Raw genomic sequence first — 143,878 nt, 5'->3', positions numbered from 1 at the left:
ATGAGGAGAAAAAGTTGCATGTGGTGGCATCTTGCATTAAATAGTTACTTTTTGATAGCATTGGATGTCAGAGTTTGGATGTCAGCACATTGACACACCATGGCCCTTTTTAATTAAAAAAAAAAGTATCAATTGGTCAAAAACATGCAAAAAAAAAAAAAAAATAAGGGCTATTATAATATTCTGTACTTGACTGGAAGAAATTTCACTCTTAGCCTGCTATCGTTAGCATATTAGCTAAGTTTTGATACCTACATGTAAAGGATGCAACAAATTCAAGCGATTTTCTCTCGGAACTGTCAATGCGCATTCTGGGAACTGAAAGTAATCATGCACTGAAAACAGATGATTAGTGATATTGAAAGATGGTAAACTATAATACAGAAGTGATTCACAGATATTTACCCTGGAACACACTGAACATCACATACTCATGATATTTACCAGCATTAAAGGACTGATTTCTTTGTGATCTTTTTTGTGATCATGAAATAACTAATACTGCAAAGGAGTGGTGGCTTGAAGAACTAGAATTACCGCTTCGCGGTTATATTACTCCGCCAACAAGTCAAGTTTCAGTTTACATTCATGTCTGTCCAGACTCATATAATATATGTAGTGAAGACTTTGAAGGAATTTAATAATATGTTTTTAAGCACATTTTGTCATAATTAGCATATGAATTCTTGAGTTATAGCCAAAAACGTGTTTTGCGAAGTCGCGGTTACCTTGACCACCAAATTCTAATCAGATCATCCTTGATTCCAAGTGAATATTTGTGCCAAATTTCAAGAAAATCCCTCAAGGTTTCCCAAGAATGGGACGGACGGACGGATGAATCTAAAGTATAACCCCTCTGGCCATAGTACGGAGGCATCGAAATGAGCTCAAAGGGGGGAAAGTCAGAGAGGAAGGAAAAATTAAAAATACTTCCTTGGTTCCTTGCTTATGTGTCATGCTCTGGTCTCCTATTTGGAGGAGTCACGGGCCCAAACTACTTTTTCAGACCAAATCTGATATTTTGGGCAGTGTGTCTGTGTGTGTGCAGACAAGAGCGAGAGGCAAGGGCAGCCCACTGTATCTGGCAGGAAGACTGTGGTAAGGGAGAGAATACAGACAGGGTTACTATTACCAGTGCATTAAATATGTAGTGGCAAAATTAGTCTTCTGCATCGCCTATTCTTACTCACTTCCTGACCTCTCCTATAACTTTCTCTTTTTCTTTCTATTGCATCCCTAAATCCCAGATGTTAGGATGGTCAATGGTATCCTACTTAGCCTAAGGTGTAACTTTGCTCTTACCACCTCTGTTGTAGACATTCGGGAAACAACTCCGACAAAAACAGTATATTTTGGGAAAAGCAGTGCAAGCCTCCTAAAGCCTTCCATTTAAAGCCGAATTTTATGAATACTTGTCTCCCCGAGTCCAGGGGAAAGTAAAAAACAAACATTCGATTTTGTGGCTAACTGCATGAGAATCTACTTTTGGTGAAACTTGCCAAACCGTACTGTATCTATATCTGTATTTCTAAAGATGACAGATCATGAGTGCATTTTAGAAATGGGACAAGCTTTACTCTACATTACATGTACTAGTTTACCTCAACACAAAACCCAGCATCGAAGGGCATAAGAAGCCCTGTATTTTGAATGTGTGTCTGTACCTGAGGCAGAGAGATGGAAAATAAGCAGAAGCATAAAATAATCTGTCATAAATGTGGTTTTAAATGTCAAAGTGGTTCTCAATAAGAAAAAACACCAACGCATACACTTGCGCACCTAAAGCACCAGTTCCCGTCCAGAAATATGGCTCACCACAGTTCTGCCATTGCTGTATCAGAGGCTCTGGGCCGTAGCAAAAGAGGAAATGTGAGTTCAGAGGGAAAACCCACTAAATATCCAGCAGCACTGAACTTTGTCATGCATCAACATATAAGAGAATATGCTCCATTTAAAATGTCTGCATGAATGAAAAGGAAGCAAATAGCTGGAGAATGTACACAAATTAGATTAGACATACTTGCTCAAGAGTCCTAAGACATTGTCATGCTATTTTTCTCAAAGGACATGTTTTCTGTGGATTTTCATACAGCACTTGTGTAATACCCTGGTGGAAACAGCTATGACGAAATGAGCAGCCATAAGCTTTAATATCAAATAAGGTAGATTTAATAAATAGGGCTCCACCTACATGTATTATTAGCCCCAGTTCCACTCCGATGTACCCATTCCAAAAGCTTTATCTAAATGAATATCAAAGGATTACAACACATTTGAAAGCCGAGAGGGAGTGAGGCTCATTAGACAAGGCTCACGTCAAAACAGAGGATTAAAACTACGGGGTAGAAAATGTGAGAAATGACTCTGGCGTTTAGGAAATATATAAATAAATGAGTCATCAATAAGTATCTTAGCATGTGTGAATAATGCATGTGGCCATTTCCCATAGCCAGAGGCAGGAGATATTATTACACCATCAGATCAACTAGCCAAGGTAATAAATTGGGGGGGGGGGCAGGGATATTATGCACCCCCAGTTGCTTAACACCACAAATCACCCAACAATATACAAATACAGTACATACACACACACACACACACTTTATTTAAATTATAGAAAATAAAATCTTGGCTTAACATTTTGTCTCACTCTTGACCAAGTTCAGCTGTTGACATGTGGTCCGCACAAAGCAAAGTAATGCTGAGAGTGTCATGTATCTCCTTGTTTAAAGAAAGCCACCTGATCCGCTGCTAATCTGTCTGCTAAAATGGTGCCACTCGTTTGGCCGAACTCTGGATTATTTCATGCCTATGACAACTCGCCAGGAAAAACAAACTGATTTAGCCTCCAGTGACACTACTGCTGCTGAATTACTGTATGTTAAGGCTAAATTACACACACACACACACACACAAACACACACACACACACAGAATTTTATAATTTTCACATAAACTTCAAAAATTTGGCTGTTTGTCGGGTATTCATGGCAAAGATGGATATTGTTCATCATCAATAAAGCAGTAGTTCACATGCTGATGTTAAGCAGGTACAATTCGCCATGTTCACCGTCTTAGTTAAGCGTGTTAGCAATTTAACATTTTCTGATTAGCACTAAACACAAAGTAGTTGAGACTGCTGTGAAAGTCCCTAGTTTTGCAGATATTTCGGAACCAAAGATTTAGGCAAACTTAAATTCACCTTGGGTGGGACATGAAATTCTGTACCAGTTTTCCTGGAAATCCAGCTAATAATTGTGGAGACATTTTACTTAAAATGACAAATATCAAATGTTGTTGGTGGTGCTACAGGGAAGCCAAGGGATCACCAAAGTCAGTAGGATTCATTCTCTGTGTACTGCAATTGTCAATATAAAATTACATGGGAATCCATGAAATAATTGCTTAGATAGTCTAGACCAAAGTGGAGGCCAACCGACTGACCAATATTGGAATCCCTAGCATGGCTATAATTAATAATTATATATGAGTTTGTTCACAATGCCAAGGTAGCACGACAATTTTTTTTGCTTTTTGGACCTTGATATACTGTATTAATGTGCAGTGTTTAGTGCAAGCCACATGGAATTGCACTAACACAAGCCACGTTCAGCCCTACATCTGAGAGCAATACACAGGGAGAAAGAGAAACAATGAGAGAAATGGATTGAACAGGGGCCAGAGATAGGAGCCATTTATTCACCTTGAATGACTTCCACAGAAGAAAATAAAGGGAAGTTGCAGAGAAGAAAGCAAGAAAGCAGGTTCTTGCATGTTTGATTTCTTTCAGTTGACCTCTAAAACACAATGGACAGAGAAGCAGAAAGCGCAATGGTCATAACTTTCTGGAAAGTAAAAGGGAAACAATTTGCTTAAAAAAAAAAAAATTATCCAATAGAGTCACAGTGCAAACTCTGATCTGTTAATGTGCCCTTGGAGTTGCTGTCTAGAAATCAAAAGGTCTTGTTTATTTAGGCGGCAAGTAGACGGTTCAGACATTCCTTAAGTGTTACAAATTCAGTGAGAGGCTCAGGAACAGAATTTTTCTTCTCTCTCTGATAGTGTGTGGAAATATAGTTTTAGAAACAAAGACATTATTTTAATTTCATTGAAATGTAATTACGCAGCAAGTTTATACAACCATTCAGAAGTCGGTGGTGTAAGTGGTGCAACTTACCAAAAGCAAAGGAGAAAAGAGAATGAAAGGTGGAGGAAGGGAGCAGAAATTCAGTAATGCAAGAGGTTAAAGTGCACTGACTGTAGCAGCAAAAAGCAGATGCTGCACGTTTCATGTTACGCTGCATCACCGGCTGACCAGGATATCATCTATAAACGACCTGAGCTGCCCTTTATACTGATAGGAGCATCAGGGAGAGTGGAGAGAGGGGGGCTGTGAGGGACAAATTGAGTAAAGGAGACCAGAGGTGATAACAGGGGAAGGATGGAGGTTAGAGGAAAAGTGATGGGAGGCAAACAGGAGCAATTAGTACAAGTTGATTAGAGACAGAGGTTGTGTTTCTGGTAGTGAAAGGGGGAAAACAAAGTGAGTACTGGCTGGTATAAAAGAGGAGGAATCAGAGGGAAAAGTCAGTCCCATTTTAAAGCGCTACTGGCGCTCCACTGTGATACCATCTTGACATTTCTCATCTCCGTTCATTTATCTTTCTCTGATCCCCACCTGTTCTCCTTTTCCATTTCTCTTCATACGTATGCTTCAGTGTTTTTCTGCTTTTTCTCTCCCTAAATCTTTCCTCTTCTTAGAAATCTGCTCCCCTTCTGCTAAGTTGCACTCCGAGTATCATGTGACATAAACAACTTTGTGAACATGGCTCATCTTTTAATAGTAGCTGTCCTCATTTTATTCGCCCACTGTCTCAGCCCCCTCTCTCTCTCTCTCTCCTTCTCGCTGTCTCCCCTCTCGTTCCTTGTTCACACAACACCTTATGCTGCAGTACCACAGAAATGTGCTGCAAGGTCATCATCGCCACGGCAACTAAAGAAACCATGTTTAAAAAGCAAGTATAAAGTGGATGATGGTGTCAGGTGAAAGTTTTCAAATGCCCTATATAAAATCTGAACAGTATTGCCCACTAAACTGCTAGTCCGTCCACTAATGAGGCTACAGCGGGTGGCTAAGGTGGTGCAAAAGCAATAAATAATGTTTGTGTCACCAAATTGCACGTTTAGCAGAGTTACTTTCTATTGAATAAACCAAATGTTTAACAAAATGGCTCCAAAATTGGTGATACATGATACCAGTATCAACCCAAAGTAACAATGTTTTCTGCATTAAATCCAAAATTACTTTGATGTCACAAAATTTAAGGAGTTCCCTAATATCAAATAAGCCATGAGCATGTGTCTAGTTCAACAGTCAAACCAAGGCCTGCACGCTGATGGAGCCAGACAGCAATGGAATGATCAGCAACCTTCTTGACGGCAATACAACCTGTATCCAACTGCACTAACAAGGATGAGAAAAATCTGACAAATATTTCTCACAGTGTTCTGTCAGCAGAGCTTGTCACTGTCATTTTGCTGGCCGCTAGATATTATCCCTGACCCATATTTTCCAACTTCACCCTTGAGCCATATTTTCCCAAATCCGTACAAGTTGCGTCTCAGCCTTATATCAGGCCAGAGCAGTGTTAAGCTTCCCAACAAAACTATTACAAAAAATATGAATTGACATTTTTCCATGACAAAAACGAGAAGAAATACTAAATATTCAGACAACCTTGAAAACAAAAATAACTATGACGAAATGTATTAGAGCTTTTGATGACTAAAATAAGCCATAAAAGATAGACGGATGAACAAATGCACAAGTGAATTACTGTTTAAATGCAGTCTTATTCTACAACATGCAGCATCACACATCGAATACTCCTGATCAGTAAAATATATCCTCCACTTCCCAGAACTATCTCAGAAGTTGTTGTAGCTTTTGCCCAAATAAGCAGCTTCTTTCATTTCAGTAACGTTATATTTCTTCCAATAATTTTAGTTAATGACCCTGCTTCTTGGAAAGTAAAAGCGACAGATTTATGGACTAAATTAATCTACAATCCCAATGAAATTTAGACAAGAAGACAGAACAGCTGGGAAAAAACAAAAAAAAAACAGGCACACTGACAATTATTGAAAGATAAACCAACGTTAATGTAAGATTATCAAGTGCTATCTTTCGTGTTTATTGACTGACTGTAAGATTAATGTGGCGATGACCAAAAATGAAAAGAAAATACCACAGTCTAGCACATTAATGTCACAGTAGACAAGAGATTGTCTGGCAGAAATCGCAGTTTTCAGTTTACCATAGTTTGTTCTGACCCAGAAGCCTCCAGGCAGATAATATAAGGTTAAGATATGTCCCACATTATTGAATGAGTCTTATATTATTTGTTAAAAGCAACGTATTTCCAATATTTGGCTATCCAGTAGAATAGTGTGTATCCATTTGCTGTAGCGTAGAACATGGACAGATGATGAGATACAAATACCAGGATAACTAGCTAGCAGAGGGGGTGAGACTTTCATTCTCTATAAATGCAGCAAATGACAGCAGTTGCTGCATATATGGAACGACAGTGTTCGCTCACTTAGTTCTGTTAGTGCATGATGCTTTTTTCATTTTATTGCCAACAGGAATACAAAACAGCTGACTATCGAGTACTTTATCATACACAACACTGTATTTTATGTATGACTAGCAATTTGGTACTATGTTATTTGCTGTGGTATTATTGTACATTAAGTTAGTGTAGCATATGCTAACAGCTTTTTAGCTCAGCTAGCATGGGGATTACCATGGACGGATCCTTTCAAGTGGTCTCAGAAGTTGTCAGTTAGGTTATCCATCGTAGCAGAACACCCAATATCACATTCATTTATTTTACACAAGCAGAAATACTTGCTGTAGTCAGACATTATTCCAACCCAGATGTTGAGTAAGCATGCAAAAATATTCACTGCATCAAAGCATGGTTCTTGTGCCACCTTGGGGTGTGTACTTTAGCTAGCTGGCATGCTCAAATACTATAATACTATAATATTTAAGATTTACAAGATTTACATAATATCCGTATTAATGATGGAGACATGGCTCATTAAGAAAAGATTACGTCACATAACAGTGAATGATTCTGATGAATTAATTCTCTTTTACTTCAGCCGAAGATATTGCATTTGGTCTCCATAAACCTACGTACGTTATTGTGTCACAATAAAGACTTTGCTTTTTTTCCCTTCCTGCTTAAAATGCTTGAGTAACACGGAGTGATGGACATCTCTGTGACATTAATGAGCTCAAATACCTTGCCGAGGGGACAACAGCATTAATAAGGGTCACATGGACTGTGTGAAGAAAAAATACCCAGTCCCTACCCATGCAAGCTTGAGATTTGATCCAACAGTCCTAGGCTGAGTGCTGATCATTCTGAAATGATGCTCCATTACAGTGATGTTTCCACAAATTGTACCATCAGGATAATCTTAGACTTCATTCCATTCCCCACCTTGTGAAAAACACACATCAGTATTGACCACAAACCATGAGACAGCAGATTCGTATCATGTAAGGAGGATACACAACTACAGAGATGAATGGAAGGTCAGTCAGTGCATTGATATTCAGGACACGGCCATATGAGTAATATGTACGCATATGCACAACATCAACTATCTCTCTTGTGCGCTGGTGCTATCTCACAAACACACACATAACACACACACACACACAATCTACGACTCCCTCCTTCAGCTGTAAGACAAACAGAGGGGAGGGGAGACGACGAGGGCAGTCAAGTGGCACGTGTGCAAGCTGTCGTCTGCACTGTGATATCAGCGCAAGTGTTTAAACAGCCTGACATGCACAGAGACAGGGGGTGAGGCAGTCATAGTAGACACCCACATGAATAGGGATGTGAGATATTATGTGTTTAAATAAATGGCTATGTATTAGATTGTGTGTGTTAGGGAGGGAGATAATTACAGGTATTGTGCATATATGCATACATTTTGTTCATCTATACAAGTAGTACTAGTTTTTACCCCTATCTTCACTGCAGTGTGGCTACCTGGCTGTGTTTGTGCCAGTGTGGTGTAATGCAGTGGCAGAGAGGGTGTCACTGAGTTCATGGACATAAACCAACCCACTGCCAGACCAGTCTGCTCCTCTCAGGAATAGCAATGGAGGTGGTGCGTGTATGAGAGTGTGTGTGTGTGTGTGTGTGTGTGTGAGAGAGGGTAGATCGAAAACAATTGCAAGACAGAAAAAGCAAGAATGAGAGGAAGACTCAGAGACAGACAGACCAACAGACAGGGTAAGAGACAGACATGGGTGATAAAAAGGAGAAATCCAAGGGATACAGATGTAATAGATGGAAGTGAGGCAGACAGATGCCAGTGAAAAAGAAGTCTGCCCAATTTGAAAAAAGCCCCCTTGTGTAAATTTACCACATCCGCTTGTGGCATTTCAAGCGCAGGGGCCTTTACCACTAAAAGGCAAATACACCCACACACGTATGTACTTACAGGTGAATCTGGGAATGTTGAGAAAAAAAAAGAAAAAAGAAAAAAAAACCCCAAAAAAGTTTAAAAAAAAGGCTAACTGACAGACAGATGGACAGACAGGTAGACAGAGGGGAGGTACAGGTGGCATGGCCTCTGACAGACAGAGTGCAGATATGCAGTATATAATGAGATGGGAGCAGACTGAGAGAGAGGTTTCAGACAGAGAGATGCAATAAGTACAGCGAGATAAGAATAATTCATGACAAACCTGGGTAGTGGAAAATCCTTGACAGGAGACGATTCAGTAACAGCAATGGCTGAAAAGCTTAATAGCAAAATTGTTGCAAAGATTATGAAGTGTAATAGATGACGATGATTAACACTAATAATTTGGCTTTATATGAATTTTCACACTCTGCAGTCTGGTATTTTGATCAAATCAGGAAATACCAAAGGAGTGGATGCTCCCTAAAAGAAAATATCAGCTTTGCAAATCGCAACCACACACACACACACACACAATCTACGACTCCCTCCTTCAGCTGTAAGACAAACAGAGGGGAGGGGAGACGACGAGGGCAGTCAAGTGGCACGTGTGCAAGCTGTCGTCTGCACTGTGATATCAGCGCAAGTGTTTAAACAGCCTGACATGCACAGAGACAGGGGGTGAGGCAGTCATAGTAGACACCCACATGAATAGGGATGTGAGATATTATGTGTTTAAATAAATGGCTATGTATTAGATTGTGTGTGTTAGGGAGGGAGATAATTACAGGTATTGTGCATATATGCATACATTTTGTTCATCTATACAAGTAGTACTAGTTTTTACCCCTATCTTCACTGCAGTGTGGCTACCTGGCTGTGTTTGTGCCAGTGTGGTGTAATGCAGTGGCAGAGAGGGTGTCACTGAGTTCATGGACATAAACCAACCCACTGCCAGACCAGTCTGCTCCTCTCAGGAATAGCAATGGAGGTGGTGCGTGTATGAGAGTGTGTGTGTGTGTGTGTGTGTGTGTGTGAGAGAGGGTAGATCGAAAACAATTGCAAGACAGAAAAAGCAAGAATGAGAGGAAGACTCAGAGACAGACAGACCAACAGACAGGGTAAGACACAGACATGGGTGATAAAAAGGAGAAATCCAAGGGATACAGATGTAGTAGATGGAAGTGAGGCAGACAGATGCCAGTGAAAAAGAAGTCTGCCCAATTTGAAAAAAGCCCCCTTGTGTAAATTTACCACATCCGCTTGTGGCATTTCAAGCGCAGGGGCCTTTACCACTAAAAGGCAAATACACCCACACACGTATGTACTTACAGGTGAATCTGGGAATGTTGAGAAAAAAAAAGAAAAAAGAAAAAAAACCAAAAAAGTTTAAAAAAAAGGCTAACTGACAGACAGATGGACAGACAGGTAGACAGAGGGGAGGTACAGGTGGCATGGCCTCTGACAGACAGAGTGCAGATATGCAGTATATAATGAGATGGGAGCAGACTGAGAGAGAGGTTTCAGACAGAGAGATGCAATAAGTACAGCGAGATAAGAATAATTCATGACAAACCTGGGTAGTGGAAAATCCTTGACAGGAGACGATTCAGTAACAGCAATGGCTGAAAAGCTTAATAGCAAAATTGTTGCAAAGATTATGAAGTGTAATAGATGACGATGATTAACACTAATAATTTGGCTTTATATGAATTTTTCACACTCTGCAGTCTGGTATTTTTGATCAAATCAGGAAATACCAAAGGAGTGGATGCTCCCTAAAAGAAAATATCAGCTTTGCAAATCGCAACCACACACACACACACACACACACACACACACACACGTGAAGTGCAGGATCCCATACTTGTCATCAGAGCAGCATTTGGCCAAACAGGGGATAATCTGTACTCTTCAGCTGTCTATGACCAGTGATTCAGTTTGACACCTTAATCTGTGGAAATCACAGAGGGCTCCTCCATGGAGCCAACTGTATTTACTATAGATTACATCTTCCACTAGTGTGCATTAGTCCAGTGACAGCTTTGCAGACTGCAGGGAAAACAGCAATCATACACCATTGACTGGCTCATTGTGATTTTGCCACTCGCCAAATGGCCTCGTAGGAGTCCCCTAACAATTTGTCTGAGTGACTGACCGTCTATCTGCCAGTTATACGCTCTGTGTGGAATTTCTGAGGCTTGGGACTCAAAGTCATTTGCACTCACATGATCCTGCTGTCTCCTTAATCAGAGCATCCACCCAATTTTTTTTTTTTTCTTGATAATAGAATCATGTAAATCTGGGTAAGGGTGTGCCCATGTCATTATGCACATACAAATTTCCTCACGCAAACACACTGCTCGTCTGCCCTGTGCCTGCTGAGGACAGCAGGGGGATGACATCACTTCTAGAAGGACAGATTAGTTGAGGAATGACAAGAAGGTGGGGGAGGAAAAGAAAGGAGCAGTAATTCATAGCAAAACCTCATTATTTGTTTGTATTTTTTAATTAACAGTCAAATGCAGGTAACCATGCGTCCTCTCCCACTAACTCTCCCTCTGTTAGAGTCTCTTTCTTCTCTCACACACACACAGTTGTTTAGTCGGAGTCGTCTGTGCTCTGAAATTCAGTATGTATCAGAGTGCCTCTGTGCTCTCGCTGTTCTATACTCTAATGACCTTGCTCTGATCTGCAGAGAAGCTTTTTCAACCCACTGAGAGTCAGATACCGAAAGAGAAACACAGAGTGAGATGTAAAAAAGCAGAAACACAAACAATAAGACAGAAAGCTGCAGGTAGAGAGACACAGACAGACAGGGGTGAGGAAGTGAAACTGTGTGGAGATTAGGGGGTGAGGCATGTACTCAAAACAACAGGGAAAATACAGATAGACGCAGTGTGCATTCAGTTGGGTTAATAGAAAAATCACATGAGAGTTCAAACTACGGTAAACAATTTTGTCACTAAAAATAAATGGGTTAATAAATGTCACATACACCCACAAATTTCCATCAGCATTCAGGCAACATGATGTCTTTTATTCAAATTTAGCTTCTTACTGTCACTGCTTTCATTTTTCCCTGTCCCTCCCTCTTACAGTTTCTAATTAAAAGTCTTTCACCAGAAAAAAACAAAACAAAACACTGCAAGGCTTTTACTGTGAAGGAAGTAGCTAGAAAGTGTAGCCTTAGTCACGAAGGGCAGGTTAAATGTGCTAACTCATGTTTAAAAAATAAATAAATAAATAAAAAAGGTCTACATTGAGGTATTGATATATTTTTCTCTTTTTTGTCAGTTGATCAATTCTAAACATTGCAAATGAGAAATGGTAAAAGAAGATGAAGCATAATTAAGCTATGGAGAGGTAGGGAAAATTGACATCAGCACAGAGCAGGTGTCCAAATCGTTTCAAAAAGTGGCAAATGCATTGCGCCTTCTGTTCAGATTAATTGAAAAGGTGTTTAGACCCCAAAGTTAATGAATTTCAGACACTTTCAATCTATTTCAGTAATCAAGCTTTTAATTCCAAAGAAGCAAAAAGCATTCCAAAATTCAAAACAAAAATCCAGTTTTTCAAGACAGCCGTCTGTTTATTCTAATATTTTCTCTTCAAAAAAGGACACACATGTATTAAGTAACACCCCTAATAAATCTTTCATGAGCAGTAGTTGGTTGCATCCAGTCGCCAGCCAAAATCGCTCACATTCTCTCACTGACAGAAATATAACAGCATCTATATACACAACTGTATTAAATAATCATATGTTCAATTGAACTGTACTAACGAATATTAAGCCATTGTATCCGAGTTATGTTAACTTTTGTTGGCATTTCTACAAAATGCTCATTTCAAAGATGATTGTGTGCGCACATGAATGTGTGTTAATGCGTTTGTGTGTCAGACTGGTGCAGACAGCTGGGTGAAGCGGGAGTTTAATCATTTCCTGAGGGCAGCTGTAGTGTAAACACCAGTAGTACTGTCATTATACAGGAGGAGTGTAGGGCTGTTCATACTCTATGTGTAAGCGTGTGTCTGAGTGACTTGTGTGTGTGTGTTTGGATTTTCATTCATTCATCCATCCATCCATAAACGTGAGTACATATTTAGCTTAAGTGTTAACAGTAGGAGCCACACAACTGGGATTTCAGTGTAGTCCAAGAGAGAAAGAGAGAGACAGAGTAGTCTACCAGAAAAGGGAATGTGTGTTAGTGAGTGTGTCTTTGTGCATGAGCGTGTGTGTGTGTGTTAACTACTCTGCGGAACATTAAACACTAACGTTACCCATTCTTTTGTCTGCTCAGCTCTTTTCCACATTAAAACTCAAACTGCCACGCATTAACAGTCAAGCACGGTGACCATCTGCATATGCACACACACACACAAACACACACACTTACAAACAGACTCACTCAAACACACATCAACACATCACACTCAACATCCAGATGGTGAATAAAAATTCCAAAAGCAACATGGCAGAACAAAGCAGAAAATGTAAGCAGGGGTAACTCAGTCTAGTGTCTAAACAAACACAAAGTAACACACACCAAACACGCACATACACAGAGTAAACAGCAAAGACTTACTGTATCTCTGCAAGGACTCATCTGACTGCTGCTGAGGGGAGAATGGAAAGTGAAAACCTCATGCTTGCTTCGCGGCACTCCTCTTTCACTCCCTCTGTCACTGCCCCCTCCTCCCTCCTTTTTCCTTTGCCTTCTCCCTCCCCTGCCTCTTTTCCTTCCTCCTCCTCCTCCTTCTCCTTCTCCTCCTCCCCCTCTTCCTCCTTCCCTCCCTGTCCTTCACTCCCTCGCTCCTTCTCTCTCCCTCCCTCTTGGCAGAGCCCTACTGTATTCAGATACACCAGTCTCCATATAAGGCAGCACAGCTAAACATGTCACACATAATTTATCCACAGCAGGCTGCAAGTTCACCTTTCACAGCTCGCGCTTGGATCGTATGCAAAGGAGGGAGGAGAGGAGAGGAGGAAGGGAGGGCAACGCAGGGGAACTTAACTCAGACAAACTTCTACTGTCAACAGCCACGTTCCCACAATTTCACACAGCGTGAGAGTATGTGTGTGCGTCTGCGTCCACGTGTGCATGTTAACAAATGCTGATAATTAGACCGTGAAAATGCTACTTGAGACCAAAATGCAATTCACCTGCACTGTTCCAACACTTCCCTCTACCTCTTTTATTCCTCCCTGTCTCTCCACCATCCGTATCTGCAGGCAGTAAATCTTATACAGACGCTATTTGTGAGACCTGTCCACCTGCACGTCCCTTTTCTCTATACCTCCCCCTGCTCTCCTTGTCTGTGCTACTGCCTCTATAAGAACATGACTGACAAGAGCAGAGAGAGAATGGGGAGAAAACTGCGAGGCAAATGAAATGAAAGAAGGGTTTAACAGGGACAGACAAACAGTGGAGGGGTTAAATCATTTTTGGGGGGATTGGAGCAGGAAGATACAGTGAGTGTGTGCAAGAAGGGCGAGATAAAAATAATATGTCAACAAATAAGACGCCATCTGGAGTGCTGTCTGGTTGCAGCTGTAAGAATCAGCGCGATTCCGTCTGATCATGTGTCAGGTTTTGAACAATCAATGGCTTTAAAAATATATGCCTCCTGACCACTCTTCTGTTTCCCCTGGTTGAGTTTTTCTTCAATTCACAGCCTTTATCCTGCACTTGGAAAAAAAACAAAAACAAAACAAACCAAACAGACAAACGCAGAAATGCAGCATGCAGGTAGCAGTTGTGGTGAAGTGAAGGAAAAAGAAAAAGCAGAGAATAGGTAGAAACAGAGATTGGGAATAATAATAGCTGCACTTGAGTAGCAGTGCTAGCTGATAGCTTTCTCCTCCCTCCTCCACAGCTTCAGTCCACTCACAGGACAGCAAGAGTCACAGCTCTGTTGCCATGGTGTCTAACTCCATCAAACACTACGTCAGGTGCATGTATGTCTATGTGAGCACTTGTGAGTGCATGGTGTGTGTGTGTGTGTGTGAGTGTTTGCGGAGGTGTGTGTGTGTGTGTGTGTGTATGTGTCAGGTGGGTGTTACCAAGTGACTCAGAGCCACATCACTGACTTGTGGCTGCAATATATCAGGGTGTTTGGAATTTATCACTGTATTGGCGTGTGCGTGCACATGTGTATGTGTGTGTGTGTGTGAAAATGTGTAAGGGAAAGGTGCTGATTGAACAGCAGCCTGCCCTCAAAAGAATGATGGATCTCTGTGCTGTTCTAAGTGTTAATGTTTAGCTCCAGCTTCTATAAATATTTATATTATTGTCGTTCATAGAAACAAAGCAACGCGCTACGGACTCTGGTAATATGGAATTTTGATTTTGGAGCTGGCAAGTCACTGTCCTGTGCCCAAAAAAGGCCGCGCAGTTGTCTTCCAGGATTAGGCTGAATTGGGAACGGGATGGGGTCTCTCAGAGTGTGTACATGTTGCATCGGGATTGTCTAGAAACGTGTGGAGTCTGGAAAAAAGCCGGTACAGTATGCCTGAGTTATGGTATATATGTAAGGAAATATTTTCCAGTTGCCCAATATAGAGTATAGATGTCAGGTACAGATTTAGTGTCTTGCTCGTGGCCACTTCAGTGGGTCGACTGCTTTCCAACGTTTGCTAAAGCAGTAATACCACAATGTAGAAATACTCCATTACAAATAAAATTCTTGCATTCAAAATTTTACTTTTGGCCACTTGAGGGCATTGGGAAGAAGCTGTAAAAACAACACTAACATATTATCACCTTATTAAGTTGTAGCATAAAAGTATATCAACTAGTTTATATACTGTTGTAGTTTAATTTACTGTATAACAATGCATTATTAATATGCTGTAATTTTTTTGTAATCTGAAATACAATCTTTATTTCGCCTGAAACAAGTTTAAAAAAAAAAAAGCAAAATAAAACTGCGAAGTACAATCAAATGTAAATACTCAAGTGAATAACAAGAATCTCAAAATTATACTTAAGAACTGTACTTGAGTAAATGTACTTTCCAGTTTAATGTAGAACAGGGCACAGTGAAAGGTTTTGGATTGCTGCAATTGCAGATAAGGATAAGACTAAGGATCCTGCTCCCTGCTCTGCTTGATGTCTGTGTATGGACGAGCGAATGAAAAGGACTTTTGAGGCACTGTTTTCTAACAAGAGCCATCTCATTCTGATCATATTAAAATGATGCCAAAGATCCATGAACATGTGTCCCTTGTGTTCCGGATCAAAGACAGGAATTAGGGGAAACACTTGAGAGAAAAAAAAAAAAAAAAAAGACAGGATGAGTCTAAGTTTGACAAGGAGATCTGGATCCATATATCCACTCTGATCCATGCTGCTAAGCAAAGCCAGAGCTGGACAGAGAGCAAAAGAATATCTACTGGAGAACCTCAAGGATCTTACCGAATGGAAAATCCAGCAGGGTGACCCAGTGTGTGTCAGAGGTTTTCAACATTCATAACAGACCTCTGCTCTATTTGGTGAGTATCTAAGGTCAAATCATTAAATGGATCATCTTCAAACAACAGCAGCTATTTCAGTCTGTTAAAACTGCATGACCTTGCAGAGCCTCTGCGCCTTTCTACTCAGTCTGAACAGCTCTCTGTCCGGGTACCAACATATTCTGGGGCCCCAAGATGTGACCTCAGTGGAAAATGTGGAAATCTGTCAGGGTTCTACAACAAGCCAGTAGTGGAATAAATGAATTACCATCATTCAAAAACCTCCTAGACTCTAAAACTCCCCACTGAAATAGCTCTGGTATGACCACTGTTATATAGAGCCCTGCTGGATTTACTCTTGTGATCTGCTTGAGCCAGCAATAAAAACCAGCCGCTTACAGTATCTCTCAGCTTCATCTTGAGCTCATTACAATGCACTTTCAACTTTCAAGAACTCATTATATACCCAGATGACTGTGTGTGCCTGTGCAGTATACAGACACATACATGTACACAGTTTTGTCACGCAGCTTTGTGTCTCCCTAACACCAGCGCTGAATTATTACAGAGAAGAGGCAGAGATATAGATGCTACTGTCACATTGGTGTCTGGTGGATAATTCTATCAGGTGACAACACAGATGGTGACAGGAGGCTCTTAATGAAAGCAACCGTAATGAAAAAGAGGAGCCTCTCAATTTTGAGTTTTGACAGGCATTATGGTTTTTTTTTGCCTTTCAATTCCCAAGCCATAAAAGCTCTTTGCATAGTCTGTCAGCATATACAGGTTCCCACATCCAGTCTTAAAAAGTCTTAGAGCTCCTTAGAGACTTTCATGTGATAAAGGATTGTATCAATAAAATTACCTTGAGCTATATTTTATTTAAAAGCTGGAGTTTGAGAATGCAACTAATGTTTTCCTGTTTTTTTTCAGCGACCAGCATGCATGTCTGACATTTAAATTATGTCCTTTTGGAATTAGGATCTAATTTAGAAATCATCAGTTTTATTTCAAACCTATTTCTCACTCTAGGCCCTCGTTTCGACCTTCCGCCTTGTCTCCACATGACAGTGTTGAAACATGATTTCACAATGGGGTCCCAGGGCGGAGGACTGAAATTTCCCATTTGAGTTCTAAGAGTCCCTTCCCTAAGCCGCTGCAGTCGCGCGTTCCAGTCTGTCTGGGTTTCTGGCGCAATAGATATGGTCACAAGCCTCAGTGGCCGTTAAACCACAAAATGACCCGTAATGGAGGAGCCATGCTTTTACCCGCCTATCACCTTGCGCTACTGTCATTTGACACAACATGTAGATATCTCAACAAAAAAAAAAAAAAATGTATTTGTAGTAGAACCAGCTACCAGTTACATGAAACATTTCAAACAAAGTCACTGGACATTAACTGGATGTTTTGCAGTTACTAAACTTCATATATTACTGTTGAATTCCTACTACTTTTTTGGAATAATTTCTTAAATTTTTAATTAACTTCTAACTGTTCGTAAATATCATAACATAAAGTAAATATGCTGGACTCTTCCCAATACACATGAAAAGGTAAACAGTCTTCAGAATGTGAACACAATTCCAGGAGAAGTAATCCTTTCCTAAAAGTTCAGTGTTCACCATCACTCCCATAATATAAGTTCATGCAAAACCTTACCAGCATATTCAAATCATCTACAGTTAAACATTATGCAAAAGCTGGAAGGTTTAAAAAAAAAAAACAAAAAAAAACAAAAAATGAGATATTCCACATTCATACCACCTATTTCAAATCTCCTGTCGTATATCCTCGCTTTTGAAAAATCCCAAACAATATTTCCAAGTAAGAAAAAAATACAGCAGCAAACACTAGCAACAGGCAGGGAAGTTGTCGGAATCATAACATGTCAAATATTAATGACACCCTGTCGACTGTATAGAGCAACTCTCCCGTCTCCTCCTCTCATGAGGCAGATAGATAAGGACAGACAAACAGATCGTCTTTTAAAGCCAGTAGCTATCCACTCGGTCAGAGAAGCTTTCTTACCTGCCTGGTTGTCTGTGTTTCTCTTGCACTCGGCCTGGGTGTACGAATGTGTGTGCGCTCACACACAATCCCCACGAACAGGAACTGATGAATCTGCACGACTTCAGCCCTGCAGCGTGCAGTGCATTATGGGGTTTCAGTCTCTCTCTCTCTCTCTCTCTCTCTCTCTCTTTCTTTCTATCGTGTGTATGTCTCTCTCTCTCTCTTCCTCTCTCTGTTGGCAGAGTGTTAGAGGGGGATGTCCTAGCCCCCTGTCTGGAGAGAGGAGGGTGAACTCACACACGGTGTGTCTACACACACCCACAAACACACACACAATGCAGAAGAAGCCTCATGACGACCGCCGCGGCTCCCGTTGCTGTGGCAACAGCCTCCCTCTCTCCCTCCACCCCTCTCCCGCTCCTGTACAATGCATTCAGAAAGTATTCAGACCCCTTCACTTTTTTCACCTTTTGTTGTTTTTTTGCGGCCTAATGTTAAATTGTTTAAATTCATTTTTTCCCCTTATCAATCTACACTCAATACCCAAATTGCAAATTAATTAAAAAGGAAAACTGAAATATCACACTGACAGAAGTACTCAGACCCTTTACTCTGTACTTAGTTGAAGCGGCTTTGGCAGCGATTGCAGCCTAGAGTCTTGGATATGACGCAACATGTTTCGCATGCCTGGATTTGGGTATTTTTTACCATTGCTCTCTGCATATCCTCTGAAGCTCTGTCAGGTTGGATGGGGACTGTCGGTGGACAGCCATTTTCAGGTCTCTTCAGAGTTGTTCAATTAGGTTCAAGTCAGGGCTCTGGCTGGGCCACTTAAGGACATTCAAAGAGTTGTCCCTAAGATATTCCTTCATTGTCTTCGCTGTGTGTTTGTCCTGTCAGAAGGTGAACGTTGGCTCAGTTTTAGGTCCTGACTGTTCTGGACCAGGTTTTCATTAAGCATATTTCTGTACTTTGCTCAGTTCAACGGCAGGGACAGGGCCTGTCCCTGTCGCTGAAAAACACCACCATGATTCACCGTTGGGATAGTATTGGGCAGGTGATGAGCGCTGCCTGGTTTCCCCCAGACATGATGCTTAGAATTGAGGCCAAATAGTTCAATCTTGGTTTCATCAAAACCAGAGAATCTTGTTTCTCACAGTCTGAGAGTCCTTTACCTGCTCTTTTGCGAACTCCAAGCCAGCTTTCATCTGTCTTTCAGTGAGAAAAGGCTTCCTTCTGGCCGCTCTCCCATAAAGCCCAGATCTGCAGAGTGCTGCAGTGATGGTTGTCCTTCTGGAATTTTCTCACATCTCCACAGAGGATTACCAAGGTCCTTCTCCCCCAGTTGCTCAGTTTGGCTGGTAAGCCAGCTCGAAGAAGAGTCCTGGTTTTTCCGCACTTCTTCCATTGAAGAATTATGGAGGCCACTGTGCTCTTGGGAACCTTCAACGCAGTAGAACATTTTTTGTAGCCTTCCCCAAATCTGTGCCTCGACACAATCCTGTCTCTGAGCGCTGCAGGCAGATCCTTCAACCTCATGGCTTGGTTTTTGGTCTAATATTCATTTTCAACTATGAGACCTTATATAGACAGGTGTGTGCCTTTCCAAATCATGTCCAATCGATTGAATTTACCACAGGTGGCCTCCGATCAAGGTGTAGAAACATCCCAAAGATGATCAAGAGAAATGGGAGGAACCTGAGCTAAATTTCAAGCGTCATAGCAAAGAGTCTAAGGAATACTTACGTCAATGTGATATTTCAGTTTTTACTTTTTAATCAATTTGAAAAAAGTCTAAAACTCTGTTTTTGCTTTGCCATTTTTGGTCATTGAGTGTAGTTTGATGTAGGAAAAAATGAATTTGAAACTTTTAGCTTAAGGCTGCAACATGATAAAATGTGAAAAAAAGTGAAGGGGTCTGAATACTTTCTGAATGCTCTGTAGCTCCTCAGGCTCCCTCTTAGTGTATTTTGTTTAAACAGTGAAATAGACTGCAACAAAAAACAACGTTTCACAAACTGCGCTCATTCTATTTGCCTCTACTTCTTCTATTTAACGTTTACCTTAAGCCTGAGCTAACTGGCTAATGCAGAAATGAGGAGAGTCACGTGATCATCAACTGTTGCTTCTGCCTTCTGAGATAAAAAGAGGATGGTGTGTGGTAAAAGGGAATAGAGACAGACACAGACACTTACTGTTTGTGTATATGCTCTGTATGCGTGTGTGTGTGTGTGTGTGTGTGTGTTTGAGGGAGTGGGTTGATTTGGTGGCTCCTGGAAACAGGCTATAGTTCCTGTTTGTGGTTTCTTTCCTTTTCTCCATTGCTATTGCCAGTGCACTGAGGCCTGCAGCCCTTTGATAACACACATTTCAGTCACGTTACCAACAATGGAAGTACAGCTGGACTGACCAATGAAACGACTGGGTCATGCGCACACATGCAGGCAGGCAGAAAGACACTCAGAAAGACTGACTGGCCCTCTGGTGTAATTATTTCAATGTTCATCATTATTCACCTTCCTGGAGGTTGGTTCTAACTGTTATTTAGTGGGCTGATTCAGAATGATAATTGGAGCTCGATGGGTTATCAAGAAAGGGACGGTTAAGAGACAGAAAAGGAAGGGAGACACAGAGGGAGAGCAAGAGAAATAGAGGGATAAGTACTGTAAAGGAGAGAGAATGAAGAAAGGCTGCAAAGGAGACGAGACCTCCTCTCCACCATCTCCCATGGCGACAGAGTGGGTGGAAGGCGATGACTGTCCTTCAGGCCCTGTAAATCAGCAGCTCACAGCTGAGTCCTGCAGCACAACCATTGCACTGGCAACCCCTAACACTCGATCTTTCAACATCTAGCCTTCTTGTTTGTTTTTTTCTTGCAGCTTTCATTCCTCTCTCTTCCCCTCTGTCTCAATCTTGCAGTGTCCCATCATGCACCAAATCCAACCTGACCCTACAAAAATCCTCTATGTCACCAAAACACGTTCATGTTCATGCATTTACGTATATCGAGTGATGCTGTAATGCCACTGGAGCTAGAAAGAACCTGAGTAGTTAGACCTGTTAAGAAAAAAAACTATTGTACATTTCCCCAAAACCCGTTCTCCGTCTTTCCAGTAGCCATGGGAACAGGTAGGAACTGGGATTCACTGAGCACTGCTTGTTGAAATTCTTGCAAGGATGATTTAATCAGTGAGTTTGGCAAAGGAAGGGAAAAGGAGCAGAGAAAGGTATACAATCAATGAAGAAAGTATTCAGACCCCTTCACTTTTTTCACATTTTGTAATGTTACGACTTTATGCTAAAATCTTTAAAATACATTTTCCCTTCATCAATCTATACTCAATACTCAACAGAATTTAATTTTGTTTTTCAAATTGATTGAAATGTAAAAACTGAAATATCACATTGATGTAAGTATTCCTTAGACTCTTTGCTATGACACTTGAAATTTAGCTCAGGTGCCTCCCATTTCCCATTTTGAGATGTTTTTAAACATTGATTGGAGTACACCTGTGGTAAATTCAATTGATTGGACATGATTTGGAAAGGCACACACCTGTCTATATAAGGTGTGTTGAAGGTTCCCAAGAACACAGTGGCCTCCATAATTCTTCGATGGAAGAAGCGTGGAACAACCAGGACTCTTCCTAGAGCTGGCCACCTGGCCAAACTGAGCACCTCTCCTACCAAGGGAGAAGGACCTTGGTACAAGAGGTGACCAAGAACCCAATGGTCACTCTGGCTGATCCTGTGGAGATGGGAGAAAATTCCAGAAGGACAGGCCTCAATTCTAAGCTTCATGTCTGGAGGACACCAGATAGCACTCATCACCTGCCCAATACCATCAGATCGGTGAAGCATGGTGGTGGCAGCATCATGATGTGGGGGTATTTTTCAGCAACAGTGGCAGGGAGACTGGTTAGGGTTGAGGGAAAGCTGAACAAAAAGGTACAGAGATATTCTTAATAAATACCTGGTCTAGATCAATCAGGACCTCAGGACACACATGAGTGGCTTAGGGAAAACTCGGTGATTGTTCTTGAGTGGCCCAGCCAGAACCCTGACTTGAACCCAATTGAGCGTTGCTGGAGAGATCTGAAAATGGCTGTACACCGACGGTACCCATTCAACCTGACAGAGCGTGAGAGGATCTGCAGAGAAGAATGGCGGAAAATCCCCAAATCCAGGTTGCGTCAGAGCCAAGATTTGAGGCTGGAATCGCTGCTTCAGTGCTTCAAATAAGTAGAGTAAAGGGTCTGATTACTTTTGTCAGTGTGATATTTCACTTTTTCCTTTTTAATAACTTTGCAAACATTTCTAAAATTCTGTTTTTGCTTTGTCATTATGGGGTATTGAGTCTAGACTGAGGGGAAAAATGTATTTAAAAAAACAAACATTAACAAAACAAAAAAAATTGAAGCAGTCTCAATACTTTCTGAATGCACTGTAGACAATGTGGGAGGCAAAAGGTGCTAATGAGTCGGAATGTGCCAGGATACGTGTGCTTGCTTGTCCATGCAGCCGACCAATTCATACTGGCTGCTCTACTTTGCTCTTTATCTCTGCGGAGAATGTTCCACTAAGTAAAACTACTCCTCCAGGTGCATTAAGTCAGTAAAAGGAGGTTTTCTGTGGCATTTTTTTGCCCCTGGAAGAAGCATATTTCTGAACAAGCTATCAGTATCACTGAACACTCGTGTGGTCCAAGTAATGAAGGGTCCTTGAGTTTGAGGGACACTGAATAACCTGCTCAGATTTGAAAGCCGGGGTGATTAGTCTGCTCTTTGGGACTAATGGCAACAGCAGGTGTCCACAGGCTCCGTGTGCCACATCTATTCATTAGTGACATTAACACTAAACACTTGCGCACATACACACAGAGAGAGAGCTCACTGCTCATTGGAGCTATTCATTAATAACGTTGCAGCTCCCCTTAAGCGCAGTGACCATTGATTAGGCTTACGCATAATGATGGTGGTGGAACTGCTGGTGTAATTATTACTACCCTCAGACTTTTGTTCATCCAGGTTTTGATTTTTTTTTTGTGAGCACACCTGAGCTGGAGGCATTGTGCCTCTTTCTGATTCTGTGTATCGATAGTAGCTGCACAGTATTACTGTGTGAATGCTGCATTACAGGAGAGCAACCCTTGAATCATATTCACATCACAACAGAAAAAAAACAAGGCTCCTGAGCTGTGCATGCTGCTTTTCTCAGTGCATGATTTTTCGGTGGGGATTGGTGAGTCTGTGGGAACTAACTTATTGGTAAATATTGATTTGCAAATTAAATAGCAATAGTTTCTAGCTTTTTGGAAATTCTATGTATCACATATCAACATCTATTGTGAATACCGGTTATGGTTTTTTTAAGGACACACAGGCTACAATATGAACATTGCTAACAGTAGTTACATCGCTGTATAATTTTTTGTGTGGTCCCAATGATTTGTTGTTTCATAGAAATTTTCAGAACCACTCTTTGTTATTTTATCCTCCCTCTTTATCTCAGCATAACCAGTAACCTCCAGCAACTGGCCGCTTGGGGTCAAAGTCCAACAAATTTGGACTTTGGGCACAGTATGAAAGAAACCTACCACATCCAAAGTTATGGAGGAGGCTCACACAAAAGTCAGTTTCAGAATATCTGTTGCGAACATTTTTGTTTTCACATTTTAAAGAGAGTAATTACAGCAAGGGGAGCTCGGTGTAATCAGAACTACAGTATTAAAGGATTGAGTTTCAGTTGCTGGTATCAGGTCGAACAGGCCTTTTAAGTGGTGCATCTGACAACAAAATAATATTTACCAATTTAAATTTAATCACATCTTCCTTCATCTCTATCTGAGAGACAGGGTGGGGATAGGTGAAGGGTTCGATGTCTGTCTCTGTTATAGTCAGTCTGTTCCCACAGAGAAAGACTCACAACAAACAGAATGGACAAGCATTACAGCGTATATTTTAATATTCCTTTACATGCAAACTATCAACAGTCCCTTCAGTATCATCCCAACAATTTAGGCCTTATGCTATGGCAACTAAGAGTAATATTAGCCATGAAAAGTTAAATAAAGCATCATACTTCCCTCTGAACAAAATGTCCTCACCTCTGTACCTGGCCGGTGGAACAACATTAACAAAAAAAATATTTTTGCTTCATCTATGCAGCAAACAAAAAAAGTAATAACCTTTTAAAGAGAAGCCTGACAAACACTACCCGCTAATCTGGTTCCTGCTAAGGCCAGAGACTAAAAGAGAATGCCAAAATGTTGTCGCCACCCTCAAATTAAAAGTTGTTGGTGTTTGAGGCTGAGAAACATCCACTACACAACACCAATGAAATGCCAAATGCAGCCTCTGTAATGACCAGGGAAGTCATGGAAGCAAAAAGCAACAACTCTCAAGAGTTTGGCAAGAGTCAGAATATACTCATCAACAAACAGCAACCCAGTAACCTCTCCCAAATAAACAACACATATGAGAAAGCTCTTGATGGGAAGCCTGAAGTAAACATTTCATCCCTAAAAAAATATTAAAATCATAGTAGCATACCCTAAATGAGCTATCACTTTATAACATGAAATGCCAAAGCTGATTGGGCTAGAGTTTCCATTTAAAATGAACTACAATACGTGCATTAAGACTCCTTAGAGATATCGTAAAAAAATGGAAGTGCATTCCTCCTAAACTAAAGGTGTTTAGTGCTAAAGTACTAATGCTTAGAGTTGGGGGTTTTTTTGTCTCTTTTTTTTAAGAAATTAGACGTAAGAAAGTGCCAGAATGCCATGTCGAGGTGTAGGCTGCATGTTAACAATGTATAAATGATGGAATCATAAAGTTAAGCAATGAGTATACATTATGTAACCCCCATTTGTTCCAATTAAAAGCCACTCAATCAAATCTACTTAGCGAGTTTGATTGTTCTCTGGCTGTCAGCTTGACAACCGGTTCAGTACTGCTGCCCCTGACTGCGTTCCTCAGACGAATGCCACTCCATTGTCGGCACAATAACAATGTTAGAAAGTGTTGGATGGAACAAAAAATTCCTTGTTGACGCCACTCAGAATGGTGCAATGTAGCTGTAACCTTGTCTGTCTATAACGGTGTCATGCTTGGGGTGCAGAAGCTAAACCAGTAAAACGTACAGAATATACGAGTAATGAAGATACTGTCAGTTACCTAACAATGCAGAAAAAAGAGCTTGTACTGTCTGTCAAATTTGGACGTGAGGAATACTGACTAAACTTAATTTCCCTATTTTAAACTTGTGAAAATAAATACTGACATGAGATTGCTAAAACACTCTGTATATTAATTTAGAGCGGGTCAGGCTGCGTGCGTGGGAGAGATGCTGACATCTCTGATAACATGCACTGATCAGCCGAAACATTAAGACCGGTTACCAGTTTCAATGTTGTGCCTGATCAGTGCAGGTTGCTCTGGGGTTTAAACCCGAACACCTGATCCCGTCTAGAGAAGAATCGGGGTACTGAAAAATAATACACGCAAACACAGGCAGTCTGAAGCCCACAGACATACACATGCATACGCATGAAACAGGGTGGGAGTGAACAAATCTCAGCAGATTGCCCTTGGTAACTTACTGTTGGTAAATATTCATGAGGACAATCTCTAGACTCGTCGCAACTAGCAGAGAGATGTGTAAATGTGTGAGACGGAGGGGAAAAGATAATGAATACTGGAGAGCGTGTTGGCGAAAGAGAACAGATGCTAAGACAGAGAGACAGAAGGGCGAAGAATAACATTGTTTTTATTATTGGTTTTGGTAGTTTAGATATACTTAGACGATTTAGATGCACATACGTTTTGAAACTAATTGGCAATTATGATAGCTGACAAAAGCATAAACAAAACTAAACTGTACTTTGTTTATGTGGAGATTAATAGCTGATTAGCGATGCATAAGCAATGACAGGGGAGATTATGCAACATACCTGGATCACTGACTTTCTGTGCTAACAGGGTTGGATTTAAAGCCCAGATGTGAATAACATCTTGAAAGAGATTCCAATATGTATGACCCATGTCTACAGTTTGCACTGTTTCAAAAAATTTGACTAGGAATATCAAACTGTTACTTTTGTTGCAGTGGGAAAACCTCAAAAACCTCACCTGCAGCAGCCCACGGGCTATATGAAATCGAGATTTTCAGTTTGGTTGGAAAAACAAATGCCTCGTGAAATAATATTGCCAGTGGTGAATGCGAGTCCTCTGCACACACTGTACATATTCATAAGGATATGTTATTCACCAAATGAGGTGCATGGTATTTAATGATTTAGAACACTTCTTCATTTCTTATTTCTTAATTGAAAGTCAGAATATCTTTCCCTGAAGGCACACACTCGTCTTCAGCAGCCGGTTATAGATGCAAAATTCACAGAGCAGATCAACCCATAGGGCAAGCTGTGGGGAAATCCTGGTGGGCAGAGCCGATCATGTCCATCTCTGTGCACCACATACCCCGTAATCCTCTGCTTGTCCCTCCATGTGTTCTTTCACAGTGGTGATATATAAAGCTACCGTCAGCTCAGCCTGAGAGACACACTACTTCATCACTCCTGTGAGGAAACAAGATGCTGACCTTCTGAAACCCTGTCCTGCTGTCAGGGGTGGATATTCTGAGTGGTGGACAATGTACCTTATTTTAAGTGAGGATGATTCTCATTTTCCTCCTGTGATGATCTCAAGCAGTGCACATGCTGCACACTATGCCTGCTATGAAATACAAAGATCTCCTCTGAGCTCAGTAATATCGCTTACACTGACCAGATGAAATGTAAAAATTGGAGAATGCCACACGTGTTCCAAAAACACTGTTCTCAGCAGGGGTGGGTGTTTAAAATGAGATATTTCACTTTTTGCTTTTACTTAAATTTTGTTTTGTCAAAATGTCACACAATACTTTAATGGGCATTTCTGACACAGGCCGAGACAGGCCAACTGAATCAGCCCTCTGCCTCTGTATTCTTTTAAACTTTGGCCCTCTTGAAACAATAATAATCGTGACATCTATCCCTCCTTTAGCTAAAAATAAGTCTGGCTCCAAGAGGTGCTGGCCAGCTTAATGGACTAATTAACTCAAATCCCAGGAGTACTGTAACAGCCAAATGAAATTAAAAAAACACCTCACACAACACTTTGTATTAGAGCCAGTGAATTAGTATTTTTGTTGGTGCGTAATAGTTTGCATGAATATCCCTTTTTTAATTTCTCCCTTTTCCTCTCAAATACATGTACACCATGCACATCTCCGTCACACACATACTCCCCGACGCAATGATTTTTCACTTTTCACGCCCTTTTCCCCTTTCCTTTTGAGACAGTAATCCCCAGCTGCAGCACTAATAGCATTAGCAGAGCATATCCAATCCCCTTAGTACCCCGACACAGAGCTCAGACCTACACTGAGACAGGCACTCTGGGGGACTACACTACCCATACTGCCTCAGGAAATCCATGCACGTTACTCAACTCATTACTGATCAGTGTAACCTAAAAAAAAGATTAAATGAAGAGATACGGGTGCAATGTATTATCAATATTATCAGAGAGATACTGAGGCACAGTCACAGAAGACTGGTTTCTGGTGGGTTACTGGTTGGGAGTACCGTGTGAAAAGACAGCGAAAGAAAGGATCAAGAGGGTTATCTAGAGATTGTTTTAACCTTTTTATCAGTCAGCTATGTATAAGTGTGCAGCAGGATGTAGAGAGAGCAGTGGGGTTTAGGTGTACAAACCAGGTTTTGTTACTTTCTAGCAATACTGTTGGCGCGGCTCTAAGAAGGGCACCGTCCGTCTGTGGGCTGGTCGGCGCACCACTTTGGTCCTGATTAAAATACCTCAACAACTATAGAGTGGACGGCCATGAAAGTTTTCACAGAAATTCATGGTTACCAATGGATGAAGCCTAATGACTTTCATGGCCCCCTGATGTTTCATCTAAGGTCTAAGTCTCATCAGGTCAAAATTTTGATTTTTCCAAAGCATTGGTGTATGACCAAATACCTGCAAAACTAATGACATTCCCCTACTTTGTGTTAATAAGCAAATGTTAACATTGTGCAGCCATGTATATTTAAAGAAACACATTTTATGCTATTTATAAACAGTCTTTCTTTTTGTCATTTGATGTCGGCTTATTTGTAAGTAAATCATTCTGTGTATAGTCACTGTGTGCTACCTCTTGTGCACATATGAACGCATGACAGAACAGAATATAAAAAATGATGAAAAACATATTCAAAAACATGCAAAGCAAGTTTGTGTGTTTTAGATGAGTCAACAACGGAAAATAGGTTTGCAATTTTTCTCAATTGCTTTGGCACAGTTCTCAAATGATAATGAATATTTTCATAACAACATGTGCAAACCTCCAAACCACTGGGTACTTGTTCACAACAGATTTGAATTTCTCATTCTTTTAAACAAACTGCAAATGTTTCAGCACATCTATGCAAATGAGTAAGTACAATTGTCTACAATATGTGCAATTACCAACTGAATAGGCTTGCTGATCAAAGCTGATTATGTTGCTTCTCCGTTGAATAGTTGCACTCTCAAAAATATGTATGAATTTTTTCATTGTACGAGTCATCACATGCCCAATAGTACATTCAATTGTCAAAATCTGTCAGGCATACATGAATATCATTACAGTAATATGGATTTCGCTAAATTTGTAAATTGCCTGTCAGGTGAAACTCGAACTTCCCTAACGAATGGGGAGTTTCTCACGTCCTACATCAACCAACACACACATTCTGGCAAGTTAGCTGATGGGTTGTATTCATGAGTATGGATTTTGCCAAACATATTTATAGCGCCTGACCACCACAGAATCATTGCAATTTCTGAACATGGAGGAACCTGGCCAGGTAAATGATGAACAGGGGCAACTGCCCGCTCAAGGAGGAAGAAGAGGAGTAAGCATCCGTGCTGGTGTACTGGGGGGAAAACAGCAGCACGGAGGAAGAGGCAGAAGCTTATAAAGACATAGAGCTGTCCCACATGAAATACAGACCACAACTGTGGACCATGTAATTAACCATGGCCTTACAACGACAAAGGCTGATCTAAGAGTACAGCCTAATATAAACTGAGCGACAGCGTCTTCAATTATACAAAAACTCCGCAGGGAATGGCGATAAGCAATGCAGTAGAATTAAAGGTAAAAATACAGTAAAGCTATGTAGCTTTTTACACCTCAACAAGAGCTAGAGATCTGCAACATAGGGGGAACCAAATGTGGCTATTACGCTGATAGAGATCCAGAGTGCAATCTTAGAGGACAATGGTGTCCTTTGAAATATCAACTCTGTAGGCATCTCTACGATAGAGTGTTGAAAAGACATCTGCTTACCATGAAACAACTCTGGACTATCTGAGACAAACTGTGATAGAGTGAAGGAGCTGCGGTTCCACTATGTACAAGTAAGGCAGTGGTGTGCGCTACACCTAGTAAGTTGTACAGTGTTATGGGTTTTCCTTCATTATGGCCTGTATACACATACAGTATACAGTACGGGCCTGTGTATACTTATTGAAGTTGCAAAGAAGAACACCAAACATTTTTACCTTGGTGTAACTGTATGATTCTACAGTAAAACTGATTTGAGTTTTTTGCTTATTGTATTCTAGAGAATAGTGGAGCTGGAAGGAAGTGAAATGTCTCTGCTTGCTGGAGTGGATGCTGTTTGTGATGAGATCACAGCAGAGCGCTGCAGAGGATGGTTGCGCCACGCAAGAGAATTTTCTCCCCATTGTATCGCAAGGGAAAATATCCGGTGTGATGTCAATTAAAATCTGTGGCCAGACAGACAGGAGCGACAGGACATCCAGTGAGGTGGAGTCTTTAGTGCAATTTTCGTATTACATTGTGCTGTGTAACTTTTCTGTTTACGGTGGTGTAAGACAGCTACTTTACGTAAATAAAAATGCTGTACCGTATAAGCTGCTTTTGGCAAATGCACCTAGAGCTTTTGACATTGTTAACACCGTTTCAAGAAATGAGCTGAAGCAACTGAGAAAAATGGCAACATAATATTTATGATTGGAATTCACAACAGCATTCTGGTGTGTTTGGAGTTTGCTGCATTGATCCTGAATTATTCATTTACACACAGAGCAGACAGGCATTTGTTGTTTACTTATGCAAAAGCAATTTGTGTACATGTGTTTGTGTGTGTGTGTGTGTGTGCTTGTACCTATGTATGTTCCTGTGCATATATGTGTCTGTACTTATGTGTGTTGTATGTTGGCATCCCTAAAAACAGCTTAGATAGATAGATAGATAGACAGATAGATACATAAGGACGGGAAAAGCACATTAGGGTGTATGTGCAGTCCCCTCTGAATGGTCCATTAGGCGCAGTGCAAACAAACCTTGTTTCCAAACACAGCCTTCTAAGGCAGAGCAACACCAAGCCTACCAGAGGAGGACTTGTCTTCCTTCCTCCCAGCCCGTTAGCCAGCCGGCCAACCACTCTGCTTCTTGACTCCAGCTCCATCTCCCAGCCGTTATCCATTGCTCACAGTGAGTCACTGTCTTGAAAACTGGCTGCAGTCTGCCCCAGAATCAGCTTATATGTAATCAGTCTACGATGCAGAGTCAATATTGTGATTTTCTTTCTTTTTTTCCTTTTTCTGTGTGGTGTGTGTGTGTGTGTGTGAGAGGGTGACATAGAAATTTATGTAGACACATGGAGGGACGGAGGAGGCTACAAAGGAATCAAGGGGAAAGGAAGGCAAAAAAAAAAAGGAAAAAAAGAAAGCGAGGCAGTTGTGTGTCAGGCCTAAGAATGAGCTGTAACCTAATGAGTGTAGATGAAAGCTGACTGTCTGAGCTAACTCAATTCTTTGCTCTGCTAGTCACAGTTCTTAGCTTAATGATGTTTGCTCCAGACTACCGATGCCACAGCCAATGCTGGATTGCCTTTTTTTGGTCATATGTTTTCCTGTGTGTGACGACACTCTTCGCCTCTTGCATGTGTAAAATGTTGAACTTGGCTGAGGCCGCACACGGGATGACATCACCCACACTGTGCAGCAGACATCCATTTAGGACATGTTTACAGTGCCTAAACCACCAGCATGCCTCTGTCCTCACTCGTATAAACACGCAATGTGGCCGACCATGTGCACGCTTGTATGTGTAGGCAGTGTTTACACAGAACACATAAAGAAATTTAACCAGGGCAGGAGGTTAGGCTGCAATCTGCGGGGTTTGTGGTTAAATACAGAGCAGGAATGAAGCAATACGAGGGCGAGGATGTTCCAGGGAGCTCTTTGTAAAAGGTATCAGAGATTTTGAGGAGAAAGGTGTAGTGTGTACAGCGTGATGAGGAGTAGGCACGATGCTTGCTCAGGAATTGCTGTAAAGCTGTTTGTAAAGTCAGCAGGCCCATGAAAGAGCTTAGGTGTTGGAGCTCTGCCAAAGCAGTGATGGGAAAAATGGAGAAAAGAAAGATAATGGGGGAATGGGAATAAAAGAAAAGAATGGTACCCATAAAGAGAAATCGCAGGCGGTTTGTCCATTGAAGAGAGTTTTACACTCTCCATAAGAATCCAGGTTTAGGGTCATGAAATCTGGGAAGCTCTCATTAGAACTGGATCAAAGCCCTTCTTGCCCTACTGCACCATTTCTACCAACTCTCATCTCCACTGCACAACACATTCATCTTTTTTTTGTTTCATGCTGCTTATCAGTAGCACATCTGTTTCACACATCACTGTGGTTCCTGAACAGATTTCTGTACCCAGCTAGCCAAGCAAGGTGTCTGTACTGTGCATATATATGTGTGTATATCCGGTGAGAATATATATATATATATATATATATATATATATATATATATATATATATATATACATATATATGTGTGTTTTTCCTATAGAGGCAAGGTAAAAGAACATATACCCTATCTAAATTTTCAGCCACCCTGTCAGACGGTGTGAAATAATTAAAGCAAATAACACTGTGATAAACTCGCAATATACTCAACTAATAAAGCATAAGGATCCAATAAGAATACTTTTCAGTTTCTCAACCTTTGTGTTATTGGCAAAATAATATCAATGCATAGCAACTCAGTTGATATTTAAAGATTTAAGGACTTAGGAGGAAATATGCCTCAGGAAATGTGAGCTATTAACTACCTCGGTATATGTGGCATAGAGGTCATAAAGGTTAATTCGGGACTCAGAAAGAAGGCGTAATATAATCAAAAGGGTGGCACTGGGGTGTTGATAGTAAAAAGCTAATTTGACAGCAGATGTGAAAGAAAGAGTTGCATGTGAAGTAGTTAGAGAATTACAAGAATTAGAGGCAACACAGACAATCTATCCTAAAACTAGACCAAGAGTCTACAGCCATGCCAGAGGCTCTTTGAGGTTATACTCAGGAACAGATGCTCACAGTGACCGTGCTAAAGTGCTGATGTTAAGATGGTAATGTTTACCGTGTTCACTTTCTTAGTTTAGCATGTTAGGAGCATGATAACATTGGCCAGAGATGAAAAGTCAGAGAATAACCAAAAACTGTTAAATCATCCTGAGTGGGGACATTGCATGGCAATCCTTCCAGTAGTTGAGATATTTCAGTCTGGACCAAGTGGTAGACTGACCGACATTGCCCTCCCTAAAGCCGTACCACTAAAAATGCGGCTAAAAATGTAAAAATTAGAGAATTTAAAGTAGAGAGATGAAGTTGGTGAGACCTTTATGAAAAGACAAGGCCGTGGTTTGAAATACAAAGCAAATGAAGAGCTGCAGCAAGAGTAGAGAGTAGAGAATCTATGCAGGTTAATTTTAGATTTATCTCCATCTGAGCAAAAATCTAATTTAGATCCACCCTTCGTTGTCCACATACCCATGTGGGCTCCCCTTCACAGGTCAACATAACTCAAGGACAGTGAGTCAGCGAGCCCCTAGCCTAACCTAATCCGTGGTACTGAAATCTGAGCCGCCATGAGACACGAAGCGAGCCATGACGTCACAAGGCGAGACCTCTTCCCCGTCTACCTGCCGAGACAGGCGATGAGACACGGAGCAGGATGGGAAAAGGGAGACGGGAGAGATTGCTTCCCTCTTTCCATCACTGACATTTTCTCTTTCCTTGTCTGTGTGCAGCAGAGCATAAAGCTGAGGCATTAGTATAATGCCCCTCATAATCGCCACATGAGGAGTAGTGAAGGGAGAAGAAGGCAGAGTGACTGACCAATGAGGAAATGCAGAGAAGGCAAAGATAGAGAAAAGAAAAAGGAGCAGAATCTTCTCGAGGATGTAAATGCTAGGTCAGGTGTCAGAAAGACCACCACATCCACAAACATAGACAAACATACTTTATAGACTCACTTTATTCATGTTACAGATCTCTCCGTATGAGAAAACAAACAGGATGAAGCACAAACAGTCTTGTGAGCACCTCCAAACATGGTTCCTTCGTATTTCCTCTCTTTATTTTCTTAAAACCAAGCAGACTGAGACAAATTCCTGTGGGTGTGTTATTTAGGAGAACTGTTGACCACTTCGACAATGGCTGGCAGAGTGAGTCCCGTCATTTGGTGCCAACACATACAAGCCATGAAGTCAAGGACCCCACAGAGAAAAATTTATCATTCTCCATCCATGACACTGAGACCTGATATAGCGAGATAGAGTGTTTAGAATCTGAGCAGTCACGGGTAAATCTTAGTTTATAATCTTACTATTTATTTTGCCAAATTCACGGTGAAATACATCCAGATTATGTCACCGCTCAGTGCATTGTTTTCTTCCAAAGCGCCAATTGCAAACTCTCTTTTCTTGAGTGTGGAGACAGATTTCAGTGATGTCCTCCGTGGTGCTGTGAGATTTCCCAGTCCCCTGACACCGTGTGACACCAATTAGGAGGCTGTGGATATGACAAGTCGCTGGTCCAAACCACGCAACTGACAAAAAAAAACAAAAAAACCCCCTCTCCAGCTGTGTTTCTTTGTGTCTGATGTTATAGTGAGAAGTGAAAGAGCAAAACTGAGACAAGTCAAGAGAATTACAATGATGAGGATGGAGCAGACAGGAAGAACCCTGACTGGAGTGGAAAAGGGAGGGAAAAAAAGAGAAGATGGGGAATTGAGTTGGAGGTGAAAGGTAGTGAAGAACGGCTGATGTCAGTGTTGCAACGGGACGTTTTCTGTCGTCAGCCCACACTTGACTGTCAGCTGACAGAGCTGCTGGTTCAGACCTCATAAAAAGGAGTAACAAGAGCACCGATGTGCTGTTGGGGTACCTGGAAATCTGAGATATAAAGGGTACTTTGCCCCTCGCTGTTTAGAGCAATGTACAGTATTGTACAGTATAATCACCAGAGATGCATAGAAGACACTCACTGCCTCTTCTAACACTGCTAAACCATACAACGTGTTTTACATAATATAACCTGTTTCACAGCTTCCAGGGTCCCAGCAGTATGATGTCATCAAGTCAAGACACAGAACAGGAGGACCATTATTTTCTGGGTGGTGCGGTAATGTTCACATCTGTAAAACCTGGTGATGCCGGTAATGAAACAAGAGACGAATTTGAAAAGGCCCTGCGGTGTGTGTAATCTGTGAGTGTGTGTGTGTGTGTGTGTGTGTGCATGCACATGGAAGACAATTTCTCTACAGAAAACCTAGAAATGCCACCTGTCGAAATGAATGGCAGCGATTCACGCGAACTCAGTCTGACAAGGACGCAACAGGCAAATCACACACAGATGTTGCTGTTCGGAGCGCAGCCCCGTGTGTCACAGCAGCTGCTAGTTTAATGCGGGAAACAAGTTTCATAGCTTGTGAAAAATCCACAAAGGCTCACTCAAGCTACTGTTTAGGAAAATTAAAAGCAGGCAGCTGCTTACTGCATTTCTGACAGTTCACTATATGAAAATGGATGCACACTGTGCGCTAACCATGTATTATCTTAAAATTTGCGTTCGCCCAAACACACAGCAGGGCAGGATTAAAGCAGAGATTTTGAAGGAGCTTTGCACAAAAATGTAAACTATCTGGATAGAGCTATGGCATGACATTAGCTGTGCAATCATGGACTGAAGTGAAAACACGGCAAGGTTAGCTATTAGCCCCTGCTGAGGCCAGGAAGCCTTCGCTCTGCAACGTGTCCAGTGACCAGCTTAGCGATTAGCTGACAATTAGCTGACCTGACGTTGGTTTTGAATTTATACGTCCCAGTAGACAGCAGAGGTAATCATATCAGTAACACTGAGAAAGCCTGACACAGCAGAAACCAGCGTGTGTAAAACAAGCCACTGAAAATGAAACAGATCGGGAGCAGGGAAAAAAGTACAAGAGTATGCAGGAGGCACAGGGTCTAAACTGAGGAGGAGTGCAGGTCCCAGACCCCCTACAAGACTTCACACAGTAGAACATGGGGCGTCCTGGCTATTTAATTACATTTTCTGTCACAATGGACACCCTGACATGGTTCGATTTCATTAACTTGCCAGCTGACTTGGCACCTTGTCAGTTTTCATCGGGGCTCCAGAAAAGTTTTAAACCTGCCAAAGTTCGCAGTCCTGGAGTTTTGACATGCTGCGTGTACATGATTGACTGTAGGCAAACACAGGAGGGAAACAAATAATGTGGTAATGATGTAGAAGAATTTCTGAGGCAAATTGTTCTAGTTATTCTGTTTCATGATGATTGGAGTAAAAATAAGCCGAGATTCTGTAATTTATGATACAACTGAATGACAGTTTGTGGTTTACACGTACCCTTGAATTTTGAATAAAGAAATATCCTAAAAATGTTACTTTATGCCCCAGTCTGACATTTACTTCCGTCCTTAGGGTTGAGTTTTGTTTTTTTTTCTTTCTTCAGCAGTTTAGAGGAAGAAGAAGGGGGCACTTAACTTGACAGCGTGTCTGACACAGATAAAACAGCATGAGCCTAACTGGTTCTCTCACTGAAGTGAAACTGTAAATTGGCCCAAAAAGCAATAGCTAGCTGCACAGTATATTTTCAAAACTAATGATCATGTTTCGCTGGGACAGAATGACCACAGTCATTTGAAACATGTAAACAAGGACTTTTTGGGGGCTTTCAATGTAATTTTTAAACCAGCCCGTGACCCAAACAAAGGGGGACGAAAGCAGGTGAAAGCTCTCAGTCTCACCCTTGTGTGAGCTTGTCAGTTCAACTGACGCTCAGACAAACACTGGATGAATTATTGAAACACCCTCTGACTCAAGCCTATGAGAAGAGTTTGGAATTAGAAGTTTGGAAGAAAATAAAGGAAATAGGGCGGAAAAATAGCAAGAGAGAAGGTTGAGTTGATGAAATAATGATTATGACGATATACAAACACAAAAGTAAGGACTCAGACAATCATAGGAGAGAGGTCGTGTAGACAGCACGGAGAGTGCGGAGAGCTCGAGGACGCGATGCTGCACTTACAATTTTTAGATATAACTCAACAAACGTGGTATGTAAAAAAAACTTTGTCTCAATCAAATATCTGACTTTCTCTGCCTCTGTCTCGTGTGATACATACCAAAACACTCATAAGCCCACGTTCTACGTCAGGTTTTGATCCAGTTAACTCACTGTGAAATTCAAAGCATGTTGATAATTAGTGCAGAGTTGTAGTGATAAAGCTCTAAGTGTGTCACCTTCCAGAACTGGGACAGAGTAAGCTACAGGGGCTAATGGGAACACTCACTCACAATGGGCCAGCATGAAGCACACACTCACTCCCATCTCACTCGTGTTAACATGACAATCTACTTGAAATAATGCCCATACACTGTCGTCAGGCAAAATAATGTATTCTTATTTCACCAGCAGAATTGATTTTTGGTGTTTTGTTTTAGACCGGTCAGTCGCTTCCTTCTCCTTCTGTGTGCGTGAGTGTGTGCACATGTCTTTTTAGCTTGAAACCACTGCGCTGAGGACATCTCTACACTGTAAGGATATTCTGGTCAGTCTTCACTACTTCAAAGGGCTGTTTGAGGGTTAAGACTTTTAGGGTTAAGGTTAGAATTATGTTTGGGTTAGAGTTTGGGTAAGGGATTAGGGAATGCATTATGTCAATGAGTGTCCTCACAAAGATAGAAGCACGAGTATGTGTGCGCTTCTGTCTTTGTGAGGACACGCGTTGTGAGGACTGGCCAAAATGTCCTCACTTTCCCAAAATGTCCTCACTCCGTAAGGTCTATAACGTAAATTAGTCCACACAAAGATAGAGGAAGTAAAAGTACACACACACACACACACACGCACGCGCGCACACACACACACACACACACACACACACACACAATCACAAGTTATGAGGGCACTGTGACATACCGATTGGCACAGATCCACTCTCTACTAACTAGTCCACCGCAAGCTGTGTTATCTCTGTTCCTCATCCTCTCTCCTTTTGTGCAGCTTTATTTCCAACAACTGGCAACAATTAGGACCTGCTCACCTGTATTGTCCCCCTTTAAGCCGCCTGATTGACTCATAAGTTTCATGCATTATTTCAGTTGGTTTTATTGTAGGTTTTGTTTATATGTTTTGTTATGTTTGTTGTTTGTTTGTTTCTTGTTTGTTTGTTTGTTCTACATAATTCCATCAGTGTAATTTTCCACAAACAGAAGGCCGGACACTTGTAGAGTTAGACCCTCTATCGGAGCGTTGGGCTAATACTGACCTCTGCTGGACCACATTTGTATCGCACGATTTCTTTACATGAGATTTGCTGCTGGAATAAAAATGCTAATTATAATTTATGTACAATTCTCTTCAGTTGGAACATAGCTTGCTTTTCTGGTGGGTTTCTCTCATTGCATGGCTTGTCTTCTAGCACCTTTTAGCAGACACACATACACCACAATCACATCTTAACACTCTTATGGGCTCCTTTCACATGCCTCTCACAACTCCACAAACACATACACATACAGGTGGGCAGGAGACTGCTATGTTTTAACTGTAATTGTGTTCTGCATTCGGCCGTATCCGTTCAATGCAGTGGTAACTACAATGGGGGGCAAGGTAGATTTGAGGGATCAGGAGATCATTAAGAAGAGACAAATTCAGAAAAAAACAAAGTTGTTTTTATTTTTTCGCACTTCTCTTCCTCTTTTGTCTTGTACATTAATGGCTAATTTCAGTTCTTCGTGGCTCTGAAAAGCATTTAAATTATACACAGAAAAAAATCCCCAGGCAGATATGGACACTGGTGATAAAGCAAACATTAGTACATTTTAAGCGGTCGCACTGGTTTGGTGAACAATGTACTGTGGTGTAGTTGTAGCTTTGAATTCTTCAGAATGACTCAAACCCACACATGTACACACACGGTGTTAAGTTAATCCACCTGCCGAACCCTGTTTGTCTGAAATAGAGATAGGAAGAAATGTAGCAACAGTGGATGTTAAATGGGGTGATGCATTGGCCAGTACCCAGGACTCCTTATACATGGCTGGAAAGTATTGAAATTCATGGGAAGTCTGTAGAAAATGTGAGGAGAAAAAACAATATTTGGTGACTGGGAATATGGGGAATCAAAACGTGGGTCCTTAGGTTGGGCTTTGCATCTACCTTCAACGTGAATACTGAGAACTGCCTCACCCATCTTCAACTGCCAAATGCTGTACCTACAGCATGGATCATATTTAACCTACAATCCTAGAGAAAGATAAGTACTTTCACATACAAACTGATCACAACCCAGTTACTTTGAATACCTCAAACCTGAGCAGTTGAGGTCTGGCAATAAAAAAGAATAGCCAATGGTTTTACAGATGTGTGCACTAGGGCTCTTGCAGTGAAGACTCTTTTATTTTGTATGCTGTGGTCTGCCACCAGAGGGCACCCTCATAATGTAAAATGGTAAATACAAACAAACACTGTCATAGAGCTATATTAAAAATAATATTAATAGCTTATCGGCTATAGTATTAGATCATTTGGTATGATTTTCCCATTCAGGACTCAGTCATCTTATCTGCTCTCCTCCAGGCAGGAAAATGTGCTGAACTCTGACGAGAGGTGGCAGACTTTATTTATCTTGCATGTTAAAAATCACAAAGCGATTTAAACAGAAAACAGAACAAGTTAAATTTGTATTACACATGAAAGTAAATATTGCACATGAAATTAAAAGCAAGGCAAATGTTTATCAATTATTCAAGTTCTATGACAAAAAGTAATCTTTCAAGCACTTCTCAGATAAGATGTACTGCCTGTCTGAACAACACAAATCCTGCTGTATGAATGGATAGAAGACATAGCCAGGACGGCACTGCCTGATGATCTGAGAATTAGTCTACTTTAATATTGGACGAACACTTGTTTTGTGTAATCTGGAGCAAGGCCATTTAATTTAAATTCACGGATGATCACACGTGCTTTATAATATTCACGGGATACGATAACATAAAGTAATCCAAGTCAGTAATAAAAATAGACTTGTGTCATTGCCGCATTTGTGGCCTCCACGAGAACAAATCCCAACACTACTAAATCACAGGAATGCTGAAAGATTACTCTTGATCCCACAGTAATATAACCAAACGAACCACTGTCAGTCCAGGCTGGGTTTCTTAAGGACATACCCATTGTATTATACCTATCCCACTTTCTTTGCAGGGCAAGGTAAAGAAAAAAAAAAAAAATCTACCCTGGGTTTGTCTCACATGGCTCTCAGCAGCGGGTCATGTGCTTTCTAAAGGCTGACAAACATTGTGAGCTTTGTTGCCAAAATATACTCTAGGGCTCCGTATCAGAAGCAACATCATCAAGATCAGAGTGTGTTGTGCAACCACAGGAAAGGCGTTTGAAGCAACAGCTAATCCAAAAATTCAACACTGTAGCATTGTTTTGTTATCTGCATATGTTCCAAAGCAAAGTGATTGAATAATAGGCATAGTTCACACTATTTTTCACACTATTTAGGGCCTATCAAATTAAAAACAGGAACATTTCGCTCAATACAGTCGTTGTAATTGATTTTGGTAGTTTACATCTAACTGCTCTAAACTACCATGTTCAGTTCAAAAAGCGGTAAAATTAAAGCTGCCTAACTGTGTGTCCACAAACTTTCGAGACGATGATCAGGGTTAGGCTATACCTAGATACAGTCCCACACTGTTGAGAGTTGAGGAACAATTGCATGGGATTAGTTAAGAGAGCCAAATCCTCATTTGTCATGAACAGATTAACAGATTCATCCAATAAGCCAGTAAAAGTCTATAAAACCATAAAATCAGTTAGACCTAGCCTTAACTCATCCCTTCATAAATGGAATTTTAGGCTGTGTTGAAACTCTCCCTGAAAAGCCAAGATACTGGAGTATCTAGATACTGCGTGAATAGGGAACAGTTTATGACATAATTGTTTGTTTTACATTTCTGTGTTTTTTTAGACCTGGGCCTGGCTCCATTTTTGCTGAACATAGGTACATTTGAATCAAATTACAGTGATGATAACATAAAATAATGATGATTCTTAGGCATCTGACCTGAATGGATGAATGAGAGGTAGGCTCTTTTATGCACTCCAACTGCATTCAACAAAGTTTTTTCAAAGAACCACTTTTTAAAGACGCAATAGTGAGGGATTCGCAAATTCACAGGCCTTGAGAAAGCTAGAGCTCAAGCACTTTGAGCTTCTGCAACATTAGTGCAGAGAGACAGCAACGTGAGCTATTCAGCAACGCGTCCCTGACTGACTCAAGAGGCGTAGCTGCAATGCCACCGACTGTATTACAACAGTATTCAGATGGTTTCTTAGCTGGCCGAACGTTGTCTAGCAAAACACCGTCCTCCATTATAGTTTAGTCTGATCTTGGTAAGAAGAAAAAAACAGCAGTCAAATAAATGCAGTATGGTAGAAAGTATTTCAGACATGACAGACCACAGTTTGATGTGATTCCACGGACCTCTTACTCATAGAACAGGTTTTGAAAAAGTTTGAGAATAAATGTTATGTAAAAAAGGTTTGAATAAAGCATTTATTTAAAATGGGAAAATAGCAGCTACTCAAAATGGTGAAAATTACAGTCAATAAATCAACAGATTTAATGCTAATGAAAAAACATTTAAGACATTGCGAAGCCCCAAAAGGGAATAAGTGTGTTCCAGTTGAGTGAAATAAAAAGGGGAACTTTGAAGTAATCATAGGAAGTACGGGGAAGGATGAAGTAGTAGTTAATCAGAAATACATGACGGGCGGAGTGACAAGTGTGCGACTCATAATTCCAAATAGGGACAGAGAGAGTGTATATAAATCTTAAAATTTGGAGAATTGGTCAGACTCGAAATTAAGTGCTACTGGAAACTACACCGGTCTAACTAAGATTTTTTTTTTTTTTAATAAGCAGGGCAGAGGAAAAGATTTTCATAGAAAAAGAGAAGGAATGCAGCCTAATGCTGACTGGACAGTTAGCCTCGAGAAAAAAAAAATGCTTTCAAAAATGTATTTGAGTCTCAATGTTTTAGTCAGTTTTACCTGCAACTTCCAAATATCCTATTTGCGGATTCTTGGAGAGTTTTTCATTTTTGCCTGAAACTAGCCATATTCTCCAGCTCTTGAGATTGTAAGTACAACTTTAGAATAAAGATGGGAAAGGAATGATAATTCTCTTATCATTCAATTTCACATTTTAACTGCTTATGGCTGTTTGTACATAAAAGGCACATACTGTAAACTTAGGCATTCATAACTAAGCCTATTACTGTTCTTAATAGTATCGTAAAAAACAGATGGCATCAAAATATCTCTAGTATAGTCTGTCCTCATTGATGTAAAAATTGAAGATAGTGTTTTTAAGCTAAGTGTATAGATGAAGGTCCCATTCGTTGCTTTTAGAGTCTATAATTCAACATTTCCATCACAGTGAAACAAGATTTACAACTTAACTTACTTTCAAGCAACAACACCAACATTTAAGGAGGTGCTGTGGGACAGGCCAGGGCAGGTACTGAAGGTGGAACTGGAGGAGGCTTTATGAAAGATGGTTAGCAGCCACACAACTCCATTCCACACCAGCCTGTTTAAAGACGTATAAAACCCTGTATAATGAAAACTGTTCACTGACAGTGAACCCATGGAGGGTTGGATTGGTCACCAATTGATGCCTCTAATGGAAGAAGTATATATGTATGCATATGTATACATATGCATATGTAGCATATATGAATATGGATGTTTTTAATTGGATATGATACAGGCTGCGGGAGACAAAGTAAAATTTCTGTTTCTGCTTTTTGCTGTGCCACTGCTGTTAGTATTCTTGCCAGCATTAGTTTTCAGAATTTATTTGCTAGCATTTACATATTAATCTTGCAAAACTGCAATGATACATTAGTTTCTTGCATTGTAATCAGATGAAATACATGGGTTAATAAAAATGTGTGTGGAGAGTATGGTTTCACATGGAACATAGCAGAGAATATATTAAACCATAAACTTTTTTTTTTGTAAAATTGAAGCAAAAGTTTGCCTCGACTTTTGGAGCAGCTGATAACTTGCTAAATTTGGTTGAAAAGTCAAAACGTTTTTCCAGCCAATTAGCTAACATACTGTATGACCCCGTATGCAAGCTAGTCATATTGTATGAGGGCTGGTCTGGGCTCCTGAACTGGAGTTTCAAGTTACAAGAAAAAAAACATAGACATGAAGTTATAAAGAAATTTATTACAGAAAGTCTGCCAGGAGGTTTTGTTCGATTTGCATCAGCTTTCCGTACTGTATATGCAAAGGACATTCAAAGTGCTTGTATATCACAACCATATTCTCCAACAATAAGGGCCTGTGGTTGATGTTTCCAGCCTTGCCATATTAGAAGCACCAGTACCCTCAGCACTCACTGTTTACTGTTTCCAGTGTACAGACAGTGGCTGCACCTTTTCATGGTCTCATTCTCTATTCACGCTACCAGCAGCTACAAGAACAAGTACACCATGGTAAGTCTTATCCTAATATGTAGAATATTAATGTTGTGGAATGTGGTTAGATCTCACCCCTAAAGTTAGTTTCCAATGAACTGTTATTTAAATTGTCCTCAAAGCTCCAAATCATCAATCAAGACTTTGTTTCTATCATCACTCACCCATTTGTTTCCTCTCCCCTCCACTTCACTCCCTTTCCGTTACCTCCCTTTTCCACACTTTTCACCTCTTGTGCTGTCTTCTCTCTAGGGGCTCGAATGTGCAGAGATACAAAGCGTGCTGGAGAGGTACTATCTGTCACCGTTGTATGCCATTGAGTTCTGCATTGGTTTACCTGGCAACCTTTTGGTTGTTCTTGGTTATATATTTTGTTTGACAAATTGGCAGAGCTACAATATTTACCTCTTCAGCCTGGCAGTCTCTGACCTTATTTTCCTTTGCACACTGCCACGCCTCTCCTACCTATATGCAAATCACCAATCAGAAACAAGTCCTTATGCTTGTGTTATCAATCGCTATGTGTTGCATGTCAATCTATACTCTTCGATCCTCTTTATGGTTTGGCTTTGCATGGACCGCTTCCTGCTCATAAAACATCCGACACGGAACCACTACCTGCTGAAGCCACGGACAGCCCTGATTGTAACATTGCTGAGCTGGCTGGCGGTCAATGTGGAAATTGCTCCAATGATAGCACTCATGGTTAATGACCTGCAGAGTGGAAACTGGAGTCATTGCAAGGATTTTGCCAACCTACAAGGAAATTTGGATGATTTAGGCTATAGCCTGGGGCTAACCTTGACTGGTTATATTCTTCCTCTGCTTGCACTTTGTTATTTCTCCTACCAAATTTCACATCTGCTCCATGTCCAAGAAAGAGCTCTACAGCGCAGGACAATGTCATACAAGCGACCTCTCAGGGTTGTTGCATCAGCTGCAGCCATGTTTCTGGCGCTCTACACTCCCTACCATGTGCTGAGAAATATCACAATAGCATCTCGGCACGCCTGGGCAGGAATGCAGTGTACAGGGATGTACATACAGGGCCTGTACATCTTGACCCGACCGTTGGCCTTCTTGCACAGTGTCATCAACCCTGTCTTCTACTTTGTCATGGGTGACAAGTTCAGAGAGCTCCTGTCCATTAAGCTCAGAAAGCTGGTCAGAAAGAAAGAGCAGTTAAGACAACCACCCATACAAAATTCGACACAAGATCACTGCATATCCTTGCACGAACAGAGACACGTATCAACATAGTGCACCCCCACATGTGAATCAGCTCTGTCTTTACATACTGTATTTTGTTAAAGATTTGTTGATATGCTTTCCTTAATTTTGCTGTGATTAATTATTTAATATATTTCTTGATATAATTGTCATCCATTAAGATATTGTCAAACTGTCATATTTGGTATTTGCAGAACATATTTGTCAGGCCTACTAATGATGTGATTATTTTGTTGTATTGACCACACATATTATTATTTACTATAAATGATTAAAAAAAACCATATCCATAAAGTTACATTTGATGTTGACAAAGTTACTAAACTAAAAGAATGCGTATGCATAGAGGTTGCTGTTTCTATTTGTATTTCTTCTGTATTTATTAAAAACCATAATTACATATATTTGTGATTGGATGAAAGAGGCGGTTCATGTTTTGTCACTGTTATTACTATTTTTGGAGTGTTGGTGCACTGAAGTCAGTTTTGTAATGTATCACGTTTTTAATATAAAAAAAATATAACTCAGCTCAACTAATAATAATTTGCTGTAACTCATATTACACCTCGAAAGTTACGCAGGTAACTGAGGGCGACATGGTGAAGGCCTGGATGCCAAATATGTACATACATTACATTTACATTTTCTGCATTCACATAATAATCCGCTCCACGTAGTTGGCTGACTGAACTCCAGTTGGCTTTGGTGAACTTTTTCCCTGAATTTTTCCCGTGTAATGTGAAACTTGTACAGCTGAACTTTAACTCTTTTTTTTTTTCCTACGCACTCTAGGTCTTTCCTATCTACGTGTTTTAAAACGGGATATTATACAATTCGGACACTGAAAAAAGTGTATTCATTACAGGATTCTGTGACCTCCCTGAAAATCAGTCAAGGAAAACATTTTCATGATTTGATCTCTGTTGTCTTTGTTTTTCCTGGATTTAACTGGTCCCAGCTTGCTGAGTTACAGTATGTAGCACATTTCTGAGACACTGACAACTGAGTTATCGGCAGGACTTTTATTTTCATTTCAAGAAGTTTCTCACTGTTGTCCAGATAAGGTTTATTGCACAATGTGGTGAGTAGAGTCAGGGCTTTAAAAGCATTCTTTTTACATGGGTGACAGACACTTAGAATAGAGAATTGAAGGGTATGGATTTGGCTGATGTTTAAGCATTACATCACTCTCACTAAAGCATACAGTGTGTATCATATGTTTTATTTGTGTGAATGTGTGTATTTGCAAAGTATAGGACATACATACAGGCGTAAGACATACATACTTTGTATGTATGTCTTACATACAAGGTATTTTTTTCTATATTTCCTCTCTCTTTTCTGAATCACATCAATTACTCGGGGCTTCCAATTACAAAATCCCTCTATCTCTCTATCTCTTAATCTGCTGTGAAAATGTTGTTGCAGTATGGAAAATATTGAGTCGGGCTCCTGTTTTGACACAAAATAGCTTCCTAACCTTCTAATATGTTCTAATAACAATCTAATATATATTTCTAAACCTGGGATCATCTGAGGTCTCAGTTCTCATGAAAGCCTCTTTCATATTGGACTGTCAGTGACCTTTGATGCTTACCAAAGCCCTGAATCCTCATTAAACACACATAACTTCATAGGACGGTAAGACACCAGACCGGATTAGGTGCTTTCTTTGCAGTCATGGCCAATCACACCATGCTTGAGCCGATATTTAATTTACATTGGCATCTCTCCTGGAATGAACAAAGAAACGAAGCAATGATGAAATATTGCGCTATGATCTGTGCGAGTGTTTCAAGCTCAATAATAAAAGCCAAAGAAGCGGCGTCGAGACAGAGCCAATGAGAAAAAGCAGCAGAAACAGTATGTGTGAAGACAAATACAAAACCTGAAGCTCTATATTACATATCATGGCCTAATGTTATTGTACGTTTTGAAGGTAATTCAGTATTGCAACTGATGCCATTGAGTCAACAATTGCGTTATAGAGCACATGGTCATTATACAGGTTTTTAGACAGGTTGGTGTATGACAAAACTTTTTTTCTTAAATATAGCACTTCTTCGAAGCAGTAATAATGTTGTGGTGATAAAATGCATATGTGGAATGATTTATCACATGTAGTCTGAGACTCAAAATTAATAAAGAAAATACCTTGACAGGCTTTGGCTTCAAAAGATTTTCAGTATTTGACCTTTTAAAATTATGATTTATTTTCAATCTTTATGAACAGTGTTCACCAAACCTGAGAGAAAATCATGTTTACACAAAATGCATATTTACAGGAGCAGTGTGTGCATGCTTACTCTTGCTTACTTACATTCCTGTGTGCTAACAGAGGAAGTATTTGTGCAAGTTCTGTACTGTATATAGGTATAATCTGTCCAAAACCACTATGCATTATTAACAGTTTCAAGGAATCATCTGCCATAATCCATTTCACGCTACTGTTATTAGCCCCCCATAGCTTTGAAGGAATTTTTGAACAGTCCCACCATTTCACATACTTTTAGGAGAAATGAGTGCATAAAGTGCCTGCATGCACACCTTCACACAAGGCCGCCATACAAGAGCATAGTGTAGCACGAAAATGGTCCACTCTAAGACCAGGAGGCATGGAGTGTTTTGTTTAATGTGTCCTGATGAACAAGGTTGACCTATTTGAATCATGCTTTTGTATAAATGGATTGTTCGCACTCATGCATCATCCTCTCAGCTATCCAGAGAGAAAAACAAGATCAACTGTACTCGCTCCCTCAGCTATATGAACCCTCAACAGATATAACGGGGAATGCTTAACCTAAGTGGTGCCAAGTGGATTTGGTGCGTCTGAGTCAGTCTATACAGAATATCCCCCTCAGCATATCATCCCCTTCACTCTCACTATGTGTAATGGACAAAACACTCCTGTATTTCTTTTCCTTCTATTTTAGTTTGTCTTTTTTCTTACTTACGCAGAATGTGATTGAACACAAAGTACAAGTAATCAGTAGTGAAAGGTCAATCAATTTATTGTTAGATAACATTAAAATTAAAAATGATGCAAATGAGACGCTCTCCAAAGGGAATCCAGAAACAAAAGTAGAAACAGTCATATTTATAAATGAGAATTTAGCAGTGCTTAAGCAAAAGAGCCATGTTTCTCTGTAAAGCTGTCACTTGTTTGAAAAGTTACATACTTTATGTGATAGTGTATTTTTTTTGTAAAAACGAGAAACTGGTAAAAAAAACAAAACAAAACAAAGACCCTCTGAAAGACATTCAAACAAATACATGCCTAAAAGCTGAGATTTTCACCTGTTTCATATCAACTGTAAAGCTTAAAGAACATTGCTAACCGGAGACAGTCATATATAAGGATTATTTTTTGGTAACCTTTACCCCCGTTTTAGATCTTTTAGATAGCCGTCCCATGTGGAGAGAAGTCACAGGGTGATGTCACCCAAAGACAGAAAGATAGAAGGGGAGCCAAGTGAAGACAAGTCAGGCCACCTAATATGACTGTTGAGCCTCAGGGACTAAACGTTGAGTGAGGACAACAAACTGCAGTCATACATACACAGATAAGAGATATACATACAGTCTTTGTGCAAAGCCATCATCTCCTGTTTATACTCTGTTCCATGATACAAATTTCATCATGCCATATCATTTGACAATCTTTGATGCAATGTCAGTAATTATTACATGTGAGTTATGGTTTTACAACCACATCAAAATAAATTCAGGTTTCAGTATCAGCTGCACTCAGTGATAAAAGTAAATTTTGGTCATTCTTGTTTGCGGTGGCAAGAATGAGTAGCACCACATAGGGCCAGATAGCCAGATAAAAAAAAAAAAAAAATTAGCCATCCACAATGCAACAACTTTAGTGACATTGCAGGGTTTGACATTCCCCCTCAGATCTCTCTGGGTAGTATATCGTTTGTTGGACAATAAACACAACATTATTATTGTAAATGAGTAATGTCATTTAAATCTGAACTGCTTGAACTTTCAAATTCCTGTTTTCTGTCCTGGTATCTAATGTGGTAAAATGCATGGGTGGGAAAATAAATGAAGTTAATATATTTCTCAATATATTTACAGAAAAATAGCACGACCAAAGAGAAAGAAATAAACAACAAAAAGTTTAACACCAGATGGGAAAACTTTGCACCAAACCAAAAATTGGTGCATTATGTGGAAAAACTGGGATGAATATTGATAGTCAATAGTTTTTACAAGTTTTCCTTGAGCCATTTGACATAGTTGTCTGTCATGCGACGTGCAATCAGGAAGTCAGTTGGCCACACGGTGAACATTAGTGCGCCGTGAAATCCCGTGTCATAGTGTTCATGTGTCACCTCAACACCAGCGGCTTGGAGCCGTGTGACATACATGATGCCATCATCTCGGAGAACATCATACTCACACGTAATAATGTAGGCCTTGGGCAGAGAGTGTAAGGATGTGTCTGGAACAAGCAGGGGTGATGCCCTCGGGTCAGCAAAAGATTGAGATGGTCCATCCATCCCAAATGCCTCCCCTCCAACTCCCGGCACCACAGCAGGAGCACTGTAGTTGTATTCTCTATGATATGTTTCTGGCAGAAATGTGCTCCAGTTGACAAACTTCAGCAAGCTGGAAGACTCAGGGTTGTTGTGGGTGTTAGCCATCATGGCTCTGAAAAGGGCCTTGTCACTGGTGAAGTACTCACTCCAGAAACGCACCATAAGGGTGCGGGGCAGAATGGGCATGTCCTGATTCTGCTGATATGAAGGAGTGTAAAGGTCCAGAGCCTGCAGCACTGGGTAGATGAGTGCTTGAGCCTTCAACTGAATCTTCTGTCCAGGCTCTTTTTGTAACTGTGAAGAGAGACAGAGAGAAATTGGCATGTATTCGAAGAGAACTGAAAAAATACAGTATTTTTTAATTCATATAAAATATGAGCTGACAGATTCTAGAAATAAAACAGCAATATCTGACCAAATGATCAGTCATGGTTGTTTACAGGAAGAATTGCATCAGCCCCAGTGTTCTCTATTTCTCTCTTCCCTGAGCTGTTGGAAACTCCTCAGTAAAATAAAAGCCAGCAATTACGGTGATACACAGCAACTGTTTCTATGACCACACAATACCTACTACAGGCTTACCACATTGATATAGTAAGATAACTGGATTTGTAAGGCAGTACCACTGTCCACTAAAACAACACTTGCTCATCCAGTCCATATGCCAAAACCAGAATTACCACCTCGTAGTTGTATGCCTCTGCCAACCAGTCCAGTTGCGATTTATATCCATGTCTGTCCAGACTCATATAATGTATGTAGTGAAGACTTTGAAGGAATTTATTAAAGGTAATTAAGTGTATTTGATCATATTTTAGCGAATCAATTCTTGAGTTATGGCCAAATAGGTGTTTTATAAGGTCACAGGGACCTTTGACCACAAAATTCTAATCATATCATCCTTGACTCCGAGTGGACGTTTGTGCCAGATGTAAGGAATTCCCTCCAAGCGTTCCTGATGTATCGCATTCTCGAGAATGGGAGCGATGTATGGAAGTATGTACACACTTACACATGGACAGACGGAAAAACCAAAAACATCATTCCTCCGGCCACGGCTGGCACTGGCGCACAGGCATAGAAGGCGTCTAAAGCATCTTTTTTGATTGTCTGGTAGATTGACTTAGACTTAACTTTTGATTGATCTGTAGTTCTCAAAAAGCTTTTGGAAGTTCTTGGAAAGCAAAGCAAAGATGAACTTCCTGTATCAGGGAATTTGACACATGAAGGTAAACATCGGTCTGTAATGCACGCAGAATTGTATGTGCAACCTTAAACCAGCATAGGTATAGGATGGCTCTCGTATTTCTGGTGTTCCTGGGAAATACGAGGTTCCTTTCTTCCTTTTCCTTGTCTCCCATGCCATTGTAGATTCCCATGATTATTCTCCATATTAGTGGAGGTACAGGAAACAGAGGACTTCATCCTCATCATAGCTGGCAATGGTCTTCCATGCCAGCAGCTATGGGCACCTGGTGCAGGGCCAATATAATGATCATACATGGGTATGAGGAGAAAAGTCATGCAGAGTCCAGTAAGGCCATTCCCGGGACTTTAGGCTGACATCACATTTGCTAAACAAAAAGGATGCAAAAGTTGTGAGGGGGGCTGTCTTTATAGTGCCAGCTTTTCTAGCGCTGAATTTTATTGTCATTATACTTGCATCGTGCAAAAATAGTCTTGTCGTTCCAAGTGTTTGTACTGTGTTTACAACCGTACTGAAGCTAGGGGATAGTATCAGAGAATTCACCCATAACCTAAACCTAAATAACTATTACAAATTAAATTCCAAAGAGATTTTCTTAAGAGAGCTGGACTCCTTGCCTTGCTAAGGCTTAGTCTCTCCACCCTCATTTTATCTATTCAAGTACCTGTTGCCCATGGCACTGCTGAAAACTTAGAGGGTTTTTTTCGCTTTCATGAGCTTCCATGAATCTTGAGTGTGATAAAATCACAGAATACACTAAATCTCGTGAGAGCAGTTTGTTTACTGTGGTTACTGTGAGAGATCTGAGAATTCTTTCCCCTTTGAATGTTCTTCTTATTATACATGGCTTTGTGAGATAATTGCTTAAAATGAACATGAATAATTGCTGAACAGTTGAGATCCATAAGACAAAGTTACATATACGTGACAGGATATGAAATAGTGGATCACTATTGGTTACCTCAGAGCCAGTACCAAACACTTGTTCTTGTGGTCCAATACTATTTACCATAAACTGGCTCATTAATCTTTCCTTATATCATCCCTTCATACAGATCTTTTTCCATATTTGTACCAGAAAAAAAGAGCTGACACTTTAAAGAAAGAATAGATTCAGTACCTGTTGAGTAACTGCAGCAGCCAGGTTCCCCCCAGCACTATCCCCAGACACCGCAATGCGTCCTGGGTCTACAGAGTACTGGGCCAGCACCCCCTTCTGGAGGAAATGTTTGACCACATGGTATACATCCTCATATGGGACAGGGAATTGGTGAGCAGGGGCAAGGCGGTACCTGGAAAAAACATAAAGTTGCAGATTAAATCCAGAACATACATAAACATGAGCTTTGAAGGCTGTGACAGACATTTTGAGCCAGGAAAAAAAAAAAAAAATGTGTTAGCATTTGCCAAGCGGATAACAGATTGAAAATGAAAGTACAAATCACAGTGGAAAGGCTGTAATTACAAAATGTAATTCTTACTAACTTATTACTTGGATTAGTTTGTTAACACAAGTACAAACAGTAGTCAGCTTTCTAATTTTATTTGATGATGTTTGTGAGAAGAAATAAGTGCATAATTATAAATAAATAAAGCAACAGCAAGATGCTCAACCAGGCTGTAAATTATAAAATCGGTGGACAGTATTTTTACACTACATATGCATGTTGTTTAGCAACCTCTGTACAGGCTAACTTTAAAAGATTAAACAAATCAACAGCTTATCATAATACACATTAACTGATATCAATTTGTGACTAATATTTATTTGCAGTTCTATGAATAAAAAAAAAAATTCCTGAGACAAATATATCTTCTAGCATTGGTTTAAAATCATATAAAGGTGGTGAAATAAGGACACATAAGTTTTTATTAAAATTATCTTCTGGTAATGTACACCTGTAATCGAACTAAACTGATAAATGGCAAACAAGTTTCAGTGGCATGTTTGCGATGTTTTGCAATATCCCATCAATCAAACAACAGATGAAATTGCTAAACATTTTTTCCCACGGCATTTCTTTCTATCATTTTAATGGATGGATTGTCCTCTGAAGTCACACCTGTGTTACTTCAAATAAATACCTAAAAACTTGCTCACTCTGAATGTAGCAACAACTGCTGCAAGCTGCACCTGCACCCTTGAAATAAGGTGCATTACATATATTCACTTAAAGTTGTGTGTTTTGAATCACAGTTTGTTTCTTGCACTTATCTGTGCCCTGTTGATAGTATCTCTACAAATGTTTCAGTCTGTAAGCCAAATGTTACACATGGCTGACTCTGAGATTGTGAAATGCTGGAATTACTCATTGAACCTTTAACAAATTGCAGACAGGAATTCGAATGAGGCAGATAAGGGAATACCCTCACACACCCCATATGCATACACTGATTCACTCTACCTCCCACTGTCAAATACAGTATACCGATAAATATAACCACTTCATATGCAGAAAAAAGAAGGTATGACTTACTGACCAAGTACTGGTCTTTCAGATAGAGGGAGTAGTTACAGTACTGAGAGAGACAGTTAGAGCTGTGTCTGCCAAAAAACAATACTGAGTGTAGCTGTGAGAGGGAAAGGCCTGGTGAGACCCAAATGAAAACTTGTTAGCTTCACTCTACTGCATCCTCACTTTCATCTAGCCTGTGACTAATGAGAGAGGACAGGCACATATGACAAAAGAAACTTGTGTGCTGGGGAGGAGAGAAAGACTATTTTTAACTATCACTAATACAAATGAAACATAAATTTGGTAGCTTTATACATTAAATGTGCCTGCCCTGCCCCTGCAACACTCTTAACCTCTTGATTATGGGCAAACTGTCATTTTTTACACAGATGTTAGAGCACTACATTATCTGCAGAGAACTGGCTGTAAAATTTGAAATACTTACTCCACAGAAAGAACGACTGCATTTAGCTCAGTGACAATTTTTCTGGCCAGGAGATCATATGGACTCATTCCTGCATAGACAGAGAAGACAGACACAGATCAGAACAGAGATCCCAAAGCAACACAAACCACCACAATAATTGACATCCATCCATACCTGACATCCCTTTACATGAAGGTAATACTGTAACAGAGATGAACCAGTCTACTTGGTACTTCTTGGCGAGATCCATGTTACTTTAATTGTTACAGCAGCTCAACAGATTGCAAAACCAGCATGACATGTCAAACTGCATGTCCTGTCATTCAGTTTTGGATTAGTAGCCACCCTCTGAGGTCCCTCACCGCTTCAGCAGACGGCATTTTATTTCCACAAGAAACAGTGCAAGCTTTGTGGCTTGTGTTTGATCACAGTAGTTTGCTTATTTATGATCCTGTCATAATAGCTGTCATAGGGAGTTTCTATAAAGCTTTAAAGACATTTGTAACATCATTAAAAACTTGAATTTTCAAATACCTTCTCTGAGTAATTGTGGGATTACTGTGTGATAAATACATCACAAGAAAATGTATTACCCACTCATTCATCTTCTATCCATCCATGAAAGTAATGGTGTCATAATTCTGTGTGATAAAGGAGAAGACAGGCCAACCCATCAACTTACTGGCACTCCCCAGACACCATCCTCCACCGTGTAGGTATATGACAGCTCTCCTGAGTTCAGTGTCACTGCCCGGCTCCTTTGGCTGGTAAAATACCACCTCCACTCCATCAAACTTCTCCTCTGTCACCTTGACATGCTCGTCAGACACAGGCACTATCTTTTCAACCAGAGTAATGAGGTACATTACCCCCATGTAGTCCTTCAGCCCCAGTAATTCACTGAGGTCTGCCTGGAAAGCGAAGCACAAAGACAGTATGAAATATACAGTAGAGACAGACATATGACAGAATTCGTCATTTTTCATCAGACCCGAGCCATTAACATCATCTCTTGTACATACAATAAAAATATTGCAAGCAAGTTTATCCTATGTAAACAATTACCTTGACCAAAGCTCATAATATTCAGAACAGAAAGGGCTCAGATGCTTAATTATGTGGCCACATTACAGATGGAGACAGGGAGACTATAGTCATGTGAATGTTGCCTGGTAAAATGTTAACAGCCCCCTACAGTTATTTGTTTTTAGAGCTGATAACTCTTTAATAAGTTATTAAACAAATGATATGACTTATAGTCCATTGTGTCGGATGAGGTAGACAGTCAGAGGCTGGCATGAGGCTAATCAGCTGATGCACTACAACAGACTCATCAGAGTCATCCACTTCGAGCTCTGTCTACTTTAATGCACTTGTATCAGTCTGAAAAAGGAATACTGGATCATTCTATCGCTCTGCTTCAAAGAACACAACTGATCATTTCCCCGAAGTAAAAACAGAAAAAGCGTAATAGAACAGGCTACAGTGAATTTCCATAAGAATACAGTCTATTCAGACTTTAACTTGATGTAAAAGTATTGAATATTTGGTTAAAACACAAAGGATATATCTGTCACTTGCTATCAATGTCTACAATCGCCAAGACTAACATCTGATTAAAAAACCATTATCAGGTAATAAGTCATTTAAAAGAATGGGTGCCTGCCTGGCGGTTCGAAATGTGGCTTTACAATATGCTGGCTCAAATAAAAGGTTTGATTTTTTGATACAGTACATGTTATTGAATAATAATGAGAAACAGAATCTCTTACTTTTTAATATTCTTTTTAATTTTTCATGCTGAAATTATACCGATTCCACAAAGAATTTAAGTCTTTCAAACATATCTCTACTCTCCATACTAAACAAACAACAACAATGTCCTATTGTGTTAGAGGCAGCAGCCTGCACTTGCACTTTTGTTTCTCCTGAATCTGAAAAAGTCCTTGATTCATTTATGTAATACTCCAGCTGTAACACCTCTCGAGTTGCAGAATGGACTAAGTATGAGCCTTTAATAGTGACAAAGGTGTGGCAGAATAAAGCAACTATCCATTCTTATACTAACATTACAACCATGTATGCACTACCCAATTGTGTTTTAAGCCTATTAATAGTCGTGTTAGCGGCACCTCGGTGGGCTACAGTAAACCACGGGCGTCTAACGGTCATAAACAGAGTCCAGTTTCCATAATAGGGTCTATTATTAGAACAGGTGAGCAGGACTATACAACACATGGATTAGCATCTGACATAATCTGGTGCAACCAGCATGTATATCTGTATCAGCAAAACACAATAAACGTTTAACCTACCACCTACCTACTCTGGGGGAACAAACTAAAGCAAGACAATTTGCATATTTTCCTGTTTAATATATGGCTGAATTACCTAATTACATATTAAAGTCAAACGAGAAATACCCGCAGTTCTAGGTAGCCTATTCTACAGGACTTTATTTCAGAAAGTAGTGGTCAGTGCCAGTAGACCTAATGTCAAGCTAGCCTGCAAGAACACAGTTTTTTCTTTTTTTTCTTTTTTCCTTACCAGGTGGCTGAGACTTCTGAAGAAAGAGTTGGTCAGCATGAGTTTCCATCTTTCTTCTATCTCCTCGGGAATGGGCTCATAAATGTAATAAGCGGTAAAAGAGCAGAGGGCGAAGAATAAAATGATGCTTCCCAACCTCATTTTACAGTGTGCGTCCCCAGCAACTGACTGCAGGGTGCAAACACAAACAGGCAGTTCGCAGCGCTTGTTAACAAGTCGCCCCGGTGCTCGACAAAGCTAAGCTCGGAATTAATTTTGGATCCGGACCAGCTAAATATGACAACACGTGTCGGGTGTCATTTGATGGTTATCGGCGTGCATGTTCCGGGCTTTTCCTTGCTGCTCGTGCGCGTGCCGCAACGCATGTCTGTCTCGTGAAGCCGTGGAATTAATTTAAGTGTCAGTGATTTGGAGACAGGAGCGCGCACGCCGCGCACTCACGAGGCAGAACCGCACCACCTTGGCCCGCGCCGCGAATTCCTCAGGTGCGTCCTGGGCGTACGCAGCTTGGACGCGCGGCGAAACTTTGTGCCGGGCTGCAGCTGATGCACAAATACCACAGCTTATAAAAATAACAGAGGGCTCGTGCATTCGACTTCGCAGACCCTCCCTCCCCCAAAACGATTCAACGTAGAATACATTTTACGGGTCAGAAATATTAGGCCTGTAGGGATTTCTAAAGGGAAAGTCGGTCCAGACTCTCGCGGCTGCGGCGAAGCAGGGTCAGCTGTGCCCCCCAGCGAGTTATCCGACTCCTGTGGTTCTCGGATGGGAGTTCCGTATATCCAAGTCGCTCTAGGGACGACAGAAACCTCAAGTATCATCGTGAGCCATAACCGAAATGAAGCGAGCCTGTGGGGCAGCTAAACATTTATAGTTGCAAAGGCAGCTAAGCTAATTATAATATTGGCGACAGAGCAGATGAGATGTCGCGTTTTCTGGCAGGCCTGACTGTCAAAGCAATACGACTCTCTCCCGCACTCACGGTTCGAAAGGATCCTGCACGAGGAGCTGATTTACTGCTGCAGGAGTTTGACAAAGAAATTGTTTACGAGAGTTGTTCTCCCTTCAGTTACAGAATACTATTTTTTTTAATTATGTAGTTTAAAGACAGGCTTGTTCCACCTTCGTCATACAAGACGTACAAGACCGATGACAGTTGTGTGGGAAGCTGAAAACAGGTCCAAACAGGCGTGGGTGTAGTATTATTTAAAGTAGTACTAGTCTCCCTGGCACAGTTTAGGCCATCAATTACTGGAAAAAAAAAAAAAATCACATATCAAAGTTTACCAAATGAAAAGCTTCTTATTTATACACATGCAATATGCTTATATGACAGGTTGGTGACATCAATGCATTCACAGGTATTTACTTTGGTGCAGACTACTTTATTCTAAAATTCCCCTCACAGCCATTTCACACTGTCAAAAACTAGGAAGGAAAAGAACGGAAAAGTATAAAGGTTGCACTTGAAAAAATGCAGCTTAAACGAAAGAGGGGTTAAAATCTCCAAATCAAACTTGAGGCATTTCACATTCTCTCATTTAAAAGTAAATTAGTTTAACAGTCTGTTATAAAGTAGAGTTCTCTGCGTGCTTCATCTCAGAAACCTGAACCACATGCCTCCACGTGACTATGTGTTGACCTCTTTGTTATGATCTTTTCAAACTTTTTCTCAGTCAAGTTGGAATTTTGCAATTGGCCAGTGTTTAGGAGCAGGCAAGTGTCTCCTTCCATCAGCCATCCAACTCTACTGAGATGCAATCTGCAGGATCCAGCATATGACGGAGGCTTGGTGAAAGCCTCTGTGAGACTGATCACTGCTGAGCAGTAGAATACTTAATCTCCTCTCTGAATACAAAATCACACTTCAGACACTCAGGGATTCTCCCTGGAATTCCCTCCCTCCTTTTCGCCTCCAACCACCAGCCTCCACTCAGCGTCTTAGAGCGACCACCTCAGTTAGTTAGTAAATCTTTCATGGAGCTGTCTTCACTCTTTGCATCTTGTAAGTGGGGAGGATGGGTGTCAGAGGTTGCGTGGGTGGGGATGTTGTCTTCATCTACGTAGAGCCATGCTGTGCAGTGCTGTGCCACGTGGCTGGCCAACACCCAGCTGCGTGTGGGGGGTAGCTGAAGCAGATGTGAAAATGTCTCAAGACTCAAACAAGGAGTTTGAGTACTGAAGTGTAAATGTGTGTGAGTATGTGTTCATGCTTTGTGTGTGTGTGTTTGCCCGTGTAAGCCTGTGAGAGCCCACATGCATGCATGTGACTGTGTGTGTGCACACAGACAGGGCACGTTTTATTCCTCTGTGTGTGCGCATTATTGAGTTTAACACATCTACAGAGGCATATCAAATTCTTATAATTAAGGAACTCAATCTAGACTTCCATTACGAATGATGAGTATGAGCTGGAACTTTTTAATTTGCAGAGCCCCAAAGTAGTTCTGAAGCGAAGTGGATGGGCTGCATGAGAAGAGGCATCTGAAGGCACTCTATTCTGAGTTCAAGCTGAGATGAGTGGAAGGAATATTTTTTGATAAAATAATCAAGAAATACGTTTGGGTACATTGCTAACTTCAGCCAACTAATGGTTGACATGAGTTTCATTTAAACAGTTTATCAATAATTTGAAAATATTTAGTAAATGTGCTATCAAGCTCAAGAACTTGACATGTGCAAATATATTACAAATCCACATGGGCTAGCTCCCTTTGCAAGCATAAGTCTTTTTTAACAAATTGCTATCTCTCTCCTAAAATTTTTGAATCCAACTGTTTTCCTTGCAACCCTTATGCAAGCTGTTAACACTGGCTTCATTCCTATCTAGTGGGAACAGGGGGAATTACTATTACTATATACATATACATATACATATGTAATTGTGTGCAGTTTTTGTGATTGTCTTGTTTTAATCCAACTAAATTTATGAGGTTATCCTATTCTCATTAGAAACAAAGCCATACACAGAAATACATATCCATAAAGACAGACACATTTAACCTAAAGCTTATGCTAAACTCACTCCTCAACAATTCTCATGATTTTCCAGAGTTGTTTTAAGAGAACACATTACTCTTCCTTAACTAAGTGTATTTGAAACTTCATGTGCACTCAACAACAACTCTCTCACAATTACTCTGAGTGGATATTAGTTTATAACCATTATTTCCATGTTATTCCTTCAAAATAAGTAAATGCAGCAAAGATAAACCAAAAAAATCTAAAGTTAGGTACATAACTATTCGGACAGTGACACAATTTCTGTAATTTAGCCTCTGTAGACCACCAGATTAGATCTGAAACAAAGCCATCAAGATGTGATTAAAGTGTAGACTTTTTGCTTTAATTCAAGGGTTTTTTAACAAAAATATCACATTAACCATTTAGAAATTACAGCCACTTTTATACATAGTCTTTCATTTCTGAAGCTCAAAAGTAATTGGAAAAACTAACATAATTCTACAGATAAGGATCATTTTTAATACTTGCATGAAAATCCTTGGCAGTCAATGACTGTCTGACGTCTGGAACCCATGGACATCACAAAATGCTAAGTTTCCTCCTTTGCCAAGCCTTTACTGCAGCCGCCTTCAGTTGCTGCTTGTTTGTGTCTTTCTGACCTCAGTTTTGTCTTCAGTAAGTGAAAAGCATCCTCAATTGGGTTGACGTCAGGTGACTGACTTGGCCATTGAAGATTGTTCCATTTCTTTGTCTTGAGCAGCTCTTGGGTTACTTTCGCAGTATGTTTTTGGGTCATTATCCATCTGTACTGTGAAACACAGTCCTATCAGTTGTGTAGCGTTTGGCTGAATCTGAGTAGACAGTACAGCCCTATACAATTCAGAATTAATCCTGCTACTTCTATCAGCAGTCACATCAGCAATAAACACCAGTGACCCAGTTCCATTAGCAGCCATACACACCCATGCCATAACACCTCCTCCACCATGTTTGACAGATGATGTGGTATGATTTGGATCATGAGTCGCCCCTTTCCTTCTCCATACTCATCTCTTCCCATCATTCTGGTACAAGTTAATCTTGGTTTCATCTGTCCAAAGAATCTTGTTCCAGAGGTGGGCAGGCTTTTTCAGACGTTTTCTGGCAAAGTCTAATCTGGCCTCTCTGTTCTTGAGTGTTTCCAGTTGTTTGCACCTTTTGGTAAACCCTCTGTATTAACAATCCTGAGGGTGTCTCTGGATTGTAGACTTTGACAATGATACACCTACCTCCTCGAGAGGGTTCTTGACCTAGCTAGATGCTATGAAGAATTTTTTCTTCACCAAGGAAAGAATTCTGCAATCATCCACTTTAGTTGTCTTCTGTGGTCTTACAGGCCTTTTGGTGTTGCTGAGCTTGCCAGAGCATTCGTTCTTTTTAAGAATGTACCACATTGTTGATTTGGCCACACCAAAAGTTTTTGCTTTCTGTCTGATAGGATTGTTTTGTTTGTTCAGCCTAATGATGGCCTCCTTCATTTGCATCGATACCTCTTTGGACCGCGTATTGAGAGTTCCCATGAACAGCTGCCAAATGCAAATTCAACACTTGGAATCAACTCCAGACCTTTTATCTGCTTAATTTGTCATGAAATAAAGAGGGAACTGGCCATGAAATTGTCCAATACTTTTTAGCCTCTGAAAATGAGGTACTATGCATAAAAATGGCTGTAATTCCTAAAGATAAATGGTAAAGGTAATGTTTTTGTTGTGCAAGTGTAGCAGCACACCAGAGTTATCTGTCTCCATTTATGGATGAAGCAAAACCATCTACGTCCACATGTTTAATGTGCTTACATAGTGAGCTTGCCTACAGTATATAAAACAGTAACAGACAACAACATTTTCAAAGTTACCATTGAATAGATAATTATATTATCTGTATAGCAAACAACCAAACACAGCACGCAGCCAACATAGAAGGTCTATTCAGACTTTTAAAGGCATTTATTGCTTGACATCAGCAAACTATAATTTCCCCATATAGAAGTTAATGTCCAACAGTCTGAAATGAACTATTAGTTTCCTGTGAAATTTAAATTTGTCCATCTAAGAAATCCAGGGGATTTTTGAAGAGCCTTACATTTCAGATTCCATGTTTCATCAAGCAGGTTCAGCTTAAAGAAAACCCTGCCAAAATTCACAATTCACAATTCGGCACAGAACGATGCCCGATGCCACTTCATTTTATATATCCACTGATATCAGATAAAAATTCTAAAGACCGCAATTAGGCATTAATAAAAGTTGTCAGAAATTTTTGTTTAGAAATAAATACAAAATAGGTTTACCAAGCCCATCCAAATATTGAAGCGTGAGCAGTCAGTCTTAGGAGGGGAAGGACAAGAGCAGATATTCAGAGTTCAGACGTTCCTAAACAAATCAGTTTCCGAATGGCTAAACATAAGGCTCTGTGGGAGAGATGTAGCTAAATCCAATGCTACATTATAAAGTGTACTATTATTATCTATATATAATTATTTGCATGTTTATACTATCAAGATATTGTGTCTGGGTGGGTCCACCAAGAGATAATACAAAAAACAGTATTTGTGTTAACATTATACTCAGTGGAATCTGGGAATTTTCCCTGAATATCTGTTACTGTGTTTTTGCCAGGTTATGCAAGCTGCAATAGGGGGATGAATAGAAAATGTTTTTTTCCCAAGTCATCTATTCAGCTAAACAGATAATATTACACCTATTAAATTGTTGTGCATTGTATTTATTTACAGTAATCCTCTCGTTTAACAAGGTAAACCAACTGGCTTTGATTTCAAACTGTAGGCCAGAAACAGAGCCACAACCTGTCTATTTGTAATTATGAGCCTGGCAGGATGCCTCGTGCTGTTGGTCCATCCTCCTGTCACTTATCCAACCAAAATAATGTGCAATGGTGCATCTCAACATGCTCCATGCTCTCATGCCTGTGCTTGTTTTTCACCATTTTAGTTTCTTTGTCCTACTAGCTTGAAGTGTGTTATCATGGGGGCCTGTTTGTACCACTGAGTAAATAATAAACTACTGAATTAACTGAGATGTAAATATATCATATCAAGATAACTTACATGTGGAATACGCAAAAGTAAAGTTTGAGCTTGAAACATTTACCATCATCAGTCATGAAAACACAATGTGGACCGTGTCTAGATGAAATTGTTATGAGAAGGTTTATAAGTGCAAGATCCCACACATAGTGATTACTCACTTTAATCTATCAACACTAGGTTTCTGCATGCTATGACACAGAATTTGATCAGTAAATATTTTGACCACTTAAACTGTATTTTGTTTTGCCGTATTATATTGTATTTAAGGGGTATCAACCACTGCACCCAGAAAGTATGGGATTTGTAAGTGTGGATGACAGAAACTTGTTTATTCCCAAAAGCACCCTGTTGCATAGTTTTCCCTTGTGGGCCAATGCTTTCATTGTGCACTCACATGAAAGATGAGCAATCTATTCTTTGAACTGGTATTCCCATAAAGATTACTCTGCCGACATGTTTTTATAATTTACATAGTGGAATTGAGGACAGCATTTGGCAAAGGAGTGTAACAAGATATTTAATCAACAATCCACCTCTTAAATGAATAAGGCAGTGTTAGTCAAATGGACAGCATATTCTATCAAAGGGAGCGAGGAGCCAAGCTAATGCTGCTATTTCAGATTACAGAAAAAGAGAGAGTGAAATGTTGCAGCTTCAAAGCCAAACCAAACTATTTTTTCAAAACAAAGTCTGTTTTCAATTCAATTTCAGTTTTATTTATATAGTACCAAATCATAACAGAGGTTATCTCAAGGCACTTTTCATACAGAGCAGGTCTAGACCGTACTCTCTATTGTTATATTTACATTATTTTGAGTATAATCTGTAGTTATTGTATCCTTTTTTTGAAGCAGTAAAGATCGAAATCAACAATGGATTTATACCACTGACGAAAAGGCTTATATTTCTGTCCAAACACTACTAAAAACACATATAGTAGCCTCATTACGCTACAAAGTTGCAATGGATGACATATTTATTCATTAAGACGAAAAGGGCACTGTAATTTATTTTGAGCCAACATACACCGTCCTGCTGCACATCAAATGTATATTAATCCAGGGATGAAAATAGTCCTCAACAAAGGCACTACTTACTCCTGTTTGAGTAACACTGCTAAAAACTACAGGGCCCGGTTCTTTTAGGGAAATGCTAAGCTTTTTGAAAAAATATTTTTTCTGACCTACTTTTAAAGATTTCTGTCTTGCACTGTGGCATGAGTGCCACAGTGTCGGAGAATCCGAAGTATGGACAGACAGACATATTTTAGGTTTTGGTCTTTTTGTGGGATTTGCTGAAAATAAGAAAAATATAAGATAATTTGAGCATTATCCTTTAAAGTGCCAAAAGATCCCACAGCTCCCATCACTGGCATTTGACATAAGAAATTTATATAAATTATTGATAGATCAAAAAATATCGAGCAAAGCTGTGTGTTTTTTTATAAGAAGAGTGAAGAAACTGTTCTTCAAAACCATATAACAACTACTCCGTAACATTAAATCACTTAGTGGAAAGCTTTACAGACAATGCCCAAAAAGGCCTAAATATTTTGTTTTGCATTAAGGCTTGAACCGATGAGAGTAGGTAAAACAATAAAGATTAGTATTCTACAAAGATATTTAAACTCTTGGCTCTAATAAAATTGGTACAATTGATTGCCATTTCATTTCCCTTTGACCTGTAGCTTTCCTACCTGCCAAGCCATTAAGGAAAACATAATGTCTGGAAGATTACAGACCTGCCTTGTACTTTCAAGTAGTTTGGGAATTTTACTGTGAACGCAAGTACGCCTATGCTACTCACTGGAAATGTTTAACTTTAATTTTCAACCACCTTCCTCACCAGATCTTCCCTTTGTGACTAGCAACCAAAGCAGCTGTAAAAAACTTGAGGTTTATTATTTCCACACTGTGCCTCATGATCATGGGACTGGGTGTAAGGAAACAGCAATGGATAAGCTCTTTATCAGTAGTCGCCTATGCAACACTTCTGTCATAAGGAATGTTGGCCTCTCACCCCATTCCAAGTGAATTTCTTCTATGTTATCACCAGAGGGGTATCTGCATTTGGTTACACATTGACAAGACAACTCATTCACAATAAAAGTGATGGTAAAATAAATTTACCTCTAAAATTGTCTGTTTCTAAGAATTTATGGTGCTATATTTGACTATGGCTTAAACTTTGAAAAACATAAAAAGGTATGGTGATGTTTACATCAATTTTGTGAGTCTGTAATTAAGCACATGCAGTGCTTTCAGCTAAATGCTAAAGTCAGGAAGCTAACAGCCTCACAATGACCTAAGATATCTGTACTAGATTCAATGATAATTTATCAAATAGTTACAGTGACACGTCACTCAAAACCAAAAATTTCAACCTCACGGTGGAGATAGAGATAAAGTCAGGGGCTCACCAAAGACAGGATCCTTATTTCAGTCTGGATCAAAGTGGCAGACTGACCGACACTGCCATCCATAGACGTAAACCGCTAGCATGGCTAAAATGCCGCAGTCACATTGTCTTTTACTAATGGGGAGAGATTTATACATATTTGTATGTTATAGTCGTCTGATCCTTGTAATGTCTCATTTACCTGCCTAAAAGTCAGTCGGCAAATGACAACCAAGACAAGTGTTTCCCACTACAACACAACATATAGCTTTTCCACAACACCTGAGGACCTCTCAGGCTCATAAGCTTAGATCTTCTGAAGTTCAAAAATTTAGTTAAAAAATAAATTTTTACTGGCACCTTGCCTCTGAAACTGTTTGTCTGCTTAGTTTTTGTTCTGCCAGCAAGTCCATGTTTTTAAATCTTGTGCCAAAACCCATTTTTTCAAGAATTCCTGATAGACTATGAAAATGTACTTTACAATGAAGCTTAATCAAACTATTTCATCATGACTTTATAACATTGCTGGTTTGGTTATTTTACCTGAATGTATTCTTTATATTTTACTTTATTCTTTGTCAGAATTGTGTCATTTTATTCCTTTAATGTTTTACAACAACCTTCTCTCTGCTGGGCTCCGTTCTTTAAAATTGCTATATAAACAAGAAACATTTAATTATTATTCAAAAACATAATTTTTGCTTGAAGTTATAATGCTAAGAACAGTTTTTATTACACACCATTTGTCATCTAACAGGATATGACTACCAGCTGTGGTTCATTGGTACTAACTCTGAGTACAGTATAAAGCATGTGAAGTTATAAGCATTATTTTAAATACATGTGAATTTAATCAGTCCATCTGTAATTTTGGAAGTTTACTCTCCAGCAGATGGTGCTATGACCCAAATCAACTGCTGCAAGACTTCAGTGCATCTACTTCACAACATATTACGGTTGTCAGGTCAAAAGCATGTATCTTCAACTATTTAAGAGCTTAAAAACAATGATCAACAAACCAACAAATAGGTTTCAGAGGGGAATTATAAGCCTAAAATGGGAAAGAAGAGAGAAGAGAAGAAGAGAGATAAGTGGCTGGTACCAACTGCAAGGGTCATAGTCACTGCTGGTGCCCATAGTGTGTATAAAGTCCATTATTAAACATTAACCCATCATTTTTGCATGAAATATGTCTAGAAAAATGTCTTCACTCTGCCATAGAGACCTCAGTAGAAATGCATGCCGGGTAAACAAGGCCACCCAGTGGTCGTACAAGTCATATGGTGACATCATCGGGAACTTCTGCATTAGTCAGTTTACAGATAGAGTGGAGTTTGGCTGACAGCATGAGGAATGTATTTTTGCACACACACAAAAACACACTAACAGAGAGAGAGAGAGAGAAACAAAACAAAACAAAAATCAGTAAATCACACATCTATGAGGACTAGCGCTGAGATAAGGCTCAAGTATCAAGTACAAGCATAAATGCAGCCACAGATATTTGGTTCATAGTAATGCTACATACCGCTGGAGTATAAAACAATTCAAACCGTGAAATGTATCCGTTAGGATTACATTTTTGAAATATTAAATTGTGTCTTTCTTATGAATTATTCAACATTCAACCATCTGTCTTAATGCTTTGTGTAATGTATCAGTGACTCTACCGATCCCCCCTTATAATCCCAACTAATCCAGACTTCGTGGTCTGTAGCTTCCCTTTGTTACAGCGACCTCTGAAGAGCCCTAAGGTTGCATGGTGTGTTGCTTTGCTGACCTCTAGAGGTGAAAGCTGAAAGATGCGTAAACCTGCCCCAAACAATGTGGCTTACTCCTGAATATCAGTCGTTGTGCTACCAACACAATAAACGTGTCACATATCCACATGCACGAACATAAAGGTGTCAGAAACATACTATCAGCAGTAAAACTGTGATAACAGTCTGTGGTAGGCATGGCTCATGTGCTCAGCTTTACTGTGGCAAAATTCATCATGTAAAAAGGTTGTCCCTTTGACCTTACAGATGTTTACAATACATGAACTGTATCATTTCCCCAGAGATGGACAATGAAAACAAAAGGGAAATGAATATTAGATTGAGAGTCATTAATCTTCTCTGACTAATTCAAAGTGATGAATCACACACATCTAAGAAAATACATTAATACAATCCAACCGGAATTGGTCACCATTACTGACTATACCACACAAAGTAACATGTAGTTTTCCCCCTTGACACTTCTGAGTCACCTTTAAATGTGCAGTTTAAATGTTTCTTCCTATCCCGTAGCTGGATTTCCACAGTCTGGTTCTCTGTCTGAGTGGAGCAGATGGAAAAACCAGTGTCATGATGCTGGAGAGCTGAGATTGATCGGATCAGACACACCTACATGTGTAGCACAACTGTAGCTAATGATGGCATACTCATCCTCTCAGCTTGTCAATTTTTCTGCTATTATCAAGTTATTTTCATTATCTGTTAATATGACATTTTATAGAAGTTTGTAGAATACAAGCACAGTGCTGTACATTGTATATACTGTACAAAAACACAACTAATTTGATACATCCAGGACTTCCAGTCTGAGCAAGTGCACTGAAAATGTACTATAGCAAAACCTCCTGGCCACCAAGGGCTTGTTTGAGTCGACTGGCTCATTCATGCCCTAACAGAGGGAATGTAAGAGAAATGGTAAGAAAAAGTGGACACATTCAGTTCCATAACACACAATTCATCCTTTCCTAATCCCTGTTCTTTACTCACCAGGTTTTAACCTGAATCACATCCAGACAAAATGAAGAATGTTTAGTTCAGAGTTGCTATAAGAACAGATTTGTATAATGTATATAGCAGATTTCCTAAATTACTGTTGAGGATCCAATAAAATTTGCAGGCCTGTGGACTTCTCACAATAGGATATATTTCTTAAATTCCAGTCCCAAAGAGAAGATATGAGCTATTGAAGAAGTGCATTTCAAGTTAAAAGTTTACTTTTACACTTTTTTCAGTAGAATGTGTGGGTGGTTGCTTTGGCAATCCTTGATCTCTAAAGCTGTGGGATTTCTGATGTATAAGGCCCAAGAGGTTATAAGCTCCGATATTTCAAGCTAAATCACGATGCAACTTCCATGCAGGTTTTACAGAGACCACTGAGACTGCTCTGATGAAACCACTGGATGCTGTTCTCGAACTTGCGCTGGTTGTTTGTCTTTATTTTTCTTGAATCTACTACATGAGGCTTGTAGCAGCTCAAGTTCAGTATAATATCGTCAGTTTCCATCATTTTAAATGGCTCCCGAACTGATACTAAGTCGACAACGTGGAGGCTTTGTCCTTTTCATATGTATGTGGAAACATGGAAGCTTGACTTTGCTGTTCTTTGCTGTCTTTTGCATTACTTCCTGAGTCTAACAATGCAGCACTGTGACTTATGTCAACGTATCAACTGAAAATCTGAACACACAGATACCGTTTAAATGTTCAATACGAAATAAGGTCATAGAGGATAACAGGCTGACTCATCTCTTCCTGCTCCAGACGCCTGTGCCTTTTAAAGTTAGGAGTTTCTGGACGAGTGATAGCACTCAGATTTGTTCCTGTGACAGAAAACTTGGCCAGCCCTGAGGACACAGAGAACCTGGAAGACCTCCTGGGTAGGAATGGGATCACTGAGTCACATGTTTGATTCTGATGGCCTTTTGGCATCATCTGAGACACCGTGAAATCATTAAATAGACTGTGGAAGGATTATTTAATTTACAGGTGCCTCATATACAGACCTTTAGGAGTGTACTTTGGGAATTTTGCAAGGATTCCAGCATTAAAGCTCTATTTGTTAGTAGCTAAGAACAGTACACTGTAAAAGCTCTAATCTTGCTGATGGGAACTTTGGTCAGTCATTATTGACCTCTTTTTGTCATGTGTATTAATCAGATGGTGAAAATATGTAACTGAAATACTTAATTTTATTTTTATGGAGAGAAATGGCAGTAGCATTTCTGGGAAGGAAATTAGTTCTATTTAGGTCATTCAAGAGATCAGCCATTGAAAAAACATTAAATCATAAATCAACTGAATATAAAACAACATTTATATTTCAACTGCCTGATAAACATGAGTCATTTAAACCTGGACCCTAGTAGAGTGGACTGGATCCTTCCTTGATGGGTAATGTGTACACCAAACCCAGAATGGCTGTCTACTATTCTGCCAAAATCAAAATCTCACCTGTGCAGAGAAGTAATGAAAAAAATGCACTCTCTGTTCTGTTCATTTATTGCTTCGTCAGTGACCTATGAAAAGGTTAATCTAAGTAAACAGAATTTACTCAACAGTGTGGCGTTCATCTTTAGATATACATTTTTTCTGTCATCTGTCATTCTGCATTATTTTTTGCTGTTTCTGTTGACTAAGTCAGTGAACTCGCCCAGTGTTTTGATGCCAATTTCTGATCAGCTTATGAATTGGATTGTTATAGTGCACTGTCATAAAATCAGGGGATTGTTTGTGTACAAAAAACCTGTATCCTCACATGCCATCCAGGTTTGTACCTGGTTGTTTGAAAGCAGGGACTTAAACCTATATTTTGACACAGGAGGCAGGACAGGTACATTACTCAGGTAAGGCATGTGTAGTCAGTAAAGGAGTAACAAGTGGAATCAGCAGGTAATTGGGGCATTGGCAGCAGGTAGGCAAACCAGTAACGTAACAGTAATGGCAAGTCCGCTGAGAGTTACTTAGATGTTCTGAGTAATTATGGAGGAAAAATTCCACTAACATGGAGGCAAAATTGGAGGAGTCTATTAGGAGGCAGTGAGCTGAGGAACAGGCATGCAACCGTCTATTCTCAACACAACAAACAACCAAAAAAAGAAAAAAGGTGATGTGACCTGTTTTCAAACTACTGGTAACATTCTGAAATTACAACTTGTTGATGTTTTTTGGACAAGTTTTTTATGCATGCTGTTAGTGAACAGTTCAGTACATTAATTTCCTGAATATTCACTGCCAAAAATACTGTAATATCAACATTAGTATGCACTGTAAGCACTGTGCAGTTCATAGTATTAGTATATTGTATGGATTTGGGAGAGTGACTGAGAAAGAGGTAGTAAGTGGAGTAAAATAAATTAAACCAAAAAAAAAAAAAAAAAAGGGGTAAATGAATGCAAAAATATATAATTATACCACCAACAATTTTATTCAGCCTACTCATCAAATCCTCACAATACCACTCAACAAAATACAATCCTGTCATTCTACTATGAAAGAGGTGTCCCGTTTACTTGCTGCATCATGTTACAAACATCATGTTTGCATGTGCACTGCAAGAATGGATTGGATTTCATTCCTGGAATCTATTCAATTTTTAGTGCTACAAGTCAGGCTAGAGACAAAAGTCACATATCTTCTGTCATGAATGCCTACAATTTATACTCGTTACGTATAGTGCACATCTTTCTTTTCATTCCATTAGCAATAAAATGATTATTGTTTTCAATTTAATATGGACCCTGCTGCACTCTTTTAGCTATTTACTTTTTAGTTTCTGAGCTTCCTTAAATTCTTTTACATGGCTTTAAAATTCATACAAAATTTAGTCATGGTCTTAAAAAGGTGCTATATGTAAGTTTTTGCTATCACTACATAATGTTAGCATTAACAGCTGTTACCTTACTAGTCTAGAAGAAACCAATTGCAAATTCAGCATCAAACTTCATTCCTCAACTCGCCAAGAGCTGTCTCCAGTGGTGGAAAGCTACGCATATGTTAACTCCTGTTTTTCATCTATTTCTATCATTTCTTCACTTTTACTAAAGTTAACAAGTTAACCAGTTGGTCCCAGGCTGTCTCATCTCGTAATACCTCTTTGCAATAGTGAGTCGCTGTAGCATCGAGTCTGCTCTCAGTCAAACATGAGAGGATGAAGAAGTAGTGAGTAAAGGAATAAAGTTTGATGCTGACCTTGCAACATTTCTTCTAGACTGGTAAGTAAGCAACCATTAATCTAATGTTGGCTATGTATCAGCAAAAAACTTACATATAGCACCTTTAATGTTATCCAACTGAGAAAGTTGGAGCTGTTTTTCATTAATGACATTCTCCTTTGATGAATTACCTCCCACATGTGTGTTCAGTGTGGGGCTTTTATGTTTATGCAGATGAAAGAGAATGACAATAAACAGAGAGGAGGACATACAGGACTACCAGCAGGACATTGATATCCTCTAATAGCCAAATGCACTGTTTTTATTGGGACCATTAAGGCCCAAAGGACCACTGGACATGGAGAGAAAGTGGGATAAAAGGTAGCTGGGTTTCACAGTCCTGGGTCACCCAGCCCATGGTCTGGAACATTAGATCAGAAACATGTGTTGTAATCTTTTCTTCATGTTCAATTAGTGGCTATGGCTTTATCCTCTGGACTCACTGGGAGTTACAGCAGTTAAGCATGACAGGAAGCTCAGCGGTGGGCTTTTTGCTTCTTTACGTCAGAATCACTCATCCCCCCCAAAAAAGGGGCAAGTAATTTGCACACTGTGTCTTGCTACACCAGTCAGATCACAAGCTTGTGACATCCTCTGTCCTGTTTATTGTTTGCTCTACTTCCCAAAATTTGTGACCTTTTTTTTTTTTTTTTACTTCATACTGACTGCAAAAAAGTAAAACATACATGCATACTTACTACGGATAGGACAACCTCTTTCTCTATAAGACAAGGATTGCTGACCTGAAAATATCCTCATTTAAACAACTGACTGAAATTATTACTGTACGGAATTATGTTTTTGAATGCAGGTTTATATTCTTCATATTAGTGCAATTTATTCATTATTCGTTCTTGCTTTAAGATAATGACAATGCAAGATAATACTAGTAAACACTGTTACACCACTGAATTGTTCACTTGCTATGACAATGTAATTTTACAGCCAAACTTGTGATTTGGACACATCACATCATTATTTTTTTGTGTTTGCGCAATTACTCTCAAGCTACAAAGCAGCACATATCATGAACAAGCTACGTCTTCACCTGTGTGACCAAAAATAAAGCAATCTGGAATGCTAGGCTGATCGAGAGCATTCGATCTGCAAATGGGGGCAGAGGGTTCCTTACAGAAACTTTTCATGGACTCTTTGAATAGGGTTGCTATGGTAACCTGATTTCTGCAATCAGAGGGATAAACAAAGCAGTAAACACATGAGTTTACAGCTCTGACAAATGACACTGTGTATTCCTGGCATGTTTATTCATACCAGAATGTGGTCAGACACATTCACATACACTAACACGCTTGTGCATACAACTACATATCAACCAAGGGCCATGTACACATGGCACAAAAACAAACATAACAGGACTCTTTCAACAACAACATCATCAAAATGGTTAATAGATGATGTGACAGACTAGGGTATTTTGACTAAGTGCAAAAATACAGGTCAGAAACAAAGATAAAGTGGAATAGGTCAAATCTAAGAGTAGTTTATCTGTTCTCCTCTCCCTGCAGTAAAAATAACAGTTGGTCAGAAACTAACTCACAATTTCAGGAGGCAGTAAAGGAGGGATGTATAAAAAAAGATGGGGTGAAAAGAGGGGTGAAAAAAAATAAATGGTTTACTACATGAGCGGCTCCGGGAGTTTGATCTTTGCACTCCGTCATTTTGTCCCAGTATGTTTTGCTGAGTATGGTCTGTAAAGATAGGTTGAGCATGTTATGCTGGAGCATTTTTTACGAGCAGAATCTAAAGACGACATCCGCAGATCAAGATGAATGCACCAAAAATACATACAGAACAGGGGGTGTATTACAGCTCAAAGCTTAAGTGGCCACATACACTACCGGTCAAAAGTTTTAGAACTCCCCCATTTTTTTTTTTTTAAATTTAGGGGATTCAAATCCAGTGAATAACCTTAAATGGTACAAAAGTCAACAGTAAACTGCCCAAGGTATTAAAAAAAAACAAAACGTTTACGTCACCAAAAACTGAAAAATCATGCAAATTTCGTAGAAACAGGCCTTTGGTTAAGTTACAGCTTTCCTGCAGCAAAGGAAGTAAATTAAGCCTTAAAATTTAATGCTCACAGTTCCTACAGGTGCCCCAACTTTTGTTGACTACTTACGAACCCTCTGTCTGTACAAAGGCAGTGTTGGAACAAACTGTGTTACTACATTCTCTGATGCATGATTAGCACTATACTGTACTGCAGGAAGCAGTACTGTATATAGCTATCAGAATGTAGAGAAAAAGACAAGAAACAAAGAAAGACAGGTCAGGTTGGTCAGTGGTTCATCTGAAAGCAAGATAATGACCCTACACATCAGAAGAAAAGAAGTAGACAGTACCTTCACATGATGGAGGACCAGCACAGTCTCCCGGCTTAAAACCCCATCGAACTGGTTTGGGATGAATTGGACAGGGGGTGAAAGCAAAGACACCTGCAAGTGCAACACATTCGTGGGAACTTTTGTAACAGTGTTGGAATGAACTCTCTGAAAAATATTTGATTTCCATTGTACAAAGAACGTCGAGTGTGTTTGGCTAATGAATGAGTCAAAAATTTTGATTAAATTTTGTTTAACAAGAAGATTCCATGATTCCTTGTTTTAAAATCGAGCTTGTTTATTTGTTCTATGCTTTCATTTCAGAAACAATGAGACACTGAATGATGTAAATTTAAATAACAGCTGGAAACACGGAGGTGTTCTAAAACTTTTGACAGGTAGTGTATGTTCATCCATATTGTACACATAAGTTACAAACTGCTCCATGTTAATCAGTGTTTATCAAGCTGATTAGAGATGTATTATGTTTCTCATTATCATACTACACATGAAAAATAAAGCAAATGATTTTACTCAATAACAATATGTGACAGCACTAAAACTTATTTATAGAACAATGAATTGGCCTACCTAACACATGAAATATCTGATGATAATAGGAGAACTTACTGTAACATGTCTGAATCATTATGCTCAACAAATACTTAACTGGTTTACTCACTGGTTTTACTCCCTGAAAGTCTCTCATATTGTCTGTTTTAGAAAGCCGTACTTGGACAGATCAGAGATGACAGGACAGACATTTATAGAGAGGTCAGAGTTCAAATTTATGATTTATGCATTCTGTAGTATTTTGCAATGTTACCTAAATGTCAAAAGGCTGATGGCAATAAGAATCAATAACCATTGATTCGTATTCTTATTAAAAAAAAAAAAAAAAAAAAAAGCCATGTGAGTCACTAATATTATAAATGTTTATCACAGCTTCAAACATATGTCAGATCAGCACATTTTACACTGGCACTGACAGTACAATGTTTTTATAGTCACCAGAACCAAGTCAGCAGTTTAAAAAAAAAAAAAAAAAGAATCATCCCATAATACAATGTATTTCTCTATAATTTATTCTACATTTTCCACTGGGAGGTTATTTTCCACAAGTCTGTTCCCTATTGCTTAAGCGGATATAACATGTCTTGACAGATAAATACACATATGCTCACAAAAGCACACTCACATGCAAATTGTAATTGCTGCCTCCAGCCTAAACTGCAGACTCAGTGCCAGAGTCAGGAGGGGTCAAGTAAGGGGTTTTAAAAACATGGCAAAGTGCAGCAGAATTCAGTAGAGCTCTCTCCTCAGAGAGCAACTAACTTAATTCACCCCTATACTGTGTAGAGGGAGTCTGATGAAGTCTGGAGAGCAAAATGCAAAAGACGTTGACAACTGAAGCCAGTGACAAGTTCCAACTGAGCCAAACGGAGTTTTATCAATGAGAAGAGAGGTAACTGAGCGGAAAAAAAAAAAAAATTACTTTTGTCATTCTCATTTTTTCTAACCTCTGTTCTTGTGTACAAGCCAAAATCCAACCATCTGGTTTTGTTTTGCTGTAGTCTTGAAGACTAAAATACACAATACTCACTGGTCCTCAGACACTCACGTTACAGTAATTACAATAATAAGATCCTGCTGATCTCAGAGCAGGAAAACAAAGATCCATCATAAGCTCATTGAGCAGCCCGTTAAGAACCAGCATTGGCTCGCTATCATGAGCATCCTCCATGTACTCAAAACTCTTTTCAGTGTCACCATGATTTACATACTGACTGACACAGATGATAGGTCAGTGACATGTTTGTAAATTAGCAATGACTATAGGTCATTGCCATGGAGACCACTGGGTTCAGAGAGCCCAATAACATTTCTGGGTTAAAATATCACCAAATTACAAACTGTAACTATGTCTGGGCACAAAGCCCTCAATTAGATATAAACTTAAAAGTGTATTCATACACTGCATGACATACTGCTGTGCCTTGGCCACAAATCCATGGAAGGAAGGATGTATAAAAACTGTATTTAGTGGCTAGTCAATAGATCATTCAGTCAATCAATCAAACAAACAATCACTGCAATGTGTGAGCAAAATCCTTGTCAGAAATTATCTTGTTCTCACACACCTAAACTACAAATAGAGTGAGCAGCTTCCTAAAACATAGGAATGTGTTTGCCACTTCAAAGCCAACTTCACTTGAACACCTCTGGCCTACATGACCGCTCAAGACACACACAAACACATAACACTATGTGCATGCACACAATGGACACATACTGTACAACCTCAATATATTGCATTGGATGTCTTTACATGTATGTACACATAAACACACATGCTCATGTACAAGCATGCACACACAAACATCACATTCACAAGACGAATGAGAATGTGTTAACTGTTACAGACTATGAATGTCAGTAGAGGTCATGTTTCTTTCAGCTCCAGGAGGTAACAGCACGTTCACGCATAAACACCTTAGAAGTCTTGGTATTCAGGGTGGCAAGAAGTTGATAAATGTCAACTTAATTTTAATGCAGTGACATAAAGGCATAACCTTTGATTCAAAAGTAAACAATTCATTCATGGAACACTGCAAAAACTCCCAGATTGATTGACAGGAGTTTTGACAAACCAAAGGACACCGGTCTCCTAAAAATCTAGGTTGTTACTGCAATTATATATATATATATGATACCTGGAACCTCTTGTTAATACTAGTTGGGCCTTTAATATTTTAAGTAAAAGGCTTTAAGTTATGCACAATTTTACACCTAACTAGGACATGATTTTCAAAGTAATACTTTCTCGCAAATTGTTTACAGCAACGCAGTTTGTAAGAACTCAGTAAAGCATTAAGAAACTCTACCTAAGTCTTTGAAAACCCTGTTACAATATACTGTAGGTCTGTAAGGAGCAACTGCTGCATATCTCAATTTGTTTTAGTAGTGGAACTTATTCAAACAAAACGAGTGAGGCAATAAATAGACCCACTCACACACCAACAGAACACCTTGTCCACAAAATCATCACACATGGTTCTAATCATGGCATCTGAAGCCAACAGAGAGCAGGGGCTTAAGCTCTCTAACAAAAAGTCAGTGTCCTACAGCGAGAGGTTTGAGTGGCAGGCTGTCCTTGAGTTAGAGATGATTGCAAATTACCACAAGATGCTGTTGCAGTTTAGTTGCAACTGGAGGACGCAAGTAGTGTAAGACAATAAAAATTAAATCCAATTTAATATCAGAAAGGGTAACAACTATTTAAAATTGTAGTATGTTTTTAAAAACCATTTAACTTTTCACGTAGCGGCGTCAACTGTTGCAAAATAAGTTATTAATCATTATCTGATACAAGAATGCAACGACAGATGAGGGATCTCTAAGGGAAAAATAATACAAATCCAACCAAATTCCAGTGACCTTCTTTAATGAGTTAAGACTTATCATCTTAACATTAGTCTTGATTGATAGGGCAATAAAAAAAAAAAAACAACTACCCAAGATTTCTTTGACTGAGCCAGATTTATTCTGAACTACCATACCATGAACCTAAAGAGCCAAAGGTCATCACACTCACCTCAGACAATAGTTAACATGTATGACTAATGTCAAATTAATCAGACGTGTCGACAGAACTGGGCTCCTTTTCATCAGTATTGTTGAGTCAGAGCCTGTACAGAAGTGAATTCACAGAACTGAAATCCAGGAACTAGATTGCTCAAAAAGTCACAACACACAAATTCATCCACACTACCCTACTACTACTACTACTACTACTACTACTACATACCATATTTCGTTCCCTTAAAAAACACACAGTACTTTTTGTAAATTCCCAGTGTAATCAAAAGTCATCACCTCACATGAGGATCTGCATCTACGTTATTGATTCGTGACAGATGGCTACAACCACAACTGAGAAAGTGGTGTTCCATAAAGTCTACTATATCTATAGCTCAGGTTATTTTGTATGTCAGCGTAGCCAAAAGAACAGAGAAATCTAACAGTGTACGAGGGGAGTCAGAGAGACAGACTAAAAAATAGGGTAAAGCTAAAAACAGACTCAAAACATAGTGAAAAGACTACAAACCCCTCATATAACACACACACACACACACACAATATATTATATATATATATATATATATATATATATATAAGACATATTGAACAACTCAATAAATATAGAAGACAACACACCAAATGACAGGTAGACTATGATAAAGATCAATTTGCTAGGCAACTCCTGAAATCACACAAACCCAAATTCACACAAAGGATTATACCAAAAAAAAAAAAAAAAAAAAAAAAAGGACACTACCATCCATTGAAAAAAACTGTTTTAGTTGCAAATTGGTGCTGCAATTTGTGCAGATAATGCAATTAAACAGACGAAAAAAAATTAAATTTTTATGGTATGGTGGATGAATAGTTCCCAGCCCATGCACGTCTGGAATGGATTACTGAGCAGTTGAGAAACCAAACTGTAACAGCCAGAGCTAATCCCACTGGCTATTTCTGGCATATCGACCTTCAAAGTAAAGAAAAAAAAACTCCAGGGCATCTGTCCACAAATTACTGGCCAATCTCTCTCTTGCATTTTGTAACTCCTTTCTTTCTAAAACTACCCAAAGGAGGTCTTACAGAACAATAAATCTTTTCTGCTTCTCTTCACGTACTGTATGTATAAAGTCACTCTGATGTTTATTCTTCTCTATCCAAACTGTTAAAGAGGTACTTTCTGTTTGTTTACCACTCTATAAAACATGCTGCTGGAGCCAGCCCACCTGCAAACACATGTTTAGGCGCTTCAATGACATTGCAGTTTAGATTGACTATTCTACCACTTCAAAACTAAACTTAAACGACATGCCAGCTGACATGCATGAAAAATTGTCTTTTGATTGCAAAAACATACATGTGTCTAATCTAAAACATTGATAAATATACTTTAACATTCGAAATAAAGGAACATAAAATGTGCTGATTTATTAAGAGAGAATTCCATACAGGAGGAAAAAACATGTCAAGGATGTTGAGAAAGCGTCTAATGTAAGGCGATATTTTTTCCAAACCATGCTACTCCTGTCATTCACCTCCCACAGGAGGTGGGCCCCTAGTCGTAACCAAGCAATGAGTGTGAAGAGCTGAGGCAAATGTTGTATGTGCCTACAAATTCCTCAGAGCCTACCAGCTAGCTGTGACTTTTAACAGCTGAACTGTCGCTCCACACTCCCTTTAGCCCACACTGTAGAGTGAAGAAGAGAGCAACATTAGTTTACCATTTCCCGCTATCAGCGAGTCAGTGATGGGATAAACTGTGTAAGCAAACATAGGGGATTTCCTTAACATACAGCAGAATCAAAGTCATTTAAAAATCCACGAGAATCCCAATTTAACCTCCAGAGCATTTTGAGTATTGTAGCTTAAGGAATAACACAGCTGACGATGTAGTACTCCATCATCTGGAGTAATTTAAAGCCGAAGGGAAACAGTTTCTATGGCCAGAAAAAGGATGGAGCAGACTCAAATTTGTGAAGAGCAGAATCGCAAACAATCAATTCATATTGTAGTGGCCACAGACCTATGCACATGCAAACATGCACACACAAAACCTGTTGTAAGCTGCGCTCTTTCCATCATCTCCTCTTCTCAACCCTCTAAGCCTCTTATCACTGCAATTCGCAATCTCTAAGAGAGGCTTAACTCTTCAGTTATAATGATGACTTGGTTTCTAGACATACAGTAATTAATTCTATTACTTTCTTTGCTTCCTGGAAGAAAAATTCTGCTCTGTTAGCAGATTAAATCCACTTTGATTGGGTTTTAGAAATGGGCATGAAATCCTGCATAATTGAATTAAGTCTTGTTTGTACTGAGATTATTTGTAACTAATGAGAATAGAGCCTCACTAACACCAATGGTCATGAAAGTTGGTATGTAAATCACGTGTGTGGCTGTCAACAGGCCTAGTAGAAGCCTCTGACAATATAATGAAGGATTAATAGTCCTTCCTCATCACTGTTGGTAAATCAAGAGTAACACAAGGACACATTTACAAGGATATAGTCGGACAGTGACTGTTGTATTGCTCTTCACTTACAGTAAAAACAGCTGGAGCAAACCAATTGTAGCTCTTGGTTTCTGGGTGAGAAAAATTACATATTGAAGCAAACAAAAAAACCTGATCTAGTCATCAGAGACAGGAGGAGAAGAGAAGAGAAGAGGTGTTGTCTATGTGTTGGAGTGTTGTCCAGATGGTCAAGTAAACAACACGGATAATACACACAATGGAACATGCCAACTTCGCCTGTGACCTAAAGTTAGTGATTTCATGTCTTCTGTGTTACTAAAGGCAGTGCAAAAAAAGAAAAAAAAAAATCTTCCCTCCGCAAATGTAACAACGGTGCATATGCAACTGTGTATGTTCTATGTGTGTGTGTGTGTTTGTGATTCTCTGTGCACATGCAGGAGTATCCAGAATGTGTGCATGTTTGTTGATGTTTAACAGTTCTAATGAGGGATGTAGTGAACCAGCAGCTTTGTGAGAGGGAACTTAGTATTTGGGAGGCCAAAGCACACATAGTATGATTTCAAGACAACTTGAGCTGTGGTTTGATGGATGCTGTTTCATAAATACTGTTTACAAGTAAATGATATTGTGACAATCGAGATGAGTCCCCCAGAAATAGAAGAACTTAAGAACTTAAAGTTGGAAATCAGTCAGTTGTTCAAATATCACATCTAGTGACAAGAGTCATTTTATCTTAGCCCTGGAGGATACTGATCTAACATATAGTATGTGCCCCTGATAGATGCCCCCTGAAACTCAACTGTGAACTGTACTGATTTTCAAAACACCTGCATCTGATATTGGACAATATAATAAAGTCATACAGTAATTTTTTGTTGTCCCAGGTTCGGACCTGTGAATACTACCATTACTCTTCCAATTCAACTTTCACTTAAAAGTCACGAAAAGACAGACATGTAACACAGCTGATTCAGTTACATACTGTACTACTAACAGCAGAATGCGAAGGAAAAGAGGGACTCTTGGAATTCAACAAAGTCCAAACCAGTCAAATAAATTGTATTTTGGAAAAAGACAAAACGTTAGGGTAGCTTTCATCATAAACAAAACACGAACAAAAACAAATGATTCAAATGGCCCATTTGATAGGAAAAAAATAAGTAAATTGCTTATTGAGCTCATCTGTAACAAAGTTGTCCTTGACCATTGCGATTGGACAGTGCTTTCATCTGGCACAAAGAGTTTCACAAAGAGTTTGTGGTGTAAAGGAGCTTGGGGCAGTTGTCATACCATGTCAATCAATAATCATGTTATTTACTGCTATAATAAAGAGCCAAGATCAAGAAAAAAAAAAAAATTCTTAAAATTATTTGGGAGCCATATCTAATGGCTCACATCAGGGAAGCATTCTACATCTGGGCTGTCCTTCTGTGAAAAACAATTTTGTGACCTAGTTAATCACATAAATCAAATATTATTGGTTTGGCAGCAATTAAGAACTCCACTTTTGTCCCCAATAATTCAAGTTGAAGAAGGTTTTTGTTGAGGTTTAGCAGTCTATCAGATTCGTGGTATTTCAAGCAGACCACTTTCCCTGAGTATTTCGTAGTTGCAGTTACTGTGGGATTACATTACAGCAGATTACAGGGGGGCGGGGGAGACCAAAGTGAGCGCTCCACTACAGGCGCTCACATAGAAATGACTCCCGTCCCTCTGCGACTCAGACACAGTGGACTCATCTGAGGAATCAAACTTGAGAACTACTGAAACTGAATGAGGACCTTTTACTCTTTCATCGGATTTTTTTTACATTCCTACAAGTGCAGCAGTTCTGTTTTTTACAGCTGTTTAAGTGCGGTGAGGGAAAATTTATTCAATGCTTATTTTTTCAGTCTTAAAATGCAGTTATGTACAAGTTATTATAGTTTTATATAGGTCCATTTGTATCATCTTCACATAAGATTTTACATGTAATATTTTCTCTGCTTAATTCTCCTAATAACAGGAAGAGTGCTATTATCCCAATTTTCCCCTTTATAAATAATGATTAATAAATATATAGATTGACAAAAATAATTAGGAGTACAACTTGCAAAGGAAAAAACTGCTTGATGAAAATATCAATTTGGGTTGTAAAGAGAATGTTGGACTAACATTATCTTCATCCGATGTTTCTCTGATTAATCCTTTTCATTAGTTTATTTTATCTATCATCAATCTATCTATCTTTCTATGATTATTCCTAACTGAAGTAATGCCACGACACGCTCTACCTCTTTCTCCAGGTGGGTTTCATTAATGGTTCAGGGCAAAGTGTAGCCCCCCTTGCCCGTGCAGCCGAAGCCCCATCCCGGTGCACAATGAGTGTGTGTGCCCGCAGCGCTTCATACCTGCGGAGGTGGCTGCTGAAGGCTCTGTTGTTCCTGGCTGCTGTGCTGCCGACGAGCGGTGGCTGCCCTAAATCATGCGCCTGTTATGTCCCCACCGAAGTGCACTGCACCTTCAGATACCTGACCGCAATACCGAACCACATCCAGCCAGCTGTGGAAAGAATTAACCTCGGGTGAGCCTTCGCTTGCTTTCCAGCTTTTTTTGCAGACTGGAGAACTGCAGATACTCCGGAGGGGGAATAATTTGATTGATTGATTAAAGCCACAGCCTGTATAAGCAGCAATAACATTATAAAGAAACACATGTTGGCTACTGCCTTTCCGCAGTTTAAACTGCTGCATACCATGACTGCTAGTAAAATAAGTAAATGGTCAACACTGAAATAAAAACTCAGTTGGAAGAAATGATCGTTAATTGAACATTACAGTGGATAGCGTAACTTTCTACCGTATATCTGTGACTGTGGTAGGTTAAAATGCTAACCTTGAGGGTAAAACGGGTAACTGGGAAATGCTAGCCAAGGTCAGCTATAGCTAGTAGCTATTTCAACTAGCTAACATGCGCGCGTTTTAACTACAGCGTGAACGCAAATTTTACAACTAGCAGCTAGCTCCTCAGTCGTGGCTTCGCGGTGCAGCTAAGTCGCCTCTCTGGCAGCCTTCCCTCGCCAAGGAAGAGCCCGACTCCCGCCGTAGCCACTAGCCAGCGTCTGGTCTTAGTAGCCTAAAATCAGCGTTGTAGTTACCCGACAAGTTTTGTGTCTCACTCCAAGGAGTGAACGCGCACACGGGCACTATATGGAACACAAAGAAAATATATTCTGACACTCTCCAGGGCTGCTCTCAAGCCAGACATTTTAAAATACCTTACCTCTACCTTGCCTAATGACAAATGAGGTAAAACATTTTGTCAACACCCTTTTCATGTACAATACTGTACTGCTATGTTAAATTCCCGCCGGTGTTTTCGTTGATTTCGCCTGATTACGCCACAATACAAAGTTCTTCACAGAGATTGACAGGCATTGTCATAGCAGTAAAAGCACAGTGTAATTAATAACAGACATAATGGCTGCATTCAATTTTGGTGAGCCAAGGCTAAGGTTCTGGTGTTGTACACGATGACTCACTGGCATGGCTTACCTTGACATTTAATGGAACTGAGCCATCATTAATGTTATTAGTAACACCTGTGTTGTTCCTGCTGTGATATTTCTAAATGTCTGCAATTAAAACCTTCCACCTCCAGGACACTGTGGGTCTGTGTCTTATTCCCGTCTCCGGTCAGTTTTGTTGTACCTGTTAGACCTTTACCATTTTTATCCATACTTTAACTGTGGTGACCCCATGGAACTCCCAGTGTAGTTCCTCTCAAGTTAAACCCAAGGAGAGGTCTACTCAGCCAGAGCAACACCAAAAATAACACCCGAGCGGGAGTGCGGGGCCTTTAACTGAAGTAGCTCCAATAGTTCGAAACAAAATTCTGTTGGATGTTGGAAAAAAATCAGTTGGGCCTTCTGTGTCATACAATGAGACAATATGTGTTCTGCTGTACTCTTTCCTCCACACACTGTGTCAATTCCACAATTGTATGATGTAGTAAGAGAACATCGGATTAATGACAGTGACGAACAAAGAAACTACAAGGCATTTTTCATTAATATTCTGTTATAGATAGTAGATGGAAATTACTAATCTTAGATTTTGTCTAGGGCTGCAGATATTATTTTCATCAGGGATTAATCTGCCGATTATTTTCTCTATTAATCACTTAAATTAAAAAACAGTGAAAAAATGCCTTTTACAGTTGCTTAGAGTGATAACAATAAACAACCCAAAGATACTGCAGTTACTGTAATTTATGACAAAGAAAAGCAGCAAATCCTCACATTTGAGAAGCTAAAACAACAGAATTCTCTGCATCTTTGCTTGAAAATGACTGAAATGATTAATCGAGCATCAAAATAGTTGCAGATCAATTTCGTGTCGATCGACTAATTTATTCATCAACTAATCGTTGCATCTTGAACTTTGTCTCATCCGTAGTCAAAAGAAAAAAAAATGAAGATTTTCTTATTTAGTACTCAAAGGGAATGATGATTAAAGGGAAAACTGCTTGCAGTACCTGGATTGAGTAACAAGTATTAAGCCCTATGCTGATTACCCATTATGTCCGTACCAAAGCCCTACACACCTATGATTCACGTACACAGATGTTTGCACTTAGTTGTCTGATTAGACCTCTTCTCATTACTGGATTGGCATGTAGAGACTGTGCTTAACGGACATCTTCCAAATTATTTTTTTTGACCTGTTAGGGTGTGACAACTTAAACTTCTTAATTTTTCCTGTAAAAACATGCATTATGAAGATATTATCAGTCATTTACCAGCACAGCCCACCCATCTTCAACATGAGCCGAAGTCTAATCTAGAAGAATAATTGAAAACACCAGTGTGTTTGTGCAGGACCTTTAATGAGACTGTTTTCATTGCTCATTAACTTTCATAAATAACATGTGGTACTTTTGAGCTGATAAGCTGAAGTCTTTCTCATTCCTCTGCTTTTAGGTACAACAGTATAACTGTCTTGACAGAAAATGATCTCTCAGGACTTGAGAACTTAGAGCTGTTGATGCTGCATAGCAACACTATACACAGTATTGAAGACAGAGCTTTCCAAGGCCTCAAGTCCTTACAGGTAAAATCATGTGTTTGTCAGTCTCTTGTGAACAGATTACAGACGTGTCCTGTAAAATTGGAGTACAAGTTCGTCGGACTAGAATACCAAATAGGGATGAGAATTGTGAACCTGTTCCAAATTGTCCAAATCATCTGAATCGTATGCCTCCAAGCTTATCAAGTCCTTTTATCGATGCTGGCATGTTTTTCTGACAGTTGAGCATTGCCAAACAATACCATCAAACTCATGCATCTACACTGCTGGAAAACATTCCAAAGCATGGCTTCATTTCACAAATAAAGAGGACGACAGTGCTAGTTGTAAATGGTAATTTCAAGTAAGGGTGGAAGCACCAGCAATATGGTAAAACATCTTTCTACGCATTGGCACTGGTATCGATAAAGTCTTATAAATTGTCATCCCTCATAACAAAAGCATATAGGAGGGTGAAAAGCCTGTCAGTACCCTACAGATTAGTTCAATAATTGTATATGATGACAATGTTGATTTCATTCCTGCATTAGCAGATTGGTTCTTGGTGTTGATATCTGCAGGTTGTTTTGACTGATTTTTGATGTTCAAATAACTTGACAAAGAGAGCATTATTGTAGCAGTTTTATAGTGGATTGCATTAAATTCCAATTAAATTTATTTGATGCTCTCCAGTAACTGCTTAGTTGCAACTTTTCCAGACTAGTTAATTATACTGCTGTTTTGACATTTGTGGTATGTGTAAATAATGTGCTGTTGTTTGTTAACATAATAGTCTTAAGTCAACATTGTTTTAAAAAACATCTGCACCTTCTCAACACTGTTCTCACAGGTGCTGAAGATGTCCTATAATAAAGTAAAAAAAATCAACAAAGAGACATTCAAAGGCCTGAATAGTTTGCTGAGACTCCACATGGACCACAACCACATTGAGTTCATCAGCCCAGAGGCTTTCTATGGTCTAACCAACCTGCAGCTGGTCCACCTGGAGGGTAACCACCTCCAACAGCTCCACCCAGACACATTCATCACACTGAGACATAGCCTGGTGTTCAAGGTGTCCTCAGTAAGAAACATCCATCTGTCAGACAATCTCCTCACCACTCTGCCTGCAGATATTTTCTCAGGCTGCAGCCAGTTAGAGAACGTCTTCCTCCATGGTAACCCCTGGACATGTGATTGCCGCATGAAGTGGTTCCCAGTGTGGGCACATAGGAACACAGGTGAGGAGTTTGTGTTTGCTTTGAAACAGCCTGAAAGCTTTTATAGAGCTGTGAGGTTTTGATGTTCACAAGGGGAGAGAACCGCTCCTCTCCTAATGAAGATATCTCTCTTAATCATAACATGTTCCCTTACACAAATACAAAAAACAGTAATATAAACCTTTGTGAACCCACATTTACTAGCACACTTCTGTTAATAAGACACATCTAGTAAAGTTGCTAACTGCATTAGTACTTTAATAGGTTTTCCTACCCGGACTTTTAAAGTGGTACGTTTTCTCTCTCATAGTGCATAGGGTAGTATCCCAAGTTAGAAAGGTATATCTAAGGGAAAAATGTAAATCTTTGCAGAAACATCACTGGAGGGAGAGATCATGTATTCTTCTCATCATGAGGGCTACAGAAAACACTAAAGATACAGAAGAACAAAAGTTATACCTTTTATTTATGACTTGGCTAATGCAAAAGTGAACTCATAAATTACAGTTCTGTATGGTGATGATAATCTTTTCTGGTTCACAAGTTTTATTGATCAGTTTTTGTTTTGGCCTGCCCATAATGTGGAAACTGTAAATGTTCTTTTCTTACATGCAACCAACTTAAGGCTACATCACTTGATTCAAATGTTTCCAGGTGTGCTGAAATGCAAGCGAGACAGGAGATATCCGAGAGGACAGCTGTGTCCTGTTTGTGAAAGTCCTGCCCCGTACTACAACAGACCTCTGTCCTTTCTCCCCAATGATGCTTTCACTTGTACCAAACCCTGGATCCAACCCCATCTAAAGCAGAAAAACATCAGTCTGGATGAGGGCGACTTTACTCCAGTTACCTCCAAGGACTTTATTGCCCCATTAGGCTCCATACAAATGAACCTGACTGACCAGTTTCACAGTGATGCCACTCTATCCTGCACTGTCCAGAGGCCTTCTGCTTTTGAGAACCTGACACAAACCTTGGAGGAGGAGGACGGAAACAATGTCACTGTGCTTACCACTGGCATAACTACGTATTTGGTGTGTAATATTGACTATGAACACATCCAGCAGCTGTGGCAGATCCTGGCTACCTACAGTGACTTTCCCATGAGACTAGAGAGAGGTTTAATGCTGGCCAGAGTCCCTGAAATGGTGTACAGGTACAGTCAGTTGAAAACAAGAGAGGGAGAGGAAGGAATTTACACAAACGTTGAGGCCGAGATCAAGGCCTCCCCTGCATGGTTGATGCAGGGAGAGGTGAGCCTCCAGCTTGACCGCACTACTACCACTTTTTCTACTCTGCACATTAAATACCAGTCTGTGGTCAACCTACGTGTGGAAAAAACATCACCTAAGAGGGACCGCTATTCCTGGACCATGATCAAGAGAGATAATCAAACCAAGACTGAGCACACTGTACTTACAGGTGGGAGTTAGAGATTAATTCTTAATAGACTAGTTGATAGCTGATATGACATTAATTCTTAACTGATGCATGAAAAACTGTCTGAATGTTTCTCTTGCCAAAGGGAGCGTTGTAAAAATGTCTAATCTATTTAAATATGAAGGCAATAATTACTGTAATAATATATTTATTTCATTTTTAACGTAGGTGGTGTAGCACAATTGAGCTGTCAAATCCATGGTGAGCCAAAGCCTTTGTTGGAATGGATTTTACCCGATGGAAGTAAGGTCAGAGCCCCTTACTCCAGTGACGACAGGAGGATCATAATCACTGCCGAGGGGAAGCTCACTCTACAGGGTGCAGATGCCTCAGACACAGGCCTCTACTGGTGCATCGCCACAAACTACCTGGATGCAGATATCCTCATGTTTCGAGTGACAGTTCTGTCACCTGATGTGGAAGAAACTGAGGTCAACGGTGTCCAAATCTCAAGGCCACTGGGTGAAAATCTGGTATTTGACTGTAGCTCCTCAGGGCGTCCTGAGGCTTCGGTACAGTGGATCCTCCCTGATCACTCGGTACTGGACAAGTCTCATGGGAACAGAAAGGTGTATAAGAATGGAACACTGGTGATTCAGGGGCTCACAGCGAGAGATCAAGGGTTTTATAGGTGTTTGGTTGCTAATCACCTGGGAGTTGACCTGCTTGTGTCTCGGGTAACAGTGACTGGTGAAAAATCTGAAAAGGTGGCAGTTTTGGACAGGGAGGGATCAGGGATGGACATGGAGGTCAAGGTGGACCCTAAATTGACAGAAAAGACAGCCCCCCTCAATGAAATCCCCTCTTCCAGTCCCTCTGAAAGAACTAGTCAGGAATCCAGGACCATTACCTCAGATCGACCTTACCCCAGAATCAGGTCACAGGGCAGAGGAGGCTCTGGAGGTAGACTGGGACAGAGAAGGAGGGGGCCAGTCAGCAACAGACGCATCTGGAGTGGTAGGGTCTTTGATAAAGTTTCCAGGAAAGTAGACCCACAGAAATTTGCTGAATTAATGAAAAAGTCTCAAGATGGATCAAGAATAAAGGGTGACACAGAGAAAGAGAGGGTAAAATATGAAGATTCACACCTTGGTCTTTCTGGTGATGGTGAAACTGACTCTGGTGAGGATCATAATGAAGACCATGTCATCGTTGTGTCAAAGATAGTCAGACCAAATACAGATAATGCACAAGAAAATGGAACATTTAGGCAAGACAGCCAGACTATAACAACAACCGTGACACCGATAAGTCAGGGTCATATTTTAACAACAACAGGGGCTCATCAAACTGTTGTTATGGAAACCACAGTTAGCAACCACATTGATTTAAGTAAAATAACAGAAAATACAAACACACCAACAACAGAATCATATATGCAGTCAGACTCTACACCGATCAGGTCCACATTCACAGACAATCCAAGTTTTTTTGAGAAGACTGAGTTCTATGCCCTGGAAGGGACCAACAAGCCACCTTCAAACATGTACCCAGTCACTCTCCAACTTACTGTGACAGACACTTCACAGGAAACTAAGCTCCAGTTCTCAGGAGAACAACCTGCAGAGCCAGATACATCCACAGGGGCGACACTTTCATTTACCACAGACCCTAACATTACTCCAATGAGGGATGGCCCAGGCCCAGTGGAGCTAGTCATCCACACACACCCAGAAAGCCAGACCACATTCACAGCCGTTACCACTACAGAGAGACAGCAAGACGAGATCACCTTCCACACCACTCAAACAATCAAATCCCCACGCTTGTCTGCAGGATCCACCATCATCTCCCAGCAGCAGATCCATATCATCCCACACAAGAACCGCAGAAGAGGGGGCCGCAGGAGGATCTTCCAAGGCCGCAGGAGGATCATAAAACCCAACAAGATTACTGACATACAGTCCTTCATCAATAAACTTAAACAGCCCTCAGTAAAGAAAGAAGGGAATGCCTCAGTGCCATATCAGATTGAACTGACTACAGGTAAGCAGCCTTGTTTTTATTACTTTGTAATAGATTGTTAAATTTTTGCGTGATTGCTCAATTTGTGCTTCTTTAGCTCATATTTTATGTATCTTTTTCCTCCCCCATTTTTTCCCCCTGAGACTGTGACTGTGATGAAGACAAAAAGAGGACAGCACCCATTGATGTGCAGGTGGTCACACCAACAGCTTCCTCCACACACAGAACAGATAGACCTGCTGCCACACAAAAAACAGAAGCTTCCTCTACAAACTATTACATTACTCAAAATGCCCCTTTCCTCCATTCCAAATCAAAGCCAGAAGATTCCAGTGGCTACATAACCTCTGCTGTTGCCACTGAGTTGGACCCTACAATTAATCAATTTTTGACAACAAATAAAGAACCATCTGTCTTGACCACAACTACTACTACAGCAGCCTCTAAGGTTATTTATGGAAGAATTCCATGGGACAGACTGTTTGCAGGCAGAGAGAAGGAAAAGATACTGGGCAGGCTAAGGAGGCCATTAATCACCCCAAAAACTTCAACTACAGCACAAACTACAACAGTGACCTTAACCACAACTCCTGCTGCTATGCCCACCACCACCTCAAACTCACTGACTGCACCTGAGACACTATCCCCACCCAGATGGACAGAGAGTAGAGACAGCACATTAGTTGACGACTATGAAGATTTATCTTCTGCAGATTTTGAGTTCACAACACTAGGACCAAGCTTTCAACATACAACTACTACCAGTTCATCCTATTATTCCAGGTCCTCCAGCACTGCTGAAATACCACCAGAATCACAGACTCTACCTTCCCCACCTACTGTCAAACCACCTTCAATTAAAAATCCTGATGAAGCCTTATCATCTGGATCTGGTGGACTCCCTGATAATTGGTTTGTAATCAGACAATGGCCTGGTGGGACAACAGGAGGGCAAGGGCGGAGAAGGAGGCCCTTTAGGGGCAGAAAAACCTTCAAGAAACCTGGAATCACTAAAGTACATCCTACTACCACAACTGAGGCTTCAACTACAGAGGCACCACCTACAAAAGTTACAATAGAGACAACCCCACCACCTCAACAGACTTTTTCACTCTACAAGCACCTGTACACACCATCTAGGAAAGAGGAGAGAACCACAGTAGCTGTTTCCACTGACCAAACAGCAAAGGAGGAGACTGGCTTGTATGAGGAATTTGCTTGCAGTACATCTAGCACTTTACCAGCCCATACTACAACCAAGACAACTTTCATCACCTCAACATATAACCCTACCACCACACTGATGCCAGCTACCACAAAACGATCTTACACAACAGTTCAGACTAGAGTCCACAGCAACTTCAGACCACCAACACAGAGGAACGATGGTCACATCACTCACAGGCCACCAATTAGGAGAATCAGACCTACTATGCAAAGCAGTGCTGCCAGAGGCAGTACTGATAAAGGCCTTAACTTTGACACAGTGACCATCCTTACAGCTGAGCAAGGATACACCAACACCCCTGTACCATACAACAACATAGGCACACACAATGCCATCTCTAGTGTTTATAATCATGTCACTGGCAATGAAGCTACAAGTGCCAATATTGCTGGCTTTGAACCCACTACAAAGGTCATGATAAGTAAACCTAAGATAGTTGGGGGCAATGCAGCCAGCTTTACCGTTTTGTCCAACTCAGATGCTTTCCTGCCATGTGAGGCTGTTGGAAACCCCCAGCCAGATATAACCTGGAAACGCTTCTCTTCAAGCACAGGTACAAAAACAGTTAAATTATTTGTTATTATTAGGAAAAAACATATAGAAAAGGTTCAGGTTTTAGTTAATGTATTTTAAAAGCCACACGAATACTGCATTCTTTATTTTTCGGCACTGTATAGTATATCTGTATATCTATCTAGGATATCTAATAACAGTAATGGTATGTAAATGAGAGTTAATGAGGCAACTGTATTTTTCAGATTTTAAAGAGCACCATCTTGTTGATAAAGGGGTTCCGAAATAATATATTTAGTTGTGACACTGTCTCAGAGCAATTATGTGACTTTTTGTCTGTTTTATGATGATGAACTTGTGGTTTTTATTGTGTGTGTTCATATGGCATTTTTATTAGCATAGTAACAACATAAACAAAATAAACAAAAACAATGAGAAAACAACAAAATGATCAAAATTTTCAACAAAAACAATACAAATGGCAGTAAGGTAAATAAAAAAACAATAGATAATGAAGTGATTTTAAAGATGTTAACTAAAGTAGTACCACTTGTAATGTTTTTTTACTTGTTTTGAGTCTGTATTTTTGTGAGTAATTTAAATTATTTTTGGATGTTTTTTAGTTGAATGTTTCTTTGAAGAAAATGTCTTTTTCTGTCCTTCAGGTAGCACCATTACCATTAAAGGGAGCATGGGCAAGTTTGAGGTTTTGAGCAATGGCACACTGCTCATCCAGAATAGCAACATTAAGGATCGTGGCCAGTATCTCTGTCTAGCTGAGAATGATCATGGATCAGATAAACTTCTTGTAACCCTCTCTGTGGTGGCCTACCCCTCACGCATCCTGGAGCCAAAAATGCGTGACTTAAAATTTCATGCAGGAAATACTGTGGAGATGAAATGTAAAGCAGAGGGTCGACCCACACCTATGATATCCTGGATCCTGGCTAACCAAACCCAAGTCAGAGGTCAAAACGCAGAGAAGGGAGGAGTATCAGTATCTGCTGAAGGGACTCTGTTCATTGAGCATGTGTCTGTTTATGACAGAGGTCATTACAAATGCATCGCCAGTAATCCAGCTGGAGCTGATATTGCTACAGTCCGACTGCAGGTGGTGGCAGCTCCACCAGGCATCATGGAGGAGAAACGGCAGCATCTTAAAGCTGGTGTAAGCCAGAACTTGTGGCTACCCTGCACTGGCCAAGGCAGCCCTCAGCCTGCTATTCGCTGGGTCCTCCATGATGGGACAATGTTACAATCTAACAGATCTGCCAGAGACACAAGAATATCAGTGTATGTCAACGGGACGCTCCACATCAAGGATGTGACTACATCAGACAGCGGGAAATATGAATGCATTGCTACCAGCTCTACTGGCTCAGAGCGAAGGGTGGTTACTCTGTCAATCGAGAGGCGGGAGTCTGCACCTCAAATAGTGGAGTCATCGGAGCGCATGACAGAGTTGTCCTTTGGGGATCAGTTGAGACTAAACTGTTCAGCAACAGGTGACCCCAAACCGAGGATAGTGTGGAGGCTACCCTCTAAAGCTGTGGTGGACCAGTGGCACAGGTAAAAATGCCTTAAGCAGTAAAAGCTGAGAAAAACATTAAAAACAGTTTGGACAAAACAGATAAAACTTTTCTCAACAGTTTAAAGGCTGTGCTGACCTTGCAAAAAATTACTTCAATATTTTCCGAGGGTATTGTAGTTAGTAGTTAGTAATAAGTTTCCATTCATGCACAAAGTACCTAATGTCCAGAAATGTGCAAATCTGAAATTTGAAAAAAGCTCACTTGAACAATAGAAATGTTGTTGAGTAACAGCTGAGTGGGTTGTCAAGGAAACACATTGCTTCACTTTGCAAGGCTGGATCAACCACACCACTGATGGCACCTGTAAACAGGGAAGGCCACATCCCATTTGAATTGCCCGTAGATGGCTCAGGTGGTAGAGCAGGTTGTCCACTGATTGCAGGGTTGACAGTTCGAGCCATGGCTCCTCCTGTCCTTGAGCCGAAGTGTCCTCAGGCAAGATGCTGAACCCCAGATGCCTGACTTGTTAGTCGCTTTGGATAAAAGCATCTGCCAAATTAGTAAATTTAATGAAATGAAAGATGTAACCGGCGATATTCTTACATCTGTCCATTGCATTGTTGTTCCTGATGCACAAAAGCTATCACCTCATCCAAATCAGTATATTGTTTTCTTCTCAATGGGCCCAATTCATGGCAATGTGTCTTCAAAGTCTGGATGCTTATGATTATATGGTTATTCTGGGCTAAAACGACAAATATTTCCATATTGCTACATCCATTTGCAAAGTACAATTTAATAAAGGTCATCTACTGCAGGCATAATTCAAGCAGCAGCATCTGTAGTGTGATGAGGTTGATCAAACCTTGCCAAAGTGAAGTAATATTTACTGAAGTAAAAAGACAAGTCATATGTACACTGGAAGTTTCCCAACTTGCAACAGTCAACTTCAGTACAGTCTCAATAAATATTCTATACTCTCTATTTTCTCCATTGCTTTCTGTTGAGTAGAGAAAAAACAGAATAAAAGAACAACTGAAGACATTTGCAAAAAACAACATATAAACAACAGGCTGTACATTTTTTAGTCAAAACACCAGTAAATATACATGAAAGGAACATAGGAATATTATTTTACAGATAGTGCCCCTTATGCTACTGTATCTGTAAACAGTTTCTTTAACCTGCTTCCATGCATTTAACATCAGAGAAAGAATGACTGACGAAAGAAGGAGAAAGATTTTTATTTTCAAGAGAACATGGCAGTGCAATGCTGGTGCTCAGTTCATTTCCAAGGCTGAGGCTTAGTTTACAGGTAATATACAACATTAAGCCTCTCCTCAAGAGAATTAATGTACGTTTGTTTGTTGTAAGTAGTTAATTCAGCTTCCTGCTGACAGTGTTTATTTTTTAAATATTTCAAATTTTCTTTGTAACCACAGTCTTCTGATTTGTGTTTTCTTTTAGGTTTTTTTTCATGCCCTTTATTTTAATGCAATAAATGCTTTTTAAGAGCATGGTTTAGGAATTACAGTGATTTCCAAATTCTCTAAATAGTGGTTTTGTAATATTTTTTAAAAAACGTTCAAAACAAATTGTATGAGTTATCAACAGCGACAACTTGTACAGTACAGTACTCATACTCTCTAAACTAATGCAATGACAGTATTATATTGTATGTGTTATTTATCCTACACTATAGTAAATGGAGCCCACCTGAATTTGATCATGCTTTTTTTTGATGCCACTCATACTTATTCACTCTAATTTTCCGTCACTTTATTCTCCAGGATGGGCAGCAGAATCCAGGTCTTGGATAATGGTACTCTTATCATTAACATTGTGAATGATAAAGATGCTGGAGACTATCTTTGTGTGGCACGAAGCAATATAGGTGATGATCTCCAACTCATGAGGGTCACTGTGTCAATGAAGCCAGCCAAAATAGAGGCTAAGCTCTATGGCAAGAAGCAGGTACCCTATGGTTATGACTTGAAGGTCGACTGTAAAGCCTCAGGAGCACCAAAGCCAGAGATCTCCTGGGGTCTACCGGATGGCACAGTGGTCAACAGCGCACTGCAGTCTGACGCCAGCAGTGGAGGAGGACGAGTACGGCGTTTCACTCTATTTGAAAATGGAACTCTTTACCTAAACCAGGTATGCTATTGCATTGACCATAAACGCCCATTTAAATTATAAGAACATATTCAAAAATTTTACATCAATGTCATGTTTCTCCAGGTTGGTATGTCAGAGGAAGGGGACTACACTTGCTATGCTGAGAACCAGGTGGGTAAGGATGAGATGCATATACATATCACTGTGGTGAACGCTGCCCCAAGGATACGTCCACCCAGCCAGACCTATGCCAGGGTGAGGCCTGGAGGGAACATCCGCTTTGATTGCAAACCACTTGGGGAACCCAAACCCAAGATCCTGTGGATGCTACCCACCAATGATGTAATTGCAGCATCGAATGAACGGTACCTAATGCATGTAAATGGTTCTCTGGATATCAGGAATGTGAAGCCTATCGATGCTGGGGAGTATGTTTGTATGGCTCGCAACACTGCTGGGGAAAGTAGAAAAGTCTACAAGCTTGATATAGATGGGAATCCACCAGTGATCAATGGCTACCACCGGAACAGGACTGTAATCAAAGATGTAGCTGCTAAATACTCCAGGAAGTTAATAGACTGTAAGGCTGAGGGCCATCCAACTCCTAGTATCACTTGGATTATGCCTGATAACATCTTCCTGACAGCACCATACTTTGGCAGCAGGATTAATGTCCACCATAATGGGACGTTAGAGATTCGTAACGTGCGGCCAACTGATACAGCAGAGTTTATATGCATGGCGAGGAATGATGGAGGAGAGGCGGTAATGGTGGTGCAGCTGGAGGTGACCAGTATGTTCCAAAGGCCAATCTTCAAGAACCCCTACAACGAACGTATTGTTTCTCGGATTGGGAAAACCACAGTTCTGAACTGCTCTGCTGATGGACACCCGATGCCGGAGATCATCTGGATTTTGCCTAATGGAACACGGTTTACTGGTGATGCTGACCTTAGCTCTCGCCACCACCTAGGCAACGATGGAACTTTGATCATCTACAATCCTCGCAAAGAGGATGCTGGGAAGTACCGCTGTGGTGCGAAGAATTTCATCGGCTACATAGAAAAGCTAATAATTTTGGATGTTGGACAGAAGCCGTACATCCTGACAAGGCCTAGGGGCATCATACGCAGTGTGTCTGGGGAACCTCTCTTCCTTCACTGTCTATCTGATGGTAGTCCCAGACCCACAATCTACTGGACCATTCCTGGTGGCCACACTCTTACTCGGCCTCAAGTCCTCGGGCGCTACCAGTTGTTAGAGAATGGTACGTTGGTTGTTCAGGATACTACGCTCCAAGATCGAGGGAACTACATCTGCAGAGCTAGGAACGATGCTGGGGAGGCTGTGCTCACTGTCCCTGTTGTTATCATTGCTTACCCTCCACGGATCACAACAGGGCCACCTCCCAGTGTGAGGGCAGTGACCGGGACACCTATCCAGCTCAGCTGTGCTGCCATTGGAATCCCCAAGCCAGAGATAACCTGGGAGCTGCCTGATCATTCAGTTCTGTCAACGGCAGAGCAGGGCCGGCCTATGAGTAGTGAGCTGCTCCACCCACAGGACACACTTATCATCCAGAGGCCCACAGTCTCAGACTCTGGCACATACAAGTGCCTGGCCAAGAACCACTTAGGTACAGACTCAAAGGTCACATATGTACATGTTCTGTGAGAAAAAGACACAATTGAGGGATGACAGTGTTATATCTAAATGTAAACATTGACAGACAGTCACTTGCATCGGCAACATACAGTACATGCTTTCTCACGTGGATTTATGTGGATCACGGCTTGTGGAGTATTATTTGAAAAAGTGACATGTGGATTAAAAAAATAAACCAAGCACAAGAAGAGAAAGGAAACAGACATTTAAAATGAAAAAAAAGTTTTTTCTTTTAACTGTAGCAGATTGAAAGAAAGAAAAAAAGGCTCCCAAGAGGATTTTGATACCCTTTAGACAGTGGCCAGAAGTTGTTGCTGTCATGGCATGTTACTTTGTGCTTTAACAACAAATAATAAAGACAACAGGAATATAGTAAAATATTTTTCAAGGCCAATTCATTGAATTTCATAGGGGAAGAAAATAGGTTTATTAAAAAAATACGTGTGGCTTGTTTTACACTGGATACATATCTGCATGGACAGTACAGTGCTTTCCTATGAGAATGACGTTAGATTTCTTTATCATACTTTTTTAAATTTTGATGACAGTTTAAAGCAGATTCCTTTATGTCTATTTGCAGTGCAGTTCGCTGGTTACAAAAATACAAAAACACACTCACTATCTATTGTGTTGTACACAAGAATTTACAGTAATGTTATACATTATGCTAATCTGTAATAATACAGTATATGTACATCTATTTGTAGTATCTACTTTATCAAAGTATGGGAAAAAAATAAATTTAAAAAGTAAACATGGTACATGCCTTTTTAATGTTTTTTTTTACTATCTGTTACACCAAAATCTTTTAAATCAGACATGTATTATATACTGTATATTAAATATCTCACAGAATTGGCTGTCGTTACTAGTAGGCTATTATAATGCTGTCATAATGAAGGTCACCAGCTATACCTCACCCTATAGGAAGAAGTATTGCTTGTGGCTGCAATAGAAATCTTCCAGACACACGTAGTTTTAACTCTCCAGCTGTGAAAATAGTTCTTCACCCAGCTCTCCAGTGTCCAAGACCCACAGGGGAGCCTTTGATTTTTGTTTGTGATTGTGTGCTGGTTTTACTGCCGTCTTGCCAATTAAGCTGAGAGATGAGGGAGGAGGTTGCGAGAGAGAAGAGGAACAGAGAAATACAGTATTTTGTTAAAATAAGGATGTATGTAATGGATTTGATGTAATATTCCTGTTTCCAAAGTCTTATTTTAAGAAAAGATATTACATGCAACACAATAACTTGAATTAGTAATGGTGAACTAATGTCCTTGAGAGATGTAAGAGTCATATGGTCTACTATACAATGATGTTTTCTCTCTAACCACACTTATTAAGACAAATACCTTTGCCTTAAGGGCAACAACTGGAAACAATCTCTCAGTAAACTGCACCAATTGTGAATCGACATTTAAAATGGGCAAAAAAGTCGTTTTTGCAAGGTCTCATAAATAATGCTATGACTTGTAATGAGATGTTTTTTTTCCCACTAATAAAGACAAAAGAGAAAAAATAACAAAAACCAGTAAATAGAGGAATCGGTTCTGTGTCCTATGAGAGGAAATTGTAGGGTAATGTTAGAGTTTCATGTTCAAATCCAACACAGTGCATGTGAATGGGGTAGGGACTTTTATTTGTAAATCATTTCCCCTTGTACTCCTTTTTCTATACATAGCTATTGGCTGTACAATAAAATGTCTCTGACAAAGAGATATCAGTCTTCCCTACAGGCTCTTCCTGATGCTGGAGTATGAAGGACAGCTTTAACAGCACAGTTAAAAAGAACATGCTTAATGGAGACTCAAAAAAAGAGGTCAGGTATTAGTGCTCAAGTGTATATGTTCCCATAAATCCATTTTTGTGATCACAGAAAAAAAAAAAAAAAAATTTCCCAAAGTTTAGAGCCAGTCTACAGCAGTGTGAAACGACCCAGGCAGATATGGGGAAAGAGGGAATTGTCTACCATAAACTTCAGAATACAGACACCTTGTTCCATGATTTGAGAGAAAAGTGCTTTCATATGTGAGCTAGGCGACAATCAAACACAAATTAAAGTAGTTAATAAGCACCACATATTCTTTATGTCTGACTCCTCAGTGTGAAAGGCAGTTAATCATTCACACCATGTGCCCCCTGGGGATGGTGAAGAGTTTATTTATTCAGTTCTTGTTTTGCAGTTCGTGTTTGGGGAATGATTGAGTTTAACTTCCAATGACTTGGATATTTATGAGGATTTTACACATGTGATTTTCCCATTTGCTCCTTTCCTCTTGGGTCTTTAAAGGAAAAGAGTTGAAGTCTCACACATTACAAGAAGCTAATGAGAGGAGCAGTGTGTTTCTGTGTCTGTGTGAATTTCACCTTTACCGGGTCAAATATACTGTATCTCTGAACCCAGTTTCTGGTCATAGCTGTTGAAGTGAGGCATGTCAACATGAAGAGTTGCACTACCACTACCATTTCACAAGATGAATAAACAAAGCCTGTTTTTACACTAGATTAAGTAGGTAAAAGTAGGGCCACTCCTTGGCCACCTTGAAGACTGGAAAAACAGAACAAATCTGCACAGAATCAAATTACTTGCTGGGAAGATTTTCCTCCTTACCCTAACAGTCCACCTTCTCCAAGGGTCTCACATTACACACAAGTAGTATGTCCTGGAAGCAGATTTTTGATTTATCACAATTATTTACCTCTCCTTTTTTATCTGGATTCAGCTGCCAGCTTTCTAACATCTTACTACTTAATATTAGACCCCTAACACAGTCTTCTCCGCAACATAGTCTCTAAACTCTGCCCAAACTGCAGGGAAAATTTAACAATAGATGCTTTGTTCAACCAGTAATTCCTCCTCAGTATTCGCCACATTTCAATCCATCAGCAGGGCTGTCGATCTCTACTCCAGGAACCAATGCAAGGCCAGATCTGTTCAGTCACTCAATACTTAAAGATATCCTTCTCAGCTACTTGAAGTATTTATCTAGAGTATATTTTTCTGTCTTGCACAGAATGTGATTAGTGACGCTGGGTTTTTCTGTTATACATGCTATACACTTTATACAGAAAGGCCCCTTACTTTTCAGTGAGCATTGAGCTAGTTCGTAGTATCGCCCAACTGATACTGGCTTTTTAAAGCTGATACTGATATCAACATTTAGGAGTTAAAAAAATAAGATAATATATGGCTGTAACTTATTTTATTTAATAAACACACATTTTATTTAATAAATGTACGAATAATCCTGATAGAGATCCCTTACATTTGTTTTTCAAATGTTTTGTTTTGACAATTTGATTTCTCAGTTAAAAAATGAAATTGTCAGTGCTCTCTAGTAGACAAATGAAAGACACTATTTCTAAATGAACTTACACCTAATATGGCATTTCTGTACTGCAAGTTCTTGTTACTTATTACCCAACATAAAAACTGATACTGATATATCTACAATAGGCTAATAGTGGCCAATATATCGGCCTGGCCAAAAACAGATCTTAAAGGAGAGTGAATATTGGACTTACATTCGTCCAGTGTCTCCAAACATGTCTCCCTATAAAGGCCTCTGTATCTGCTGGATGTGTAAATCAGCAACTGTTTGCTAACAATTTCCCTATATCAGTGTTATAAAGTGATAATCAGTTACTGCAGGTTTAAAGAAGAAATTGCTGGGTACATAGTCATGCCCACTACCTTCTTTACTAACACTCTAAATCTATTGCTAATACAGATATAATCTTTAACATAATTAACCTTCAATCAATGTTCAATAGACCTTTTAAATATTGAAGTTAAATGATTACTTTAAAGACCTTTCGACTTCTTCGGCAGGAAAGGTTCAGGTGGGACTAATAACACCAATGATGGCCCAGTTCCATCCAAGTGTCCCAGGGAGTCGTATCAGTGAGCCATAATATGCACAATACTAGGGCAAAGCTAAATGGGACATTAATGTTATTAATTACACCTGTAGTTTTTCTGCAATTACATCAACAAGTCTTTGAATCAAACATTTATATACAATACTTAAATTAAAAATACAGTCAGTATTTACTTTTTCACAGTAATCATAGAAAAAATGTAAAATGGACTGTTGATTTAAGAATTTATCTACTTTGGAAACTGAATGTACAATATATGTTATACATTTGTGTGTGAGGAGAATGCCTTGGATGAGTAATGACATACAGTCAAAAAAGAGGAAACTCAGAATGGATTGAGAAAAAGTTGAAAGGAAGGATAGAGTCTACAGAGTGGATAGATGAGGGAAACCATGGAAGGGTGAGACATATTTTTGGTCTGTTGGAATGAATTCCATAATTCAACTAGAATGCTAGCAGCCTGAACATGGAAACTGAGATGTCAGGAGAGGACTGCTGGGAGCCGACCAACAGCAGTCTCAGACAGTACTCCTCTGTTAGCTCAGAGGCTGTCTTATTTCCTCCATGCTGAAACTTGGCAACAAGTGAAGTCCCCAGCAGAATGAAGTGGATCGCCTGCTTCGTTTTTGCTGCAACCCAAACTTATAGGTGAGAAAACCTTTGTAAAATGTCTCCATTAAACACACAGATTTCTGGATGCACACACACACACACGCATTTGCTCATACAGTAGATTCGTGTCTCTCTCGGTACCTGGGGTGATGCTGGAATTTCACGCCAGCTTTATAGAATCCACACCTCCACCTTCCAGCCACAAGGGCGACAGATGCATCTTTGCACCTCCCTTCCAGGTAGGATCTGTCATGCTGTGATGGTGGTTCCACGTTTCTAAGGCCGTTTCTTCTCAGGACTATTTTTGATCATCTTTCACTTTTACCGGGAGCTTATATGTTGGCTATTATAATAAGGGAAAGGAAAGTGTGCAGGTAACAGTTTTCATCTCGCTCCCGCTGTTGCATTTAAAACACTAGTTGATTTGTAGTGGAACATAGGTGACGCTGGGTATGACAGCCCTGACTCATAAGCTCCTTCTCTTCCTCAGATATCGTCTGTAAGTGTTAATAGTGAGCCTTTAAGCACTATAAGCCAGGTATAAGAGGCAGGTACAAGGTGAAAGTCCAATCATAAATCAACTTACTTTAGCCATAAATTGGCCGAAGCTTTCAGTAAATAAATACTGCAACCATTAAATGCAAATGGGTCCTAATAAATAAAATCTAAAAAGGATCCAACATGGTGCACAGAGTTTATGTGTATCATAAGGTATGGTATACACATTTTAATGGGGCCATATCCCTCAGTCTCTGTCCTGAGGGCATTGTAAGTACTTCAATATGGGCTTCTACAGTCTGATAGGGTGCAGATGTGGTCCGTTAGTCCCCAGAGAGTAACCAGGTGGACTGATGGAGCCCAATCCAGTATACCTAACCTTCCTCACTTCACACACACAAAAACCAAGCTAAAAACATCAAAGTACTTCGAAATTATTGAGTCCCAAAGCCAACTCACCCAATTAGGCTGCATCAACAAAGTGGTACTGCTACTTTTACAGCAGAGGTTGATATTTCTGCCTGACAGGTTTACTTGTTCCAGAAAACTTTTCCAGCTCAGCGATGAAGCCGTAAAGGTAAACGGAGGGGGGGTGTCAGTAGGACCTTAAGGGTGAAGAAACTTCTAGTGGCCACAGCTTCGCCAGGGATTTGGAATTAATGACATAAAAGTGAATAAGTGTATAACCTCCATTTACTCATCCTCTGTTAGTTGTGATACATTCAATTGCAGTTTAGTTGTGGTATTCCCATCAATAGCTTTGGTCACTGTTTCAGTTTCATTGAAGTCTTCATGTCTTTACAGAGACGGGGGAACAATTTTCACACTCTATTCTGTGCCCCTGGTTGAGGTCTTCTGTTGAGGAATGAGGTCTTCTGTAAATCTCCTGTTTGACTGTTTTCCCATATTCCTTTGAAATCTCATTGTTTCCAGTATAAGGAAACGAGGCCCAAGCTGTAGAGCTGTTGTGAAAGAGTGGCACGTTTTCACGAAATACATTCCTCTATTCAGACATTTCCACAGTCAGTATTTCCTCTGTGCCTCTGGAAATAAGGTTTATTTTACCGTTCCGTAGTAAAGCCAATGTGCTATTTAGATGTAGCCTGGAGGAGCTGTAACAGCTGAGGAAACGCTAAACACTTATACATACAAAGCGAGGCGGACAACAAGAACAGAAGTCTTGGCTTTGGACAGCTCTGTACAAAAGCCTTCTCTGGTTTAAGTAAGAAAAATATGCATGTTGTCTAGAAAGATGTTCTTGCACAATTTTTTGTGATTGATATAGATGATGTAACCTCTGATTGTCACTCTCATTATCTGCTGTTCAGTGAAGTACAATATACAGTATTAACCATATATTCGCACATTTCTACATAACCTTTAATTTTTTTTTTTAGGAAACAAAAACATCATAGGTAACTCTAAAAGAAAACTAGTGCAAAGACAAAGCTGTTATTCAGCGAAAAAGCAAAAAAAGATCAGAGACTACTCAGATTTTGGTGGCAAACTACATATTCACTCTGAGATTTTATAATTAAGATTTCAGACCCAGTCAAATCCTGCAACCATGTACCCTGATTGTCTTGTCCTGAAAGGCAACTAATAGATGGCATCGACAGCTTTAATCATCAAACTACATTCATTCTGTAATTTTAAATAGGGGTCTGACAAAATATGCAATATATATTTTAGGATTTAAATATGACACAGAAATCCTCCAGTGTCCAAGAAAGTAAAACGGACAGGCAAAAATGGTGTTAAACTTGTAAGCAGTCTGACAGATTTAGTTTTACACCAAATGCTGCAGCTAAGTCATTTACATGACATCATTTAGACCACCTGCTATGGCTTGTCTGCCTTGCATAAATGTCTTTACAGCACCTAGCAACCTGAGATACCGCGCTGAAATCCCAGGGAAAACAGACTCATTATAGCTCTGAGTTCACCGGTTACTACTGACGTCATGTATGCTACTTGGATCACAAATGTTGCTCTAGACATTCCCTAAAGCAGCTATCTATCACATCATTTTATTACTTATTGCTCTATATCCAGAGTTGAAAGAAGACAAGGACCCTGTTGGGATGGTTTTGTTTCAAATAACATGATAGAACACATAAAGAACATCTGTCTTGCCTCGTATTTAATTCTCTGTAGGCCTTGAAATTCCTGAGTTTGGGCTTTATAGACTTTATTAATGTTTAAATTTTCAGATAAAGAATGTGTTCCAAGTTTAAACCAGTTGCATCTCATTTCATCCGTCCAAGTTTGTACATGACATTAACTTTTTGAACATGTATTCCCCACCATTAGGGGTTAACAGCTGAGGCTGACAGTTTCTGCCCTGTCCCTTGGCCTATCTGCTATCCCTTGGCCCTATGTGTGCACACAGGTCTCTGCTGAGCACACAGAGACACTCTGTCAAATATGCCTGGTATCCCAGAGTGGCCACCCTCTCAAAGGAAGCTGTTGTCCCTCCTTTTTTTTTCCAATTCTCAGGCCACAGCTCTTTATCCTGCTTCCTCAGGTGTGGGTTAAGGGATTATCAGACAAGCACTCTGGATGAGAATTTAGAGCAATGACACTGCCAAGGGGTGCCAGGGCCTTTAAAAAGTGTCCCCACTTTGGTTTCATTGCAGCTGCAATTTTCCCCATTACCAGGCTGATGTCTTACTGCCTTACCACTGTGTGTTGGTGGTTTCAATTGGTTGGTTAAAATTATGGCTGTGTAAGGTGTGGTATAGCCTGCCTGAAGGTAGATGTTGATGCACAATGTGGCACAATAAATGTTCACACAACAACTGAGCTAATTTCACCTGAGGCTCTCCGTGCATCTTCCGGTATAATTTTAAACTGTAAGTATTATCCAAATCAATACTATTTATTGTCTTGACAGTTGCAACGTGTTTTTGAGATCAATTTAAAATTTTAAGCAAAAAACAAAGAAATCAAATGAATGTATATAATAATTAATGTATCCAAGATTTTAAAATGATTACAAAAAGTATGATTATTCAAAGTATACCTGGTACATTATCTTTTAGGTCTTGTAGGTAAGTTCCAGAATTCAAATTGTCATCATGGCTGTTCGGTATGGTTAGGTATGTACGTGGATGTACATGTAATGACATATCTTTACAATGTAGTCAATGTGTCTATCTCTTAAGCACAGTAGTCATCATACTGTAGGCTATGCCACTGCAAAATTGTACTGAGTACGCTACAGTACAGCAAACACATTCAGTTTTTGACAAAATTACAAAACTTTGTAATAAATTCATTGGATGGATGGATGGGTGCGTATGTTCACACAGTGAACAAAACTCCCAGTAAATTGTGAAGTACTGTTGCGTAAATCCAAATGGTTGCATTTGTGAAAGGATCAGTTGTGTAAGACAGGAAGTGTTTAGCAGGTCATTCACTGATGAATATGCCAGACCCAACAGATGAGCAATGATTAATAGCAATACAAAAGAAGTTGCTAGGAAAACGTCTATGTGAGCAACAAAACTGGAACTCACGATGGAATCAACGACATCATTCACCAGTACAAACTGAAGCCCAGGAGCCAGTTGGACCTACTGATGTTTGTGTGTGTGTGTGTGTGTGTGTGTGTGTGTGTGTGTGTGTGTGTGCAGTTTTGATGCAGACGGTGAACACACCCATACTGGACACATGGGGCACATTAGAAATTAAGGAATGCGCTTAACTCGGCAATTACCAATCTAGGGCCCTCACACAGCTCCTATAGAAATAAAACTAGCAGCTACAGTAGGACAAGCAGAACATTTCAGTAAATTGTTTATCATAAATGTGTAATGATGCTTTACACCCTAATGGTGCATGACAGCAAATGATGTTTCATACTCAATAAAAGCTAGAAACACTGTCGCTCACAGTATTTTTTTACGTGTTTATTTTTTACACGTCCCCCTTGACCTCCACATGAGCTGCTGTAGATTTGTCAGTGTGGATTACCCATATGGGAGGCAGACCAACTGGAACCTACACTGAGCAGCACACAACCAGCGCCAGTAGCTAAAGAAACCTTACACTGTCAAAACAAAGTGTGGCCCACACATTTCAACTATGTGAGGAGAAACTAATGTGAAAGCCTGCCAAAGGAAATGTATACACATAAACATGCATACATAAAGACAAAGACAGTCACAAACAAACCAAGCAACAAGGACCACCGTGAATGTTTATCTTTCTCTCCGAATGTGGTAAGACGTTTCTTTCTTTCGCCTTTCTACCTGTCACGGTGACAAGATGATCAACGGTCGACCGTTTGTAAAGGTCAAATGTCAGAGTTCAGCCTCACCCTGCCTTCGAAACAACCAAGCTCTTCAGACCACAGCTGTTATTGCTCTGTGTCTGTTATTAGCTTGATATTTGCCCTCAAACACCAGGGTTTCTTTCCATCACCTTTTCCCTAACCTCATACTCACTCTTGTAATAAAGTCCCTCCAAAGGCTATGTAAAGACAGGCTATTTTTGCTCAAAGGCAACACCACATGTGCAGAGAGGAGATGAAGTTTTTCTCCCTCCACTGTCCAGCTTCATTATCACCACAGGGTGAAACAACAGTGTTTATCTTGAATCAGTTGGCAAGACGGTAGCTCTGCAAAAGTAGGCTTGAGGTCTGGGGACTGGAAGAAAGTAAGAGTGGTGACTTAAAGGTCAAGGGGTGACGTGAGGAAAGCAGTGCACCTACAGAGTGAGAAAATGCGTGTCTGTGTTTTGGTTTTTTGGAGGGGGGGGGACTCAGAGGGGTTTAAATGGAAATTCAGTCAAGTCTTGATTTACAATCTTTTTATTTCCTCTCCTCATTCCCTTCTTCCTGTCTGCCTGAGAGGGAGCTGAAGAGGATTACTGTGTGTGTGGAGTGTGTATAGTGCAACTTTGCCTGTGTGTCTGCAACTGTGCATTCACACACTATTTGATTATGCCTTTGTGTGAATGATTCATGTAAATTTAAAACATCAATACAAGAGGTAGAATAACAAGATGACCCTTGTACTGGAGCTGATTTTAGAGCTTGACTATCAAAAATTTCAAAAACTGATCGACCCTTTGACCAAATCATTTCAGACCTGAGTTGAAACCACAGACATTCAACAGAGAATCGAGGCAGAAAAAAGGAAGCAAAGCAGGAAAAGAGAAATGTAACCAGATAGACACACAGATAGACTGGTGTTAAACTGAAAATCAGCAAGTGTAGCTGTCGAGTCCTCTCCAGGAGAATGCGTGTTTGATGCCCCGATAAGACCCAGATGTACAGAGATCACAGCTGTGGGAAAAAGGGCTGCATGTAAATATGGTGGGTTGAGAAATTGACCTCATGCACAGTATATACTGTATATGACTGAATTTACCTAAACTATAGGTGTGACAATAACCACAAAAGCATGCAAGTGTACACACACACACACACACACACACACACACACACACACACACACACACACGGACAGTAAGATGAGCAGTTATTTAGGAAATGAATGCTGCTGACCATGCCAATCCTGCCCTAGACACAGGAAGTTCCACTCCAGAGAATGAAGGGCCAAAGGCCATGAGGGTCATGTGATGACGAGAAGAGTACATACCAACATGTGCAGAAATTGCTCTTCGATTCCTAAAATAATAATAACACAAGATGAGGTCATCACCTAGTATATGGCTGCACCACCCTTTATCTGTTTGCTTCTCTGCTACTCTCTGTGCTCACATATACAATAATTCAATAAAGGCGAATTCCCAATAAAGCTGTTCCCATTTACATGTTTTTCTGTTTCTGTTGTCAGACAACGGAACAAGTATGAAATAGTGCGGCTATGTTTTCCCCTGTAAACTGATCCCTCAGAGAGAAAGTTAGAAGCCCAATCACTTCTATGCGGCTGCTGTGCGGTCAATAGAATGAGATGCACAGAGAGGTGTGCATGTTGAGTGAAAGGCCGACCTTGCACTCACAGGGCAACTCTTTCTACAGAAACTAGCTAAGGTTTGTCCAAAAAGTCGATAGATTTGTCGATAGGTGCTTGTGTAAAGAAAAGTCGCTAAATGGGTGTGAAAAGTCTGTAAATCTAGTTACAAAGGCAATAAGTTGGCAACACTGCCTGTAAACACCGCCCCTGATTACATACTGTATTAGAAACTGTTCGCGCCAATTCATTTTGAAAGAGCGACAGACAATGGGGAAACTCCAACAGTCGTCCGGCCAACAGGGTAGTCGTGGACATTTGCCTTTCTACAGCTGGCTTCACTGTCGCGATCCAGCCAAAAAAGAAGCTATTGTAAAACGCCCACTCGGAAATGTGAACTAAAACATAGCTAGGGACATAAAAACATGCAGTATAATATTCTGAAACAGCACAACATAGTTCTCACTACTACCAACAGTGCAGTAGTGTTTAACAGTGAGGTTTAATGTTGTATAAGCTTTGGCAATCGCCATGGTACAGTCACAAACTTCATCTTTCAGTGGATAAGAGTCAGTTATTAGATGTACTCTACGAATATTTTTGACATCATTAAAAGTAGAGGGTTCTCTCAACGCCAGTGACACTGGTCTACAAAGTGGAGTATGCTGCCTGAATAATTCTACACTTTTTCACTGCCTTATTTACAATTCATTTAATAACTATTGCCTTTTAAAACAAAGTGGGATGTAAGTAATTACATTTACATTTAAGTGATGCTATTTAAAAAAATTATTTTCGGCAAGAAGGTTATAGAATAATCAATCAATCAATGTGCAAAAATAATCAATTGTTATATCATTTTTTAAATTCAGACTAAATACATGAAATTTTAAATGGATTTACAAATGCCAATGCCTTTTAAAAGTCTTTTATATTTTCTTTGTGCTGTTCCACATACTAATGTGTCCTCCTATGATATCCTACCTCACAGTTCATTTGTCTTCTGCTTTAACATTTAGAGGTCACATTTAAATTGAAATGTATATTATTATTCCTGTGGCACACTCCAGACTTTATAATGTCATTGCGTTTTACTTGAATAACCTTGGCCTGGACTCTGTCTGGTATACATTATTACAAACAGGTTATAAGGGAGCAAAAGTACGTGTCTTCATGTTGTCCTAACACTTTAATCCAAACAACTTGTCAGTATTAAAGTGTCCACCATAAATGAACGTGCGCAACAGTAGCTCGGGAGATGATGTCAGCCGATGACAATGTTTTATTTTACTGATGCTGTGGCTGTGTGTCTTTCACCAAGCCTTTTTGCTATTGACACATTGTCATTTGCTTTTGTTTAAATTATTGCTTATCTCCTCCAAATCAGTTTCCATCTGGGGTTCATTAAACAACTGAACTGAAATTCTTGTGTCTGCTCAGCCACATTTAGAAATGTAATGCTTAACATTTCGACATGTGAGGAAACAGAAAGGAGAAGAAAAAAAGAAAGTCTTCCGGTTACTCATGTGTTACAGAACTTCACACACATAGACAGACATTAGGTCAGTATCAGACCACAGTTGCACAGAATACAGAAGCGAGAGGTGAAAAACTCCATAAGAACTTAACTGAGACTTTAGATGGATTCCACTGACACATATCAGCAAAATTAACAGGTCAGTTATAAAACCTTACCTAGTTTGCTTAACGCAGTTTACATAAAGGCATGAAAACCAGATATACTTTAAATTTAATCGAACACCTATAAATACTGCTTTTAGGAATGTTCTATGCTTTGCATGCTATGAAGCAACTGTGTGCACAATATGTCTGAAGAATTGCAAGGATATTATATTGCACAGGATTTTATGTTATTTATCCATCTTCTGTATACAGTCCAGACTTTAAGTATTTGGACAGTTACACATTTTTTTGTTCTTCAGGCTCTGAGCTTTAGCACATGCAATTTGAAGTAAAATAATGGATCCTACAATAATGTGCCAAGTCTCAGCTTTAATTTGAGTATGTTTACGTCAATATTGAAAAAAGTGTGTGGGAAGATGTAGCCCTAGGCTACACTAGGCTACTAAAGATTCAGATTCAGATTCAGATTCAGATTAAGTGAAGACCAGACTAAAGACAGAGAGACTCCCAACAAGCGAGAGCTGTAGGTGGCTGCAGTGAAGCTCTGGGAGAGCATCACCAGGGAAGATACAAAGCATCTGTTGATGGCTGTGAGTGAAGACTTAGGCAGTCATTGACTGCAAAGGATTTTGCACAAAATATTGAATATGATGATTTTGTTTGACTTCATGTGTAAAATTTGCACATTATTTTGTGTTTAAATGGCTTCTCCTGTAAAGCTCAGACTTCCCTACTTGACATTTTATTTCAAATTGAATGTGCAGAAACACAGAGTCTGAAGAACAAAATGTGCAAATGTCCTAATAATTATGGCCTTGACTGTATGTAGTTACTATAAAAGTGACGCACATTTCATGGAAAAGTAATTCTAGGGGAGTATCAGACCTAAGTTCAAGGAGAAAGTATTTTTTGTTTGTTTGTTTGTTTTGGATAATTTTGAGAACATATTGAGAACAATTTTCTGTTGTATTTTTTAGACAACACCCATGGAGGAAAATTCCACTTCATCCCAGTTCTCAGTTGGCAATCGCAGCCAAACCAATATCACTTGTTCCCGTGAAAGCGTTTTGACGACGGTGGTTTTGCCCATTCTCTACTCGTTCCTCTTCTTGGTGGGGCTGTCAATCAATGGCCTGGCAGTATTTGTGTTTTTTCGCATCCCCTCAAAGTCTCACTTCATTATATACCTGAAAAATATTGTGGTTGCAGATGTCATCATGACCTTCACGTTCCCTTTCAAGGTTTGGTTAAACTGGTACCACTTACTTTTAAGACACACTTTATAAAGGGATTATAAGTTATTAAACCATCTCTAATAGATTTGATATAAGTCATTAATAAGAATGTTTTGGTTGCTAGATGTTGAAAAATCTTTCTTGCTGTCTTGAGTCATTTATAAAAGGGTCATGATTTTCATGCTTTCCAATAAGCCATCAAGTCTGCAGGTATAAATGTTAAAAAGTAATTAATAAAGCGCAATAAGCTTCAATTAAAGTCAGTGTTAATTAGCCATAAACAACACTTGACACTAGAGAGTCATCGGCAGTCATTAATGTTAATAAGTCAATAAAAGTGATTTTACAATAATCCATCAGGTCTGCAGTTTTAAATGTTAATAAATAGTGTCCTGTTGAAGGAGTAGCACAAGATTTTTCACAACTTTGCATCCCATGTGTTGTTCTTATTATTAACTAATAATTGAAACTGAAGCATTAATAAATGATTAAATAACTATTAATAAAGAAATTTGTTACAACTTATAAACCCTTACAAGGGTGACTTATTACAAAGAGCTATCATTAACTTACAAATAAAATATGTGGCTTGAATTTGAAATGAGTGATTAACAGTAAAATGCTGTGTTTCGCCAGGTGTTATCAGGCTCCCAAATGGCATCCATTGACATGCGTATATTCGTGTGCCGAGTTTCCTCAGTGCTCTTCTATCTCACCATGTATATCAGCATCCTCTTCTTCGGCCTCATCAGCATCGATCGCTGTAGAAAGACCCTCAAGCCCTTTAGGGGGACTAATGCAACCCGGCTGACCCGTCGGAAGCTCTTTTCAGGGGCCATCTGGACCTTTCTGCTCGTTCTCAGTCTGCCCAATGTAATCCTGTCAAGTGAAACCCCAAACCCTGGAAACTTCGACTGCACTAGCCTGAAGACAAAGACTGGGGTGTTATGGCATGAGGTGGTAAATGATATCTGCCAAGTTATTTTCTGGGGCAACCTGGTGACTGTGCTAGTATGCTACACTCTAATCACAAGAGAGCTGTACAGATCCTACTCCCGCACTAAGTCCCACAGCACTGGAGGGACTACAAGTCAAGCAACAACTGGGGCAGCAGCTCGCACGCCCCACGAAGCCAGAAGAAAAATGAATACAAATGTGTTCCTTGTTCTGGCAGTGTTCTTTGTGTGCTTTGTGCCGTTTCACTTTGTCCGTGTGCCGTACACTTTGAGCCAGACCCGAGGGGATTTCTCTGATTGTACATGCAATTTTATCTTCTTTCAGCTGAAAGAGAGTGCACTTTTCCTCTCATCCCTAAACTCTCTTCTGGACCCGCTCATCTACTTCTTCCTCTGTAAGTCCTTCCGGACGACTCTGTTCAAGACCCTGAAGCTGCCTTCTGGTACCTGTATCTGTCTTCCAGGGGGAGAGTCAGATACAGATACCAGCAGCACCCCTATGAAAGAGTCCTCTGTCTGTACATAAAACCATTGGACAAGATAACGACTATTGTAATGTGGTAGTGGTGTTTGATGATGATGTCCTGCTGTTGCGAACTGGTTCAAATCCAAATGTGACTAAACAATAGAGCACATACAGTAGGTGACAGACACGGTGATGTATTTGTATTTGATGCAGAGTCGCTTGCAGTCCCACAGTCTGTCCTAAAGACACAAATGAAATGTGTATGCCACAGCACATATTTGTGTTCATGATCATCATAAAATTATCACAATACCATGCTTTTAATAATTAAAACATATTAAGTAACAATAATCAACTGTTTTTTATTTTTTTGTTGTGTGAGAGAAAGTGTTTTCCCAGTAAGAGAAATTCAAACAGATAAACATGAATACCTATTTTTACTGATTGTTTTCCTTTCTGTTCTCTATTCGAGTTAACAACATCAAGTTTGTCTTCTGTGTTTTCACAACTATTAACCTTGAAACATTAAATTACAAACTGAAAATAAAGCTCATTTTAAGGAGACTCACAGTATTCCTCTGTAATAGTGTACCTGTATAATAAACCTCAAGTCTTACAAATAATCTCCTGTCAGTACACTGTTATGTCTTACTGTTGCTCGCGCATGTGCATGAAAGTGGATGTTTGCGTTAGCAATGACTGATTCGTTAGGGTAATCAAACCACATAGCTAACGTTAATATGCCAAAATGAAATGCCTGCATTCATGTGATGGTGTTATTTTGTTTTTCTTGTGCAGTTGTGCGGGTAACAATTATCCTCACCTCTCAAGTCTATGGATATAATACAGTGGATAAAGCATTGAAGGAATTTTACAGTAGTCAGGGACAGAATCTACATAATAAGCACCTTCCTAATGACTGGGTTGTGTGTTACAAGCACCCAAAAGACTTGGGTAAACAAGTTTCAGAGCAATTCATAATGAAACAACAATAGAAAAAGCAAAGATCTAAATACACACCACAAAACACAATTTATGAGCTCTAGTCAGCGGAGTCATTTTTCACATCTCAAAATTCAATGATTAATAATATGTCTCTTAAAATCATTCAGGACATTTGGTAAAGGGTAAATTAATTACGTCCTGAAAGTTAACAATAGTAAAAATAAAATTTAACAATAATAAATATAAAACACAACTAAGTGTTGTTTTTTTGTTAATCCAACTGTGGTGGTAAAAGTTAGAGCCAAAAGTCTCTACATTATCAATGCTGCAGCATTACACTGATAAAGAGAAAACAGATCATATCTCTGACTGGTTAAAAAAAGAAGAGCATTTCAGTTTAAGGCGTGTAGAGCTACTGGCCAAAAGGCACCAGAGATAAAGCAACCTTTCCAAAGTATGAAATTGCTTCACTGTAGCCTAAAAACACATGGCCTTCCACAATGCATGTTATTTGAATCCTTTCCCCCCCGAAAGCAGCTCACTGTTCATGGATTTGCATCCTTCTGGTTGAAGAGGCTGACACATTTGTAATTTCTCTTGTGAAGGTGTTCATCTCCCAGGCTGCACAGTGTGGACTTAAAGAGATGACCATTCTTGGTGAGTGGCTTAATATTATATTTCACAACTTTCTGAAAAAAAGGGTTCTTCAGATCACGATGACAAGACATGGAAGGACTCAAACGAATAACATCTGTTTGGGCAATATTGGTTAGAAGAGTATATATAAGAGTTTATAGACTGAACCTGTAAGATCTCAAGACCAACTCAGCATGACTTAAGCTTGGTTTCTTTAACTGTCTGTGTGCATGTCTATAACAGAGAAGAAGATTTAGGCCCATTTACTAAACTTTCTCACAGTGTAATGGTTGTACACACAAGTTGTGATCTATCTGTGAGGGGGGGTACCTTGAACTTAACCAATCACGGAAATCAGTGGACGTAATTCCAGGATAAATATAAAAATCTTAATTTTATCCAGCCGAATTGTGCCACAATAAAAGTTTATTGCCCAGAAACATTAAAATAGCTTTTTCGCTCAGATTCATTTAGATAAAGCAGGTATTTGCTGTTTCTTTGGCCATTGGTGATACCAGGGCATTACTGTCACAGCCCATCTAAAGTCTAAATTTAACTTCACAAATGGACACCGACCGTATAAAATTCTAGTGTGCATACAATGATGAGGTGAATCCAGGTACTGATTAAAGTTATTACATCCAAATAAATTACAACGTAGTCAAAAAGATGCTTTGAAGCAGTTGAGATCTATTGTGCAAAGGGCATTGCACCTCAGTATCAGAGAGGTGTTCCAAAAATTGTCTATATGTGATTAAAAAAATCTGCAAAAAAACAAAAAAAACAAAAAAAACCCAAACAACTGCATAACTTCCGTCATCCAGTGTCAAAAGTGGAAGTATCAAGTTCGGCATCCAGAATGCATTCAAATGCTCTGAACATTGAAAACCAAATTATAGTAAAAAATGTCTTTTAAATAAATGACAAATGCAAATCAGGTCCAAGTGGGCAAGATGGAAAAATTTAGATCAGTAGTAATTCTCAGTCTCAAATGACTACTAGGCAGGGGCCAATTCTAGCAAAACTCTGCCCCCCTTGACCTCAGACGTCACCCAATCCTTTACTCTAAAACCCCTCAGCCTTTGAGGACCCCGCCCCCAAAGCTCAATGTTATTTTCTCATATCACTAAATGTTGCTCAAATACACAAGTTAATGCAAGCGCACTCTTGTAGCGATTCATCAAATCTGCTAATTTAAAAAGCCGAGAGGGTCCAGCAGAATGCAAAAATTGTTGAGTCTTTCTTTGATGTCTGCATTTTTTTAAATTCCAGATTTTATGATGGTGGCCGACAACACATCACACCTCTCCTCTGACTGTGCCCCTTTCAGCCTTGTGACCGTAAATGTGGCTTTCTCGTGTCTCTTTTTCTTCTTGTTCCCGATTTCATTACTGCTCAACGGGGTAGCAGCATGGGTGTCTTTGCACCTCCGCTCCACCACTGCCTTCATTGTGTATCTTAAAAACCTGGTGGCTGCTGACCTGCTCATGACTCTGACGCTCCCGCCGATGGCAGCCAGCATGCTTCCTGGAGCGGCACTTGACTTAAAGGCGTTTGCCTGCCGTTACTCTAATGTAATTTTCTACTGCTGTTTGTACACAAGCATCGTTTTATTGGGTCTTATCAGCCTGGACCGATTCTTCAAAATTGTTAGACCATGTGGAAAGGTGCTGGGACAAAATGTGGTGTTCAGTCTTGTAATGTCCACCCTGGTTTGGGTGATGTTATTTGGCAGCACAGCGATCCCAACCATCATTCTAACTAACCAGGATCCTGTTAATACGACAGAAGATTTCTGTATGGCCCTGAAAAGTCCAGCCGGTCTGACACTTCACAGGGTTGTGATTTTAGCTATGGAGATTCTTTTCTGGCTTATCAGCATACTCATTGTGTTTTGCTACATCTGCATCACCCTGAAAGTCCGGCAGTCCTTCAGGAACTCTGGGAGCCGCAACATCCACGGAAAGAAGAAAACCAAACTACGAGTCTTCTTGATCCTCCTAGTGTTTTTTGTGTGTTTTGTGCCTCTCCATGCAATACGCATTCCTTTTACACAATATGAAATATTTAACATTAATGCCTGCGCTCAAATGTGGGTGGTGCTGGTTCAAAAATTAGTCCTGTGGGTCTCTACCACAAACGCCTGCCTGGATCCTCTTCTCTCCATCTATCTGTGTAGGGAGTACAGAGACAAAATGGTTGACATGATGAAAGCTAGAGGGATCTGTCTTGGGTTATATTCAGGTGAAATTGATAATGTTTCACAGTAGAAAATAGTCAATTGTTAGTCAAAATAGTACCTTTATGAAGTTAGAGATAAATAAGATGTTCTCAGGTCACAAATTAGGCTTTTGTTTTATTTTATGGACAGACAAACAAAAACAACTCAGGAAGTAGGAGAGAATTAGTAGTCTTTGAGTAACTTCTGATCTTTCAATCTTATGTTGTAATGTTGCCCTATGTTGCCCTCTAGTGACGTAACGCATAGATCTATTGAGGTTAAAGGGCCGCTGAGAGAAACAAGGTAGAAACAAGGTAAATAAACAACATATGATAAATATGATGAAGTACATGAAGTACATTCTTTCTTTCAAGTATTCCTAATGCAACACTATAAGTGTTACTATGAGACCTCCATCAATAAATTTGAGTTTGGAGTCATCTTTTCTTTTGTTTTTTGAGCATTGTATACAGTATGTGTATGTTATCCCCTTCATCATTATTATTTCTATTATGAAACATTACTTAAGAGGGGACTCCGCTCAAAGTATATATGTCTGCACAAAACAACAATATACAGTAATTGAATCTGACTTAGTTTTTGTCTATTATTTTAAGGGCTTAATTAAATGGTAACAATTAGATGGTAACATAAATCTTTCCAAAACAATTCTAGCAAATCCTGTATCAAAATTTAATAACTTCCCGGAAATAAAGCATTTGCCATGAATTAATTTCTTATATTCAGGTTTCTCATGGCCTCATTAAATGATTTCATTATCTCTAATTGCTTTCTAAGTAAGAAACTATTCGTCTATGCAACAATGTCCTCCTCAGTGCCAAACAGTGCAATTCAAAATGAAAATTAAAAACCAATGCATCGCAATACTCTAGACTACACTGCAACAAGCAGTTCAACCACTATTACCATTACCCCGTCAGTAAACTACATTTTTTGGCAGCTACCGACCTTCTTTTGTTTAAGGCATAGGTCACCCTGAATCTTACCCCTAACCCCATCCAAACTCAGCTCTAAGTGCTGTTTACACTGTGGGCTGAGCGTATGAGATCTGTTTTATGCTTTTTTGCTAAAGACCAGCCAGTTTTCCTATTTTTGCATATATTCTGATTAATTGCCATTCTCATCACAGACGAAATGTTGATTTGTTTGCTATGAAAATCAGAAGTGTTCCTTACGCACCTACCATGTCAGTACCATTGTCACACAGGTCCATCTCGCAACTTTGTGTTTGAGAAGAGTGAGTTAAGTCATCAAATGTAAGTTATTATCAAAATGTATCCTAATCTCATCATTAGTTCACAACCTAGTGTTTGATCTATGGTAGGTTAATCCATGATGACAAATATGGCCACTCAGCTAATTCTTTTAACTTCTTCTTCTTATGTATTATCTTAAAACACCTGATATAATTCACTACGATCACATGTTTCTAAAAACGTAACTCCGTTAAACTGAAAAGTCTAAATTAATGAATATCAATATTGCATTTTTCTTTTTTAAAACTACACCAAGTCACGGATAAGAAATATTATGAAGCCATGGTTTCGATTAGAGTTCAGAAAATTTTTGTCAGCTCTTTGTTCTGCAAAGTAGGTGGAAAGAAACTATCCTACAGGAGATTTTGTTTTGCCTTGAAAATAAGTTTTAATCGTACTAACTGTCATTGTAGGGTTTCCATGTGTTTAATGAGTTGAATTAGTAACTTCATCATCCACTCTACCTTGTAAAGTCTATTAGAAAAAAAAGGGCAGCGGTGCGAGGACAAGGAAGCCTATGAGCTCCCCTTACTATTTCTGAATTTGTATTCAAGTATATTTACAATTATTTATCTATTTCCTTTTTTGTTTAGAATATTGGGGACATGGGAGTATATACAACAGTGAATATAAGTGTTGGTAGATAAGAATATACAGTATACAGTGAGGTTCTATATAACGAATGTAGTGATTATGTTTCTTGACAACAGTTGAACTGTGGGTTCTTTTTGTTTTAAACTCTGACTAATTTTCCTCAGGTTCCATTGATGCCATCGAATCAGACTTCTCGTAGTGATTTTGAGTGTGACAGTTTCATTTACAACCCAAAAATTGTCACAGCTGTCTACTTCTTGATGTGCCCCATTGTTTTGTTGCTGAATGGTGGGGCAGCCTGGGTGTCTCTGCGCCTCAAGTCCACCTCCACCGTCGTAGCGTACTTGAAAAATCTAGTAGCTGCTAACACCATTACTACTTTGATCATCCCAATCAAAGAAGCAGGTGACTTGTCGGCTGCGTCAAAAGTATTAGTTGTACTTTGACGCCGTTATTTCAGCACGGTTTTCTACAGTACACTGTACACATGTATTGCTTGGTTGGGTTTAATCGGTCAAGAACATGACACCACAGAACAAGTAGTTTGGTCAGAATCTGACCTTTAGCAAGTCAACTACCCTTCCCATACCGACTGCTCTTACTTAAAGGGTAAGTTTGCCAAGAAACTCCGCACAAACACGTGCATGAACCCACTTCTCTTTTTTTTTTTGTTCAAGGTGATGATGAAGTCTATGATGAAAAATGTTTCCGTTTCATTTAAAGTAGCTCCGGCAGGCAAAGCAGAGGTTACTTCGCCACAGAGTAGATCTTGACAGTCTTCATGAAAATGGTATGACATGGACCAAGATATGACTGCAGATTTTTAGACTCAGATTACTGTTTCACCTATTTAATAACATTTTGCTATTTACTGCATTTACTTTTTAAACCCATGTTGAATTTTTCTGTAGTGTTTTGTGTTTTGTGAAAGTGTGGCTCTAAATAGCTTGAAATCCATAAACAGGAAATAGAATAAGGATGGATGAGGTAAACAGCATGAGACAAGAGGGTGATATTATTATGCTGTTTTTATGTCATCAAAACACAGTTTAACAGTAGCTCTGGAAGTTCAATGGAGAGAGTAGGAGAGAGACTGTAACTGAAGGTGCAAAACAAGAGTCTGTAGTTTGATAGTTACCAAACATTATTTTTAGAATGTTCGTGGTAACAGCAAAATGGGTCTGAAACATTCTGCGGATGTGCAATGTGTTTATCTGCTAATTTCATCAATTTGTGGAAACACTCATCAGCGCTTAACACGGAGAGTTTACTGAAAAGACTAAAAGACGTGTGCAAAAAGGGCCCAGTCAGTTTTACTGTATTGATATATTTTTACTGCATTGATATGCCTGTATTTCCTCCGTCAAGAATGGGTAAAGCTGCAAAACAAAGAGTGCACGCTGTAAATCTTCTAACTGTCCAAAAAAAACCACAAAAGTGAGGCATTATTCTGCTCAGTCTTGTATAACTTTCCAAACAAACTACTTTTAGAACCAACTGCTTGTCCCCTCTGCATACTCCAGGTGAGAGAGCTAGCTCTTTTTTTTTTCACCAATGAAAAGTCCATTAAAGAGGGTTTAGCCTCTGATACAGTGTGATGTAACTTAATCTAAAAATGAGGATGTTTTGCGGTTATTCTTAGATTTTAGATGTGTCATTTACAGTACAACATTTTCTGATTAAACAACAACAATAACAACAATTTCCTAATTTAACTTGGGACTAGTAAGCACATGCTTCTGCGCATCCTGTCACAGGGCCAAGGAATATCACACAGGAAATCATGTTGTGCCATTCTCAGAATACACTATTTTTATCAAGAAAGCACATAAGGGGGGGAAAAAATCAGATATGTGTGGAAGGGAATGTTCAGCCACTTGTACTGTACATGTATGTTGCATTTGATGTTAGTTAGAAATGACACGTCATCACAAAAACACAGCACATTTACTATTAACAGCATATAAAAATAATATAAAATAACCTTTTGGACAACCTTTCCTCTTCTGTCATGGCAAAGCTTGTTTTATTTGTTTTGTTTTTGTTCCCCCCGGTTGTTGCGGCTAAGGCTGACTATCATGATGAGAAAAGACAGGCAGACAGAGGTGCTCAATAAACCGCAGGGTGGAGGGAGGAGCAGCGGGGTGCAGGAGGTCTCTAGATGTGGGTCGAGAAATGAGTCTATGGCTTTAGTGTTCGCCTGTCAACAGCTACTGAGACTGACGCAAGCTAGCAGAGGCAGGAGGACTGGCACGGAGGAGAACAAGCCTCTCAGCAGACAATTGGAACAGGAAGCAAGGAAGGAAAGGGTCTTTCACCCGGAGGAAGACTGGCAAACTCACTGGGATTGTGACACGACAGCCACACAGTAGCTCCAGAGACCAACCATTGTAAGAGCATCAGACATACACACACTTAAAGAGAGAGAGAGAGAGAGAGCGAGAGAAATATTAAGAGAGACTGAAACCTCCTCAGGTCTGAAGTAGTGGTAGTTTTAATTGATTAAAGAACTAAACCAACACCAAGGGTTTTTCAATTTTGGGTTATCTTTTGTTTCATTCTCTTCCTGTGGGTAAGAGGGAGAAAGGGGAACTGGATATTTCACTTCTTCCTTTTGTTGAAATACTGTAGTTTTTCATTGGTTTATTCATTATTCTTCACATGCCCCACAGTCACAGACAATAAGGACGCAACAAGACGGTAAGACTCAATTATCGGCTCCTTCTAGATAGAATACTAGTCTCAGTTGGGCACAAAGATAGAATTTGTTAAAACAATATGTGCAACAGACCTGATTAACATCAGTATGCACACTAAATCAGACCAAAGTTTTCGAGTATTGTGTATGTTGGTTGCCATAGCACCTGCTCCCAGCCTCAGTGTTATTCTAAGCTGTTAAGGTTTTTAATGTAAAGACAGCTCACCAGACAGATATAGTCTCAGACGAGGAGAATTCAGAATGAACAAATGCAGCAGTTAGTTGCATCCTGACGGTTGAACTGAACCGGCGGACGCAGCACTATGAACTGACTGTGAGAAAGGTCAAATCTATTGAGTAACCTCCTGCCCAAACACTGTAAAACGTTGTGTTACTGTTATAAAAAATTGTATTTTTATGCCCCTGAGAGTGGCATAAAGTGGCCTTTACTTGTTGAATTGAAAGACAGAAAGATATCTGATCCTTCAGACTTAATTCTTAACACTAGTTATATGAATGAATAAACAAATAACCCATAATCAATGGAAAATAAACTGAGTGACTCAGCTATAGTCCTTTCGAGGAATTCCTGGGACATCCAGAAAATGATTACAGCAGACAAAATGTTATAATCTTTACATATGTATGTTCTGAAAATAGCACATTACAGTGTTCTTCTTTGCATAATTTATTTATATTTCTATAACATCTCTCTCATTTCTCCCTGCTCTCTCATCCTCCCAAAGGTCCACCGAAGATCCGAAGATGAACAACACCCTGTCCAACACCTCCATCAAGTGTGTTCGGGATACCAGCATAACAGCTGTGGTTTTCCCCTGTCTATACAGCATCCTCTTTATAGCTGCCCTGATACTGAATTGCATGGCTGCATGGATCTTCTTCAGCATCCGCAGTACCTCAACATTTGTGGTCTTTCTAAAAAATGTGGTAAGATATGAAGGCTTTATACATTTTGCTGTCATTGCAAAGCAAGCAAATAAAAAGAAAAAAAGAAAAAACAAACTTGCGGTCCTTCAATAACAGGTGGTGGCTGACTTGCTGATGACCTTGACCATCCCTCTGAAAGTCTTAAGTGATGCAGGTGTGGGTTCCTGGCGTCTACGCGCCATCTACTGCCGATACTCCGCAGTTCTCTTCTATATCACCATGTACATCAGCATCCTCTTGCTGGGCCTGATCAGCCTGGACCGCTACCTGAAAATAGTCAGGACCTTTGGGAAGTGTGCCCTGCAGCGGGTCCGTGTTGGTCAGGTGCTGAGTGCAACTATCTGGGCAGTAATGTTATCTTTAGCATTACCCAACGTTATTCTAAGTGACCAGCCACCAAAGGTCTATGGTGGCAGACTGAAGTGCTCCTCCATGAAGAGCAACGCAGGACTGCTGTGGCATGAAGGATTAAACTACTTTTGTCAGGTATCTATTACTAGTAGCAATCAATCTTGCCAGAGTGAGATGAGAAGATTAATACCATTCTCATGTCTGTACATTTAATATGAAGTTGCTATCCAAAGGCCTACCAGCACCTGTAAAGCTCACGAATTAACATGTTATAGCAGCTTCGTTTAATCCATAGACTGAAGTGTAAAAAAACGGTGCGGTTTTATGGTGAGTTATGTGATGGACTATTTCTTGGCTGGGAGCATTGACAAAAACCACAGCTAGTCGTTTTTACACTTTGATTTATGCATGGATTAAGCAAACAAAAATATAGTGTAACATGTTAATTACAGAGTTTTAGAGGTGCTGTTATCTGGCTTTTCTTTGGACAGATACAGGCTAGCTATTTCTCACCTGTTTCCAGTCCATAGGCCTCACTTAACCTAGCAATAGCTTCATTTTTACTGTACAGACATGAGAGCGGCCTCAATCTTCTCATCTAACTCTCAGCCAGAAAGCGAATAAGTGTTTTTCACAAAATGTCAAACTATTCCTTTCAGTGCACTATTCATGCAATAATTATTAAAATGTTAATACTACAACTGACCTTTGAAATACTCAACTGCAAAAAATCAAAATTAGTTGTGCAAAAATCCGTGAGAAGTCCCTGCCTTGCTTAATGTTTTGTTCATGTATATTTCCAGGTGGTATTTTGGGGCACTCTGGCCTTGATGGTGGTTTGCTACACATTCATCAGCAAGAAGGTTTATGAGTCTTACAAAGCCTCAAAGAGCAGATCTCAGACAGCCAGTCGCAAAACCAAGGCAAAGGTCTTTGTAGTGGTGGGGGTGTTTTTCATCTGCTTTGCCCCCTTCCACTTTGCTCGTGTTCCCTACACTCTGACCCAAACCCGCAACAATGTGAGTCACTGCCAATCACTCTACATTGCCAAGGAAACCACCTTGTGGCTGTCGGCCACTAATGTATGTCTGGATCCGCTTATCTATGTGTTCCTGTGTAAGGTTTTTAGGAAAAGACTGACAGCTGCGCTCTGCCATAACCCACTCCAAAAAGGTACCTTGGAATCTCCCACAGCAACATCAACTCAGCCGGAGATGTCACAGATAATCCACAGTAACAAACTGTCAAATAACAACATGTCAGACAAACACAATGGATAGTGCGCAATGGGACACAATTAACAATTGTACTAGTCAAGGCAAGATGAGACACTGCCTGAAGGAATGTGTAATTTTTACTTGACAATGCTGTGTAACAGAAAAAAGTCAAACATATCTGGCAGTGGATCATGATGTTTCATGCCAGGAATAACTACTGTTGTTGATAGAGTACTAACCAAGCACTTCTGCGCCTTGTTTGCTTAGTCATCCAACACATTTCCTTAATTGTGCCTATTATCATTTTCTACTTCCTCTTCTCTAATCTCGCTCAAACTGTGCTTTCCCTTCACAAAACTTGGCTAAAGGGTAAACATCTTGACAGCCCATATTCTCCAATGATTACACAGCAAGCAAAATATGACCAGGGACTGGATGATAACAAAATGTACAGTTAACTAAAGACTGCAATAGACACTGCTTACAGCTGTAAATTCCCTGCAATATAAATAACAATAATAATAAAATTAATATTTTTCATATTACAGTTGCATGCTGTTCAAGTTTTATGCTGGAAATCTTTATAATGACAATAGCAGAATTTGTAGTAGCCATTCTTTTGGGCCAAATGTTTTTCTCTTTTTCATTTGTATATAGTGTAGGCTCCCACAGCCCATATTATAGCATTTATATGTGGTTCAAGATTGGCCTGAGAGGCCAGGAAATGAAGTACAAACATGTGGTGAAATGGCATTTCAGATTAAGTCTAAGACAAAGACATGAAAGCAAATTATTGTATGCATTCAGAGATGAGCTAGAGTGACTGTGCAAGAAAGCCAGCCAATAAGAATGAAGGATAAAACCACCTAAACCCCCAGCTCCTCTACCACAGTGCTGACACGGGATTGATTATAGGGTTCATCGTTTACAACATGCTCAAGCTAATATAAAATATAACCTCGCAGAGGAAATGAAAGGGTAGTTAATTGATTCTTTTTTTTTGGAAATGTGGAGCTATTTGTGGTTATTCTCTTACGGTAATCACTGAAACGAGATTTTTGTGCAACTGATCAGCAGGAGCTGCAGATTCAGCCATTCTCTGCCAAATCTAACAACACCCAGCAAGGCAGCAAGCATTTGAAAGTAGTGCATATAGCCTTTCACAATATTGCAGTACTGTCTGATTAACTTTTGGATTGAACAAAAGGAGAAAAAATATATAAAACTGGAATAAATTGACTTTGATGCAACACCTGAGGATGGGTTTCAGGGCATTCGCAAACTGGTTCTGCAGGATTAATGTCATCTCTCACCTGATTTACAATCGTGTCTGCATGTGGGTCTGATTAAAGTAATAATGAAATATGATCTTCCTCCATCCCACTCTCCGTCGGCTTCGGCAGAGGCTGATATTTGGGCAGGAAATTAATGAGGTACAGAGCGGTTGGAGCGGTGACTGCAGCCAGGGGAAGGACCGTTCGTCACCCTCAGATTAAATCCTCTGACAGATGACCCAGCAGTAGTAAATTATGAGAAATTCTATATGACATTCATGGAAATTAACTAAACCCTGGAGATAGTGTTACCTAGCGGTATGCACAGACACAAGTTGGAGACAGAAAAGAACCAGATAAATAGGGGGTAGGGTATGGAAGGTAGGGGCTGACAATTTCATATAACTGGAATTGTGTAGAGGACCTGATGAAACACGGTGGTACAGCTTACGTGTCAGAGAAACCTGTCAAGTCTACATGTCAGTGATGCCAATCAGCAGAGGATTATAAACTGTTTCATGTAAAGACACCCCAGAGAGATGGCTTTTAGGCAGCTTATTATAGCTTTAGACTCATGTAGGTCAAAAAAAGGTCATTTTCATCGTCCAATTGTTCAAACTTTCACTGAATAAAGAAGGATAAGACTGAACAGGCTTACCTCACTCTTCTCAAACACTTCAGCTGAAAAGAGGGGTGTACATTATAGATCATTACAGATACACAGCTTTAGTTTAAACTCAACCCGCAAACAGAGCTGGAACTCAAAATCATGTATGAACAAAGGTGGCCTTAACTTTGACATTCATATGAGTAAAGCAGAGAGGAAAAACCAGTCTGACAACATGTCCTGAAAATCTGCACTAACCAACACTGTTCACTGGGGGGCAAAAGAACCCTCAGAAAACCAGACAGACACCCAGCCTTATAGAGTTGTTATGGCTGAAATATGACTACTTACACATCTTGAAAATGCAGAGCAACATCATCATACCGTGAGAATCATCTCTCAGGCTGCCTGACAAATCCAAATCCAATCCACACGCTACTTGTCTGTCCTTTGTTGCGGGTAGCATAGAGTAGGCTCAGTGACTGCTGAAAATATCTGCTTGTTGCTGCTGAAAAGAGGGTAATGATAGCACTGACACAGAAGCATAGGGTAATGTACAGGCTGTCATACAAAAATAAAGCATTTTGCTTTAAAATTAAGGAGCAACCTAAAAGGCTAAATGAGGGTAAGAAGCTCGATAAACTTTAAATTTGGGTGATAATTCTCTGTAGGCTCATACTTCATATTACACATAAAAAGTGTTCAGAGAAAAAACTGGATAGATCAAAACTGTAACCGAAACAAATCTTTCTTTGCACTCTTTTAGAAAAAATGCATGGCTACAGAGCTGCATGGATATTTTATGTTTCAGCCTGTCCAATAGGCATCAAATTTTACAAACAATGGGCCAAGAGCTAACTTCTTTGTAACTCCACACCACCAGATTTTTTTCATCTTCAAACTTCACACATATCATTCAAACTGTGATTACTAACAGCCAATGGGGGGGGGGGGGGCTACAGACATGTTAACTGTTGGTAGTATGGCTGCAAAAGCCCCACAACTGGCAGTTACATAATAAAAATAAAATCCAATATTAACACAAACAAATCAGCCAATTGTAAAGGAGGTATACAAATACACAGCACAACAAAAGTAGCTAAATTAGACTGATTATCTGGTGTGACTATAAAGGTTACCACTGAGGCTAACCACTTCCGAAAAATGCGTGAACCCTCCCAAGTCAGAATAACACGTGTTTTTTCTGTTCTCCCCATTCTTCCGACATTGTGTGAATGCACCCCAGTCATAGCTGACTCAAGTTACATCACGTGAGGCAGTTTACCAGATTCTGCGTGGCTCCCTCTAGAGCCAAAAAGGTATACAACTTTTTTCAAATACAACCTGTAAACAGACTTTGATGTTTAAAATAACTGGCATTCCAGTGCCTAAACTGTTTAATCTCTGTCCCTGTATACCATTTCATTAACTCCTTTTAGCAGATCGAGGTATTTTTATGTCGATTTTTCTTATAATTACTAGATATAATCTCATAAAAGGGTATCAATAAATCATTTTCAAAACTCCATTTTTCCTGGTAAATGCAGTCTAATAACACACTCGAATTCTTTCATGTTTGTGACATAGGCTATTAACCTCTCATCATTCTGACCAAGTGAAGATCTTAATGAGTCAATCTACTCAGAAATCATTAAAATATCTGAGAGTTGAGGTTTTCGTCTTGCGCGCTCCAGTGAGGTGCCTGTTCTTCTTGGCGGGCACGCGCCGACATAAACACCGGCTCGTTAGGGATACAAGTTAGTGCCGCGTTCAGGCTCATGTCGTTTAAACCGTCAGTACGAGCGGCCGAGTGGGATGAACCGTTCACGTCAGCATCCGACTTGTAATTCCCATACAGAGATATCGGAAATGTTCGGGAACTGATACCGACGACTTCTCCCACATGTTGGCAAAATAAAATCCGATATGAACACTTCTTAACGTCAACTAATCTGGTTTCACTTAACGAACTATCTGCTACAAATACACAAAACAACAAAATAAGCTAATTTTGTAAAAAAAAAAAAAAAAAAAAATATTTGGTGTGACTGAGTAAGCACTGGGCACCTTGGGATAATTCATTAACACCCCCTTGCCGCAATAACGGATGTTTTAAAAACGTCCCATTCTGCCAACACTGCGTGAATGCAGCTTAACACCACATGAGATGCCTGGCGGGTCATATGATCTAGTGCCTACGTCTTCCTCGTTGCCGTCAACTATTTTTTTCCCTCCGCATCTCCCAAACAAACGAACATGGCGGATTACGAAGAGCGGCGGAGCTTGTTGGGAAATGAGAACGAGGGGTCGTTCGCCGACAGACGGACCGGTAGAGGACCCGGCAGACCGATGCCGGCCGTTTGCGACCCCAGCCACCTTCTCCACCGAGTGGTTGTCCTGGTATTCATGTGCTTCCTGGGATTCGGTGAGCAGTAGAAAGCCCCTACTTCCCTAAGCATCCTGGCGGTGTAGTGTGGAGATTTAACGTAAATTCAATAAGTTACATTTGTCTTAAAGAAAGCTCGTTGTGTTGTCACCCTGTGTGGATCATGTTACGTTAAAGAAATGCAATATCATTATGTCTGCAGTCTGTTAATGTAGTTGTTTTGTTACAGGAAGCTACTTTTGTTATGACAACCCGGCTGCCCTTCAAACTCAAGTCCAGCAGGTAATTCATTCTCCGCAAATTCAAAGTAATACACCAGGGCAATGTACCATAAATGCATCAGTTAACATTTATGCCAGGCTGAGACAAATGTCCCCATTTAGTGAAAATGTTTACACAAAAGACAGATTAGACTTCTGTATTTAGGGAAGCATGGGTGCGTAGAATACAATCTGCAAAAATAATCTAACCAGAACAGTCATATTACCCTATTCCTTCATGCTGCTATTGGAGGATTTTATTTCAAATCCATAGACTATACCCTGTTTTTCACACTTAGATTTGAATGGAAAAACTTAAAAGCGAAACAGATGAAGTGATCAACAACAGTCTGATATGTTTCCTCCCTGACGGTACCAGGATCTGAACCTGAACACTGCAAAGTTCATGCAGCTGTACGCCTGGTACTCCTGGCCCAATGTAGTTCTCTGCTTCTTTGGGGGTTTCCTGCTTGACAGGGTCTTTGGCATCAGGTAAAAAGACCAATAAGTCCCATCTATTGTGTGCAGTGTGTGTTTATTATGTATATTCACCATAAGTGAAAGTGAAAGCAAGTGAAAGTGTAGCTTTTATGCTTGTCAACTTGGTCAGTGTCATCTTTTATTGTTTTTTTTTTTATAGGCTGGGAACCATCATCTTTTCCCTCTTTGTCTGTATTGGACAGGTAGGTTTACTCTGAAATCTTGATGTGAAAGATATTCTATGAATAAGAGAGAATATAATTACCAAAATTGATATTCTATTTTTTTTTAAATTATCTATTTAAATAGGAATAAATGCATACAGAAAATGGATGGCAAGTAGATTGTTTTCTCTGGTGTATTTCTTTTCCACCTCTGCACAGATAATATTTGCTACTGGAGCTTTGGTAAATCATTTCTGGCTGATGGAACTTGGACGTTTTGTATTTGGGTAAAAAAAAAATAACTCTGTCATCTTGACACACATACTGTACTTTTCTCTTTCACAATCCCCAAAACCCACCCTGGTAAACCTGAACCTGCATTGAATGTCTAAATCTGAGCCAAGTGTTTTTATTTGGTCACAGACTTTCCACCCTAAAAGCACATTCAAATCTGACATTCAAGTTGGCCTTCCCTGTTTTTTTTTTCCTGCGTAGTACTGGAGGAGAGTCCTTGGCCGTGGCCCAGAACACGTATGCAGTCAACTGGTTTAAAGGAAAGGAGCTTAATCTGGTGTTTGGCCTTCAACTGAGCATGGCTCGCCTGGTGAGGACACTGCCAGTGGAACATGAAGCTACATGCTTTTAGATAGCGTGTTAATGCCTTTTCTTGACTTTACAAAATACTGTACATTGTCATTGATACAGTGAATTTACGTCAATTTACACTCCTCTCCACTCGTCTCAAGGGCAGCACAGTGAACATGAACATTATGGGCTGGGTGTACAGCAAAGTTGCCGACCTTGTTGGTTCTTCTGGCCACACCACACTAGGTGCATCGCTCATGATAGGTAAATGTTACACACCTGTGCTGTAGCTGGGAGTATGTGCCTCACTCACGGGGAAGACTTGAAATCGGCAAGCGTTAAACATTAAGACTCTGGTTACATGTGCTTCATCTTTGTCTGTGTTAGAGATACTAGATCCTCTCTCTGTAACTAATGATCTCAGATAACACAGCCAACAGAGACAGGGAGAAGTGGTATAGAGAACTAAAAGTGCTGCTGGCTGCAACAGATGAATCACAGGAGTTAAGAGAAGTGTGAGTTCTTGTAATTTTCTACAGCTACTTCTGAGTTAAGCTAAAAGTGCTTCCACTTTTTAGCACCCTGCAGTGGTGGGTTTTCTTTTATCATCTCTCTCCACTTCCACTGTTAGTTCAACTGTAATCTGACCCCTTGAGATAAATTCATACGGTCTATAGAATCAATAAGAAGTCATCAGGTGTCCTAATTTCAACTTCTGGATAATGTTATCACCAAAATACGACTAAAACTTACATTTCCTTACTTCCACATTTTTTTTCTGTCTCCTTCATATGTATTTATGTTTTACAGTTCTTTTTTTTCTTTCTTTTTCCTTAGCTGCTGTAACCTGCCTGTTTTCGCTAATCTGCGCCTTGGTGTTAGCATTCCTCGACAAAAGAGCAGAGAGGATCCTCCACAAGGAACAAGGCAATACAGGTAATGTATTCTAAGATTGTGTTTTTTTTTATCTTTTTGTTTTTCCTCTTTGACCCAACACCTGTCAATATCTACTAGAATGCCTCCAACAGACAGTTGCTGAATGCAAGAGAGTGTAGGGCCACACTTTGTTTTTGTTGTTATATACCTAAAATTGACTTTGTGTCTAGACAGTTCATTGGCTTCAGCACTTTCTCTGTTGTGGTGTGGTTACGGGGACAGTTCAGCTCAATATGTGGTATATTAGTGAACTTTTCCTTTAGAACTGACAGCTGCTTTTGTCAGACAAGCTGTTGTTTTTCTTTTACAGTTGTTGAAAGAAAACGATGGTCTCAGGCTGATCTGCATGTGTGTTTATTTTGCATATTAGGTGAAGTGATCAAGCTGACAGACGTGAAAGATTTCCCATTCCCCCTGTGGCTCATCTTCATTATTTGTGTGGGCTACTACGTTGCTATTTTCCCCTTTATTGGACTGGGACAGTGAGTACTGCATCAGAGCCATCTCTCTCTGACACGCACAGACAGTACTTGTACTTCTATATATGTTGGGACACTCATTGACATAATGCACTCCCTAGCGCCTTACCCTAACCTCAACAATGACAACAAAATGCCTAACCCCGACCCTTGATCAAACCCTAACCTAAACCTTATTCTAACCTGATCCCTACAACCAAGTCTTAACACTCAAACAGCCCTTTAAAGTTGTGAAGACCGACGACAATGTCCTCATTCCCAAGGTCTAAAACTTAAACTGGTCCTCACAAAGATAGGAGTACAAGTACACACAAAAGCCTTCCTCCAATGGTCTTTCGTGTGTCTTTATATCGCTTAAGTAATACTTAAGTAATGCAAGGGTTATCTGTTGGTACGTTTTGTCACTAAAAAATAAAACTGACAAATCCCATGATACGATCATCACTACCAATGCCTTTTCACTTCCTTACCCTGTCTATGGCACTCAGCCACATGCCCATTTTTTACTACTGAAGATGTAAACCTTTAAAAATGGATCACAAATATACAGTTTAATTTTTAAAAAGGCTAAGTAATTTCTTAAAACGACTGGGCACTGTAGATTATAGCAAACTTTAATCAAACAGGAGTAAATAGCATTAGGGACTATTTTCAGCTTTGGGTTAATACACTTATGGTGTCCTAGTGAATTGACTATATATGGCAGCAGGACGTTTGTGGTGTGGACTAAAGTGCCAATGTTCATGTAATGAAGGAACATGTCACCTACTTATGAAGGTGTATAAACATGATTCAACAGTGAAACCTCACAATGCTGCGCTGTCGTCAAATCACAAGGGAGGACTCAGAAATGGAAAGAGGTTTGACAAATGGGTTTGCAGTGAGAGAAACTAATTGACGCTATCAAATCCTGTATTTCCTTCACTGAAAGGCACTCTCAAATCACTTAGCAACTGACATGTTTTTTCCACAGAGGGTCAGTGCTTACAGAGCAAATAGCTCTTATACAAATGTGGCAGAAAACAATGTAAGACTGAGGGCTATCTGCTCCAGGAATCAGCTTGATTTCTCCTCCCCTCGAGGTCACATCAACATAAAGGCTAAGCGGCCCTCTCTACTGTTAATCCATCATCTTTTCTTTTTATTTACAGGGTGTTCTTCATTGAAAAATTCAACTTTTCCCCGGCTGAAGCCAGAGCTGTCAACAGGTAACTCAGCTCAGGTGTAAAAGTCCATTGAGACCAATCTACCTTAAGGGATTAACACTATTATAGTCTGCTGTTGCTGATGTATCTTGCATTTAGTTTGTGGTATACTCTTTTCTTTTCATTCCAATTGATTATCGGCCAAATTGCATTTCCAGTGCAGTAACAGAGGAATTTGATAGCTTAGAAATGTTCGGCCACTTGAAGCTGGGAACAAAGCAAAAGAAATAACTTGGCATTACACTTGCTAAGACTGATTTTTGCAGAGAGGTTGTCTCCATTCAGATTGCTGTCATTAAACTGAAACTAGAGGATCACACTCAGATTTTTATAAATTCTAGTTGTAAAGATCAGGCATATTTGATATATGAACCAGTGTTTCTAATTTATCAGTATTGTACTCTGGAATTTTCCTTCAAAGGATTTACATATGTTCAGTAAATATCTCCATAGCATTCACCTTTCATGCCTTTCTCTATCTTTCCCAGTATTGTGTACATCATCTCAGCCCCCGCATCTCCAGTTCTGGGCTTTATGGTTGATAAGACGGGGAGGAATGTGGTTTGGGTAATAATTGCCGTGGTCACCACACTTGCTGCTCACCTGATGCTGGCCTTCACCTTCTGGAACCCATGGATCGCCATGGTAATGCCCCTGGCAACCTTTTATACTCTACTCCCAACAAAATGTTTATCTTGTACATTCATTGACATGTGTAGGATGAATTGAATGAATGAACTGTGTTATTAGCAAGTGTCAGTTTGCTACATTGGATTCTACGTCTGTAAGGTTAATGGCATACAAGGTAGATGGAGGAGCTGTTAGTCGCAGTGGTTGTGGACTGGATACAAGCTCCTTGAAACTCAAAGTGAATTTGAAGTAGTTGTTGAATTTTTGTCCTACTTGTAGTTTCAAACACATTGATTTTTTTTTTTTTTTTTTGTTTGTTTGTTTTGTTTGTTTGTTCAAAGACATAATTTGTTATAATTTGGCATGTACCTCCGGTCTCAGTTGGTAGGGATAATAGAAGTTTGCATAAGAAGACATTAATCTAGAGATCATCTTACGATGGGATCACACCAGCTGCAACGCCCGTCAACATGTTGACATTCTGACCCATGAGGACTCAGTGGTAATTAATACATGATTACTCAGTACACATGGGTCGGACCACACCCATCTTCGAACTCAGCCTTCATTTAGATCTTAACCACACACCTGTAGAGTTCTGTGATTGTATCTTGCACAGTTGTGATGCTGTTGCGGTGACAAAATCTGTCCACAGAAAGACAGACAGACATGTAAACACCTGCCAAAGCACTGAAAACTGCCTCTTCGATAGTTCCCGCTACTGTAGCTCTCTGCAGGACCACATTTTGCCATGATGACACACACATGCAAGGTGAAAACAACAACAGCCACGCTGTCACGACTGGTAGACACATTTTTTTTTTTGCTGCAAGCTCCTGAAAACTTAGCTTCAAATCCATCATTATTTTTTTTTAACATTTAATATTCATGACTAAGTAAGCAACAATCAAACTTTTAGGTATTATTTGTTAAGAATTTAACCACCAATGTGACATAACCTTTTTTTTCTAACTAAACCCTGCCCACTTCATACCGGTGAAAAGAATTCAGAGGAAAAAAATAAAACAGAAATCTCAAATATTTAATAACCACAGCTGTTCTTTGGTAGAAAATAGTGTGTGAATGTAGGACCCTATCACTCTTAATCAGTAGCACAACGCCATCATACATTTCTATTGAACCATTCCTCCACTTCCACAATAGGATGTTTAATGCATATTCTCATATTTTCACATACAATATACAAGCTATGTTACACCTTACCATGGAATTCTGTGGAGAGCCTGGGGACATCTAAAGTAATGTGAGAGGATGTGTTTGCTTGCTTGTTTTCCAGTCCCTGTTGGGTGTCTCCTACTCTTTACTGGCCTGTGCACTGTGGCCCATGGTGGCCTTTGTGGTGCCTGAGCATCAGCTGGGGACGGCCTATGGCTTGTGCGTATCCTCTATTACATTGTTATGACTCACATTATACATATTCTGCTTGTTTGATCCATCTGCCAACAGATGATTATTTCTGTTTTTGTTTTTTCATCAACACCGATGTTTACATTCTGCCTTCATCCACCAGCATGCAGTCGATCCAGAACCTGGGACTTGCTCTCATTGCCATGGCAGCAGGAACCATCCTAGACACCAGAGGATACCTGGTTCTGGAAGTGTTTTTCTGCGCCTGCATTTGCGGTCAGTATTTTCTGTCCCGTTTGTGTGAGTTTTTAACGTTACAGTCTTTCAAACTCCTGTTAGACACTTCTGAGTTGACATTGTCAGTGATTTTTCACATTGTTTTTCCCATGTCTTTCTTGCAGTTGCACTGATAGCAGTGGTGATGCTGTACTTTGTGGATTATCTCAGAGGTAAGGGAAGACTGGAGCCTTGAACTCCTTCTGCTGCTTCTGTCACTCCTCCTCCTCCCCTCGCAAATATTGTCTCAGATTTTTTTTATCACAGCCTACCCCCTCTTCTTCATTTTCTCATGTGGCATTCTTTACTTTACTTTGTTACTATCAAGCATAACCGTGTCCTTACCGCCAGACTCACTCACTTATTAATCTCTCCATCTCCCTCTCCTGCTCCAGGAGGAGATTTGAACCAGTCAGCTGCAGTCAGAGCCAGACTTCAGAAAGAAGCCACTTCAGATGCAGAGTGAGTAGCTTTGACTCTTCACCCTCCATCACTGCTTTTCCACCCACTTACCCAACAATTACACAAGCATCTCAGAAGCATAGTAAACACCCCACTCATAAAATCAAGGGACACAAGCATATTTTGGATCGGAACTCTTGCAGGAGCTCCTGTGCTAATTTACTGGATGTGTCCTTAGCTTAACCTGCTTCAGTTAATTTAATCCAAATCCACAGCAATTGGTATATTTTCTTTGCCATTCAAGTCTGAGTGTCCAGTTAGATAAAAATAAACACTTCAATGGATTGAGCGTGGTTTTCAATGTGATAGTTATAGTCAATGTAAATGTTTCCTTATTCAGTGATTTTCAAATGATGCTTTTATGGATTTGGTCTTTGATCCCATTTTCTACACTCTAACCACATGACACACATTTTGCAGAATTGCAGAATCCTGCTTCGTGTTACTGCATAACCAGAACTCCTAGTTTTAATAGTTTACAAAGTTCAGGAGTATAAAGAGGTGATGAATCATGTGATTTCTGAGGGGTTGTTACAGCAAAACTGCTCATGGCACCTCTGGTAATAAGGTACAGTGTGTCAATTATCACTGTCAATTTTAATTTCTTTCAAAGTACTCATATTTGAAGATAAATAATCTATTGTGATGTTTTGGTCCTGGTTCATGTATGGTTCCCCGTAACTTATGACAAACACATTGTAATCATTAGTAATGTGGACTAAAAGGGAACTCTTTCCTTGGACAGTTTTGATGGCCATGTGTTATCAGCGCTACATGTACCAGCAGGTGAAAATCAAAAGAAATTTTAATTTTGTGACTAAAAATTAGCAAGGCCGTTTCACTTTCCTTTGCTTAAGGACTTTACTTGTCGTCCGGCAAGGTGGCTGTTTCTGTAAAACAGACTTTCACAGAAACAGCAAGACTTTGTTTATCGCAGCATGGAGGAAATGGTTTTTATACTGGCTTACCAAATGGGCACATTTATTTAGGTTACAGCTGTCAGTTTCCTATGTACAGGCTTGCTGATGTCAATAGCACACCACCTGTGGTTGGCTTGTCTTGTCTTTGCAACATAAGAACAAACCACAAAAATCCGTTTCTGTGTATCTCTCCACTAATCTGTCTAATCTATAATACATTATATATGGCTTATGCTGGCTGACTTAATATTTTCCGATTCGTGCTCTAATTGATATTTTCCAGATGATGATGATGAGGGGAACACACATGGTCCTGGGCTTCAGAGCCAGCAGGCTGCACTGTCCACCCCAAAGCTGTCAATCAACTGCCAATGGGGCGGGACTGCACTACTGACTCCGCCCAGTGCTGTCATCTGTGGCTCTTCCCACCAGAACTGACTGTCTGGCCCTGGCTATTATAATCCTGTATTAATAGCGGATTTCATCCCTCTCAGGACGCTGACAAATTGCAAATCCCAGTTTGGACACAGTGACACTGACTTTATTTCTACCTGTATTCACTCTCCACTGACTCCTGTGTGTGTCAAACTTCAGCAGGAGGTTTCGTCATTTACAGAAGAAAGTTAAGATGCTTGAAATGGTTTAAAACATTTAAATGTCAAATGAGACTCATATCCTGGGGTAAGGTGCCTATATCACTGATAGATAGTGCTTGATTTTATGGCATGCTAATGCAACTCATAATATAGGGTTCCTATATTAATTCAATTGTTTTTATATGTACATATGAATAACTTTTGGATATTTTTAAATGTTTTTTTTATATGTTTCTTTTTACAAATTGTTTTCAGCAGGACTGTGTTACTTGCCTTACTTACAGACAACTCAGCAGTTCATTTATGTACATATCATTTCTCAGCATTCACATTAATTGCCAACCTTCCTTCCAAACCTTCCCCCCAAATCTTCCGTACTGGACTCTCCGTAGGCAGACTGAGTTCATATTTTAATCATATGCCTCATTGACCTTTTATGGTGGATAATCTCACAAAGAGCAAAGCTCTTTAGTGTTTAAATTTTTATTGCTCAGTTCTTTTATTTCTTAATTCCTTTATCTTCTCTGGTTTCGGGAGTTCATAAAAATTTATTTTCTGTCACATCAAATGATACATAACTTTAGTGATAAGAAAGATAAAAAGACAAAGGCACACTTTTGAGTGCACTTAATGATATGCAAAGTTTCAACTTTTTACAAACTGTTTTATTAATGTGACCTTTTAAAGAATCAGTTCCACATACAAGCAATGTTTAGTAGATTGTGTTTTGCTCGTTTATCAAGATCAGGTAATTGACTTGTTGTAAGCACTGTCCCAAATTGTTTCTTGCTTCATCTGAGCAGTGTGAACAAACCATCATGAACTCTGCTTAACTCTCACCATTCCAGTTATCTGGAAAGAGATTTGTCTCCCTGTGTTTTTATCAGGGGCGCAGACTGTGGATGATTAACATTCACTACCTCAGTTGGGCAAATGAGTCCCAATCATAGTCTTGACAGAACAGTCAACATATTTAAGACAGCAGTCAGTAGCATAAAGATAAAATGTTGTGATTGCACATTAAAATGACCACTATGTCACTGTGTCACAGCCAGAAACATGCTGCTCTCTTCACGGGACACTGATTTGCACTACGATGCTATGACAGCTGTGCAGTCTTTGTTTACTGGAGAATATTTGTGTTAAATTACCAGGTGTTAACTGTTACTGATCTATGTAGAGGATCAATTGTGCAATCAAAGAGGAAAAGTCACTTTAAAAAAAAAAACCAAACAAACACTTGAAGTATATTTGTAGAACCAATTCACATTTGATACCAGATTGTTCATGGAACAGTTAATTTAATTAAACACAAATTATTTGAAAGCATTGGAATCCTCTGTTATTGTACTACTTTGTTTCTGCGGTAGGTTTTATTACAAACACCTATGGTAATAACGTTTGTTCTCAGCCTTTGGCAACAGGCTGTGGGTGATTAATCCTTACGGTAACATTTACATAATTGTGCTCATGTTAGTGTTGGGTGTAGAGATGATAAAGATGACCAAATTATTATTCCTGCAGGACTAAAATGCGGCCCAGTAGGCTGTCAGAGGGTGAGCTGGCTAGACTAGCACCCATGTCTGCTTTTGGCCTACGCAACCGCTACCTCTCCAGGCTGGGTGCACAGGTATGCATGCACACACACGGGCAGACACGCACACACCATTTATGATTAAATACAATTCAAATAGAAATCCATTTATTAATTAGTTCGGCTTCCAATCTCGACACTGGCAATACATTTGTTTTTTAATAAAAGGGCAGGAGGGCTGGTTTTACTGCAACAGCACCAATTAGACACGAGTAACTCTTACGCTGAAAATGCGGTATGTTTTTCCTCTTTACTCGATCTGTGTTGTCCTCTGTACTCTCAGCTCCCAGACCACTGCTCTACTCATCTGTCATCACTTGCCCACAGGAGTGTTCTGAAATGATGTCCTTCATCCAGCTGTCTGCTCCTCCGACACTGGAGCTCTGTGGCTCCAGACAAGTATGCACTAAAAAAAAAACGAGGATGCTCGCAAAGCGTCCCTTTTTGAACAAGATACTGTAGCACTTTTTTTTTTACCTTCAAGGTATTTTTAGCCTTCACATGACTGACTGTTGTTCTGGGTATTTAGACGGGTGCCTCTGACTTTAAATATTATCACCATAAGGAATATTTCTGAACCTATCTTAAGTTTTGTTTTGCCCCCCCCCCCACACTTGAGGTTTTGTGCCTCTCACAGAAAACCACAGAAAAGAAAAAAAAGTGTGTGTGTGTGTGTGTGCGTGTGCGCGCGCGTGTGTGTGTGTGTTTAATTAAAAAAAAAAATCATAAAACTGATGCTTTATTTGCCTGGATGCTGTCTTAGGGTCTGTTTTAGAGACTCAACCCTCTGCATACAACAGAGGGCAGTAATTCCCACATGTTTAATATCACTTCTGGCAACAGTATCACTGCCTTTAAATAACCGCCTTCGGCAGATCCTCGCATTTGCAGGATCGGTTCCTTGCTTTGGTTGGTCCTCCGGGTTTTATGGGTTACAGTAAGTTACTAGACTATAATGTACAAAAAGGATGCCTCACGAGACAGGGACTTCTGTGACCTGTTGCATGTTCCCAATACATATTCTTATGTCTAAAATAATAAAAAGACTTATTAAACACGGCTTGTAGCCAGTGCTGGCACAGTCCTTACTGTCATTACTGTCCACTGACTCATGCTAAAAGTCACCGTATGGACTGATGAGTCCTCCGAAGGACGCTCGCTACCCTCCGGACCTGTGCGTGCTGCCCACGTCCACCAGACACACGCTGGGCTGCACTCTCTTCTTCCTCCTGCACAGCCAGGCCCGGAGCTTCTGGCGGCCCCAGTGGAAACCCCAGAAGTAGAGGAGAGGATTTGAGCAGCAGTTAAAACTGACCACCGGCTTCCAGACTTTGTAGGAGATCATGACCACGTTGAGCAGGTGACAGTCTCCGGGCATATAGACCCTCACGAACAAGTAGACGGTGCGAGTAATGTGGTAAGGCACGAAGCACACCACAAACATGAGACACACGGCAGAGAGTGTGTACAGGGACTTGTTACGCATACGAGCTGTCCTGGGATTGGACGTGCCGTAGGCGGCCCTGCAATAAAGCACCTTCATCATGGAGCAGTAACAGGAGACAACGACGAGGAATGGGGTCAGGAAACCCACTATGGCTAAGAACAGCCCATAGGGGAAGTAAATGCTGAATTGCTTAGGGTCTGTCATTTCAAAGCACACGGTCATGTTGTTGATCACACCCGTGTGCGCAAAGACCAGCGTGGGCAAAATCTCCGCGGTGGCCAGGACCCAAACCGAGCCCGACGCAAAGAGGGCGAGTTTCTTGGTCCTGAGGCGCACGGCGGCGATCGGGAAGCACACCCCGAGGAAACGGTGCACGCTGACGCAGGCGAGGAACATCATGCTGCAGTGGAGGTTGACGAAGAAGAAGAATCTGACGGCCTTGCAGATGACGTTGCCGAAGGGCCACAGGTCTCCCATTGCATTGCTGATGATGAGAGGGGGCAAGGCCAGCACGTAGAGAAGATCCGCCACGGCGAGGTTGGTCATGTAGATCGCCGTGCTGCTCCAGCGGCGCGTCCGGCAGCACACACACCACAGCAGGGCGCCGTTTAAACCCAGCCCCAGCAAAAACACAAGGCTGTAGGAAACTGGTAGAAGGATCCTTTTGTAGTAGTCAGTCACCGGGCAAATATGGAAGTCCTCCATTCATAAGACACACTCGGAGGGTTTGATGGTTGAGAAACCTACCCACAGAACACAATCTGATCACCTGCTAAATGGGCGAGCCCTCCTTACACCTCACCTGCCCGCAGCACACCTGACTGCCGAATAAGGGCGACGTGTGCTTCGTTTAAAAAAAGAAAAAAAAGGAAAAAAACCAAATGCAGGTGTTTGTTCAACTTGTGCCTCCCCCCCGTTCCCAGCCCGCACCTGTGTAATGCAGGCCATTGTAACGCCATATCTACGCTAAGAGCAAACAGATTGGCACATCGCGAGGCATTTCAAAAGCCTGGCACAATGGGCTGAGATACTGTAGTACGCGATTGCCCTTCCCCGGAGAGAAGGCGTGCAGATAATTAATGCTGCGATTAAAGCCGATTGCCAAGTTATACGACAGCGTCAACACACGCGCGGACGGCGCTGTGTCAAAAAAAAAAAAAAAAAAACGCGCACACGCTCAGCCTCCCATTGGCTGCGAGAATTTCCCAAGTCTGGCTTCTCCCCGGCTGCTCCCGACTCTTAAGTGCTCGCCTCATCTCTGCCCGACCGCCGAGGGAGAGCTCGCCATGCTGAGGAACGGCTCGCACAGGTTAGTGATCCCACCCGATCGGCCCATCTCGGTCACACATGTAAGGCAGCGGCGTTTCGTCTGGGATGCATGACGGGCTCCAGCCCGAGTCCTGCCTCGACACGCGCCGATGAGTGGCTAGAAATCCTCGCGTCGCGCTACTCTCTGCAGCAGGACAGAGGGGGGGCACAGCAGATGTCATATTGGGAGAGTTTTTTTGTTGTTTTTTTGTGTGTGTGTGTGTGTGTCTGAACTTGAGCGGTGTCCTTCCAGAAGCATGCACCAGGGAGAGGAGGCGAGGCTGCGCAGCGGGAGTCTGGCCGTGGCTCGGGAGAGGAAACACCTTGCCCTGTGCATTAATAACCAGGTAAGAGGCGTTCTGAAGACAGGGCAATACACAGTGTCTCAGAGTACATGGCATTAGTCTAAACTGGTTTGTATATATTCCTCTGCCTCTCTGGGAAAATATTGCTAGTAGATGATTGCACCTTGTGACATTTCAACAATGATGTAATTCACTTTCTTTCTTTTTTTTTTTTGGAGCAGGAAGTTGACCCTTACACTGTTCAGTAGCAAAGACTCTCTCAAGAGAAAAAATAAGAACACAGTCCTTACGAACATCTATTTTAAAAGCTATACCACAATGTTTAGGGGACTCTTCCTCAGTGGGTTACAGCAGAGAAGTATCAGCACCATGGACAGTGAAAACCTACTGTGTCACCCTTTGCAAAACTACAGTAAATCTCCCTCCCTCCCTCCTTGTAGTAACCCTAATTTCTCTGAATTTTCCTTCCCCTTATTCACCCATTCAAATGGCACAGTCTGCCGAATTCAGTTTGGTTTGGGAAATGGCTTCTTTATGTTGGCTTGAGGCCACCTAGAGATTTTTTTGTCATGGCAGCAGCTCAAAAGGTCTCATTAATACTAGATATTGTATCTCCCGCCGTAAACGATTTCTTTTTCAGCGGGGAATAGGGACGGCATAGCTGAAGTGTTCAGATGCCAGAGGAGGTATGCCCTCCTCCTCAAGGGGGAAGAGCTCATGTATAGGGAAAATACAGAAACTCTGACAGTTGGTTTGAAGAAAGTGGTTGTTGTAATTGAGTTCACAATGTAAATCAGTTTTGTTTGAATTATCTTTAACAGAAGTATGCAGTGTTTCCTTTATGTGCTTCGGCGAGTGTAGGTGCACAAGTTCACCTGGTTGAATTGAGCCTCTGAATATTTAATGCCAGTGATGTAGTGTTGCGCATTATCGGCGGCTGGGGGTATTGACAAGTGAGCTCTGAAAGCGCTGTTCCATCACAGCTTCCGACTTTCTCTGCAGTATATTATAATGGTGCAGCCCTCAAAGACAGACAGACACACACACACACACACACACACACACACACACACACACACACACAATCACAGATAATCTTGTTCATTGCATGTTCCCCTGAACTTTCTCATTTTGACTCCAGATTTGTTCCAATCTGTTTCCACTGCACCACCTGACAGTTAGATTTCATGATCACTTTCCAAAAAATGACATTTCCAAATTGATCTAGCTTAACACTGTGAGATGCCATGTCAGAGGAGGCTCATATAAGACTGGTGAGGAAGACGAGAGGAAGCTGGGTGAAGGACTAACCAGTAATTGATGTGTGAAATATGAGTAGGGACAGAAATGCAGGTTATTGGATATGGAGGCGGCTGCTGTGTCTGTGTGAGTGATTCAGATTCATTGCCGAGGCATGAACCCCCTGAGAAACACATTAATCTATCCAGCCATTACCCCGTAATCAATGGGACAGCAGAATTTTACGGCCACAGGTCCATGTTGTTAACCATTTCACACAGAGTTTATTTAAACAGCATGCCAAGGGTGGGTGGGGGGGCACATTTAATGGGGTTAAGCATGAAATATACAGTACATGTGACATTGTTGACACAGCACTTGCAGCTGGAATCTTGAAATCATTCATCTGTGTCAGTATCATGCATGAAGCCCCTTGTTGCTCCTAATTAAATGAAAACCAGCCTGCCACCTTCGTAATGAAGTTGTGTTCGTGCTCAACAGGAGCAGAGAGCCGACATACATGTGTGCCATTCAGACACTGTATCACAGGACAGGGCAGCATCATCTCAACAACACAAACTGTGGGAGTCAGATACAGCCTTCTCTATTATATAGAAGGATGTACAGAGTGGGAGTGTGGTGCCGGGGAAGGGTGTCATATTTCAGAAGTGCATTATCGTCTCTCCCCCAGTGGGACGGAGCTGTGCTGAGTGCTATTTGTGCCAGCTCACTCAAACGCTCCGCAATTGAGTCGTAATAACCTGCGCGGGAGCGAGATGAGCCTGCATACTGACAGATAGCTGTCTCTTGGCCCGCCACGGCCATACGACAAAGAAATATATATCCTGTGTGTGTGTGTCTGTCTGTGTGTGCATGTGTGCTCTGGTTCATTGCCACATGAAAAATAAAAATGCGTCTTTTCTTTCTGTAACATGCACAATAACTCCTAAAAAAACGTAGACAAAAAAGGCAACCATGCATCCCCGTGCACACACTCTCCTGTAAGTTTTGTAGTCATTGTCATTCGTTTCAATTACCATGTCTTGGTTTGGGTCTGAATGAGTGAGCCTAGTCTTTGATCACTGAAAGAAAGCCCCCTCACCGATGTTGGGCGTATGCGTGTGTGTGTGTGTGTGTGTGTGTGAGTGTGTGAACATGCTCTCACTCCCCTCCTCACAATATGTTAACCGGAGCAGCTCTCTACTGGTTAATAGTAGCAGGGGAACTAGTCCCAAGCTCTTCATTTTGCATTTTGATTGACTGTGTGATCATTTTCTCACTCTCATACCTCTTTCATCTCTAGCCTTCATACCTCACACACCTCCACTTCTCGGGACGCCTTTTTCTCCTTTTCGATTTTAGAGTAATCTTGTGGCCTCCTCCTTCCTTATTGATACCCTCTTGTGTCCCTCATTGTACATCCCAGGCTTGCATTTTCCATGCTCTTTAACATTCTTCTCTGCAGTACCATCGGCTCAGCACACGTATGTTGGCAGACTCATATTTTATGTCTTCTGTATGCATCAGTTAGCCAAAATAGGCAGAAAATTAATCAATAATGATTTTGGTAATGGATCAGTCATTATTATCAAGCAGAAATGCCAAGCATGTGCCTGTTCCAGCTTCTCACGTGAGGATTTGCTTCTTTTCTGTTTTTTATATCATTGTCATTTGAATACTTTTGGGCTGTTGCCAGACGAAACAAGCATTTTAATTACATTTTTTTGGATTTTCTAGATAAAACCATTATTTAAAAAAAAAATCAAAATATGAATTGATAATGAATACAATTAAAAGAGCAGCCCTAGTTTTGGTCATACCTATAAAACCTGTGTATGGCTCCAAAACGAAATAGGTCTGTCTGTATTTGAAGAACAGCTTAATTATAGATATGAAATTAACCTCACATCTGTATGGGTGCATGATGTAAGGCTCCTTGGTGTCGCTGTTCCTTTCTCTGTGCCTTCTAGGTCAGTTTACAACGCCTGCTCCAGCCTGGGATTGATGGCTGTGTAACCGCAGAGTCCTGGGTACTGTGTGAATGTATAGGTCTCTACACACTGTTATCTGATCAACATGAAACTGCTCTCTCACTGCAGTTTCACTCCGTGCAAGTTTATCACTTTGATTCTTTGTCAATTCATGCCTCCAAACCTGAGTGTCTTTTTCTTTCTCTCTCTTGCTTTTGTTACCTACCTCTCTCCTCAAATAGGGTTTAAAGGTAAAAAATTACATAAACCCATCCATTTCCCTCAGTACAAAAATACTTGGTTGAGCCAATAGCCATAACACTAATAGAAAATAGCATTTCAAATCTTGTAATCATATGAACACATCAATAACACCTACATCTCTCAGTGGGCTCTTTTTGTACTCAGGGTCTCAGGCAAAAGAGTAAATGTTGACTTCCATATTACTCCTTGCACGCACTGCCCATGTAAATTGATTTCCGATGTTGCGATTAACGAGCATCTCCACTGGTACAGCCCTTCTCCTGATTGGACATTTCCCCAGGCTGATCGGCAACTCGAGCTGCGCCTAAACAGCCAATAGTCTGATGCAGATGTTTCAGCGCATCACCACACTGCAATCAAATCCTCTGAGATCAGATTGGTGTGTGTGTGTGTGTGTGTGTGTGCGTGTGTGTTTACATGCGGTTGTGTGTGTCAGTATGTGTGCATGCGGTCATGTTCACTCTCTTAGTGCATTCATGTTTGTGTCGTTGTTCATGTGCTTATATGTGTGTGGGGGTTATATCACTGAGAGACCACACTGGTCTGAAGGGCACAAAGAGTTGGTGAGAGATGCGTGTGTGTGTGTGTGTGTGTGTGTGTGTGTTTTAGTGTGAACATTGTGCTATGCCTGCCATCAATCTCTGTGATAGAACTAGGACTCTGAGAAATTATGATTTTAATAACTCATCAATTAGAGGGGGGGGCTTTCTGCTCTGTGCTGCTGTTCCATCTCCCCTTCCTTCTTCTTTTCTTCCCTTCTCTCATTTTTTATCTGTCAACCCTCACCTTCCCTAGCTTTTCAGTTTATCGATTGCCCTTATTTTGATATTGAAAATGATGTGATTAAGCTGTTTACATGCCCGGCAGAACACAGTTCTGTTAATATCCCTGTTTTTATGCAATCATGTATTTAGTTATTGATTTCAAAGATTTTCATGTAACCTATAGCTTACATGTAATGTGTTTCTCCTGTCAGCTGGAGTTGTATTGCTACCTTGGTATTTCTCTTGCTCTCATATAATTTTAAGTCATTTTATCTGGTCCAGAGACCCAAGAAATTTCAGTTGGTTGTAAACACACAAAAGATAGCAGCTGTGTTTAAAAAAAAAAAAAAAAAAAAAGAAAAAAGAGAAAAAGGAAAAAAAGACCTACACAAGGTGCTGTATCAAGCAGGTGCTATGATCTTTGAAAACTCAAAGGAATAGTAAAATTTCCATAATGAAACTTTTACTATGATTAATGTTTTACTCATGGTATTAATTCTGTTAATGTTCAATCATGTAGTGTAACTAAATAATTGATCATGATAATGTCATTAAGATGTATTACTATGGCTTTTAATTACAGATTTTTTTTCCATTTTAGCATTTTCCCCTAAATGTATTTTAATTTCATAATTTCATAATATAAAGCTCTTGTCTGTAAAAATCTATTTTAACACATTCATTTCGTAATTTGTCATGGATTCTTATTTTAACTTGAGTATCAGGATGGAGTCTGCAGTTAATACAGCACTGTAGTCAACTCAAAACCTTATTTTAAGGTTTCAAAATATGGTTTTATTTTAAAACCTTATTGGCCTTTTGCCTGGCATCCTGATCACTTAATCCCTACTAGCTTCACTGAGAGGAATAGCAAGAACATTGAGAACTGAATGCAGCTTTAGTGCTCAGTGTCTGGACAACGTGTTGCATAACCATCATAACATAAGCTTATAGATTCACACACATACACCAGGTGAGAAATAATGTATGGTGGCATAATATTTTGCACTAATTGTGATTCCCAAAGAGTGCAGTTTTTCTGAATGCATTTAATGCCAGAGGGTACAATTATATAATTCTTTAATACTGTGAACTGTCAAAGATATTAACTGAAAATTTTGACAAGCTAGTTGAATTAAAATTAATAGTTTAACAAAATGTTTGTCAATTTGTGTTATGATGTTTAAATTGGGGTTTGTGATTGGAGACTGGAGCAGTTGGAGTATGCCAAGCCAACTAAGTTCAAACATTTGCTCCCAATGTTTATGGAGACATTCCCATCTAGAGAGAAGAAGGGTGAAGTTTGAGAACATAGGGTTTTTTTTTTCAAATTTTATGCTTAAGCTTGCATCAGTTGTTTTTTT

General features: G+C 40.0%; 10 protein-coding genes across 35 annotated transcripts in view; 7 read left to right on the top strand and 3 right to left on the bottom strand.

Annotated features, from left to right (window-relative positions):
* LOC120791789 (muscleblind-like protein 1) overlaps window positions 1–18,083 on the bottom strand; it is a 73,189-nt gene extending 55,106 nt beyond the window's left edge. For 9 of the 12 annotated variants that reach the window (XM_040130487.1, XM_040130494.1, XM_040130490.1 and 6 more), the window contains exon 1: window positions 17,990–18,083. The gene's annotated coding sequence lies outside the window, so the exon portion shown is untranslated. Of the gene's footprint in view, window positions 1–8,782; window positions 8,840–13,088; window positions 13,177–17,989 lie in introns of those variants that run through there. The other 3 variants (XM_040130499.1, XM_040130488.1, XM_040130489.1) reach the window with 3 other exon arrangements.
* Window positions 18,084–41,319: 23,236 nt separating this feature from the next.
* LOC120792151 (succinate receptor 1-like) lies at window positions 41,320–44,514 on the top strand. Of its 5 annotated transcripts, none has more exons than XM_040131221.1 (3): window positions 41,320–41,556; window positions 42,901–42,925; window positions 43,160–44,514. In XM_040131221.1, the coding sequence occupies exons 2-3, from the start codon at window positions 42,923–42,925 to the stop codon at window positions 44,165–44,167; spliced, it is 1,011 nt and encodes a 336-aa protein (XP_039987155.1). In that variant the 5' UTR covers window positions 41,320–41,556; window positions 42,901–42,922; the 3' UTR covers window positions 44,168–44,514. The 5 variants fall into 5 exon arrangements, with proteins under 5 accessions (XP_039987155.1, XP_039987151.1, XP_039987154.1 ...); XM_040131217.1 differs by having other exon boundaries at window positions 42,846–42,925; XM_040131220.1 differs by having other exon boundaries at window positions 42,791–42,925.
* A 2,637-nt stretch (window positions 44,515–47,151) lies between these two features.
* aadac (arylacetamide deacetylase) lies at window positions 47,152–81,659 on the bottom strand. 3 transcript variants are annotated; one of them, XM_040131121.1, is made up of 6 exons: window positions 81,427–81,659; window positions 80,556–80,706; window positions 53,463–53,691; window positions 52,799–52,868; window positions 51,018–51,189; window positions 47,152–48,984 (listed from the first exon to the last, which is right to left on the bottom strand). In XM_040131121.1, exons 3-6 carry the CDS (start codon window positions 53,653–53,655, stop codon window positions 48,358–48,360), a joined length of 1,062 nt encoding a protein of 353 aa, XP_039987055.1. In that variant the 5' UTR covers window positions 53,656–53,691; window positions 80,556–80,706; window positions 81,427–81,659; the 3' UTR covers window positions 47,152–48,357. The 3 variants fall into 3 exon arrangements, with proteins under 3 accessions (XP_039987055.1, XP_039987056.1, XP_039987054.1); XM_040131122.1 differs by lacking the exon at window positions 81,427–81,659 and adding an exon at window positions 81,040–81,325; XM_040131120.1 differs by lacking the exons at window positions 80,556–80,706; window positions 81,427–81,659 and adding an exon at window positions 55,328–55,677.
* igsf10 (immunoglobulin superfamily, member 10) lies at window positions 80,520–96,279 on the top strand. Of its 2 annotated transcripts, XM_040131118.1 has the most exons (10): window positions 80,658–80,728; window positions 83,126–83,255; window positions 84,061–84,220; window positions 84,344–84,451; window positions 85,085–85,852; window positions 86,039–87,856; window positions 87,979–89,616; window positions 90,242–91,145; window positions 92,899–93,265; window positions 93,350–96,279. In XM_040131118.1, the coding sequence occupies exons 2-10, from the start codon at window positions 83,190–83,192 to the stop codon at window positions 94,898–94,900; spliced, it is 7,380 nt and encodes a 2,459-aa protein (XP_039987052.1). In that variant the 5' UTR covers window positions 80,658–80,728; window positions 83,126–83,189; the 3' UTR covers window positions 94,901–96,279. The 2 variants fall into 2 exon arrangements, with proteins under 2 accessions (XP_039987053.1, XP_039987052.1); XM_040131119.1 differs by having other exon boundaries at window positions 80,520–80,728; window positions 84,061–84,451.
* An 11,094-nt stretch (window positions 96,280–107,373) lies between these two features.
* Window positions 107,374–110,713, top strand: LOC120791513 (P2Y purinoceptor 12-like). Of its 2 annotated transcripts, none has more exons than XM_040129935.1 (3): window positions 107,374–107,483; window positions 108,429–108,692; window positions 109,323–110,713. In XM_040129935.1, exons 2-3 carry the CDS (start codon window positions 108,438–108,440, stop codon window positions 110,166–110,168), a joined length of 1,101 nt encoding a protein of 366 aa, XP_039985869.1. In that variant the 5' UTR covers window positions 107,374–107,483; window positions 108,429–108,437; the 3' UTR covers window positions 110,169–110,713. The 2 variants fall into 2 exon arrangements, with proteins under 2 accessions (XP_039985869.1, XP_039985868.1); XM_040129934.1 differs by having other exon boundaries at window positions 107,374–108,041.
* A 750-nt stretch (window positions 110,714–111,463) lies between these two features.
* LOC120792196 (P2Y purinoceptor 13-like) lies at window positions 111,464–113,959 on the top strand. The gene is made up of 3 exons (XM_040131267.1): window positions 111,464–111,507; window positions 111,659–111,710; window positions 112,962–113,959. Exons 2-3 carry the CDS (start codon window positions 111,698–111,700, stop codon window positions 113,957–113,959), a joined length of 1,011 nt encoding a protein of 336 aa, XP_039987201.1. The 5' UTR covers window positions 111,464–111,507; window positions 111,659–111,697.
* Window positions 113,960–117,966: 4,007 nt separating this feature from the next.
* On the top strand, window positions 117,967–121,482 carry LOC120792031 (P2Y purinoceptor 12-like). Of its 3 annotated transcripts, XM_040131024.1 has the most exons (5): window positions 117,967–118,171; window positions 119,226–119,427; window positions 119,524–119,913; window positions 120,582–120,797; window positions 120,900–121,482. In XM_040131024.1, exons 2-5 carry the CDS (start codon window positions 119,245–119,247, stop codon window positions 121,056–121,058), a joined length of 948 nt encoding a protein of 315 aa, XP_039986958.1. In that variant the 5' UTR covers window positions 117,967–118,171; window positions 119,226–119,244; the 3' UTR covers window positions 121,059–121,482. The 3 variants fall into 3 exon arrangements, with proteins under 3 accessions (XP_039986958.1, XP_039986956.1, XP_039986957.1); XM_040131022.1 differs by having other exon boundaries at window positions 120,582–121,482; XM_040131023.1 differs by lacking the exon at window positions 117,967–118,171 and adding an exon at window positions 118,459–118,481 and having other exon boundaries at window positions 120,582–121,482.
* Window positions 121,483–125,009: 3,527 nt separating this feature from the next.
* mfsd1 (major facilitator superfamily domain containing 1) lies at window positions 125,010–138,251 on the top strand. Of its 4 annotated transcripts, XR_005707722.1 has the most exons (18): window positions 125,010–125,301; window positions 125,492–125,544; window positions 125,902–126,014; window positions 126,163–126,205; window positions 126,386–126,453; window positions 126,662–126,770; window positions 126,913–127,015; window positions 127,589–127,687; window positions 128,058–128,169; window positions 129,318–129,374; window positions 129,860–130,016; window positions 131,299–131,396; window positions 131,533–131,645; window positions 131,771–131,818; window positions 132,041–132,107; window positions 135,148–135,253; window positions 135,501–135,616; window positions 138,226–138,251. XR_005707722.1 is itself a non-coding variant. In XM_040130296.1 (17 exons), exons 1-17 carry the CDS (start codon window positions 125,133–125,135, stop codon window positions 135,558–135,560), a joined length of 1,575 nt encoding a protein of 524 aa, XP_039986230.1. In that variant the 5' UTR covers window positions 125,010–125,132; the 3' UTR covers window positions 135,561–135,940. The 4 variants fall into 4 exon arrangements, 3 of the variants coding, with proteins under 3 accessions (XP_039986230.1, XP_039986231.1, XP_039986232.1); XM_040130296.1 differs by lacking the exon at window positions 138,226–138,251 and having other exon boundaries at window positions 135,501–135,940; XM_040130297.1 differs by lacking the exons at window positions 135,148–135,253; window positions 135,501–135,616; window positions 138,226–138,251 and adding an exon at window positions 133,311–135,141 and having other exon boundaries at window positions 125,011–125,301.
* On the bottom strand, window positions 136,224–137,481 carry LOC120791711 (P2Y purinoceptor 3-like). Its single transcript, XM_040130299.1, has one exon. It carries the CDS (start codon window positions 137,367–137,369, stop codon window positions 136,377–136,379), a length of 993 nt encoding a protein of 330 aa, XP_039986233.1. The 5' UTR covers window positions 137,370–137,481; the 3' UTR covers window positions 136,224–136,376.
* schip1 (schwannomin interacting protein 1) overlaps window positions 137,951–143,878 on the top strand; it is a 198,348-nt gene continuing 192,420 nt past the window's right edge. For both annotated transcript variants that reach the window (XM_040130291.1, XM_040130290.1), the window contains exons 1-2: window positions 137,951–137,973; window positions 138,226–138,319. In XM_040130291.1, coding sequence (XP_039986225.1) covers window positions 137,951–137,973; window positions 138,226–138,319 — 117 coding nt within the window. The remainder of the gene's footprint in view (window positions 137,974–138,225; window positions 138,320–143,878) is intronic.

Source organism: Xiphias gladius, chromosome 7, assembly GCF_016859285.1.
Source record: "Xiphias gladius isolate SHS-SW01 ecotype Sanya breed wild chromosome 7, ASM1685928v1, whole genome shotgun sequence".
Classification (NCBI taxonomy): Eukaryota; Metazoa; Chordata; class Actinopteri; order Istiophoriformes; family Xiphiidae; genus Xiphias; species Xiphias gladius.
Note: the sequence above shows the minus strand (reverse complement) of the source record. Positions and strands in the feature narration are given on the sequence as shown.

Excerpts from the sequence above, each read along its gene's own strand:
- LOC120792151 (XM_040131217.1), top strand. The coding sequence starts at position 42,872 with ATGGTCTCATTCTCTATTCACGCTACCAGCAGCTACAAGAACAAGTAC. Across the intron at positions 42,926-43,159 it reads ACAAGAACAAGTACACCATG|GGGCTCGAATGTGCAGAGAT; the intron begins GTAAGTCTTATC and ends TCTTCTCTCTAG.
- aadac (XM_040131120.1), bottom strand. The coding sequence starts at position 55,468 with ATGAGGTTGGGAAGCATCATTTTATTCTTCGCCCTCTGCTCTTTTACC. Across the intron at positions 53,692-55,327 it reads TCAGAAGTCTCAGCCACCTG|GCAGACCTCAGTGAATTACT; the intron begins GTAAGGAAAAAA and ends TTCGCTTTCCAG. Across the intron at positions 52,869-53,462 it reads ATGGTGTCTGGGGAGTGCCA|GAATGAGTCCATATGATCTC; the intron begins GTAAGTTGATGG and ends CTGTCTATGCAG.
- igsf10 (XM_040131119.1), top strand. The coding sequence starts at position 80,526 with ATGAGTGTGTGTGCCCGCAGCGCTTCATACCTGCGGAGGTGGCTGCTG. Across the intron at positions 83,256-84,060 it reads AAGGCCTCAAGTCCTTACAG|GTGCTGAAGATGTCCTATAA; the intron begins GTAAAATCATGT and ends CTGTTCTCACAG. Across the intron at positions 93,266-93,349 it reads GAACTCTTTACCTAAACCAG|GTTGGTATGTCAGAGGAAGG; the intron begins GTATGCTATTGC and ends ATGTTTCTCCAG.
- LOC120791513 (XM_040129934.1), top strand. Across the intron at positions 108,693-109,322 it reads CCTTCACGTTCCCTTTCAAG|GTGTTATCAGGCTCCCAAAT; the intron begins GTTTGGTTAAAC and ends GTGTTTCGCCAG.
- LOC120792031 (XM_040131022.1), top strand. The coding sequence starts at position 119,245 with ATGAACAACACCCTGTCCAACACCTCCATCAAGTGTGTTCGGGATACC. Across the intron at positions 119,428-119,523 it reads TGGTCTTTCTAAAAAATGTG|GTGGTGGCTGACTTGCTGAT; the intron begins GTAAGATATGAA and ends CTTCAATAACAG. Across the intron at positions 119,914-120,581 it reads GATTAAACTACTTTTGTCAG|GTGGTATTTTGGGGCACTCT; the intron begins GTATCTATTACT and ends GTATATTTCCAG.
- mfsd1 (XM_040130296.1), top strand. The coding sequence starts at position 125,133 with ATGGCGGATTACGAAGAGCGGCGGAGCTTGTTGGGAAATGAGAACGAG. Across the intron at positions 127,016-127,588 it reads AGGTGCATCGCTCATGATAG|CTGCTGTAACCTGCCTGTTT; the intron begins GTAAATGTTACA and ends CTTTTTCCTTAG. Across the intron at positions 129,375-129,859 it reads GAAGCCAGAGCTGTCAACAG|TATTGTGTACATCATCTCAG; the intron begins GTAACTCAGCTC and ends TATCTTTCCCAG.
- LOC120791711 (XM_040130299.1), bottom strand. The coding sequence starts at position 137,369 with ATGGAGGACTTCCATATTTGCCCGGTGACTGACTACTACAAAAGGATC.